At 48.5% G+C, this 121,896-nt stretch overlaps 4 protein-coding genes and 1 pseudogene across 6 annotated transcripts in view; 2 read left to right on the forward strand and 3 right to left on the reverse strand.

The window, feature by feature from the left end:
- Positions 1 to 6,997, reverse strand: part of Jag2 (jagged canonical Notch ligand 2) — a 24,845-nt gene extending 17,848 nt beyond the window's left edge. For both annotated transcript variants that reach the window (XM_045154133.1, XM_045154132.1), the window contains exons 1-2: positions 6,926 to 6,997; positions 6,382 to 6,732 (exon numbers count right to left, since the gene is read on the reverse strand). In XM_045154133.1, the coding sequence (XP_045010068.1) occupies positions 6,382 to 6,732; positions 6,926 to 6,991 (417 nt within the window). In that variant the 5' untranslated portion in view covers positions 6,992 to 6,997. The remainder of the gene's footprint in view (positions 1 to 6,381; positions 6,733 to 6,925) is intronic.
- Positions 6,998 to 11,872: 4,875 nt separating this feature from the next.
- On the reverse strand, positions 11,873 to 19,363 carry Nudt14 (nudix hydrolase 14). Its single transcript, XM_045154134.1, is given in 7 exon segments — positions 11,873 to 12,036; positions 12,039 to 12,190; positions 15,305 to 15,429; positions 15,431 to 15,519; positions 15,678 to 15,746; positions 16,247 to 16,286; positions 19,283 to 19,363. Coding segments are annotated over 7 exon segments (642 nt in total). The 3' UTR covers positions 11,873 to 11,950.
- A 21,911-nt stretch (positions 19,364 to 41,274) lies between these two features.
- Positions 41,275 to 120,910, reverse strand: Brf1 (BRF1 RNA polymerase III transcription initiation factor subunit). Of its 2 annotated transcripts, none has more exons than XM_004665654.2 (18): positions 120,727 to 120,910; positions 90,115 to 90,195; positions 85,700 to 85,873; positions 74,639 to 74,670; positions 70,033 to 70,105; positions 59,544 to 59,693; positions 58,016 to 58,109; positions 55,303 to 55,429; positions 54,555 to 54,594; positions 54,382 to 54,474; positions 50,687 to 50,950; positions 49,347 to 49,408; positions 48,511 to 48,592; positions 48,382 to 48,437; positions 47,307 to 47,563; positions 42,728 to 42,779; positions 42,092 to 42,263; positions 41,275 to 41,552 (listed from the first exon to the last, which is right to left on the reverse strand). In XM_004665654.2, exons 1-18 carry the CDS (start codon positions 120,908 to 120,910, stop codon positions 41,515 to 41,517), a joined length of 2,031 nt encoding a protein of 676 aa, XP_004665711.1. In that variant the 3' UTR covers positions 41,275 to 41,514. The 2 variants fall into 2 exon arrangements, with proteins under 2 accessions (XP_004665711.1, XP_004665712.1); XM_004665655.2 differs by having other exon boundaries at positions 85,725 to 85,873; positions 90,051 to 90,195.
- On the forward strand, positions 66,545 to 68,975 carry Btbd6 (BTB domain containing 6). The gene is made up of 4 exons (XM_004665653.2): positions 66,545 to 66,956; positions 67,046 to 67,136; positions 67,239 to 67,357; positions 67,514 to 68,975. Exons 1-4 carry the CDS (start codon positions 66,595 to 66,597, stop codon positions 68,544 to 68,546), a joined length of 1,605 nt encoding a protein of 534 aa, XP_004665710.1. The 5' UTR covers positions 66,545 to 66,594; the 3' UTR covers positions 68,547 to 68,975.
- Positions 79,002 to 80,215, forward strand: LOC123462209 (annotated as a pseudogene).
- Positions 120,911 to 121,896: the final 986 nt, after the last annotated feature.

Below are 121,896 nucleotides of genomic sequence, written 5' to 3' on the forward strand. Positions count from 1 at the left end.
TGACACCTCATTGCAAATGACAGTAAGCACCCCTAATGAGAAGCCATGGTCAGGGTTTTGCCAAAGCCAACTCCCATTGTTGACAGAAGACAAAGGCATCTGGGCTGGAAGCCTGGAGGGATTTGGGACCAACAGAGTCAATTGGGACTGTGGGCAGGACAGACACACTTGCCAGTTTCCCTAGCAGCGAGAAGAACCCAGTCCCTCCTCTCAGGTCAGCCCAGCTGCTAACCCCTGGAGGTCCATCTAGCAATATGCCCTGATTGCCCCTCAGTCGTAAGTCCAGCTCAGCTCCATCAACATCTGGCTGAACTGCAAGAATTGTGAAGCTCCAACCAGATGCCAGACATGTCTAATGGGAGAGCAGACAAACAAGGGAAAGGCAGGCTTGGGACCCAATATACTATACTGCATGACTAGAGAATGCAGCAGGCTGGGAGAGCTCCGCCTTAGATACCCCTCAGCATCCTGACCTGGCCCCCCAGAGCTCAGCACTTGCTGCCAGCGCCAAGAACCTTAAGCACAGATACATTTCCTGAAACCTGAGCTATGGAGAGGCCCAGTCACCATTGTCACCAGGGGGAGGGGAGTAATACCCCAGGCTCTAGTCCCAGGGCCACGCAGGAGCAGACAGTAGAATCTCCCATGGCAGATGGGATCCAATCATGCCCCACATCAGAGACCAGCCAAGGCCTTTTCTGGGTACACTACCCATTTACCCTTTGTAAGCCCCAGGCTGCCAGTGAGAAGAATAAGGTGGCCCTGAGTCTCCTAGCACCTCTTCAGTAACCTAAGATTGCAGCTAGCCCAGGGTTGGACTAGACCTGCTCATATCCAGCTCAGGATGGAGCATGGGAGCAGAAACGAGCTCATGATGGGGTGTATAGGGAGGGACTCACCTAGGCCTTAGGACTGGGAATAAGGACCCATTCTGCGCCCTGGGATTGGAGACCCTCATCTCTCCACTACCAACCTACAGCTCAGGCCCTGGCTTGGCTCCCCCAAGAACTCTCACTGCCCCCAACCCACTCCTCCCACTCCAACCAGACACCATGAGGACCCCCAAAATCCACAGCGCCTTCCCTGCCAATCCAGCTGCACACTGTCCATTCCATCTGTCATTCTGTAGCCTTGTGCCCTCAGGCACTCCTCAGGGCTCAGGAACAAAGCTCACATTCCTTTCCATTTCTAAACCCTCCACCAGTCAGTACAACTCTCCTTGCTTCCTAGGGCCCCCACTTTGCTAGGCACCATGAGATTAACCCAATCCTGTACTATACCACAGCCTAAAAGGAGACCTCCAACCCATAAGGCAAAAGACTAGATACAGAGTGAAGTACCATCTGCCTCAAGCCTTACCCAAACAGTGCTCAGGGTCCCTACAGAGAAGGCCCTGGCATGGGTGGGATAGAGAGGCCAGTGCCCACACCTACCCTAGCTCCAGGCAGCATAGAAGGCAGGCTGAAATTCACATCAGTTTCAGTGCACCTAGTAGACATAGACCCTAGCCCAGTCCACCTTGGGCAGACAGATGCAGTGGGGCCAGGCCATGTGTCCATCCCACCAAACCTGCCCTAACACTCTGAGCCCTGAGCAGCCACAGCAGCCTTCACCACTGTCTACATGTCCCTCCAACCCCAAGCATACCATGACTCTTAGGGACCGTGGCCTTGGAGGGGACAGCCAAGAGCAGTGGTAAGGAAAAGACTAGGCAGGTTAGGGATCCATGGTGGGGACTTTAGCAGAGCTCAAGCTGAAAATCCGTAGTCCTGTCTGGTCTCAGAAACCACAGTCAAAAGGCACCCATTTGAAGGGAAGAGAACCAGGTCCCAGAACACTGTCTCTCCCATTTCAGCCCTCCTAAACCATTAGAAACAGGGTCGGCCCCAGACCCAAATTACTTTTCCCTGGGACCCCATCTCTGCCAAGTTCCCTTATGCTACCAGACGCAGCTGATACTCTGACACCTACAGTACATACCCTTGGCTCAGCCACCAAGGAAACAGACCAAGAACAGGGTGGTACTCCTGGGCACAGAAGGTGAGCTAGCCAGTCAGAGGGGTGTACAGCACAGCCCCCTGTAAGCTGGGCCCCAGCTGTCCCAATCAAGGACAGCTCAACCAGCAGGGGCCCTGTGGTGGTTTGATTCAGGTGTCCCCCATAAACTTAGATGTTCTGAATGCTAGGTTCCCAGCTGATGGGGATTTGGGAATTAATGCCTCCTGGAGGGAGTGTATTGTTGGGGGCGGGCTTATGGGCTTTATAGCCAGTTTCCCCTTGCCAGGGTTTAGCACACCCTCCTGTTGCTGTGGTCCATCTTATGTTGGCCAGGGGGTGATGTCCACCCTCTGCTCATGCCATCATTTCCCCCTACCATCATGAAGCTTCCCCTCAAGCCTGTAAGCCAAAATAAACCTTTTTCCCAGAAGCTACTCTTGGTTGGGTGATTTCTACCAGCAATGCGAACCGGACTGCAACAGTGAAGTGGTACCGAGGAGTGGGGTTGCTGCTAGACACCTGACTGTGTGGCTTCGGCCTTTTGGAGCTGATTTTCAAGAGGAATGTGGCAGGAGTTGAAACCTTGGCCTAAGAGATGCCTTGCAGTGCTGTAAGTACAGCTTGATGGTCTGTCCTGGTCAGAGCTGAAAGACCTGAAGGCAGTAAGAACTACAGACTGTGATTTTTGGCTTATGAGGGTGAGAAAGAGCTGTGCTTGGAGTGGGCTAGCAGTTTGTGAGAGAAGCTTGCTCTTATGCCCGTGTCCTGACAAGTTGTGCAGGGTTGCTTTGTGTAGAAATGAACTGGTGTGAGCAGAGGAATATGGCACAGAAAGAAAAATCTTTGGGTGAACTGTTGCCCGTTTAGCTGCAACTGAAAGATTACAACCTATGAGACTGGGCTAGCTGACCTGTGCTGGGGCAAGAAGAAGAATGTAGACTCTTTTGAAGGGGCCTGAGTGCTCAAGGAGTGTCCTATTCTTCAAAGTCTGCTTTATTCCCCCCTGGATTAACAAATTGGCACCTACCTGGTATTGTGGAGTATAAGAAATGCTGGAAAGAGGGTCATTGAGTTTGCAACACGGTCTTGTGTTTTGGAAATGGCCATGGGCAGTGTGAAGCAGGTTTGCTGGTTGCCTGCATAGAGACCCCATGGGGCCATGAGGATGAGCCGTGGTTTGCAGTGGAGACCCAGTGGAGATGCCGGGACCATGAGATGGCTGCTGAGGAGCAGCCGGCCCGATGAAGCTTTCCAGGACTGTGAGTAGCCTAGCTGGAGGGGCGGAATTGGAATGCCAGAGACTTATTGCTGGTTAGAATTATCGGACTTGAAGATTTGTCACTGGCTAGAGTTGCTGTACTTGAAGCTACAGAGTTTGATGTTTGCCCTGGTTGTTTTAAATCTTGTATTGGTTGAATGTTTCTTTGCTATGCCCAATGCCATCTTTTGCAGTGTGAATATTTATTCTGTGCCATTATGGGTTTTTTTTGAGGTTATATTTTGGTATTATGGCTCAGTTAAAAGATCTTGAACTATGGGGATGTATGAACATCTTTGGGATTGATAAAAACTATGGGACTTTTAAAGTCAGACTGAATGCATTGTATTTTACATCATGCACGGATATCAGTTTATGGGGGCCAGGGGCAGAATGTGGTGGTTTGATTCAGGTGTCCCCTATAAACTTAGGTGTTCTGAATGCTAGGTTCCCAGCTGATGGAGATTTGGGAATTAATGCCTCCTGGAGGGAGTGTATTGTTGGGGGCGGGCTTATGGGCTTTATAGCCAGTTTCCCCTTGCCAGGGTTTGGCACACCCTCCTGTTGCTGTGGTCCATCTTATGTTGGCCAGGGGGTGATGTCCACCCTCTGCTCATGCCATCATTTCCCCCTGCCATCGTGAAGCTTCCCCTCAAGCCTGTAAGCCAAAATAAACCTTTTTCCCAGAAGCTACTCTTGGTTGGGTGATTTCTACCAGCAATGCGAACCGGACTGCAACAGGCCCTGATAACCCACCACCCACCAGACTCTAAAGAAAAGCCCTTTAGTCTCCTCTAAACATGTCACTGGCCACCTGCCACACCCACAGAGTGTTCACACATGTGAGCAAACATGGCCTCCACCCTGCCAGGTACAGGCGTGCACCAGGGCTAAGCCAGAGGGGTATACCAACACATGGCATCCTGTGGGGGTGTTGCACCTCTCCAAATACAAGACTCCAAGACCAACCACTCAAGGAGGCTGGGCCTGAGACCAACACAGATCCCCAGCCACACAGCATGGAAGAAGCCTACACCCAGCTCCTAACTGCCTTCCATGCCACCCCATCTTTCCGCAAGGCCCTCCTCACACCCAGGGAACCAGGACACATCCTGGACATAACCTCATCCCCCCACATCCTGCTAAAGCCCCCCCCCCCCCCCCCCCCGTGGAGCCTGGACACATCCTTGCTCCCAATGGGAGCCAAGTGTCCCAGTTGGTACTCAGATCCCAATTCACCACAGCTCATGGGACAGAGCTGAAGTTGTGGTAAGCCAAGCAGCATGGCCGCAGGGCTGCTGCTGAAGAGCGGAAATACCAAGGAGTTGGCATCACCATGCCAGCTCCATGCCTGCCAGCTAAGTTTGTACATAAGAAGGAGAGAAGAACCCAGAGCTGATTCCCCCATCCTTCAGCCCCAGCCCTTCACCTGGGATAGAATAGCCTACTTCTGGAGCATTTGAAGGAATGAGCTGGGAGTAGAACCAAATGAAGGAAGATGGCCCTAAGACCAGGTGCCCAGACTCCAAGGAAGGCAAGGGCCTGCCCCGTCCCATCCCACACCAACCGGCTGGCCAGTGGGGCAAAGAGCCACAAGGGACACGCATTGGCCCGCCACATTCCTCCAGGGCCTCCCTGCCCCCATACCCACTGCTGCCAACTCGAGCAGAAAACACATCCTCAGGTAGCGATTTGGAGCCACGCTGGCTCAGGCCCAAGTGCAGATGACAGGCTGCCGGCCCTGCTCAGACCTGCCTGCTGTGCTGCTGTGGGGGCGAGGGGGCAGGGTTGATTGTAACTGCCTGGGGCACCTCCCATGCCTGCCCCTGCCTTTTCCATCTCAGACCTACACTTCCCACCAGAGGCCATAGGGTCAAGAATAGCAAGCTGGGCATAAGGCAAACCTGGTGGGGCTGGGACATCCTACATGGGGTGGGAGCCAAGGAAGGGGTGAAGATAGAGTCAACAAGCTGAGCAGCCTTGAGAGAAGACACAGCCCAGGGCGCGTAGCCAGGGCAAGGGAGGCCCTATTGAGCCAAGCTTGGCCAAGCCTAGCCCCAACTCTTAGCCTTTTTCAGGACAAGAGCACCAGGTGGAAACACTCTTTTGGCTCTTGGTAGCTGAGCTAACCACAAGTCCTCAGACAGTAAAGCCTCTTGACCACCCACTGTCTGGTACCCCATGCCAACCATTTCTGGATTTCAGGTTTCCTGCAGCAGGCCCAGACATCCCAACAGTTCCCGACCTGGTCCTCTACTCCAGGTCCACTGTTATTCCTGCTCTCTTCCAATTCCAAGCTACAGACACTGACCAGGAAGGTAAGTGGGCCAGGGTCAGAAAGGGAACCAAGTCAAGCAACAAAAGGCTCCTTACCCGATTCTCACTACCTCAGACCCAGGGTGGCCACAGGCATGGGAAGGGGCCTGTCTCCCTCTGATGCTGGATCCTCAGTACTACTTCTCCCAGCATGCCCAGGCTTGGGCTCCTGTCTGACCTGGCCACCCAAAGCTGATAGGATGCTCCCCGGACTCGGCTTCACACCCTCCAGAAAGTAACAAGCAGAACAAATCACCCACAACTGGCAGTGCCAGAAGGTCACAGCATGGAGTAGGGGGACCCTTTCATCTACAGGAGATTCTGCCAACACACACGCACACACCTACCCCCGCCCAGGTCCTAGACGCCCCGTCCGTGTCCCCGGGGCATCCAGGAAACTGGAGGGCAGGCACAGGCTGGCCACGGGCCCGGGGCGGCTCCGCCAGGGCCTGCCCCAGACCAGCCCCAGCACGCGCGGCGCACATGCCTCCGCGGCCTGCCGGGCCCCAGGCGCCTCGCGCCTCCCCACGCAAAGACACGCGCAGGGCGACGTAGGCACACGCCGAGGGCCGCCCCACCCCGCCACGCAGCGACCCCGCGCCCGTCGGCCTCGCGCGCCCACGTGGCCAGGCGCGGACCCGGCCTCCGCACACGCGCCCCCTGCCCGGCCGCGGCGCCCCCTGCCGGCCCCGCCCCGTCTGGGCGCGCAGGGCCCGCACGCGCCCGCCTGCCGCAGGTGCTGGAGGGGCCGCGGCGGGCGCCGAGGCGCGGAAGGGGAGGGCTGGGGCGCGGGGGAGGGGCGCACGTACCGGCCAGGCGAACTGGAAGGGAATGACGACGAGGCCCGGGTCCTGGTCGCCGCTAGTCCGGGACCGCGCGCGCGCTCGGTCGCTGGGAGCGCCCGCCGGCGGCAGGTAGAAGGAGTTGCCGCCCAACACGGGCGTGGCGCCGTAGCCGTAGCTGCAGGGCCCCGTGGGCGTCACCTTGGCCTGGTACTCCTTAAGGCACACGCGCACGTACGTGTCGCACTCGTCGTGGCCGCAGCCCCCCGCGCGTGTCGTCCGGCCGTCGCCGTCACAGCAGGCGCCGCTCAGCAGCTCCCCGTTCACGTTCCGCAGCGCGCTCAGCTGCAGCTCGAAATAGCCCATGGGCCGCACCGCCTAAAAATAAGGCACCGGGAGAACGGAGGGAGGCGCGGGCAGGGGTCGAGGAGCCCGGAACCCGGGGACGGAGCCCCGCCCCCCACCGCTCCCTTGGCACGCAGCCCTGAGGGCTTCGCACAGCGGCCGCCGGCTCGGGGCTCCGGCCCGGTGCGCCCCGTCCGCGCCGCCCGCCGCCGCGCGTCCCGCTCACCTGCACCCACAGAGCCAGTAGCAGCAACAGCCGCCGAAGCGAGCGCCTCCAGCCGCGTGCCCGCATCGCCGCCTCGACCCCGCCCGCGCCGCCGCCACCCGCTCCGGCCGCCGCGCCGGCCTCCAGTGTCCGCCCGCCCGCCCTCCGCGCCCAGCGGCGCACTGGCGGCGGCGGCGGCAGCAGCAGCACAGGCGGCGCGGGCGGGGTCGAGCAGTGCGCGCGGGCTGCGCGGCGGGCGTGCAGGGAGGCGGCGACTCCGGCTTGTTGCGGCCGCGCTCCAGCGACCGGCCCGGCTCCTACCCGGCGGCGGCGGCGGCAGCGGGTCCCGGCCTCAGCTCTCCGCGCCCGTGCTCCCGGCACCGCAGCCAACAAGTTCGGGACGAGACTGACAGCTCGCTCGCCCATTCGTCACCCGCACACCTGCATATGCATGAGGGGGCGGGAACTCCCCGTGGGTGGGGCTGGGGGGCCGGGGGCGCCCCGGCCTTTAAAGGCAGTGAGGGCGCGGTTTGCGCGAGGGGCAGTGGGGCGCGCGGCCACTGGGCTCCGCCTTCGCCTCTGCTGGGATCCGATGCTGTGAGGCCTGCGAGTTCTTGCTGGGATGAGCAGCCTGGTAATGGGGCCCCCTCCCATCAGTGCGCCACGGATGAGCGGCTCTCGATCTCAAAGAGGATGCCGTCTGCTACGCACATCAGGACTCTGTCCCCACGCAGGGCAGGCGGGGCCTTGGGGCCAGAGTGAGCCCAGTCTCCAGTACGAGCCCCCTTTCCCGGAGGAATCTTCCCCGCTCCGCAGCGGTCCTGCCGGCTGCAGGGGGCGCTGCTCCTGCCCCGTCAACCACCTAGCCCTCCCCTCTTCGAGGAGCACGGGTCGAGCAAAGCCTCCAGTCAACAAATGCACCTTCGTGAAGGTTGTGTTCCTAGCGGCGGGCTGGGGCGGGGGTCACCAGGCTCTCTCTCAAGGAACGCCCGGACCAGAGGTGCCAGGCTTAGAGGACAGGAAACGGGGATAAAGGCTAGTGATGTTCGTCCAGAGAAGAGATTCTCCTGTCTGGCCTTAGTGTTTCACCCCTCCGCTGTCACCCTTTGACCCTGTCCTTAGGTGACAAGTCAATACCAAGGTCTCCAAACCTCTTCTCCACTCAGCAGGACCCCTTCTAGTAGTCACCTCAGTGATTGGACATCCCATCCCTATGCAAGGTGGGCATCCCATCCTGTTCAATAGATGGGTTCTGCTCTGCCCCAGCCTCTTTCCCAAGTCTCCTGGGACCGGACCAAGTCGCTGGCAGACAGAGGACTTCCTGCAGGGGGAGCTTTGGAAGCTCGGGGACTGCTGGACCAGAGGGCTAGGGTGCAACAGGAAAAGGGCAGGCCAGGGTGTTACTCTCCCTCCTGGGCTGTGCTTGGCAGCCTGTAGAGGGTGCCAAAACCTGGGAATGCCCCCACCCCAGTTCACCTGCCCCAACCCTGTCTAGGTTGCAGGCTGAAAGGGTGGGCCAAAGTCTCCCATGCCTGCTGGCGCCCACCCCCACCTGAGCCACTGGAACCTAAAGGAGGGTAAGTTGGGAAGGGACCAGACACATGCCAGGTGGGGCCACATACAAAGACCCCTGCCAAATAAAGGAATCTGAAGCTATGCTCAGAGCCTTCCTGTTGTTTTTGTCCTTCAAGGAAGAGTCTTTATGTAGATACCTCCTTGCCTTCCAGCTTCAGGCTTGTCCATGCCCACTGCCCTGTACCCAGGGAGGCCTTGGATGCCTCTGCCAGGCACTCAGCCAAAGTAAACAAGGCAGAGATAGTCCTGGCCTACCTGAAGGCACCTCTCTATCAAGAGGTGGATGATGATCAGCAAACCACAAGGCTGAGACAGAAGAAAAAACCAGGTGGGATACTGAGACCCCAGGTTGGGTGAGGGCCAGCCTGGTGAGCAGGAGTCACAAATGTCAAGGCTCTGGGACTAAAGGAATCTGACAAGCGGTTGTGAGGACAAGATGGCTAAACCCGGCAAGTGGCAAGAGTGCAGTCTTCCTACTGATGTCCATGGGAAGTCAGAGAATCTGGCTGGGCCTCACAGCAGAAGGGGTGCAGGAGTCGGGGGTTAGAGTGCTGATATGATGCTGGCAAGAGGTGCTGGTGCCTGGCAGTGTAGGAACTAAGATAGGGGAATTCTGACATGGGACACAACCCAAGGACAACACCACAACTCCTCCTGGCTTCCTGCTATTAGCCAGATGTGGGAGAACAGGCCAGCAGGCAATGCTGTGGTATGCTGACATGGGCCTGGTGTAGCTGCCTGACTCAGCCCAGGCTTCACTGCTCAGTGGTGGATACAATGGCCCAGGGAGGAATGCAGACTCCCTGGGGTCTTCCCAACATATTTTCTTGGAGATCATGTGTCTCTGCCCCTCCTCTAAGCCCTTTAGGAGTGAGACCTATGTCTCCTTGGCCAGGACAGCAAGTGACCATCAAGACAGTCTCAGGGGCACCTGCTGGTCACAGATGACCTATCAGCAATGGTGACCTTCCCCTCCTGCTCTGGGGAGCCACAGCCTGGCCAGATGGTATCTGGGAGAGACTGGAAGTGAAGGTGTCCACTTGCATTAAAAAGGGCCCTCTCCCGCCATGCATGGACTTCTGCAGCCCTCAGGCCAGAACTGCCGGGAAAGCTGGACCTGCTCATAGAGAACTATTACCTCACATACCCTTCAAGCCATGTGCTTGCCTTCATGCTGCCCCCAGTATGGGGAGGAGCTCAGAACCCCTGGCAGACCCTGTGGGGCCAGTTTGTCTCTTCAAGGCCTCCATTGCTATCAAGAGGACCACTGGGCATGGCACCCCTCCATCTACCAGTCTGGGAGCTCCTTTCCAAGCTCCCTAGTACCAGAGGCCTGGGCATGCTCTGAGTGGGTAGCCTGAGCTGGACAAGCACAGATATATGGTCCACTCAGCCTGGCCAGGGTCTTGGGGCCAAGAGGACTTCTGGAGACCAAGCTGAGGATGAGGCAGCCCAAGGTTTTGATAGAGCTGGCTGAGGTTGGGAGTGAGCTGTGCTTCCGCCCATGTCCTGTAGCGCTAAATATAGCGGCTAGGGAGGGGAGTTTCCGGTTACAGCCCCCCCACCCAGCCTGGAAATCGATGCCAGCTCCATTAGGTCTGGCCTCAGTGCCTGCTGACCTGCCCATCAGGCTGCAGAGCAGAGCAAGGGGTTGGACTACACCCAAGTCCAGGTGCCCTGTCCTCTACGCCCAACTCACCTGGTCCCCACAGCCTTCTTCAGGGAACTTCAAAGCCACCAGCCCCACCCGGTGTTCACCAGAGACCCCTGTGAGGCAACAGGAAACACCTGAGGGTAACTTTGACAATCACAAAGCTCTTGTGATGGTCATCAGGCAGCCGCAGTAGGGGAGGAGCAAGGCTCCTGAGTGGGCTCCTGTCCTGGGAACATTCTGCTGGGGCCTATTCTAGCCTCAGCGAAACTGGGCTGGCTGTGCCCCCCTATACACACCACACACCTGAGTGCCCCTCCCTGCCAGCTCTGTTGCTTGCTAGCTGGGCCCCACCTGCCTAGTCTAGGCTAACATTTGCATACAGGTGGTGATGCCTGAGTGGGCCTCACAGCATAGCCTCCTCAGGGGCCTCAATGTCAAGCACCCGGGGGCATCGGCACTGGGCTACTTCCCAGGCCAGCAGGAGAGGGGCTCACATAGCTCCCCACCTCAAGCCCAAGCAGGACAGGTGGCTATAAGAGGATGGGGATGCTACACTCATCATAGTATGCCTGCCTCAGTGTCTGCTATTTTGACTCCATCGCTTCAAGTCCAGGCTTCATTCAAAAGTATTCTGGGGCACACACAGAGCACCAAATAGGCCCACAACAAATACTCCAATCTCCAAAGCTTTTCTGCCCCTACTTGCCTAGGGGCCAGCATTCCTGGATATCTCACTGCCTTGAGGGTCAGTGGGCCATGACACTGACTAACCCCCCTGGGAGTCAGTTGTCCAAGACACTGGCTGGAATGTCTGACGCTCTAGAGAAGGGCAAGGCTGAGTCACCACATTCAGGCCTGACTTCAGCCCCAGTCAGACCACCCAGCAGTGCTCTCAGATGTTGCCCCAGTGCATCTGTCCTACAGGGTACCTATGTGCCTATGACCTACATGGCTGACTAGGTGACAGCATGCCGTTCTGTCCCCAACAGGCACTCTGTGGGAGGGTGGAGGGCAGTTCTAAGCTGTATGTAGCTCATAGCCTCATCCTCAGGCCAGCAACATCAGCAACAATTAAGTTAGGGACACTTTGAGCTCTGCCAGCTACACACCACACAAGCCAGCAGACCCCAGTAGGGGTGCCAAGCCAAATTAAGGCAGTCTGTTCAGGTCCCAGGGTGCCCATACCAAGACTACTGCCATGAGTGCCCACCATATTCAGGACTGCAGACATTCCCCATGTCCTGCAGGCCTGGATTGAAGTGAAGTCCCCTTCCAACCTCCTCTGGCCTAGCAGGAATGGAGGGAATACTGAGGGCACTAGGGCAGTCCTGGCTGTGGGAACTTAAAGGTGGGGCTCCAGCTTGGCCTCAGTACAGGCAGGGACCCAGCACCAAATGCACTCCGAAATGAGCAGTGCCATGCTGTCTCCTTTTGACTTGAGGCCAAGGTCAGTCCCCACTCCTGTGGACATAGCTTGTGGTATGTACAGTGGCTAGTGGCCTAACACAGGTCCAAGCACATAGCCTAGTCCCTGCTGGGCTGGCTACCCAGCTGAAATACCCTTGCCTTATCCCCAGCTCTCCACCGGCTGTCTGTTCCACAGAGCAATGCCTGCATTGTCTGCAAGGAAGGTGGGAGCAAAGGCCTTTGTATGGATAGTCTGCAGTCCTCCAAGTCTCATCTGAGGAAGACACTGCTCCCACTTCAGGGCACAGAGTTTGAAGGCAGTGGCCATTGGCTAAGGCTGTAAAAGCTTTATTGAATCTTCAAATCCATAGGGCATCTGGCCAGGATGGGTCTATCTAGGCCCTTGGGTCTCACTGTAGATGTACGCTGGGTGCCACCTGGCTGAAGAACCAAGAGACAGCAAAGATAATGCCAAGAATCTTGGAAATGAGAGGCTTTCTGTAAAAGCCTGGGCTTCATCTAGGGGCAGGTGCACCACCTCGATAAGCTGGCCTTCCTCTGCCAGGCCTCCACCTGGCCCGCCTCACTGAACATCAGTCACCTCTGTGTAGAACATGGTTTGCCTGGAGCCAGTCAGTCCCACTACAGACCTGCAGAATAGGACAGAGCTTGATGAGCCATCATGGTAACTCTGCCACCTCTACCTCCCTTCCACACTTGTTCCCCCTGGCCCTCTGGTGGGCAGGACTGTGGGTGGCCCTATTCCTCCTCATTCCAAGCCTCTGGATGGATGGAAGCATCCATGTGATTTGCCCCCTTGAGTGGAAGGACCTGGACACGTTGAGCTGGCCTTCTGTTACTGGGTGTCACGTGTCAAAAGTGGGGGTCTTAAACCACATAGAAAATAGGCACAGTACGGCACTTAAAATGCTTTTAAAGGTAAATATGATAATTAACATTTCAAAGAAAGGATTCGGGGAAAACAGAAGTGGCAGAAGCTTCTTATGTATGGTACACAGCCAGGACCCTGCCAGGATTCCTGAGTTCTTCCCAAGGAAGCCAGGCACAATCAGGTGAGCTCTTAAAACAAGGCCTCGTGGGCTGGAGAGATGGCTCAGCTGTTAAGGCGTTTGCCTGTAAAGCCTAATTACCTGAGTTCAATTCCCCAGTACCCACATAAAGCCAGATGCACAAAGTGGTGCAGGCATTAGGAATTGGTTTACAGTGGCTAGGGACCCTGGAGTGCCCATTCTTTCTACTGGTTATGGTGGATCAATTTCAGTTTGAGACCAGCCTGAGACTACATAGGAATTCCAGGTCAGCCGGAGCTAGACCCTACCCCAAAAAACCAAGACAACAACAAGAAGCCAGGTCTGGTGGCACATACCTTTAATCCCAGCACTCAGAAGGCAGAAGTAGGAGGAAGAGATGGAGAAAGCCAGTATGGAAACATAAGAAAGAGCCCTGCAGACAGCGAGCACCAGGATCTGAGAGTGGTCCTCGCTCAATAGCTAGCCAGGAACTGGAGTCCCACAGCCACAAGACCTTAGATTCTGCCACAGTGACACCTGGGTATATTGTGAATGTGGCCAACCTAACTATAAGCAGTAATATTTTGAGTGTATGGAGATCAAGACCCCGTTATCCAGACCGCAGACCTACAGAAACATAAGGACATAAGCAGGTGTTGTTGGAAGCCACTCAGCTGGTGGCAGGTTATTCTTGAGGACCCTGCCCCTGTCTCCTTCTGGGCAGTCAACCAGGGCCACACCTCTCAGTGGACCCAACCTGCAGCTACCTACTTTGACAGCTGCCAAGGCCCATCCTGAGTCGGTCTGTCCACACCAGGGGTTCTGACTGGCTGGAAGCCAGGGAAAACCACTAGACTGGGCATGGTGGGGCCTGAGGGCCACCTTGCTCTCCTACTTAAAGGACAGAGTTGCAGGGGAGAAAGTGCTGCTGAGGTGGGTAGTGGGCATGGGGCTGAGGCTCTCAGTGTGGCAGTGGTGGACTGAAGTGGCAGCAAGGTCCCCAAGGCTGGCCTATTGATCCTAAGCTGGAGAGGAACCAGAGGGGTATGTGCCAGCTATGAGTGGGCTGGGGTGGGTGAAGGCTGGATTCCAGAATGGGGATGAGCCCAGGTGCCATAAGGACAAGGAGCATCTGGGGAGATGTTGGGTGAAGGAGTCCTGGTAGAAACTTGAGTCAGCAGAGCACTGCCTGAAGGAAGAGGCTACTTTCGGAGGTATGCCCAGTTCATGGAGGCAGTAACAGAGCAGGGGACGGCACATGGCCTCCAACCTCCAGAAGAGGACACACCCAGACCAGCATCTCCTAACTGTCTCAAAGACCTCTTCCTGATGGTCCATTTTCATGGCAAACAAAGCTTGTGCCTGTAATGAAAGCAGCAAGTCTGTGGGGTCTCCACCCTCAGTTTTCCCAGTTATGGGAGAGACAGACCCAGCCAGGCTTGGAGCTACCCCCAGTCCAGGGCAGTTCTAATCTCACTCATTCTCATCCTTAAGTTCGTCTCCTGTCTACACGGGGCCTTGTCATCTGTGACTGGCAAGGGAGTGATTAGGCTTATACCTGGGATCACAGGCAGACAGCCACTGGCCCCACCACAGTGTTCATGGGCTCTGGGCTGTCCAGTCCCATGTCAGCCCATAGGGACAGCTGTTCTGATCTTCACTTACCCCTACCCACCCCCAGTGCTGCCTCATCAGAGCCACACCCTCCTCTCCAAGTCTGAGTGGGATGTCCCCAGTCCAGAACCCTTCCGGCTCCCCAACACCTTTAGTCAGGCCACAGCCGAGTGTTTATGAAACCTCTTCAGCCAGTGTCCACTTGCCCTGAAACCACTGCAAGGCCCAAGGCTCATCTCCCCTGAGAGGACCCCGCCCTCTCATGGGCATCTCATACCTGTCCTCCACCCCTGCCTGCCCTACTTACTAGCCAAACCTGTAGTGAGGTCAGAACCCTTGGATTCTCTGTGCTTCAAGCACCATCCACTAGACAGATCTGGAGCCCAGTGATCACTGACAACACAGAAGCCATTGCAGACAGTCAGCTAGGCCTTTAGGGATAAAATGCTCGTCCCTTTGCATGGAAATCCTGCTTCCACCATGATTCCAACCACAGTCTAGGGTGCACAGGGTGAGGTCCTGAAGGCTGCTGACATGGGATCCTGGCCTAACACTGAGTGGCACTGTGCCCTGCGAGAGGTGGCAGAGACTCTGGCCTTTTGGAAAAGTGGCCAAAAGCTGATGTACAACTTGGTTAGATGGTGGTAGGCACTATAAAACTCTCCTGTTCCAGGACCTCAGCTGGGGTCAGGGCCGCATCCTGGGGCAGGAATATTCAGGACAGGCACCCATGCTAACTCCCTGGGGAGGCACGAGTGACAGGCACCTAGGCTTCAGTGGGGGCCATCCTGTCCCTCTCCTCCCCAAGACTTCCCTCATTCCTGAGCCATTGGCTGATAACAGAGCTGTGACTCACCCCACCCCCAGTGCTTAATCCCACAGGAAGTGGGGCATCTGTCGACAGCAGCTGCCACCCAGAGCCTGGCCCCTCAGAGCTGGTGTTGCAGAGTGGGGACAAAAGAAGAGCATGTTCCAGAACCAGTATAAGAACCAGAGTGTGAGGTGCTATCCCATGTTGAAAACAAGGAGGAACCCTTGCTTTCATATGAGGACAGTGTGTTCATTCTCTCCCTGGAAGACTGTCCACACATAGCAACCTGCCCTGCTAATCCTCCTCACATGTATGTGGAAACCATGGGGACTATGTGGTAGCCACACTCCTCCCAAGCCTCCTTGCAGGCTACTTCCTTCAGTGAGAGCCAAGGTTGGTCCACGATGCCGGCACAAAACTCAAACACAACCCCCCACCAAGCCAGGCAGTGCCTGCTGTAAGTTCTGGGGCTGGTCTTCATCCACAGCTGTTAGGGACCCAGGGAAGTGGTATTCCACCTCACCTGCATACACAGCCAGTTGGGGGGCACAGCCACAGGGTGGTTACCTCTAAGCCTCAGTTTCTCATAGAGCTCCCCATTTGCATTCAGACCCTGAGAATTATGGGCCTAAAAATGCCCTGTGGGTGGCCCTACCCACTCCCAGTCCACCTGGGCCTCACCTGGCCGGAACTGCTTCACCAACACCAGGCTCTTCTGAGAAGAGTTGAACATGAGAATGGTCACACTGTGAATGGGGGACAGAGCTCAGCACAGACATTCCCTCTGTCCCCAGGGTCCTGGTTCCCATCTTCCTATTCCCAGCATGGCTCCTGCTCCCTTTGTGACAGTGCAGAAAAGGTGGCCCCTTGCTCAGACAGGAGACAGGCCATCAGGGATACACAGTATCCAGAACCTTGACCTATTGCTCTGCCTGGCAGAACAGCAGCAAGAGAGAGGACATGCTGGGCATCTGGGAAAGTAGAGGGTCCTACTTGTCAGCTACCAACAGCCACACTCCTCAAGCCCATGCCCAGGATGCTGGGAAGCAAGGATAGCAGGCTTCTCCAGCTCTGGGAAGACCTACCTGCCACCAGAGGCCAGGTGGCCTGAAGCAAGACCTGACTCATTCACCACACCAAAGGGACCCCTCAGGAACAGGAGAACCAGAGACTAGGTTGAGCAGGGCGGATTTGAAGACCACAACAGGAACAGAAACTGAAGCCTCCCCAGCAACCAAGCCCTTATCTGTCATGAGTCTTCATGAAGTCCCAGGACTTCTGGACACCATTCTGAAAGAGGCAGAGCAATGGTCAGGAAGGACAAACAGCTGTCAGCATGGATGGAGGTGCACTGAGAGAGATCCAGCCAGGGATCCAGCCAGGGAGGCCTGCTTCCTGTGGCTATCAGGAATAGGACCTGCAGCAGGTGGGGTCACAAGAGGCAGCCTGGGCTGGTCAAGATTAAGACAGTATGGTGCTCTGAAAGGGTTAGGTGAAAAACTTGAACAAGAGCAGGACAAGTATTTCATGAGTACCAAAGACTGCAAGAAGTGCATAGTGTCACCAAGGTTGGGGAGGATCATGAAGGATATGGAAGGGATAGATGTGACATCCACAGGCAGGGCAGGGAGGGTCCCAAGCAAGCACAGCACAAGTCAAATGCTCACTGCTGAAGCTCCCTTAGAACACTGAACAGAGGAAGACTGACAGGAGGATGACAGGGGCCAGCCAACCGGAGAGGTCACCAGCATAGGAGGGCTCACCCTGCACACTTAGGAATGTGGTGATGTGGTTGAAGGTGGAAAACCCTGTCCCACCTGGTTTTAGGTTCCACCACTTCTTACATATCCTTAGGGTTCTGCATTCCCTGCAGGACCACACGACACTCAGAAAATGGAGGTGGTAGGCTCTACAGCACAGGGCAGCCAGAACAGATGTCAGTAGGGCTCTGCGTATTGGGGTACAAGGGCCAGCTTCCTGTTAGCTAGTTACCACTGGGCAAAATGGGCTCACAGTGAAGGCTGGGGCCAGGAGTGACGATTCTTCCCTGAGAAGTCACTGCTGGTGGTGTGGGACCTGGAGCCTGCCCACCTTAGCTTGCTTAGTCAGACCTGATCCCTGGCCAACCCACCAAAGATGCTGGCACTCCATTCAGGCTGTGAAGTAGACATGGGTCTGAGCACTAGAGACTGTGTGCCCAACCCTAACTGTAGGTGCAACAGGGTACTGAAGAGGGAGGGTTCTGAGGAATGGATAGGAGGGCTTCCTGAGGATGGTGCCCAGGTGCAGAAGAGCACTCCAGTGGGAGAGCACCACAGGAAGAGGAGAGGCCAGGGCTCAGAAAGAGCAGTGGAGCTCGGCCTGCAGATATAGGCATCCTGGGAAAGCAGAAGCGGCCTGGTTTCCAAGGGGAGGGCAGGTCAGACTGTCCAAGAGGCCGTTGAAGCACCACCCCATGAGGCGAGCCCAGGCCTGCCTGACATCCAGCCACCCAGGCTGGCTCCATGAAAGGAGCCAGCCTGCTATGCGCTATGCCCACCCCCACAGCCTGTTTCACGGTAAAATGTCACACTGTGTGGCTCCCAGCAACCCTCGTAGTTCAAGGTCAACACTGTGTCACAGTCCTGAGAAGAGCCAGATAAGCAGATTGAGGTACTGAAAAGGAGGGGCAGGCATAGGTAAAGGTGCCCACATGTTGCTCAGGGTCATGGGGTTCTCCACTTTGAACCCATCTGTTTGTCTACCAGGCCTCGCCTAGCAAGGCACAGCATACAGTTAAGGGCTGTAAAGGTGCCCCACGTGTGGCAAACTCAGCCAGTCCAGCGTCTCTCGACCTCTGAGAATATGCTACCTGGCCCCTAGCCCATGAGCATGCCTCTGGCTGCTCAGGTGAGCTTTGGTTACCAATGCCACTGGTGGAAATATGTAGGAAATAGAGTGCAAAGCCACACCACGGCACTTCCCGGGAAGCGGAGGAAAAGTGCTGCAGCAATGGGCCACAGCCAGACAGGCCAGGGCCACCCACTGCTCACCAAGAGTTCCAGTCCTCCAGCACAAGCAGCCACCACAGGCACCCTCATCACCAACTTCTCTGTCCCAGACCAGCAAAAGGGAAAAGGACAGTGACCCCCATGTCTTCACCCTATTTAGCCCTTGACTGACCTCAGCTAATCCCTCAGGCTGACCACTATCCTTGGCTGCACCCAGAGAGAGGTCCTAGGGGGCCAAAAAAATCATTATGCAGCAGAACACATTATGGCTCAAGGACCTCTCAGGGCTGGTGAGAAGTAGGGGCCTGGGTGTGACAAGGAGGAGAGAAACACACTAAGACCTGGACTGTCTGACCTGGCTGGAGCCCAAGCATGACCTGCACTGACCAGGCCAGGAAGGCAGTGGTATACCTAACAACAGCATGGATAAACCCGGGTGAAGAAACCAGGGCTGGAAAGATAGCTTAGCGGTTAAACGCTTGCCTGTGAAGCCTAAGGACCCGGTTCGAGGCTCGATTCCCCAGGACCCACGTTAGCCAGATGCACAAGAGGGCACACGTGTCTGGAGTTCGTTTGCAGTGGCTGGAGGCCCTGGCGCACCCATTCTCTCCTCTCTCCCTCTCTCTCTCTGTCACTCTCAAATAAATAAAAATGAACAAAAGAAATTAAAAAAAAAAGAAACCATGTATGGGGAGCAGGCAGATGTGGAGCCTACAAGACGGTCAGGCGGAACAAAGGAGTAGTCCGCAAAAATGGAGCAAGGGAAGAAGGAAGCAGCAGTGACGCCACCCAACAAACATTTCCGGAGACCCTGTGTTCCATGGTCCCGAGAGAGGCAGCCATGCCTCTCCTGTCCAGGGAGACATCTGTGAGCTGGGAGGGCTGAGCTTGGGTGGGTAGAAGTGCCCTCACCCAGAGCACCCCTGAGGAAAGAAGTCCACCTTGAGAGACTTTCTCTTCTGCTGCCTCCCTCCCTCCCAGCTCCAGGATCCAGGCTCCTCCTTTCTCTGCCCAGGACGACGACTGCCTGCAGGAAGCCCGTCCTGACGGCTAGGGCAATATGTGGGTCCAACTGCAGAAAAGTAAGGATGAGGTAGGCAGGAAGAGAGGGCCAGCCCTAGGGCAACCCTGGGTTCACTAGGACTGCCAACCCCAGGCCAGGCGTGCCGGGGCGGGGCGGGGCTGGCGCTCAGACGCCAGGCGCGCGGTGAGGGCGGGGCCTCCAGGGGCGGGGCGGGAACCGGCGCAGAGCTGGGGCCCGGGAGTGTGCAGAGTGGCGCGGGCGCGGCGGCTCACCTGGCGGTACTGCAGCGTGAGTGGCCGTAGGTAGAGCGAGCGGACGCAGCGGCTCACCGCCACCCTGTCCACGTGCTCCATGGCGGCGCCGGGCCGCTTCCTCTGCGGACTGGAGCTGGCGGGCGCATGACCGCGCCTCTGGGCATGCCCAATTTGCACGGGGCGGGGCTGCCGTAGCGCGGCGCGGCGCCCAGGTGACACCTGCCTGCCACGTGCCGGGCGCAGGAGTGGCGTCGTCATCCTGGTCCCAGGCAGCCACACGCGAGGGGGACGTGAGAGGAAGGCAGGGTCTTGGTGGGGGTAGTACTTCGTGCTCTGTAAAGCCCCGCGGTGAGAACCAAAGGTCTGAGCTCGAGGGAGGTGAACCGAGCTGTTGCCTGCTCGTCTGGGTTGATCACAACCCCTAAATGAGTTTCCCCTAGGGCGAGGAGTGCCCCCCACCTCCCATCCGGAGACTCTCCAGAGCCCACGTCTGGGGAGACCAGAGGTCATTGGGGGTGCAGTCAGAAGAGAGATGGCTCAGAGGGGTGGGAGATGGGCCTCCAAGGCCCTGGAGAACTGGCTCTGTCTTCTCCTGGTTCCTGAGAAAGGAGCTGGACAGCCCATCTGCTCGTGTGGGAACAGCTCATCTTTGTCTCTCCCTGTCCCTTACAGGGGACCATGCTATTACTTGCACTTGTGTCACTGCACACATTTCATCCAGCCAAACTGGGCTGTAGGCCTCATATGTCAGTGTCATTCCTGATGTATCCCAAGCTCAGAAAGTCCTGACCCATTGCAGATTGAAGGGGAGAGAATGTCACCATAAGGGACTCATGGTCCACAGAGCTGTCATCTGAGACTTGTCATTATACTCCCCCTCCCCAACTTCAAGGAGGTGTTTTCCAGCTTTGGCTTGGCCATCTAGTCTCCTGAAGGTCAGAGTGACCACCCATCAAGAGTTCTACCTGAGCCAAAGACATCTTGGGCCTCTGTCTCTTGTTCCAGGGAAGCTCCTTGCTGCCTCAGTGTGTGGACAGTGAGAATACCAGAGCTCCCATCAGCAGCTCAGACAAAGGTATAGAATTAAGAGGGCTTGGCCTCAGTGGCTGGGGGCCTCCCACTGCAACCACATGCTATCAGCCTGCTTACCTGGGTTGGCTGAACAGAAAGACAACAGGGAGTCTTTGGGAAGAGCTCACAGCCCCAGAGTTCCTCTGGGTGAACAAATCACTTCCCTGTTAGGGTGAGACTAATTGTTTGCTTGCTTGGGCCATGCTAGAAGACATGGAAAGGTCATGGCAGGGGGGCTGCCTGTATTGGGAAGCAAAAAACCTTCCAAGGGGCTTTTTTATGACTTATTTTTATTTACTTATTTATTAGAGACAGAGAGAGGGAAGGAGGGAGAGAGAATGGGTGTTCCAGGGACTCTAGCCACTGCAAATGAACTCCAGACACATGCCCCACCATGTGCATCTGGCTTATGTGGGACCTGAAGAATTGAATCTGGGTCCTTAGGCTGTGTAGGTATGTGCCTTAATCATTAAGCCTTCTCTCCAGCCCCCAAGGAGCTCTTGACCTTTGGCCAGAGTAGTGGCTGTGTAGATGGGTGAGCCTGATCCCCATGGGAACAAATGCAGGAGCCTGGGTGGGAAGGGCTTGTCAAAAGAGGGCAGTGGGAGGACACTATATGGCCCAGGCCAAGGGGAACACTGCAAAGCCACCTGAGGTTTTGGTAAGGTGAGGGCTGTGCAGACCCTGTTGAATACACATTAAGGGCAATACAGACAACACATGGTGGGACCAAAGGACCCTGTGTCACACCCTACAGTTGCTGGATCCAAACAAGACAAACTCCTACAAATTCGGTTCAGGAACAGGGCTCCAAAGCAGTGTCCCAGGCCAAGGTGAAGATGCCTCAGGACTGCTCTCTTCAGCTCTTGCAGGTGTCCACACTCTGAAACATGGTGCTTTGTCTTCAAAGCCATCGATGGTCTCCTACCCTCTCATAGCTTCTGTATCATCTCAGCTCTGATCCTCCTGTTTCTCCCTTCTCAAAACACTGTGATCATCTGGCATGGTGGTACATGCCTTTAATCCAGCACTTGGGAGGCAGAGGTAGGAGGATCATCATGAGTTTGAGGCTAGCCTGAGACTACAAAGTGAATTCCAGGTCATCCTCTGCTAGCGTAGGACCCTACCTGGAAAAATAAAGAAAAAAGAAAAAAAGAAACAACCCTGGAGGAACCCAGCATCTACTTCTCTATGTGCCTAGGCAATTACGACACTTAAGAGCACCCTCCAGCCTGATGCCACCAGGGCTAGGCTCTCTTTGTCCTCTAGTTACCAGGACTGGGCCCAAGATTTGGCCTGCTGTGGGACAGCTCTCCCCTTGTGTGCCTGCTAGATGTACACATGGGAACAAACGTGGGAAAAGGAACTTTGTAGGTATAGATGCTTGAGAACCCTAAGGGGTGACCCTGGTTATCAGGAGTCCTAGATGTGGCCATAGTGTTTTTTGTTGTTGTTGATTTTTACTTACATGAGAACGACAGACAGACAGAGGCAGATAGATGGAGAATGGACATGCCAGGGCCTCCAGCCACTGCAAATAAACTCTAGATGCATGCACTCCTTTGTGCATCTGGCTTATGTGGGACCTGGGGAATTGAGCCTTGAACTGGGATCCTTAGGCTTCACAGGCAAGCACTTAACTGCTAAACCATCTCTCCAGCCATTTTTTTTTTTTTTTGAGGTAGGGTCTCACTCCAGCTCCAGGCTGACCTGGAATTCACTATGTAGTCTCAGGATGGCCTCAAACTCATGATGATCCTCCTACCTCTGCCTCCTGAGTGCTGGGATTAAAGGCATGCGTCACCACACCCAGCTTTTTTTTTTTTTTTTTTCTCCTAATGGAATGACAGGCAGGCTGTGTGTCTGGAGAGTTGAGAACACTGTTCAGCTGCAGGACCCTGGGTAAGAGAGGGTGGCTGGAAGACAGTAAGTCCTACAGCACAGTAAATCAAGGCTGAGACCAGGTAACTGGGTCATGCAGGTTTCTTGTTTCTGGGCTACTGAGCCTGCTGTGTATCAGCAAACAAAACTTGGGGAAGAGGCATCTTTAGCCCCCTGTGCTATCCCTGTGCTCAGCAAGAGTCTACATGGCTGATGCCTATGAGTACAGATGCCTTCCCTGCTGAGCCCTATGGACCATCCCCAACTCCCACATTAGATTCAGTGGGACAAGTACCCTTTACTAAGGGTTCTTGGAAGACACATGTGCATAGTCTCTACGAAGTTAGAAAGACAAGCGAAAGTCACAGTGACTTCTATAATAGGGAAAAGAAGGTTGGAGAGATTGCTCAGTGGTTAAGGCACATGCCTGCAAAACCTAGAGACCCAGGTTTGATTCCCCAGCACCCACATAACAGCTGGATGCACAAAGTGATGCATGCATCTGGAGTTTGTTTGCAGTGGCAGGAGGCCCTGGCATGACCCTGCTGTTTATCTGCCTCTCTCCATAAATAAATAAATAGGGAGAAAAGATGCAAAGCTTCTGCCTACTTTTCTATGCGCTGAAATTTTTTCCCAAATTTTCCTCCTTTTTTTTTCCTGTTTGTTTCCTTTATTTTTGTCTTCTCGAGGATCCCACTATGAAGCCCAAGCTTCCCTGGAATTCACACTCCTCCTGCCTCAGACTTCCAAGAGTGCAGAGATGACAAGCATGTATCACCACACCAGGGCTCAGAGTAGACTTGCAAGAGAAGTTTAAGTGCCTGAGAGGACACGTGTGGCCCTTGCTGTCAGTGCTGTGGCCCCAACCACTATGAACAGAAGTCCTGCTCTCTGCCAGAGGCAGTGAGGAGCCACATCAGGGCTTAAGAGAGAACCAAGAAGGTGCCCAGGTTTTCTTGCCCAAGGAGCTGGGAGATGGCTACTTAAGCAAGGGCAGGTGTGATGTTTTGCTGTGGAGGCCAGAGCTTCCATCCAAAGAGACTGACTGAGGCTTCTCAGGAGAGTGGATATCCACACCAAGAAGAAAAGCAAAATTGAGTTAGAACCTTACCAGGCATCAAACAATAAACTCAAATGGGTCAGAGACTAAAAGAGTTTAAAGGGCTGGAGAGATTGCTCAGTGGTTAAGGCACTTGTCTGCAAAGCCTAAGGACCCCAGTTTGATTCCTCAGTAAACACATAAAGCCAGATGCACGAGGAGTCACATGCATCTGGAATTCATTTGCAATGACTAGATGCCCTAGCATGTCCATTCTCTCTCCCTCTCTCTCTGCCTTTTTCTCTCAAATAAATAAATAATATTTTAAGAAGAAAACACAGGGGCTAGAGAGATGGCTTAGCTGTTAAGCGCTTGCCTATGAAGCCTAAGGACCCCGGTGCAAGGCTCAATTCCCCAGGACCCACGTTAGCCAGATGCACAAGGGGGCGTACACATCTGGAGTTTGGTTGCAGTGGCTGGAGGCCCTGGCACACCCATTCTCCCTCCCTCCCTCCCTCCTTCCCCCCCTCTCTCTCTGTCGCTCTCAAATAAATGAATAATTTTTTTTTAAAAAACACAGGACAAAAACTTCGTGACACTCAATTTGGCAGTGTCAGCTAAAGAAAAAGTGGACAGATTGGACTTCATGAAAACTGAAAACATGTGCATCAAGACTGACGTGCTCACGGACAAATGAATTACACTGTGGATTTCCATGCCATGGAATGTCGCTGAGCCTGCAAGAGGAAGGGAATTATGATACGTGGTACAGAATGAACCTTGAGGATGTTATGCTGAGTAGAATAAGCCAGAACCATGTGCTTCCATTCAAATGAGATCCCTGGAATGGTTGGATTCATAGAACCTTAAAGTAGAATGGGGTGCCAAGAGTTGGGTGGAAGGATTGGGGACTTATCAGTTTGAGATAAAGAAAACATCCTGGAGGTGGAAGGTGGTGATGATGGCTGAACAAAAAGTATGAGTAAGAAATGCCTCCAGGGCTGGAGAGATGGCTTAGCGGTTAAGTGCTTGCCTGTGAAGCCTAAGGACCCCAGTTCGACGCTCGGTTCCTCAGGTCCCACGTTAGCCAGATGCACAAGGGGGTGCACGCGTCTGGAGTTCGTTTGCAGAGGCTGGAAGCCCTGGCGTGCCCATTCTCTCTCTCTCTCCCTCTATCTGTCTTTCTCTCTGTGTCTGTCACTCTCAAATAAATAAATAAAATTTAAAAAAAATAAAAAATAAAATAAAATAAAAAAAGAAATGCCTCCAAACTGTCACTTAAAAATGGTTACAAAATCAGGTGTGTTGATGCATGCCTATAATTCCAGCAGTTGAGAGGATCAGGAGTTGAAGGCCAGCCTGGACTAAGTGAGGTTCTTGTCTCAAAAACAAAGCAAAAAGCTGGGTGTGGTGGCACATGCCTTTAATCCCATCATTCAGGAGGCAGAGGTAGGAGGATCACCATGAATTAGAGGCCAGTCTGAGACTACACAGTGAATTCCAGGTCAGCCTGGGCTAGACAGTGAAACCCAAAAACCAAAATAAGAATTAAAAAAAAATCTTAGGAATGGTGGTGCATGTCTTAAATCCCAGCACTAGGGAGGCAGAGGTAGGAGAATCGCCGTGAGTTCAAGGCCAGCCTAAGACAACATAGTGAATTCCAGGTCAACCTGAGCTCTAGTGAGACCCTACCTCGAAAAACCAAAAAAGGCACATCCATTACACTCTTCCTCACTGTGGACTGAATGTAATCCACTGCTTTAAGCCTTGGCTGCCATATTTTCCCCACCATGATAGACTGTAACATGAAATGTAAACAGAAATAAACTTGTCCTTCCTGGCATAGTGGCTTAAACCTTTAGTCCTAACACATAGGAGGCTGAGGCAGGAGGACTGCTATGAGTTCAAGGCCAGCCTGGACTACAGAGTGAGTTCCAGGTCAGCCTGTACTGTAGTGAGACCCTGCTTCAAAAACAAAAAGAGAACATTGAAAGTGATGTGAAGTGTTAGTGGATATGCACGTGGTAGAGTGGGCTTGTGGTCAGAGGTGTGTGAATACATGCAGAGAATCATACAGGGATGAAATTAAGTTCCACCAGGAAAAGGGCTAGTGGGAGACCCCAGAAGGAGCCACAAGCAACAAGGCATCCCACGTGGGCAATAAGAACCTTTGCCTGTATTACTTTAACTGTCTCTGACCTCCCATTTCTTCCAATTCCCTGTCCTCCATTCATCTGCTTCCCTCAGGAGACAAGACCAGGTCACTTAGGTTTCTCTATCTCACCTGTGGAGCATCTGTCCCTCCTAGTATGCTCTCAGAGGCACACTTAGGGTGAGAGCCAGTTCTGACTTGCCCTTCAGGGCACCTCCCATGTCATTCCTGGGACATCTTAGTGCTCCACCAACCTGCTGCCCTCAGGTACCTTTCAGGTCCCTCTTCCGTGGTCAATGGATGGCTCCTCCAGGACACCAAGGCATCCTGCTTTCCACTCTCCCTGTGTTGGGCTCCTTTCAGCTGGACACATCTCTGTAAGCTGATCTCCCCACATTACTGTGGCTCTCTGGGGTCTCTAGAAGCCAGCTGTGTTGTGGGACCAAGAACTGTAGCCTCACAGTTTTTATTTGGCCTTGTCAGCTCAGATGCTCTGGCCAGGAACATTTGGAGACCCTAGAGAAGTCTAAAAATGTACATGTGCTTACATGTATGAGTCGGGCCAAGCCTGAGAGATGTCTGTGTGTGACAGTACATCTACACATGAGTTCTGGTGTGCCCCTGAAATCCTGCAATCTGTGGTCAATTGAGGCAGGCCCAGGTTCTCCCAGGAGAGTCCTTGAATTATTGAGAAGTGGCTGCAGTGTGAGATAGCCAGGATCTGGTCTTCAAATACAACAAAGCTTGGAGGAGAACCAGGTGAGACAGGAGCCTGTTCAGCGGAGGAGAGGTGCTGGGGCAAAGGCTCAGCCTACCTGGCCTACTAGTCACTTCCATCCTGTACTGGCCTAAAGGTGTGGGCAGGGGGACACCAGCACCCCCACCCTTCTGCGTCTCTGGGACCCTCTGCAGCCTGTAAGAACACTGTTCTGAGTCAGGTGAGCACCTGAGAGGCAGGTGCCCCTAGAACTCATAGGACTAGTCTGGTGCCCTAAATGTGGTGGGCTCTCTTCTGACCACAGGGGCTCATACAAGCACAGAGCCAAGCTGAGCAGAGGGCTGGGGTCTATAAGCCTTTTTGGCGGTTGGGAGGAAGCTGCTGGGCAAGACACATGGTCTTGAGGGCAATAGACAGCCCCAACTTCCAATCTCCTGGGCTCAACTCCTGTGTGTGTGGGCAGCAAGCTGACCTTGGCTTCTGACCACTGGTTGGCCTTCACTCCTGAGGACCTCTCCACACTCCTGCTGGGCACTCGCCTTGAGGACGTGCTTCTGCCACCCCAGACTGGCTGCTGGACAAGAGCCCCACAGTCCCAACCTTCAGGCGCCCCTGGGTCTCGAAGGGAAGCAGCTCAACCCAGTGTCTCAACCCACTAGTAACAGCATGAGCCCACCCGGAAAGCACTAGCCTTGAACAATGCCTGCGTGTGACCAGCTTTCCCTCTGTGAGAGAAAATAGTTCCATAGAATGGCAGTTTCCTGCATTTGTGCCTGGGCTTGAAGGGGTGACTCATGCTGATACCTCCCACAAAGAGATGGTACTAGAGCCTCTCCCCACTTCTGGCCCCTAGATAGAGCAAGGGTCCAGCTGTCTTCGAAGCCCCTGCCCTCTTGGGCTTCAGTTCCCATCCGAGCACCTGAGTATCAGCTGGGCTGGCAGACAACATGGGTCCTTCCTGGAGGAGGAGGAAGCCTGGATCCAAGTGTCAATAGCTAGGTGGAGCAAGTGGGGGGATGGATTCCCAGGGGACCGGAGGTCTAGGGACAGAGGGGTCCCTGGTTCCAAGAACAGCATTGTTTCTTGGATAGCCAAGGGCCCCACAGAGAGGGCTGGCTATGGGCTGCAGGGCAGACAGCAGAAATAGGGCCACAAGGGTGAGAGCTTCCCTGACACAGAAAGGCTGAGTCATGGCAGGAGGCTTGGACTCCCATGCAGGGATAGTGGGTCCAGAGGTCTTCTGGAAGAGCATATAGAGCTTCAGTAGGAGAGCTGCAGCTGGTACGCCTCCCCACCTTGTACCAGGTGAGTCTTGTTAGATCAGGGTTGTACAAAGGGAGTGTGCAAGGATGCCGGGCTCCTCACCCAGCCTTTACAGTGGTATATGGGCAGCACCCTGCTCCTCCTATCCATCTGTGTTCTAGAAGACCACCAGTTTTGTTCAGTTCTCAGCAACACCTAGCCCATCAGGCTGCCTCCCCAGCTGTTTCAACAAGTGTGGTCCTGCACAATGGCTCACCCAGAAGCCATAAATTGTTACTAGGAAATTTTCTTTGCCAGGGATGGGATACTTCCAATGAGTTGTTGTTGGCCAGGGAGGTCTATGATGCCCCAAATCATTACAGGCCATTGCTGAGGCTCTTGGTTTCCCACCAGGAACAGATGATAAGACTCTATTGCTGAAGACTCCACATACTTGGGTGCAAGGTCACTGAGAAATCTTGCTGGAGCTGAGCTGAACCCCCCCCCCCCCATTGACAAGCTGACAGAAAGCTGGAAAATGCTATGCTGCAAGCAGCTCCATGGAAGAGAGAGGTCATCAGTGGAAATAAACAGTGGACACTGCAAGTATTAAGTTTGGCCAGCCAGGCCAAATGAGCCAGCCAATGGTGCAATAGTGGCATGTCTGTTATAGGGTAAACTAACTGCTCTCTAATTGGACTGGAGGTCTGCTCCATGGAAGGGGGAATATATGCCTGATACTGAAGTCATGAGCCCTAGGGGTGTAATGCCTGCTGGTGTCTGGCTAAATGCATGTATTATGCTCAACAAACTGCCCAGTAAGCCCTTTTCTTAATGTTCATACTCATATATTAATGCTACTCTCACTTCTGGTTAGAGAAGCTTCTCTTTTCAGATGGCAGTGACCTGGGATGACTCAAAAGGCACCAAAGTGCTGAGAAAAGTGACAGAGGAATGCTCAGTACAAAAACGTCTCTATCACACTTTCCAAGCTCAGGGCCCACTGTGGAAGAGGTGCCAAAAAGAATGTAAGAGCCAAAGGATTACACTGCAATCTTCCAGAGACAAAATGGTCTGGATATCCATGACCTCAGTGTCTGGCACTACCTACGCAAGACCAATATAAAAGGAGGAAAAGATGACATCAAAATAAAAGCGAGACTGATGGAGAGCGGGAGGGGAATATGATGGAGAGTGGAGTTGTGAAGGAGAAAGTGAGGTGGGAGGGAATTATTATGAAAGTTGTCAATAATTTTTTAAAAGTGTGGTCCTCCAGGGTTGGAGAGCTCATGCTACCTACCACCAGCTTGCTGCCCTAACCTGTCTCAGGCTAGCCCTTCTTGACCACTTCCTTCTCTGCTCTTCCAATTCCTTCTCCTAGGGGCCCCAAAGTACTAAGACATAGTGGGACCAACTTCCTGGGAGCTGATCTCCCACTGCCTCCCCTCAGGCTGACTTTCCTTCCTTCTCTTTCATTTGCAGAATCCCTGCCTCATTCTGGACTCTCTCCTTTTGATCTTGTATGTATGGGATCCTGACTTGATTTCTGCATCTCAGACAACCTGAAGAAATATAAAAGGTTCAAGTTCAGGTCCAACTGCCGTCTCGTGGACTGTCTGATCTTTGGCTGCTCACACCAAGGGCTTTCATGCCCTGTTCACCGGCATCAGTAAGATGGGGCTTCTAGTCCAATCCTGGAGGGGCCCAGGCCTTGCTAGTCCCTACTGCTGTGTGAAGGGCCCCCAGGCTCTGTTCCACACCCAGTGCTGTTTGTCCACACATATTAAAACCATGGCTATGCCGGGCGTTGTGGCGCACGCCTTTAATCCCAGCACTTGGGAGGCAGAGGTAGGAGGATCTCCGACAGTTCGAGGCCACCCTGAGACTACATAGTGCATTCCAGGTCAGCCTGAGCCAGAGTGAGACCCTACCTCGAAAAACCAAAAAAAAAAAACAAAAAAAAAAAAAACCATGGCTAAACAAGCTCAGAGATGAGCAAAATGCCATCAAAAGGCAAGAAGTGCTGGGTGGCTATAAGCTTGCCTTGAGCCCTCTGGGCTCCAGGAATGCTGTTTCCAGCTCCACTCTGCCATTGAGGTGTGTGGGATCTTCTCTCGCCTTAGGAAAACGGGCCACCCCTATGTCCCAGCTTTCTTGCCGCCTGTTGCTGGGCAGGTTATGTCTTTCCACCTGGCAAAACAGTGGGGACAGGCACAGGGACTCATCACACTTCTAGGCTGCCAGGCAGCTCTGCCCACCTACCGAAGCCCTTCATTGCCAGTTCATTGTATTAAACCCCTATTTAAAATACCTGTGTGGCTTCCTAATTTCTAAGCAAGTTGTACTGAAGAAGCTTTGCTGGGCAGGCAGCCTGGCCAAGATATGAAGGTGGACAGGGTCCTGCCCCACGGACCAGGCACAGGCCTTGAGGAAATGCAGGGCCGCAACCACGGCCAGGGCCTCATCCCTGCAAAACCCAAGAGGGGAAGCACTATGTCACGATTCTAGTGGGCTGCTCCTGCTGGGCGGCAGTAGGAGTAGGGACGCCCGGACACTAGAGTTCCTCCCGAGATGGTGGTTCTAAACTTCTCAGTGCACATCAACCCTGCCAAGAATCTGCTGATGGCAGCAGTTCTGGGAGAGGCAGTCCTGTCTGAGGACCTTTCTTCTCACTCCTCAGCCCTTCCCCCCACCTATACAGGATCTGATCTCACGAATGCAGCTACCGTCGCCGCTTCCCGGGGAGGGGATATTCCGGCTTCCCCAGTCTACCCGGCCAGCGGGTCGCACACTGAGTGGAGCCACGGGTACAGAACCCCAGGCCAGAACGGCCTCCCCGTCTGGGTTTCCTGTCGTCCGCCCCCAGCTCAGCCCTGCAGGAAGTGGCCGCCTCCCGAACAAAGGGGCCGGCAGACAATGGCCATTGAATTGGGCCGGGGCACTCGCGCGGGGACAGTCTGCCAGCTGCCAGCGCTGATAAGACCCGTGCAGGGGCCAGGATGGTACCGACCCCAGCGCACCCTTCTCTCCCAGCCGGGGCTCCGCAGCCCGCAGGGCCGCGATCAAAGCCAGCGAAAGCCTGTGCGCGTGACGCCTTCCGATGGGGGCCAATGGGGAGCCGGCGCGCCCCGCTGTAGGCCAATCCAATGAGCTAACGGGGGACGCAGCCACCCAGAGCCGGGCACTGCTGATGGTTCCTCCCCCAGGTCGGCTGGCTCAGACCCCGCCCCTCTGGCCGAGGCAGTGGCTCGTCCTCAGGTTCCCAAGCCTTGTGAACCGGTTTTTGGAGGTGGTGGTTCAGCATTTCTGCCAAAAAAGTATCAGCCAAGTCTTGAACCTGCGAAGCGTCTGCACAGTGCCGTGATCTCGCACTGTCTTATAGAATGGCCATGTAACCTGGTTTTCTGCGAGGGTCCAGTTGCTCGCCCGCAGCCTGGACCTCACGTCTCAAAACAATCTGCTCCGACTTCCTCCCATCTCTGCCACCCCGTGTTTCTTGGCTTGAGGGCATGACCATCAGAAGCCCAGGTAGACTCCTGCTCCCCGCGATGTTAGACTGTCCGGAAATTTCGAAGAGGTTGCTGGGAGCCTTCTGGAACCCTAAATCTGGAAGTGTCTTCTTAGGACCTCTTCCTATTCTGGAAGTCTGGGAAAGGCGTTGAAGAGTCTTTTTCTCCAGGTTTATAAGGACACCTGTGTCTCCACAGCGTTGTGCTGTGATTAGTGTACAGAGCAGGACATTGTGTGTTGCAGACTGCTGGGAAAAGCCTAGTGTCTGAGTACCCAGAATTAGAGAGCTATGAGGGAGGGGACAGAAGTTGGCAGGAGCTGGAGCAACAAGTCTGGCTTCAGCATTGGCAAGCAGCTCCTCCCTCAACAAACGCACAGGCTTGGCCTAGGGACGCTGAGGGTAGAAGGCTTGAGGACACAGCTTCAGTCTGTCTACTCTGCCCACGCTGCTTAACACACTGGTGACAGCCAGGCAGGAACATGCCCATGTAGTGACCAAGTACCAGAGTCCACAGGAGCTGGGTGGGAATGATTGATCAGAAACTCCCTACTGCTACTGTCTGGAAATTCTGGATTTCTTGCATTGGGTTATTTCCTACACACGGACCAAAGGTGCAGCCAGACGAGTCATGAGGCAAATGTTTTGTGAACCACCCAGGCCAGACCATAGACACCTGGGTCAGCAAAAGCAGATGCCCAATGGGTGCCTGGCTCCACCACTCAGGCTGCAGGAAGTAGAAAGTCCTTGGCTTCTGACTTCTGCCCTTTATCAGCTCTCCCAGCTTCCTGCGGGCAAAATGGCCTGGGACCACGGCTCTGTGTCAGCAGTGACTCACCTAGCACCGAGGGACACCTCGGCCCCATGTCCTCTCACCTGCACCCTCCTGCCCTCGTGCCTGGCTAGCAAGCTTCATAGCATACCAACTCCTTTCAACGCCCTCACAGGCAAGCACACTTCTGCCTCTGGGCCATGCACTCCCTCTCCAACCCTCTGCTGGGTTGATCCACTATGCAGAGTGTGACACCCCAACCTCTAGGCATCTGACCTCAGAGGCCCATTGCCATGGAGCCCTGCCCATCTCTCCCCACCTCCTGAAGTTCCATCAATGCTGCCCTCACATATCCTGTTGTCACTTGGTCCCAGGTAAATGGCCCCCATCCCATACTCCTGAGACCCATGGCTCTGGGAAGCTGTCCTGGCCTAACACCCCGTCCCCCACTTTCCACCGTGAAGCCTCCTACCACAGGTGAAACACTTCCCTCCCTTACACAGGGCTTGTACTCACTATGGAGCACCCCTTCCCCTCCTTGTTAGATCTGTAAGAGGACCTACACAGCTGCTCAGTAACCAGCACCATATTCCTGCCTAGCCCTGGGCATGCAGATTTGTAGCTTAGACCCCGTGACACACCTACACCATGTTCCCAGTTTGTCACTGTGAGTGGGCTGGAAACCTTCCTCCTAAATAGTAGCCCCATCTAAGCATGTCCCCAGGAGTTTTGAAGGCCATCCACAGGCTGGCTGGCTTCAGATTCTACTTCACCAACCCAGTGTCTTCTACCCAGAGACCTTGTCTCACTGTCCTTGGCTTAAACGGGTCCCGAGCAATCAAATCTGGGTCCTTTGGCTTTTCAAGGAAGCACCTTAACTGCTAAGCCATCTCTCCAGCCCATCTCTGAACTTGAGTACACTTCTACTACCCATGAGCTCTTGCCCAGGCTCACCTGTAGGCCAGGCTTGACTCCTGTCCCGTGTCTATGCCCCATGAGGCACTCCTTCCAGCTCCTCAGGTCTTCTCAGCTACCTGCCATTAAGTGTGGGACAGATGAAGCCCAGCTTGCCTTTCTGCACTCAGCTTCTACCTCACTGCTCAGTGTGGCATTTATCCTCTGCTGCCTCTGCAGAGCCTGCTAACCTTCCCCACCTTACTGGCTGGATTTCTCCCTCCCTCCCCTTTTGTCTGTCTTCATTTTGAGATAGGGTCACACAGTTAACAAAATAACCTAGAACTCATGAAGTAACCCAGACTGGCCTTGAACTTGTGTCCATCCTTTGTCCCAGCTTCCTCAGTGCTGTGATTACAGGCATATACCATCATAGCAGCTTGCCTTTCTCACTTGTGTCCATGGACCTATCTATACGCTGTGTGTGAATCAATGCCGGTCACTCCACAAACAGCCAACAAAGAGGGACCTGGTTGATGCGCCGCACCTTAGGCTTTGCTTAGGCCTTGCCAATGCCTGTTCAGTTAATAACTCATGACTGAGAATCATGTATTTCCCAATCTTCTCTAGTTGGAGGGAATATTATGGCAAGGAGCTTTTGGGAGACAAGAACTTGGAGATGTTGAGGTCTCAGGGTGATCAGGGGAGGGTGGCAGCCTATCCCAGCCTCCCAGTGGAGTCCAAAAATTATGAGCAATGACACGGAGTCAGTTTCAGCAGCTTTTTCGTTACTTGCTTCTCCATGCATGTGCCTATGCATCAGAACTGGGGAGACCCAAGTAAGCTCTCCAGCATCACTTGCTTTCCTTTACTTGTTTTTACCTCTGGCTGTAGTACAATCCATTAGTTCTGCTATAGAACAGGCTTGCCTGTGAGTGATGAAGTGGTGTCTTATTTTCAGAATCTGGAGATAGCTCAAACCAGATGAAGCCACAGGCTCTTCACTTGGCCCAGAAAGTGTTCCATGGGTGAGTGCTTAAGGGAGAGGAAAATCACTTCAGCAAGCTCAAGCCCCTTTTAAACACAAGGAAAGCATGCTAACCCTGCTTAACCTCTGGCCCACAGCCTGAGCCTCCATCGGTCCAAGTCCGACCCTCACCCCTGCTCCGGGTATCTCTGCAGGAGCCATCTGGGCTCCATCAAGCAGGGGAAGATGGGGGAAGGGGATCTCACTAGTCATTCCTGTAGGGTGCCTCTTCCACCAAGGCCCTTTGGAACTACCTTGGCAATGACCCTCCCAAAGTGGGTTGTTCCCCCCAACCAGGGTCAGGTAGAGGGGTGGTAGCCATGAGCACCCCAGAATAAGGACTGGTGATAGGCCAGAGCCAGGGTCAAGATGAGATTTCAAGGTGGGGTCACAACTGGGATGGGTCCAGTAGCCTAACACCCTTGCCTTCATGGGTCTCAGCCAGGCCCTTTTTTTAGAGACAATGGCTTTGGGAGCCAGACTCCTCTCCTAGCAAGAAAACTATAGAATCTGCCCTAGGCCACTACTCAAAGCACTCTGAATGCCTGGGAAGCCTTGAGTGCCCACTGCAGCCTTGAAGCTTGACCTTTGGTCCCACACCTTGCCAGCCGGCTCCGGCCAGAACACTCGGAGACTCACCAGTCCTCCAGGCACATAGTCTAGGACCCACACACAGGTGCAATTAAGAAGGTAGTGACTCAACCCCTGCCCTGGGCTGGAGGCACCCACCCTTCACCTAGAACCAAATGATCTCTCAGTGTCCCCTTCAAGGGACCAGACATCTTTAAAGTGGCCAAATTCTGTGGGTACAACAAACACATAAGGAGGATGGCTGGCCTCAGGGCAGACATGCTAGGACTGAAGAGTGGGTAATGCCTTGGCAGTGGGATTACTCTAGGAGTTGTGCGTGCCCTACCTTCACCCCAACCAGGCCAGTGTTCCCACTTAAACCCATGGTCCTGTGGCACTTCCTGCTGGTAAGATTTTGGGGGGGGGGATCAGTGATGGGGCAGTCCCGCTGCATCCAAGCAGCAAAGGCACCTGCAGTTCTCCTCTGGACTGCTGGGAGTTGATGTCCAGCAAGGTCAAGACCGAAGTTATTCCTGAGGCAGTGCCACATGCAGCCACCAGAGGGCGAGGTTTAACGCTAATCCCAGGAGCCTGTGGCCAAGGACTCCAGCCCCATCAGCAAGATGACTATGTCAAAGCCATCCAAGGCAATCACCCTGTTCAGTGTCTGGTTTCCCCCTCAGAGTTCAACTCCCAGGGGACTTGTAGCAAGAGCTTGTAGTCCGGGAGACACCCACCTGGCCCAAGAGCCTGTCACAACTGCCTGCAAGTCTCCCTGCAAGATGGAAAAACTGGCAGGCTCAAGATGACCCTGATTCTGCCAGCCTAGGCCTAGACCCAGGCCAGTGACAAACCTGACCCTTCTGTTCCCAGGTCTGGTTGTATACCACAACAGGACCAAGAAGCAATAGAAGGGACAAAGGAGTCAAGCAGTGGCAGGTGTGCAACAGCAAGCATGTGCACAGGCACAAATAAGGTGTATAAGGACCAACACATTTAAGTGGATATGCAAGTATGCACATTTGTAATATGTCATGGACATGTACATATGGTGAGCCTGCGTGTATGGCCAGAGGGCATATGCCTACGTATGTGTAGACCTCTGAGGCTATGTGCTCTGTCTAGGCCAAGAGCCCACAGCCCTTCTGACTGACCATGTCAGGTCCTCAGATTGGGACATACCGGAAAGGTGAGTGGGACTTACTGCCCAAGAAGTGCAGCAGCAGGATGAAGAGCAAATCCTCCCACTGGATTCCACCTGGAGCTGGCCTAACATGTACTTTCTTGCCTAGTGGGCCCATTCCAATCTGGAGTTTACTGGCCCAGTAAGCGTGTAACTGGAGGAGGCAAAAACAAATGGGTGGGCTCTGGCCCTTGGCCCCACAATGGAATGGTAAGAGAATGGAACTCTACCTAGATCAAAACGCTTCATTGGGGGCTGGAGAGATGGTTTAGTGGTGAAGGCACTTGACTGTGAAGCTTAAGAACCTAGGTTCAATTCCCCAGTACCCACATAAGCCAGATGCACAGGGTGGCGCATGTGTCTGGAGTTAGTTTGTGGTGGCTAGAGGCCCTGGCATGCCCATTCTATCTCTCAAATAAATAAATAAAACATTTAAAAAAAAAAAAAAACAAAAATGCTTCATTGGGGCTGGAAAGATGGCTTAGTCATTAAGATGCTTGCCTGCAAAGCCTAAGGACATGTGTTCTATTCTCCAGAGCCCACATAAGTGAGATGCACAAAGGTGAGGCAAGTGCAAAGTCGTACATGCCCACTAGCTGGCACAAGCATCTCAAGTTCAATTTCAGTGGCTGAGGCCCTGGCATGTCAATTCTCTCTCTCCCATAAATAAATAAATAAATACACCATAGGGAAGCTTATGTGCTAGGATTTACCTAGGGCAGAGCACACGATGCCACTGTTATATGGAGACCTGGGTACTGACAGGAACCTGGAGAACAGGCTACCTCCTTCAAGTTGCATCCAGATAGGCTATAAAGGGCTTTCATCATCAGTAAGGCTACTGACCTGGCTGGGCCCTGAATTCTGGGAAGAGGAGGTTGCTAGGACAGGTGCAGGAGTGGCCCACTGGAGTAATCTGGATGGCCGGCCACTCAAGCTCCTTTACCTCTTTGGCTTTCTGTAGACAAGTGTCCACCTCAGCAGGTAAAGGAACCCATGACTCAATACTAGACACTGGTACTTACTTAGATATGGGCAAGCAGTAAACAGGCCACTGACACCCATAAAGATTTCCAAGCCACCAGGAGAGGTGGTGCTCACCTTTAATCCCAGCACTCAGGAGGCAGAGGTAGGAGGATTGTTCTGAGTTCGAGGCCAACATGAGACAGCATAGTGAATTCCAGGTCTGTTCAGGGTACAGCAAGACCCTACCTTGAAGAGAAGAAAAAAAAAAAAAAAGGAAAAAGAAGCCAGGCGTGGTGACACACGGCTTTAATCCCAGCCTTTGGGAGGCAGAGGTTGAAGGACGGTTATGAGTTCAAGGCCAGACTGAGACTACATAGTGAATTCCAAGTCAGCTGGCCTAGAGTGAGGCTCTATTTCATTAAAAAAAAAAAAAAAAAAAAAATCCAAGCCAAGGATGGAGAGCAGGCACACCTACCTCCAGCATAGCAGAGAGGAAAGGGAGGCCTATGGAAGTAGAGAAAGGTGGAAACATCCTTGGCAGACAAAACTCAAGTACCAAAGTCACCCTGAGACTGTGATGCATCTACCATCACACTTGGGCACAGACCACAAGCCATCAGAGAACATTTCATTTAGGGTTATGGGAACCACCTTGGTGCCACATTTTCCTTGGCTGGGCATCTGTGAGAGCTCAAAGACCTTGGAAGTACCAACTGCTACCCTCCACCCTAGCAGAGCCACAGAGCAGGTGTTCTGTCCCCATGATCACAGAGCCCTCTCCATGTCCAGACCTCCATGTCCAGGAAGGGCCAAAATTAGCAGGATGTTCCAGAGTATGGTCACAAACCTTCCCAACCAAGGGAAGGCCTAAGAAGTCCTCTCAAGGCCTAAGACTGTTCCAAGAAGCATAGATGAAGCACTCTGCCCTCTTCACTGTGTAAGGTCAGGGTGTTCCGGTCTAGCTGAGGGATGTCTACAGCTTGCAAGGGTTGGAGATGGGCTATGGACCTGCCAGGTCGATGCTCTGAGGAAGGCATTAACCCTAGCCATCCAGTTGGATTAAAGTCAGAACCTGGGGTTGGCTATCTTTTCCTGAACTCTAAGGGTTCTCAAAACACCTAGTTCTGGTCTCAGCTATTGCCTATACCTCCCCCCCCCCAGGTCCAGCATCTCTAACTCAGCTGCTAAGCAGAGTGTACTTAGGAACAGGTTGTCTACCATGGAGGCAACTTAGCAAGCACTCCTTTCCACCCTTCTCCATACAACTCCTGCCCTGTGTTTCAGAAGTGATACTACTTCCAAACAATATCACTAAGATGTAGGTACCCTGCTCTCTCAAAAGCAGTGCCTACTGAATCCTTGCTGCTCTGGCCTATGGAGTCTCCTGCAGGGTTCTTGCCACCCAGCTAAATGTCTGGTGACAATCACCTTGGACCAGGTACAAGGAGGCAAAGGTCTGAAGGTGGCAGATCTCCAAGCAGCTGGACCGATATGGCAGAACAACCTGTGGGGAGACCTGACCTTTTGGGCAGGACACTGGGTTGGTACCAATGACATAGTGGCCAAAGGTAATACAGAATCAGAGTTCATCCCTACCTTCCAACCAGGTATAAACAGAAAGCCTCACCTCCTAAGGGGCTTCCTCACCCCTGCTCCAGTGGGGGGGGGGGTCACTAAACAAAGCAGTTAGATGAGGAAGACAGCTCAGGGCAAATTGGACAAGCCTCTGGCAGGCCAAATAGCCTGGGGGACAGCCACAAGCAGGACCAATGCCTTACAGGCCAGCCTTGCCACAACTTCCTATTCTGTGTGAGACCCTTGTTCGCACCTCCTCCTGGGCAGACAGGTTGGCAGTAGGAAGGGCAGAGAATGCAGGGCTCCTTTCTGCTTAGCACTCATGGGCAGGTCTCCACAATTCCAAAGTCCTAGCACTGTGCATTACCACCTTGTAGGGATGGTCCTCACCCACCAGAGCCTTTCCCTCTGCCTGACTTCCCTCAGCTCTACCTGTGGTTCCTACAGAATAAACTAGCCTCACTGGTCCTCCAGCATAAGGTTGGCTCTTCCTCCTCCTCCTCCTGTCCCCACAGGCAGACACAAAACACCTGGGGAACACATCTGTTCTCTTCCCAGGGCACTTGCCTTTTCTCTCCCAGATCTCCTTTTATTTTCTTTCTTTTTTTTTGAGGTAGGATCTCACTCTAGCCCAGGCTGACCTGGAATTCACTATGTAATCTCAGGGTGGCCTCAAACTCACAGCAATCCTCCTACCTCTGCCTTCTGAGTGCTGGGATTAAAGGCGTGTGCCACCACACCCAGCACATTTTCTTTTTTATATTTATTTATTTGTTTGAGAGAGAGGAGAGGAAAAGAATGCACACGTCAGGCCTCCAGCCACTGCAAACAAACTCCAGAAGCATGTACCACCTTGTGCATCTGGCTTACATGAGTCCTGGGGAAGCGAACCTGGGTCCTTTGGCTTTGTAGGCAAGTGCCTTAACCACTAAGCTACCCCTCTAGCCCCAGATCTCATTTTCTATTTCCATGCCTTCCCTGTCCCAGACAGGCTGTACCATACACAAACATCCTAAGAACCCTCTTGACCAGTGTCATACTTCACCCACTGTGGCTCTGTCCTCTCTGTTGTGAAGCTGACCCTCACTTTAGGAGTCCCTTGATTATGGCTTCCATCCTCCTCAGATGAAATTCAAAGGCATTTCATCAACTGTGGTGGCTTGAAAGCAAAATGTCCGCCATAGCCTTATTCATGTTAAGCCCCATATTTGATCACTAGCTGGTGGAGCCTTTGACAGATGAAGGCTTGTTGTAGCAGGTATGCCACTGGGGGCAGGCCTTCGTGTTTTATAATATAGCCCCACTTACCTGTGTCTGCTAGCTCACACTTTTCTTTCAAGGCAGGGTCTCACTCTAGCCCAAGATGACCTGAAACTCACTCTATAGTCCCAGGCTGGCTTCAAACTCATGGCAAACCTCCTACCTCTTTAGTACTGAAACTAAAGGTAGGTACCACCATGCCTAGCTTCCAGCTTACTCTGCCACAATGAAACCTTCCTTTGAAACAGTGGGCCAGAAATAAACCCTTTCCTTCCATGAGCTGCTCCTAGAAGTTGAGTGCTTTGTCCTAACAACAAAAAGGTAACTTTACACCAACTTCCCATCAAAACCACCCCATACCCATCTTCTTTCATACACAGCACAGCCATGCCCCCCCCCCCATTGTCTCTGGCCTCGGCTCTTGACCTGAGCAGGGTTGGTCCCCTGCCTCAGTCTAGGTAGTAGAGGCTCAAGGATCATCAGTCATAGGCCTAGTGATTTTCTGTTAGGAGAGGTGACTGTGTCCCAGCAGGGTAAAAAGGGTGCACTGGCAACAGACCAGGCACACTAAGCTCAAAGAGCCTCAAAAAGTCATACCTGACTTGCCAATGCAGGCAGGGCAGGACACAGAGCAAGAAACGGGATTCCAGAGAGCAGCCCCAGCCTGTTCTCCTCAGGTGATAGGTAGTTTTGAATAGTTCCCCCAGCCTTTCAGCAGTCCTGGGACAACTGAACAGGGTGGAGGTGAGTGATGGCTATGGGATCTCAAAAGCCCAAACACAGCTTCTACATGGGGCTGGGGTTTGACTCCCTAGGGGCCAAATAGTACAAGACACCTGAAGGTAGAGGACTGGGCCTGGCAGGCCAGTGTGGCACAGCTTTGCCATCAAAGACCCCTTTCCTGAAAAGCTGAGCAGAGCTAAGGTCAGAGCCTTAATGCCCTTTGCTAGGGCAGAAGCACCAGCCTCTGGTTCCAGGGCTGCATCCACAGCATGGAAGCCTGAGCTAAGAGGCCCATGGGTGGTCCCTGGGCCCTATTATGAAGAGACTTGGGTCCCTAAGGGAACAGCTTGGAAACTTCCTGCGTGCCCTCTATCTGTAGGTGCTGAGCCTGGCCCCAGTTGAGACAGGAGGGGCAGAGTTTTTTAAGGCTCATTCCCCTACAAGGGGCAGGGCCAAAACCCAGAATGCCATGCAGGCTAATCATGGGCATGGGCAGGGATCTATAGTCAGACACAGGGTCTCCATGCCATTGATGAGTTTGACTGGTCCACTGTCTGACCCACAGGACCCTGGGTCCCTGAGAAGGACGCTGAGGCACTGAGTGGGCACTGGAGATGGTGAGGAGGAGCTCCACCAACACCAGCAGGATGCTGGGTCTCTTTTTTTTTTTTTTTTTTTTTTTTTGGTTTTTCGAGGTAGGGTCTCACTCTGGCTCAGGCTGACCTGGAATTCACTATGTAGTCTCAGGGTGGCCTCGAACTCACGGCGATCCTCCTACCTCTGCCTCCCGAGTGCTGGGATTAAAGGTGTGTGCCACTATGCCTGGCGTGGCTCTCCAATTTAAGACTGAGGCCAGCTCCAGACTGTGGCCACCTGATGTGGAAGTAGCTAGCTGCTACCACAAGTCCACTGCCTGCTCCCCAGTGACCCCCAGGATACTGAGCTCCAGCAGGACTTTTGGGGAGAGGAAGAGAACACCTGGGCTGCAGGTTAAGAACAGTGTCTGGAGGGCTGGAGAAATGGCTTAGCAGTTAAGGCATTTGCCTGTGAAGCCTAAGGACCCTGGTTCGATTCCCCAGGACCCATGTAAGCCAGATGCACAAGGGGGCACATGCATCTGGAGTTCATCTGCAGTGGCTACAGGCCCTGGTATGCCCATCTCTCTCTCTCTCTCTCTCTCTCAAATAAATAAATAAATATTAAAACTTAAAAAAGAACAGTATATGTAGTACAGGGCAGGTAACTTAGCCCTCCACTTTTGACTAGCGGTAAGGCTTCCTTGTGCCTCAGTTTCCTTACAACAGGAACGCAACAGTGCCTGCCATTAAAGACTCTTGGGTGTATCAATGATAGGTAGGTTAATCATGCTATGGGCTGTGGACCCTGGAAATTCCTGGCCATGTTTCATTAGAGACACACAGACAGCTGGTCTGGTTCCCCTTGCTGGGTAAAAATATTCTTTACATTGTTCAAAACCTAATTCCCAACAGTAAGTACCATGGGAGCCACACATGGCTATGGGATGAGAGCTTCAAAGCAAATGGGGCAATGCTCAGTGGGTCCCAAATCTCAGAGTTCATTCCTGTGATCCGCCCCAGGGCCCATCTGACCACCACAATAGACACGCTTGGCGTCCAGTGCCGGTATACTGCCTGGCCTTGAGGTTCACTCAGTAGCCATCATCCTCGTCACCATCACAGCCGTAATCTGCAAAGCAGAGGGAGGACAATGGTGGAAGTCCAGGAACCCATCTGCTGCCCTCAGGGAGCTTTCCCCTAGCACAAGCCCCACTACCTCATTTCTCAGGGTCTGCCACCAACAGGACCATCATTTTGGTCTCATCCTTCCATATCTTTGGGGTTGATGGACTACTGCATGCCTGTATGGGGCCTTGACTCCTCCCTGGGCATTGTGAGCAGTGTGGCCAATCTTGTTTTTCACCACAAGGTCACAGGTCTGCTTCTGTTTGCTGGTGTAGGATTCCCCTTAGCTGCCCAGGCAGCCATCTTGACTCAAAAAACAAAAAAACAGAAGGTACCTTATCTTCCCAAGAGTGTTGGCCTCTTGGACCCTGGCTAGCTACCTTCTAGCATATTCAAGGGCCTCAAAATCAATATGGGCAATTTAAAGTGTAGAGGTTTGAATTTCTTTGCAGAGAGAAGTAAAGTTTGGAACCAACAGGATTGAGTTCAGGGATTTTCAGGAGAGGTGCCCATCCCCCACTTCTTATATTGGGCTCTACCTACCATTGCCACCCATCATCTGCAGGGCACTGACGCAGGGCTCCCCATCCTCCTCCTCAGCATCCTCCTCATCTGCATCCTCCTCAGGGTGGTATAACACAGGGCCACTCTCCACCAGAACTGCTGATGGCTTAGCAGGCTCAGCTCCCAGGGCAGGAGAGCTGGAGAGCAAGGCCTGGAAGGAAAAGGCCAGGCTCAGGGATGACAGCCAAACACACATTGCTGTCTTGACCCAAGTGAACTTCTGGGTCCCTCAGAATATTCCTGAACAAACCTCAGAGCCTATACCTGAGCTAGTCAGAGGGTCAGCCCACTACCTAGTGTCCACTGGCTCCTTCTGGTCTCCTGGGGCTCTGCAGCCCCACCAAGGTTGCCATCACCAGAGGGAGGCCCAGTGGTATGCACTCTGGCTGCTGCCCACATGTCTGGGTGACTAGCACCAGTCCACTGTGGAGAATGGCTTACTCTAAGCCCTTGAGCAGCAGGCAAAAACATGGCTGGTCCTTGCCACCAGCCTATTCCACTTCTGTGACCCAGGATCCCTCATATACTTAAGTTTCAGGATTCTTTGCTGGTACCAGGCTAGCATTGGAACAGCTGGTACCTAGGCCTCTACCCCAGCTGTGCAGGACAACATACCTCTCCGACAGCTGCCTTCTTAGCTGGTTGAGTAGATACCAAAGGCCTCAACCTGAAAGCGAAAACAATGAGCAGCCTGCTGATGGCCAATGACCAAGAGGACTAAGGCTCCGCCCTGCCCAGGAAAGCCCACAGTCTCACATCAGGAACCATCTGTGCATTCAAAAAGCACACTCCAAGGACATGCAACTCTCACTGCCTCTGCCACTACCTCATCATGCTGGGCAAAGAAGGTGGTCTCAGCACCCACTCAGGGTGTACTAGAAAGAAGTCAGTGGTCCCACCCATCTGGCAATTGTAGGTACAACTGTCTGGAAAGCTCCTCCTACAGTATGGCTGGCTTCATATACTCTCCTACTTGACTGGGTCCCCATCCACCCAAGAACATGTAGCATAGTCCTTCAAATCTCTCTTTTCTCACCATCACACTCCCTGCTTACCTCAGGCCTGATTGTTTCTCAGTTTTTTCCATGTACACCACCCCTGCTGCTGCCCCTAGAAAGTCAATCTAGCTGTGTCCATCCTGATATGTCCCCCATGTCTTGCACTAATCAATGCTTGCCATCTTTCCACTGTGGATGGGAGATAGGGGCACATGATACAGAAATGCAGAAGCTTGGTGGCGCACGCCTTTAATCCCAGCACTTGGGAGGCAAAGATAGAAGGATACCATGAGTTCGAGGCCACCCAAAGACTACATAGTGAATTCCAGGTCAGCCTGGGCTAGAGTGAGACACTACCTTGAAAAAACAAAAAACGAAGGAAGGGGAAGGAAGGAAGAAGGAAATGCAAAAGCCATAGCAGGTGCCTTCCTTCCTGGCCACATGATTGGGCACTCCAAGGCCAAGGCTCTAGACTTTCTTTTCTCCCACTTCTTGACAGATTTGTGGAGACCAAGGGCAGTGGCACATGTAAGATGCCTACTCAAGCCCCCTATGACTCCTTCCACTGGTCAAGCTACAGACCCTAGAGGAGGATGTGGAAAAGAAGATGGCCATGAGAAGGGGGGAGGTCAACACCCACAGCTGCCCATTCTGGCCTGATGGCCCAAAGTACCGCCTATGACTTCTATTAGCAGCAGCTCTGCACTAGGCCTGTCTTCTGCCTGCCACACATAAATGGACCTTTGGCACCTGTATCTAGGCCAAATCTTCTTAAAGGAAAGAAAGATAACCCACATCCAAGGAGGCAGGCACAGGCTGTCCAGACCAGGCTAAGTAAACACTGGGCATGGGTGGGAAGAAGGCTCAATTCCTTCTAGGGTACCATTGTGTGGAAGGTGAAGGCCTCAAACTACATACTATGCTATGACATGCTAAGTGATCCCTGAGAACACTGGGATCCCTGTAACAGACAGATAGCAGACTATCTGGGTACTCCCAGGTGTGAGCAAGATCTCTTCATGACCCACAGAGAAAAAGTCCTCACAGGAGGATCAACAAATGCCTAAAGAAGAACAAGTCTAGACTGGCATTACCTTAGTCCATAGCCTTAGGCCCAGAGCTGGTTCCCACCGGCCAGAGGTTCAAGGGATCTTACTGCTGCCTCCCTCATCTTTGACAATAAATGCCACAATGCATTTCCACAAACACTTCATAACCAAGGGTGAGGGCAGAACTCCAACCATGATACTTCCTGCTGGACTGCTGCAGGGCAGATGTGGGCTAAATGTGGAGGCTGAGTACCACACCTACTGAGCGTTCTAGGGCAACACTTTCCAGGAGAGGCTGAGTGCCACAACACTGTGTCAGGTGCAGGCTCACAGCTCTATGTACAAAACTGAGACCCCTGGAGTCCTATGGATTCTCTCCCAGATATGGTGGAACTGCCTAACCTGCCTACACTGGGTAGAGGGTGAAGTAGGTGGTTTTCCTCACCCTAAAGCCTTCATACCCCATGCAAAGTTATCAAACATTCATAAACTCTAATCCTAGCCACTTTGGACTTCTGCAGGCTCCCCATCTAACTGAGCAAATGGCCACAAGGGATGCCAGAATCACCCTACTGGGACAGGACTCTCCCAGCACTGACAATAGCCTGGGACTTAACTTCAGCTGAGACCTGTGAACGGTGGGAACCACTACCAGCCTGTCAAACCCCACTGTCCATTTAGAGTGAGGAGAGGGCTGCTGTGGACCACAAAGAGTAGTAGCAAGCATGCCCTCAGATGGCCAACGCTGGGGTTAAGAGGGATCAAACCCTGTCCTGACCCTACTTCAGCCCCACTTGACCTGCTGAGTGTGCAAGGGGGAGCTGCACAGTTCAAACCCACAATTCTCCACTTAGCAACCTCAAGGAGAGAGACCAACAGCCCACACAGAGGCTGAAAGGTCAGCAGAGAAAACCGTGTTACTCCAAGAAAGATCATGCCTGAAGTGGCCATGCCATACTCAGCACAGCCAAGACTGCAAGTAACAGGTAGTCCATCTGGGTCTCCAAATGGCCACAGGAAGAAGCCTTTAGAAGCAGCAGCAGGCTTGACATGTTCAGGGAATACAATGGACAGTGGGAGGTTAGGCACTTTTTTATCCATAGAAGGAGCTAGAAGTCACCACAGAAAGATACAGTGGAGCCACAGCTCTATCTGGGCCTGAGACTGCAGGAGACTATGTATGATAACTGTGCCCTTAAGGGTTGGAGGTTGTAAGATCACCCTCCATCAAGCAAGGCAGTCAGAATGCCATTCAGGAAAGGCCTGACCTAAACATCTCAGCTCATAGAACACACCAATACGCCAACATAAAACACTCTCCCACGGGTCTGGCTGGAACAATACCAGGCTGTGCAAACTGAGCAACCAACAGCTTGGGAACACAGTGTGTACTAACAGGAGGCTGCCAGGACCAAACAGGCCCTGGGCCAGCCAGCCAATGGCAACATGGGTTTCTCAGAGACAGTACTTGTCCAAAGCACACACTCAGCAATACCTGGGTAGCTCTCACATTATTCCAAAGTAAGTTCCAGATTTATGGTATTAAAAAATTGAAATGAAATAAAATTGAGCTGGGCAGGGTGGTATACACCTTTACGCCCAGCTTTTGGGAGGTAGAGGTAGAACGGCTGCTGTGAGTTCAAGGCCACCCTAAGACTACAGAGTGAATTCTAGGTCAGATTGGGCTATGGCGAGATAGACAGTACCTCGGTTAAGTCAAAATCATAAAATATTAGGAGCCTAGCATTACGGTTACATGTCTGTAATTCTAGCACTTAGGAGGCTAAGGCAGGATGATCAAGAATATAAAGCTTGTCTGGGCTATAAACAATACCCGATCTCAAAACACAGACTGACAAAGATCCAAAATACATCTAGATAGATTTCCTCATAATTTAGACACAGGCCTTACTGAACATGACACCAATTACCAGAAGCTGTAATGGCCACCAGTTTGGTATTGCTTTCTTTCTGTGTTCATCTCTCTCTTTTATACACATGGTTTCATTATGTAGCACTATTTAGCCTGAAACAGGCCATCCTCCTGCCTCTGCTGCCCTAATGCTGGGATTACAGGCATGTGCCACCATACCTATTTTGGTTTGATTTTTTTTTTCTTTTTTTTTTTTTTTTTTGGAGACAGGGTCTCATTACATATCTCTGGCTGGCCTTGAACTAGCCATCCTCTTGACTCAGCCTCCTGAATGATGTGGTTTGATACTGTTTTAAGAAACAAAAACCCTTAGCCGGGCGTAGTGGTGCACGCCTTTAATCCCAGCACTTGGGAGGCAGAGGTAGGAGGATTGCTGTGAGTTCGAGGCCACCCTGAGACAACAGTGTGAATTCCAGATCAGCCTGCGCTAGAATGAGACTCCACCTCAAAAAACAAAACAAAACAAAACAACCCCACCAACAACAGAAAGGGAAGCAACATAATGAGGACTCAGAAAAGGATGTTTGCTACCACTTAAAGAGAAAAACACTTCTAGATACCTTTCCTTCTTGAATAAGCCGTAATTAATTCATGCACAGAGACCAAGCAGGTAGTACCCTTAGGGAGGTTTAGTGTTGACAGGTGCTACCCAAACTGGGTACTTAACCATCTCCATGGCCAGGGCAATGTATTGGCCAACATCCTGATTTCCTCAGGAGAGCTGACAACCCCCACCTAAGAGTAGGCCATAGTACAGAGGGGCCACATGCAGCTGAGCCACATCCAAGATGGCCCCTTGTCCAGCTACATAACAACACTGACCTAGCAAGCTGAGGGCAGCCCTCTCGTCCTCGACTGCTTCCCTGCACCCACCAAAAGTGTCAATGGCTGCTGCATACATCTCCCTCTTGGCAGAGACAGTAACCTTAGGACCACAGAAGGGATATGTATATAGTCAGGGTTGGGGATCTGGTTCACCCCACTGAGTATCCTCCAGTCATCTTCTAGGGATATATGACAGAAGCCCCTCACCTCAGGGCCCCACAAGCTTGAGGACTCAGGACACACCCACACCTGGAGAGGGCCTGTCAGTACTGAGCATGCAATGGAACTGGGTGGTTCCTGAGACCCCACTTGACCCACAATAGCCCAGACCTATGACCTGGTCCTCAGCTGGCCCCCAACTGACACCTGGCTTGAGGGCAAGACAGTACCTCTTCCCTATGCTGGCCCCAGAGTCAGCGCTGTTCCTACTGGCTGCTCTTTTCCTCCGTGACAGCTTCTTGGTACTACTCCGCTCTGTGGGTTGTATGTCCTCCCTGGGTGGGCTGCTCCCACCCTTGCTGTTGAGGTCCCGGAGCACACTATAGTTGATCTTGCTGGAGATTTTCTTCTGCTCCAGCATCTTCTCAATGGCCTCCCCAGCTGTGCTGGCAAAGATAGGCTCCTTACGTTTGCAAGACTTCTTGGGCTGATGGAAACAAAAGTGATACCTTTTGTTACATGATAGGCTGACCTCTGGTGTTTCCTCTTGAGCCTTGGCCATGGCTCATCTGGAGGATCTCTGTAAGAAGAGCAGGCTCCACCACCTCAGGACACCCTGGCAAATGAGCTAAGAGGTGCCCAGTGAGGCACCTCCTACCTCATTTATTGCACAACCACCACCCCAGAATGGGTCTATTTGTGGAGAGAAAAGGACATGGAACATTCTTCCTGCTGGCATGTAATTCTGGACCCAAGTTCCCCAGTCCAAGTCCCTGAGAGCAGTGCATTCCACCTTCTCTCCTGGCCTCCACTCTGGGTCCCTAGTAGTACCACCTTGCTGGCAGGAGTGCAGCTCATGTCCTCCTCTGACTTGGCCCCTCAGAGGTTCGATCCCTTCCAAAGGTACCACGTGGAGGCTGAATCCTTAAAAGGAGTGGCTGAAGCAAGTCACCAAGATAACCAGCAGGACAGGAAGCGCATCACTTTCAGACTTGCCCATCATCAAAGCAAACAGGCACAGAGATGGACTCCCTTGTGTCCTCAACAAGAAAGTCCAGAAACCTCTGCGCCCAGTTCTGCCTTAGCACTTGGGCTGAGTACCTCACCCCAAAGCTGGCTGGCATGCCCATCTGTGGTGGTGTATGTAGCCAAAATGGTAGCAAGTGATGTGGGTTCCATGGCTCCCACTGCCTGTTCCATGCCTGGACTACTGTGGTCACAGGAAAAAAGTGTTGCACAAATATTTTCCTCCTGTCAACCAATGCCTCTTAGTAGCAGTGAGGTCTAGGCTGTCAGAGGGCCCACCTTGTGCTCCTTGTAGATGCCAAGCTCCTTCTCCTTGGCTATTCTGGCTTCTTTCTCTAGAAGTTGAACAAAGCAGGCGTCAGCAAGAGCCACAGCCCAGAGCCTGGGCAAATGGAGACAGGTGCTCACCCCTCTGCTCCCGCAAGTACTCGGCATTCTCCCGCATCCACAGTTCAGCTTTCACTCGGGCTTCTGACTCATTCAGAATATACTGCAGGAAACACAGTGAGGTGGCTTCAGTGCTGAGCTTGTGTTCTAAAGAAATCCCAAGATCTCTGACATGCAGCTTCCTGTTTGTATGCTTAAATCACTAAAAGAGAGCAATATGGCAGACCTCTCTTCAGTGGAAACCTATCATTTCTCTGTCTTTTTCAGCCCTTACCTGTTTCAGCATCCAGGGTCCCAGAGCCCATTGGGCAGCTCTGTGCACACCCACCTAGAGTGCAGTGCACAGGTCCCATGAGGTGACTGAGCTGAGGCTGTGACTACACAGCCAATTTAGAAACAGGCTGTCTCAGAAATCATGTGGCAGCAAAGTCAGGAGAAAAAGATGACTAAGATAAACTGCAAGGTATTGGGGTGCAGCCTGGGCTTCTGGGATTTGAGAACTGGAAGTGCACAACACCACAACTTATTTGTGATGCAATGGCAGTCAGGGCCAGGTGCAGAGCTTATGGCTCTCCCAACAAAGATCTGGCTGGGTCAGCTCAGGCTTCCAGCAGGAAGGGCACGTGGTGGCTGAAGCTGACTTGGAATGGAGTTGGGAAGAAGGAATCTGGGGGAGAGGGGGATTGGGTCATGAGTCCTGCCTGAGACCACCCTCCTGCCAGGGAATGCCCTGGAGAGGCCACAAGGCCTACAGAGGCCAAAGGGAGCAACAGGCCCTGGAGATGGAAGGCAGCCCCACCCTGGCCTCCACAGGATTCCACTACCCTGGGATCAAGGGGAACCAATTAAAGGCTCACTCTGTCAATTTCCAAGTCGTCAATGCCGCTGAGGTCCAACTCTCCATCTCCTGAGGTGTCTTCTAGAGAAAAGTGCCATGTCAGTGACCGAGGCAGCCCAGTCAGGAGTGCAGCCAACACCACCAGGGTGCTTGGGACTCAGGGCTGGGCCCAGGGGACTACAAGAGCCTCCTCTGGCATGGCCCTCATCACATGTCTTCCCTATCTCTTTGAATGCCACACAGGATGGTGCTTACACCTGAATGCTAAGTGAGATAGCCGGACACCAGACTGAAGCTGCAAAGGAAAGCCCAACATACTCGTGCTGTGGAGATAAGAAATAAACTTCAGATGGGGAGCCAGGCTCTCCAGCCCTGACAGGGAGCATGTGGCCCAGAGCAAGGACTAGGCAAGAGGCTGTTTGGGGGCCTGGTGGTGGGTCCAAGGAGAGTCCAGGCTCTGAGAGTCTTCCACCACTCTCTTATAGGTCTTACAGTGCCCCCTTCACTCAATGCCCAACATGAGGTATATCAACTGTTCACAGAGCCAAGTCATTGGGCCTTGGGGTAACTCATCAGTGTCAGATCACTTTCTAAGGCTCTTGGAAGTTTGCTCCATACACAGGAATCCCTGTGCTGAGGGTGCCAAGGGCCTTTGCACATGCTCTCTGCCCAGTGCTCTCTTACAAGTAGACACAACTGTCCTTCTGGACGCCTGGCCCAAGTGAAAAGCATCTGTTCAGTGACTGAGTGGCCTTCCCTTCAGAGGCTCTACCCCTCACAGAGGGCTCAACCCCCCCCCCCGCCCCCAGAGACCCTTCTCCTACAGATGTCCCTCCTCCCTACAGTTAGTGGCGGGCTTGATTACAGGGATAAGACCAGCTGCTATTCCAACATCCCAGCACTAGGGTGGGAAGCAGTAAGGATCATGCACCATGGGTTGACAGGGGTCATGAATGTCCCTTGCCCAGTGGGCCTTGCCACTGCTCATGTTCAAGCTCAGCAGGCCACATGCTGACAGTGGAGATACACCTCAATCCAGGCTTTCCCACGTCAGCAAACAGAAGAAACAGAAGTGACCTGGTCCCTGCAACCTCTCAGTCATGTGGCAGCCAGTTGCGCAAGCTCAGGGACCCAGGCCACAAGCTTGCCAACCAGGATGGCTGGGCTGGAGAAAGCCTGTGACAGTAACAGGTATTAGCATACTCCCAACACATTATCCAGGGACATCTGGCTCTTCTCCCAGCCATGTGTAGCAGACCTGACCCTAGCCCACCCTTCTGGAACACAGCTCTACTCAGAAACCATGCTACTCCCACAAGGACCATACAGGTGGAAACCTCTCTCTTCCCAGACACTCACTGGGGTCCCCACTTGCGGAGGAGATGCACTCGCGGATAGAATCGGAGATGCCCAGACTGGCCGCTGTGGGTAGGGGGCCCAGCAGGGACTCCAGGGCCAGCGGTCTGCCACCACCATCAGGGCCTTCTGCTGCTTCTGAGCCACCGCTGTCCCCCAGGAGCTCCCGGTAAAAGTCCTTGTTCATGTGGCTGGCAGCAGCCTCTAGCTCCTCATCCTCAGCGTCCTCCTCACCAAACGGGCTGGATGTGGCGTCCTCAATGGAGCCTAGGGACACACGATTCGCACACCACCTGTCAACCAGGCAGAAAGCCAGAAAGAGCCCACTTTTGTAACAGGAACACTTTGCAAAGCAGAAAAACAAGTGAGAATACAAAACCCACCAAAAAAGTGTATAGTTTTCTACAGTAGACAAAGCACAGTAGTCAGCAAACTTTGCTGGACACCCACATGCAAGGGCACCTGACTTACTCCTCATTCTTTGGGCAAAAATCAAGCCTAAGTATGACAGCTGAGAACACAAGAATGTTAGGGAATCTTCAATATGACACTAAATCAGAACCAACAAAACACTGACAAAATGGATTTTGAAAGAATGATGAACATTTTTGAAAGAATTACAGACGTCTGTCTGTAAAAGACACTGTAAAGATGAAGACTAGCCATAGATTCCTTACAGACCACCTATCTGACAGAATGATGCCTATAGCATATAAAATACTCACAAGCTCTACAGTAAACAAGAACCCAAATAAAAAATAGAAAGGACCTACCAGACCAGCCAAGAAGACACCTGGAGAGCCGAGCGACAAGGGAAGACCATGGCCATGGTGGGCACCAGACAGCCGCAGCAATGCCCTCATCACAGAAAAGGATAGGAGCTGGCCTCATGCATACTACTGGTAGGAGGGCATCAGGGTTACCGCTATGCAGACTGCAAACACTGCCTTCCATAAACCAGCAGTTCTATTCCATGCCCAAGACAAAGGAAATAAATATCCGCAGAAAGTTTGAACACAAGTTTATGTGGAACTTTCCAAAATGGAAAGAAATCCAAGTGCCATTCAACAGATACATTCATGGCCTTCTAAATCACAATAAAAAGAACACTTACTAATGGGTAAAATGAAAACAGTCAAGCTGAGAGGAGGGGAAAAAAAGCCAAAGGAAAGACAAGGGTATGTACTATGCAAATAAAAGACTTCTGTGTAAAAGTTTAGAAAATACCATTAATTTAGTAATGAAAAGCAGCCAGTGGTGGCCTGGAGCAGGGCATGAGGACCCTGTAGCAGTGACATATTTGGGTGTCAGTGGCTGGCTTTATACCATATTAATTATGTCCACAGTCATAATTCAAAACTCAAAGATACTTTTAACCATGTGTAACTTTTGGTACGTGCATCATACCTCCTGACATGTAAGGAATACCACTTCACCTAAAAGATACATCTGGAAGTGAGTTTCTGTTTCAGCAACTCTCTAAGCACTCCTAAAGAGCCAGCACAGCACTGTGTGTCACAGGGGCTTCCCTGAGGAGAGCAAGAAGATCACTTAAACTGAACATCCAGGGGTTCAGCCTATGTCTGGCAAGAACCACTCTTCCCGCAAAACCTGCAAGGGGTACTACAGGCCCGAGAAGTTCCTCTAGAGTCCACTCTGCAGCAGCCCCTACCTCTAACCTATATTCCTGGGCCCTGTGTGGCTCCCACTGCCCCAAGTAAAAAGCATAGTCTGCCTCTAGTATGCTGAGCCTGAACCAAGAAACCTGCCTGTGGTCGGCTGTTATCCCACTAAGCCCCAAAAACTGAATTGGTAGAGAATATACTTGCTTTGTCATAGTCAGGATGGATATAAACAGAAGTCCAATAAACAGAGGAATACTAAAAAAAAAAATCAAGAAAAAAGTTGGGCATGGTGGCTCAGGCCTTTAATCCCAGCACTCAGAAAGCAGAGGTTGGAGGGTTGCTGTGAGTTTGAGGCCACTGTGAGACTACCCAGGTTCAATTCCCCAGTAACCACATGAAGCCAGATATATAAAGTAGTGCATGCATCTGGAGTTTGTCTGCGGTGGCTAGAGGCCCTGGCATGCACATTGTCATTCTCTATGTGTTTCTCTTCTATTTCTCTTTCCGCTAACAAATAAATAAATATTTTTTTAAAAGAAGACTTTGTAAACTAATAAAGGAGCAAAAAGAAAATGACAGCTAGAAAAATCAAAGCTATCATAAACTACAAATGCAATCAACTCTGCAAATGAATAGGATCGAAGCCCTGAAGGGGGCACAGACGGCAATCACTGAGACTAGGCGGCACCTTTCCAGAATGCCTGTGGGTGGAGTCATCAAGTTACTGGATCACATTCATCCGTCATGGGAACTCCTGTAGTCTCCACAGACCCTGAAACCTCTAAAACTGTTACTTGAGCTTAAGAACATTCAATGACAATGTATGGATAAGACATTTTCTTGCCCAAAACATACACCTTGGACCATGAAAGCTAGGATGAAGACATGCCTGCTGGTATCTCCAAAATTCAACAAGGTACAGCAGGGCCAGACAGTGAACCAGACTCAAAAAAGAAGTTCAGGATGTAAGAACTGTGTAAAGCAATGGCAGAATCATCATGTGTAGAAGACATAACCAATTACTGGGAAAACTGAATGATAAAATGACCGAAAACTACTAAAAGTGACAAGAGTTCCTACTACACAGGGTGGTCCTCACTCCTCACAAAGAAACCAGAACTTCCTCAGAGGAGGAAGAAAGACACTACTCACACAACAGCCACAAGGAAGGCAGTTAGTACAAGGAGCCACCTGAAGGGTGAAGGGAAGCCAGAGCAAGACAAGCAGCTTTCTCCAAGCTGATGGGCAAGGAAGAGGGTGGGTCGGGGAGAGGCAGCAAGGGAGTCCCCAAGTTCCTATGGAACATCACTGTGTATCTGCAAAACCTACAGGGAGGAATGAGATATGTGCTTTTCCTTCCTTACTCCACATGCCTGGCATAGCAGCATAGGTACTAGCACATGATGCCAGCCAGACAGGCAATGAGCATTGCTAGTGGAGAGGCCCTGGCCACTGATGGTACAGGAAGCACCCCAAACCTCAAATATGTAGAGGAGGTGGGCATCTCAGGAATGGAGAATGCGAGTACCTCATAGCATGCTCACTGCAGCAAAACCCAGGGCCAAGGAAGGAAGGAGGCACTTGTGCCTTCTTCTGCACAGGCCAGAAGAGCACTGTCTAACAACGGAAAAACCTGAAGCAGCTCTGAAAGGTCCCAATCTGGGACACAGGGGACACACAGCAAAAGGGCACATGACCTACACCACAGCTAATATTTGTAGTCATGCCTGCTCATAGCCCACACATTCACAGCCCACACACTCATGGCCCACACTCACGGCCCACACACTCACGGCCCACACACTCATGGCCCACACACTCATGGCCCTGCATGCAGTCCGAGTGGCCAGCAGGTTCCCAGTGCCATACATGCAGGGCTGAGGCTCTCCTGCAGCCAGTAGCTAGGAGGGCAGGTGGTGAGGGGTGTCCCAGGAGCAACTAGCTGCTCAGTTCAGTGCTTTAAACCAAGAGTTTATTAACAGCCTGGGGTGGTACCAAGGATCAGCAAGTAGGGGAGACCTCAGGGGTGCTGGCCTAGAGCCCTCAAGTCCCATCAAGGCAAAAAGGACTCACCATCCTTCGACAGGTTGGCGAGGGCACCCTTTGCCTTTGGCCGGCTATTTTCTAGCTCAATCTCAATGGCATCCTGGTAACTGGATATCTCACCTAAGTAACAAGTTAAAGTAAGAGGTAAGCACAAATCCATTCTTCTAACATAACGGCAGCATGTGTGTGAGAATACTTACCTTCAACTTCTTCGAGCTTCTTTGACAGAACCTGTTCCAGCTGAAAGATAAGGGGACATTAGTGAGGAGTCAAATGCCTAGTGTCTCACTGTTGGCCAGGTTGTGAGATGTGTGGGTCAGAGGACAAAGGTCAGCTCAGGGTGGAGTTGCAGGCCTGGCCCTCCTAAATAACACCTATGTGGCCCTGGACAGAAGCAATTCTTGCCCAAAATCCAGAACTTAGGTCTTCTTACCCAAATCAATCTGACAAGACAAGGCCAGGTCTTTTCCGCCCTGCAGACAGCACTCCTTGCTCTGCCCTAGGCTCAGCTGAAACCCACCTCTGGTCCCTCTGGCCTCTCCTGTTGAGTGCTGTCCTGTCATGTGAGAGCACAGCTATAGGCCCAGTGTTGATGACAGGAGGCCCTACTGCAGCAGTGGCTGCCTTGAGCGCAAACAGGCTGCTGACTCTCAAACTTCTGTGGTATTCTAAAGCACACACTTAGTATGAAATCCACTAGCTTTGTGGAACAAACACAAAGACCTGAAGCATGACTTTGGAAACAGGCTTAGTGGGCCAGAAATGGGAGGATGGCTGCAAGCCCCCATGTGGACAGAGCTGAGAGCTCCACACACAGCACTTTTCCAAGAACCTTATTCTCAAGGCCTGAGGAAGACCAAGTCAGCAACCTGTAGAGTTCAACAGACATTAGATACCAGAGTGCAAATACTCTAGAAACTCAAGTGTTGATGGGATGTATGGAGCCACCTGCTTCATCCGAAGCTTCCTCTGTCCAGCTGTGTATGAGGGAGGGTCACATTCTTCCTCCAAGTCAATCTTCATAAATTCATCAATGGTAAGCTGACTGGTGGGAGTGTCTTCAAATTCTGTGAGCCTAAGACAGAAGCACAATAAAGCTCAACAGCTTGAACACATATTAAAATAGAGTTAAGAGCTAGGGAAGACAGCTCAGTCAGTAAAGTGCATAACTTACAAGTATGAGAAACTAAACTGAATCTCCAGAACTCATGTAAAAGTGCTAGACATGGTGGAATGTACTTATAAATCCCACTACTGGGAAATTAGGCAGATCCCGGGGAATCACCGACTAGTCTGGCCTACTTGGGTGCGTTTCAGGCCAGAGAAAAAAGATAGCACCTGAAGAACAGCACTGAGGCACCCATGGGCCTTGGCCACACTGGCCACGGGCATGATAAGCTTCAGTTCCAAGGAGAAAAGTTCACATCACACTCATTACTTTCACATACCCATCCCTGGGTTCTGGCAGAGGACTCATGGGAGGCCCTAGCAGGAAGGAGGCCTGGCCCATGTCCACCTGCTCAGGAGTATGGGTACAACACTTCTACGACTGCCAAAACTTAAATCTTATCAAGTTACAACCTTTAAAAATAATTTTTGCTGTTTACAAGTTAGGGTGTCACTCTAGCCCAGGCAGACCTGGAACTCACTCTGTAATCCCAGGCTGGCTTCAAATTCAGTGACCCTCCTACCTCAGTCTCATGAGTGCTAGGATTAAAGGTGTGCACAATTACATCCAGCTTTTTTTTTTCTTTTTCTTTTTTTCTTTTTTTCTTTTTCAAAACAGGGTCTCATTCAGCCCAAACTGGCTTTGAACTTTCAATGCAGGTGAGGATGACCTTAAACTCATGATCTTCCTGACTCTACCTCTCAAGTGCTAGGATTACAGGCATATACTACCAAACCAACTAACTTCAATATTATTACTTTTTTTAGAGTAAGAGTTTACTAGAAGAAATTAAGCAACTTTAAATCTTTCTCCCCCTCCATTCTCAGACTAACAATGTTTGTTTTATGCATGTACGCCTAGATAAATGTGTGTCTAAGTATGTGAATGAAGGACAGAGGACAACCTTGAAGGTTGTTCCTCAGAAATGATATCCTTTTATTTGAGACAGGATCTCTCATTGGTATGGAGCTCATCAAATAGGCTAAACTAGCTGGCCAGTGAGCTCTGGATCTGCCTGTCTCCACCTTCCCAGCCCTAAAATTAAAAGCTCATTCCACCACATCTGGCATTTTTATGTTGGTTCTGGGAATCAAGCTCAGGTTCTTGTCCTCATGCTTGCAAGGCAATCATTTTACTGTATGAACTAACTAACTGGCTCTTTCTCTCTCTCCCCCCTCAGGATCTCATCGCCCAGACTGGCTTTAAACTTGCTAATAAAAAGCATTTTAAAGAGAAGTAAAGGACAAACACTTAAAGCAAGACAATTTCCCACATGCTTCTATAAGCTGCTATAGCAGATGACTCCAGAGAAAACCCAGCATCAAAGGTTGAGATTTGTCAAGGTTGCCAGATGAGCTGGAATCAGTCTGTCAATGGTATGTGGGAATCGGGATATGAGCCATGCCCCATGACTGCCAGGCTGGCTATGCCACTGGGTAAACAGACATGGTGGTACTTCATTGAGTCTAGCTACTTGTGATGGCTAGTATCAGTTGTCAACTTCACTGGATCTAGAATCACCTAAAAGACAAACCTCTGGACATGTCTATGAGGGAGTAAGATTAGGTTAGCTGTGCTGGGGTCTCAGGCTAAATAAAAAGAAGAAAGCAAGCTAAGCACTACTATTCACCACTCTCTGCTTCCTTACCATGGATTCAATGTCACCAGCTGCCTTTCACAGCTGTGATACCTTCCCAACCATGACAGAATGTACCCCTGGAACTATCAGCTAAAAGAAACCCTTCCTTTTTTTTTTTTTTTTTTTTTTGCAAGGCAAGGTCTCACTCTGGCCCAGGCTGACCTGAAATTCAGTATGTAGTCTCAAGGTGGCCTCAAACTCACAGCAATCCTACCTCTGCCTCCCAAGTGCTGGGATTAAAGGCATGCGCCACCACACCTGGCCCTTCCTCTCTTAAATTGCGTGTGTGTGTGTGTGGGGGGCCTGCCACATAGAGTGTATGGAGATGAGTAAACAACTCTGGTATCAGTTCTAGTCTTCCACCTTATTTGGGGCAGAGTTCTCCAGTCACTGGTGTACTCTCCAGGCAAGCTAGCCAGTGAGCTTTCAGGGATTCGCCTGTCTCTGCCTCCCATCTTGCCATCATGCTGGGATTAGATGTTCATACTACTGTATTAAGCTTTACATGGGTTCTGGGGATCCAAACTCAGATACTTTATCCAGTGTTTTATCCACTGAGCCATCTCCCCAGCCCCTAGGCTGCTTTTGCATGTTTTGCATATGAGAAATATACTTCCCATTTGGAAAAGTCACTTAGGCTCTTAAGTCCACATAAGCCACACCCAATAAGGGTGCAGAAGTCTCTCCTGCCACACTATAGTGGCCTGTGTGCCTGCTTATGGTCTGCGAGTCAGGGTGCCTCTACCCATCATACCCTACCTGTACTCAACAGACACTGGGATGGGAAGCATGGCACCTCCACAAGGCAATGGTGAGTGGCTTCAGTGGACACACAGTAGGAACTAGCATATTACCTCTTCCGTAGTGTAGACTCGCACACTTTGACCACACTGATGACTTCTTTAACAGTTCTCCGGAAGTCATGCATTCTGGCTGCAACCAAAAGTGCTAGAAAAAAATATGTAAAGCTCATTAGAAAACACAGCCATGAGTGGGAATTAAGCAAGCAGAAATCTTCTACCCTAACCCTGGACAGTGGCCACTGACCCTGTGTGAGATGATGTGCATACAACCCAGGCTTGTGACCTGTTATGGCTTCTACAGGTGAGCTAAGGGAGATAGGGAGTATCTGTTTTCCCTAAATAAACCTATGGTGTGGAAACTTATAGTCATTATTTCTTTTCTCATTTTGGGTTGGAACTGCACAACACTCCAGTTTTAAATAAAAGAATTAGCTGGGTGTGGTGGTGCACGCCTTTAATCCCAGCACTTAGGAGGCACAGGTAAAAGGATCGCCATGAGTTCAAGGCCAACCTGAGAATACATAGTGAATTCCAGGTCAGCTTGAGGTAGAGTGAGACCCTACCTAGAAAAAAAAAAAAATCCTTAAAACACATGAGCAAACTTTAAGGTGAGGTATGTGAAACAATGATTGTGACAGTAGCAGAGGGGTCTGAGAAGGCAGCCAGAATAGGAAAGGCTGACGGTATGAAACCACATATGCTAGCTTATGTATGACATGGGCTAACAATGGCCACAGTGGACTGGGGTGGGGGACCCTGAAATCTGCTTAATAAATGGGAAAATCAGGTGTCAGATGGAAGTGGAATCTCAGGCAGTGTTAGTCCTACTGCTGATTGAGTGCAAAAGTGGCACCTAGCATTGCACAAAGAGGTGATGGACACCAAAAGAGCAAGGGCTGGTCTGGGGACTTCTCCTGGGCAGGAGACCTTAGTTCTAGCCTATAGCCAGCCAGACATGTAGAACCACCAAGAGCAATAAACAAAGACTGAGGCAGCTGCCACCTGAAGATCCTCCCTGGTGCGTCCAGAATCTTGTTGAGCCTGCAAAGATTGTGTTTCAGATGAGAAGGCACACCACCAGGCATGCTGTGTGGACAACCTAGGTAGATCTAGGGCTCCAGCTGTCCCACTCAGCCTTTGAGGTCCTGTCCCTCATTTCAGCTTGCAACCTAGATGAACCAAGCAAAATGGGGTGCTTGCGAAGATGCCCTGCTTTCCACCCCCATGTCTGCTGAGTTCAAGTATAACATGGCATGAAGAGGCACCCTGACTCACAGGTCACAGGCAGCTTGTAGAAGGGAACAAGTGTAGACCTTTGAAGGCTTAGAACCCTAAAGAACAGGTCAGTACTGGGCTTAGGACACAGCTCTTCTGCAAGTCCTACCCATGGGCTTGGCTGCTCAAGGGTCAAGGCAGAAGTATGAGATAAAGCCCACATCCATACCAGGTATGAGGACCTGGATTTGATCCCTAACACCACCAACAAAAAAAGTATCAGGATAGAAACTGCCAATGCTCCAGTCAATGCATAAGTCAGGTTAAGCTGACATTCCAATGGGCAAGCAATAATTCCCTGTACCTGCTCCACAGAGGCCTGAAGGGCGCCGGCCCGTGTGCATCCAGTCCCTCTTCATCCTCTGCAGGAGCCTCAGGGCTGTCATAGACACCTCATGGTTCTTTTCCCCAAACTCCAGTAGGTGGGCAAAGCGTGGAATGTACAGGCATGGGTCTGCAATAAACAAAGCACTTCAGAGAGAGAGAGAGAGGGAGGGAGGGAGGGAGGGAGAGAGAACACAGACACACACACATACAAATAGCACTGCCCAAGCAATACCACCCAGTCAGGGTGACTGCCCACTTGTTCATGTTCCTCCTCTGCGGTACAGCTTCTCAGACTGCAGTTGAGTTGTTGTGTCCATAACAACCAGAAGAAAGCTGGTGTATGGGTACTTCCACCTTCTCTGAGAGGACATAGCTATTTCCTCCCTGCAGTATTCTCCAGGATCCTCAGAGGGATGAGAAGTCAAAGGGGAGGACAGGCTGAGTTCTGCTCTCACCACCCGATGAACTCTCTGGGTAGGGTTATGCCCACTCATACCTTGTGGGAGGAGCAGAAAAGGTGTATGTTTACACACACATGCTCACAATTGCTTATCAGTGCCTGAGACTTCTGGGTATAGGCGAGTTAAGAGTTTACAGAATTTATAATCAGAGCCAGCAACAATAACCAAGTAACTTGAACACAGTCCACCATGCAGGAAGCAACCACCAAATGACACAGAAGAGATCCAAGGACCACTCAGGTTCAGACTTGAGAAGGCAGCTGAGAAAAAGCTGACACAGAACAGAGGAGGGCCAGGAAGCTCAGAAAGAGCCTCAAAAGCACATGGAGGAAGATAATCTATCAGTCCATCTCATTGTCCCACCACAGCAGGAGGGGTGAGGTAAGAATACCAGCTGCTCACTGATAACTAGCACCCTTCACATCTATCATGAGGCTGAACTTGAGCCTCTGGGAGCCCATGAGATCCTGTAAGTGGATCCATCTCACTTCACGTAACAACACAGAGCAGGGCTGGAGGGATGGCTTAGTGATGAAGGCGCTTGCCTGCAATGCCTAAGGATCCAGGTTTGATTCTCCAGATTCCACGTAAGCCAGATACACATGATGGCACATACATCTGGAGTTTGTTGGCAGTGGCTAGAGCGGCCATTCTCTCTCCCCTTCTCTATTCTCTAATAATAAATTTAAAAAAAAAATAGCAGAGCGCTGAATGTGCTGACTCATGCCTGTAATCTTAGCTACTTAGGAGAAAGAATAAGAACTCCTGAGTTCAGGAGTCTGAGGCCCATCTAAATAATATACTGGAGAGGGGGAGAGAAATAGAAAGAGAAAGGGAGAAAGGGAAACACACATATAGGGGGCAAGGTTTCAGAGGGCAAAGGGACAGCTGCTGGCTCTGAAGCAGCCTGAGACCCAGAGAGATCATGGACCCAAATCACACCCCACCGTAACCTGGTTATATGGGCACCAACCAGTGCCTCCAGGTTGTACCATACTCTGGTATCTTAGCAGCCATCTCTAGCCAAAATACAACAGGATTGAACTTGAACCCTTTTTCAGGTGAGCAAAGGGCACAGAGAAGCCACATGGTATGGTCTGCATGGTCACCAAAGCATGGATTCACTGAGTCTGAAGCTACTGCCCATTTCCAGTATTATTTTCTTTAATTAACAAAAAATATTTTAACTAGGTACGGTGGTGCACACCTTTAATCCCAGCACTTGGGAGGCAGAGGTAGGAGGATCACTGTGAGTTCAAGGCCACCCTGATACTACATAGTGAATTCCAGGTCAGCCTGAGCTAGAGTGAGACCCTACCAAGAAAAAAAGAAAAAAAATTATTTGAAAGGGGGAAGAGAGAGAAAAGAGAGAGTGTGTATTAAAATGAGATAAGTAAGAATAGGCATGCCAGGGCTTCAAGCCACTGCAAACAAACTCCAGGTGCATGTGCTACTTTGTGTATCTGACTTTATGTGGGAATCAGGTCTTTAGGACTTTAGGGTCAACACCTTAACCTTTGAGCCATGTCTCCAGCATGCTCTCTGTCATCTGTCTCTTTCTCACAAAAATGCATAAGTGTTTTTTGGTTTTTTTTAAGAGGAAAAAAAAGGCAGGAACAAGGGCTAGAGAGATGGCTTAGCAGTTAAGGCACTTGCCTGCAAAGTCTAAGGACCCAGGTTCCCTTTCCTCAAACCCACGTAAGCCAGATACACACAGTGGTGCATGCATCTGGAGTTTGTTTGCAGTGGCTAGAGGCTCAGACATCCCCCAACCCCCAATAAATAAACTAAAAAATCAGAAACAGGTAACAATTTCAAACTGAAAACTTTCTGCACAGCAAAGGAGCTTATCAACAGACAAAACAAATTACAAAATCAGGGAAGATAGCTACAAGACACCATCTTGTCAGGGTCAATATCCAGGCTATAGAAGTAGCCCAACACATTAACAAGAAAAGGCACTCATCAGAAAATGGACAAAAGACTTGAATGGACAACCAAGAAGCACATGGAAAGATGCACAGAACACCAATCATCACAGAGAAGTAAACCAGCCCACAAGTCACTACCAACACCCATTAACATGGCTACTGGCAAAACTTAATAAGTTGGAGGCCTGTTCTATGGGGGGGGGGGAAGGATACATCCCTGATACTCAAAACCTAAAACAGGGGTAGTCTTTAGCCCTAGGGGTGTAACGTCTGCTGCTGTCTGGCTAAATGTATATACTATGCTCATCAAACTGCCCAGTAAGCACTTCTCTTAATGTTTATACCTTTATATTAATGCTACTCTCACCTTGAGTAGAGAATCTTCTCTTTGCAGATGGCAGAGACCTTGGGATGACTCAGAGGGTATCATGGTGCTGGGAAGAAGTGATAGAGGAGTGCTCAGCACTGCAATATCTTCCAAGGCTCAGGTTCCATTGTGGAAGAGGTGGCAGAAAGAATGTAAGAGCCAAAGGAAGGGTAGGCCTCCTTACAACGTGATCCTCCAGACACAAATGGCCTGAATATCCAAGACCTCACAGTGCCTGACACTACCTACACAAGACCATCATAATAGGAGGAAAAGATGATGACATCAAAATAAAAGAGAGACTCATTGAATGGAGGAAGGGATATGATAGAGATTAGAGTTTCAAAGGGGCAAGTGGGGGGAGGGAGGACATTACCATGGGATATTGTTTATGATCATGGAAGTTGTTAATAAAAAGAAAAAGAAAAGAAAAAAAAATTTAATAAGTGGAGCTGTACAGATGGTTTGGCAGTTCAGGTGCTTGCCTGTGAAGCTTAAGGACCCAGGTTCAATTCCGCAGTACCTACATAAAGCCAGGTACACATGATGGCACATGAGTCTAGAGGTGGTTTGCAGCAGTGACTATAGGCCCAGTCATGCCCATTCTATCACTTTCCTCTAAAAATCAATAAAATATTTTAAGAGTTTTTTGGGTTTTTCTATTTTTTTGTTTTTATTTTTACTTAGTTGAGAGTGACAGAGAGAAAGAGGCAGATAGAGAGAGAATGGGCGCTCCAGGGTCTCACTGCAACCGAACTCTAGACATGTGTGTCCCCTTGTGCATCTGGCTAACGTGGGTCCTGGGGAATTAAGCCTCAAACCACTGGGTTCCTTAGGCTTCACAGGCAAGCGTTTAACCACTAAACCATCTCTCCAGCCCTGTTTTTTTGAGGTAGGGTCTCACTTTAGCCCAGGCTGACCTGGAATTCACTATGTAGTCTCAGGCCAGCCTCAAATTCACAGCAATCCTCCTACTTCTGTCTCCCAAGGGCAGGGATTAAAAAAAAGAAAAACTCAGCCAGGCATGGTGGTGCAAGCCAGCACTTAGGAAGCAGAGGTAGGAGGATCACTATGAGTTGGAGCCCACCCTGAGACTTTATAGTGAATTCCAGGTCAGCCTGGGCTAGAGTGAGATTCTACCTCAAAAAACCAATGGGGGGAGGGGGGATCTAAACAAGTGTTGACAAGCACAGGGCACACTGGGGGGTAGGGAGGTGGGGCAGGAAGGGAGTGGAAAAACTACAGACATTAAGAAAGGCTACTACATGCAATATTTTTCTACCTCTAGGAGAGGCAGTAGAGGCATCCCAGTTACACTTTAGAGCAGGGGAAATACTCCCAAGTAGACTCAAGGGTAAGTAAGGCAGATGTTACCATGAAAAAGGTTGTATTTTCTTATATTACTGGTGTAATCTTGCTGCCATGCTGTGTTCTCAGTAGCTTAAAAATAAAGACTACCACAAGAAAAAAAAAAGAAAGGCTACTACAGCCGGGCGTGGTGGCACACGCCTTTAATCCCAGCACTCGGGAGGCAGAGGTAGGAGGATCTCCGAGAGTTCGAGGCCACCCTGAGACTACATAGTGAATTCCAGGTCAGCCTAAGCCAGAGTGAGACCCTACCTCGAAAAAAAAAAAAAAAAGAAAGGCTATTACAATGCTTCCTCATAAAACAACCAACCAATAAGTTGTTGGCCAGGGAGGTCCCTGATGCCCCCAAAACATTACAGGTCATTGCCAAGGCACTTGGTTTCCCACCAGAAATAGATGGTAAGACCCTACTGCTGAAGAGTCCACATACTTGAACTGCAAAGTCACTGAGAAATCTTGCTGGAGCTGAGGTAAAAGCCTCCTCTGTGTAGACCAGCTGACAGAACGATGGAAAAAGCTACACTGCATGCAACATGATAGAGAGGTCATCAGAGGAGATAAACAACAGTGAACACTGCAAGCCTTAAGTATGGCCAGCCAGGCCAAACAAGCCAATGGTACAATAGTGATATGTCTGTTATAAGGAAAACCAACTGCTCTCTAATTGGACAGGAGGTCTGCTCCATGGGAGGGAATACTGATACTGAAAACCTATGACAGGGGTAGTCATGAGCCCTAGGAGTATAATGTCTGCTGGTGTCTGGCTATATGTATATACTATGCTCACCAAACTACCCACTAAGTGTCGGGCACAATTATGGGCCCCAGGCCACTGGAGGCTAAAGTAGGTCTGAGCTATCAGGCACAACTAAGGGACCCAGGCCACAAGAGGTTGCAGTAGGCCTAGACACCATAATCTCACCTTGAGACCAACAGGACTGGGGCCGCTCCCTCCCTTTACCTGGGACACCTGGACGTCTGGATGAGACTTGGGTTTCGGTTTCCCTGTGGCTTTGTGAACTTTTACCACTCACCTGGAAAGTCCCTATATGTTAATGAGATTAGCAGCCAGCAACCTTCACACAGTCAATCCCTCTGTGACCTGTACCCCATACCTTTTCCCACCACTACATGAATGCTTACAAGCCCATTCCCCCAACAAATAAATGAGCTGTCATCTGACATAGTCTCCCAGGTGTTTCTTCCCATTGCACTCATGGCCACTCAAGACCCTGCTCCGCAGTTGGATGCCCCTGGGAAACCAATGTGCAGCAGCCCCAGGGCGGCCAGGAACAAGTAAGCACATCTCTTAATGTTCATACCTGTATATTAATGCTACACTCAATTTTGGTTAAAGAAGCTTCTCTTTTCAGATGGTGGTGACCTCTGGGATAACTCAAAAGGCACAATAGTGATAATAAGTGACAGAGGCGTGCTCAGCACTGAAACATCTCTACACCTTCCAAGGCTCAGGGTCCACTGCAGAAGAGGTGACAGAAGAATGTAAGAGCCAAAATGGCCTGGATATCCATAACCTTGCAGTACCTAGCACTAGCTACATGAGACCATTATAAAAGGAGGCAAAGGCCAGTGTGGTGGTGCATGTCTTTAATCCCAGCACTCAGGAGGCAAAGGTAGGAGAATCACCATGAGTTCAAAGCCACCTTGAGGCTACATAGTGCATTCCAGGTCAGCCTGGGCCAGAGAGTGAGACCCTACTTGAAAAAGAAAAAAAAGTAAAGGAGGAAAAGATGACATTAAAACAAAAGAGAGGGCTGGAGACATGGCTTAGCGTGCTTGCCTGGGAAGCCTAAGGACCTGGGTTCGAGGCTCAATTTCCCTGGACCCACGTTAGCCAGATGCACAAGGGGTGCACGCATCTGGAGCTCATTTGCAATGGCTGGAGGCCCTGGTGCCCGCACATTCTCTATCTGCCTTTCTCTCTCTCTCTCTGTCTGCTGCTCTCTTAAAAATAAACCAGGAAGAGAGAGAGAGAGAGAGAGAGAGAGAGAGAGAGAGAGAAAAATAAGAGACTAGCCAGGCGTGGTGGCACATGCCTTTAATCCCAGAACCTAGGAGGCAGAGGTAGGAGGATCTCTGTGAGTTTGAGGCCACATTGAAAATACAGTGAATTCCAGATCAGCCGGAGCTAGAGTGAGACCCTACCTTGAAAAACCAAACAAATAAGAGACAGATTGAGGGGGGATATGATGGAGAACGGGATTGCGAAGGGAAAAGTGGGAGGAGGGAATTACCATGGTTTATTGTCTATAATTATGGAAGTTGTCAATAAAAAAATAAAATATGAAAAAACAGCCGGGTGTGGTGGCACACACCTTTAATCTCAGCAATTGGGAGGCAGAGGTAGGAGGACTGCTGTGAGTTTCAGGCAACCCTGAGACTATATAGTGAATTCCAGGTCAACCTGGGCTAGAGTGAAACCCTACCTCGAAAACCCCCCAATTTTTTTTTTTTAATGCCATGCACAAAAGGAGAGGCATCGCTGCTGAGCTTGGAGAATTAGCTGCGTCAGGGTTCTTTTACAAAACCTCAGTTGCTCAACGTCTCGTTCTTGGATAAAAAAGGTGCCGGGATGGAGGAGTCCAGGGTTAGGTGGAGAGAATTCACAGGCCGCAGCGCAGGCCTAAAGACACCTCCGCCGCCCGGGCTGGGCACGGGGCGGGGCCTCGACCACCGTCAGAGGCGGAGCCGCGACCACCGTCAGAGGCGGAGCCGCGGCGCGCACCGAAACGCAGTGACGCGCGCGCTCCGCGGCGGGACGGCGCCCCCTGCGGCCTGGCCGCTGGTTGCGGGCTCCGAACAGGCAGGCGGGTGGGCCGCCGGGCGGGGCGGGCCCGTGAGGACGGGCTAGTGGCGGGCAGCGAGGGTCGGCCTGGCCCCATGCTGCTGCCACTAGCCTGCCTGCACGGGCGGGTGGCGCAGTGCTTGACCTCCCTGCTTGTGCTCGCGGAACCACTGCCCAAAACCCGGCGCAGCGCGCGGCTGCCGACTAGTGCAGAGGCCGCTGCGGCAGCGAAGATGGCTGCGGAGCTGTACCCGCCCGCCGGCCCGGCCACTGCCACCGACATCGCCAACAGCAACGCGGCGGGCGCGGCGGCGGGCGCGAGCCGGAAGGCCAGCCCTTGCAGCCCGCCCTGCCAGGCGCCCGCCCCGCCGCCACCCACGCCCGCGCCGCCCGCACCCGACAACAACAACCTGGAGAGCCCCAACTGGCAGTCCTTCCACCCCACGCTGCGCGAGAGGTGAGCCGCCGCCCGCCCGCCCGCTAGCCCGCCCCTGAGCCCGGGCGCGCGCCCTGCTCCATCCAGCTCGTGTGCCTCTGCCCTTGCAGGAACGCGCTGATGTTCAACAACGAGCTCATGGCCGACGTACACTTCATCGTGGGGCCCCTGGAAGCCTCCAGACGTGTGCCTGCCCACAAGGTGGGTAGGGGCTAGCCCGGTCCCTTGGCGAGCTGTGGCTGACGCTTTGTCCTGGGCCTTCTTTCCTGCCCCGTGGCTCAGTGGAGTCCTTCTTATTCACAGTACGTCTTGGCCGTCGGCAGCTCTGTCTTCTATGCCATGTTCTACGGGGACCTGGCGGAAGTCAAGTCAGAAATCCATATTCCCGACGTGGAGCCCACTGCATTCCTGGTCTTGTTAAAGTAAGTGAGCTGCTCCGGGGTTGGAATGATGGGGTGGTTCTTTTCTGATGGTCCCCAGCAGCCTCTTCAACCTGAGGAGGTTATGCAGAGGAGCTTGTGAGCTCCTCTTGGAGGCCAGTCTTTGCAACTCCCCAGGAGAGTCCCTGCCCTGTCCAGGTACTTGTACAGCGACGAGATTGATCTGGAGGCGGACACAGTGCTTGCCACTCTGTATGCTGCTAAGAAGTACATTGTGCCCGCGCTGGCAAAGGCCTGTGTCAACTTTCTGGAGACAAGTCTAGAAGCCAAAAACGCCTGTGTCCTGCTGTCCCAGAGCCGGCTGTTTGAGGAACCTGAGCTGACTCAGCGCTGCTGGGAGGTCATTGATGCTCAGGCTGAGATGGCCCTGCGCTCTGAAGGCTTCTGTGAAATTGACCGACAGACGCTGGAGATCATTGTGACCCGAGAAGCCCTCAACACCAAGGAGGCAGTGGTCTTTGAGGCCATCCTGAACTGGGCTGAGGCAGAGTGCAAGAGGCAGGGCCTCCCAGTAACCCCACACAACAAGAGGCATGTTTTGGGACGAGCCCTCTATCTGGTCAGAATTCCAACTATGACTCTGGAGGAGTTTGCCAACGGTGCTGCCCAGTCAGACATCCTGACTTTGGAGGAGACTCACAACATCTTCTTATGGTACACTGCGGCCAACAAGCCCCTCCTTGACTTTCCCCTGACCAAGAGGAAGGGCCTTGCCCCACAGAGGTGCCATCGCTTCCAGTCTTCTGCCTACCGCAGCAACCAGTGGCGGTACCGGGGGCGCTGTGACAGCATCCAGTTTGCAGTGGACAGAAGAGTGTTCATTGCTGGGCTGGGCTTGTATGGGTCTAGCTCTGGGAAGGCTGAGTACAGTGTGAAGATCGAACTCAAGCGGCTAGGGATGGTACTGGCCCAGAACCTGACCAAGTTTGTGTCGGATGGATCCAGCAACACCTTCCCTGTTTGGTTTGAGCACCCAGTCCAGGTGGAACAGGACACTTTTTACACTGCCAGTGCTGTCCTGGATGGCAGTGAGCTCAGCTACTTTGGGCAGGAAGGGATGACAGAAGTACAATGTGGAAAGGTGGCCTTCCAGTTCCAGTGTTCCTCAGACAGCACCAATGGGACTGGGGTTCAGGGTGGACAGATTCCAGAGCTCATCTTCTATGCCTGAGGTTACAGGGGCTGGGGAAGGTTTGCCACCAGGCCCTTCCTCTGCTGCCCAGTAAGTGCAGGGGAAGTGCAGGACACTGCCAGCTGCCTTACCGACACCACCAAAGGCTCCCTGTCTCAGCCCAAGTCTGAAAAAGGCAACTTCTCTTCACAGTCCAAGCCTGGCAATCTTAGGTGTCTCCTGACATTGGGGTACATGCCACAAAGTGGCAGGCAGAGCTGGACCCAAGGCAGGCTCCAGATCTGTCCAGTGGTACCCAAGCTTTGGGTACTTGGAAATCCTTCCCACTCCTTTGGATTCTTAGGTGGCTTCAAGCTTACCTCGAGACCTTCTCTTCAAACTACAAATTGCTGAAAAGGCACTTAGAATAGTTCCATTCTATTTAAGTGGATTTTGGTAATAAAGGTTTCACAGAACAAAAGCTGTAAACTGGGGTGTTCTCTTTCTTATACCATTGAGAACATCTCACTGTAATGGGAAGGAAGTCTGTGGTGCTGAACAGTAGTGCTAAGTGGTTAAATACAAACCATGTTCTAAGGGACCCATCTATCACCAGAGCCTCTCCATGACATCTGGGCTATCTTTCTCTCCAGGGCTGCAGCTAGGGCTTTGTAAAAGGGCAGTTGTGTGGGTGTTTGTATTTTTGAAAGCACCTCAAGGCCCTACTACAGGAGTTGGTTTTGAGGGGTGAAGTGAATCTCGGGAGAGAGACAGGGAGCCAAGGTTTGCACATCAGCCCCAGGTGGTTCCCTTTATGATGAGGAAACACTATATACAGAGGATCAAAAGTAAGGCCAGAAAATCAGGGCGTGGTGGTGCACGCCTTTAATCCCAGCACTTGGACGGGGAGGGGAAGGAGGGGACAGACGGACGGACGCAGACGTAGGAGGATCGCCAAGAGTTTGAGGCTACCCTGAGAATACATAGTGAATTTCAGGTCAGCCTGAGCTTGAGTGAGACCCTACCTTGGGAAAAAAAAAAAAACAAGGCCAGGAAGCCTGGTGTGGTGGTGCATGCCTTTAATCCCAGCACTTGGGAGGCAGAGGTAGGAGGATCACTGTGAGTCTGACACCAGCCTGGGCTAGAATGAGACCCTATCTCGAAAAGAAAGAAAGAAAAAGAAAAGTAAGGCCAGGGAAGCTCACTGGATGTGGAAAGGGTCATGGGTGGACAGCACCTGTTCCTGGAACTCCCCTTATTCCTATGTAAGAAGGTCCTGCTTCCTCAAGCCACCAGGTGTGTTCCTTAGGCACTATTCAAACAGGACAGGCTCACATCATGCAGCACTATGCCCTTTTCCCTACCTACCCTGGTCCACACTTCACAGGCATTGTCAGTGGGCCTTCTGAGTAAGCAACAGAAATAAAGCTCCACTAGAATGATCCCTGAACGTTTTAGGAAATATTTCTTGCCTTGGGATTTCATACTTTGACCTGACATGCTGGTTTCTGGAGGGCCTGACGTGCCCTTTCTGGGCTGAGCCTACCTATGGCTGGGGCATTGATGCACAGCTCCCTTGCCAAGAGCAGGAACGTCTTCCCCAGGACATACACGTTCACCTGTGGCAGAAAAAACAGGAAGAAATGCATTAGTGTTCTATCAGTTTGCTATTTTCTTTCTCAAAATGCTCATGCCACTGTTCAGTTTTCAAAGATCCAATGCCAGAGCCTGTGCTGGGCTATGGAGAACCTACCCTTGCCTTAGTACCTGGCTACTTCCACTAGACCCCAGGTCAGCAGGGGCTGCCTTCTTCCTAGACTGTAAGATTAGACTCCCCTAATCTTGTCAATGAGTGCCTAGAAAATCTGCTTAAAGGTATGGTCAATTCAGAATCAATACCAAGCCTGGCGTGGTAGCACATGCTTTTAATCCCAACGCTTGGGAGGCAAAGGTGGAAGGATCACCATCAGTTCAGGGCCACCCTAAGATTACATAGTGAATTCCAGGTCAGCCTGGACTAAAGTGAAACTCTACCTCAAAAGCAAAATAAAATAAAATAAGGGCTGGAGAGATGGCTTAGCTCTTAAGGCACATCCCTGCAAAGTCAAAAGACCTAGGTTCAACTTCCACAGGACCCATGTAAGCCAGATGTATTGTTTGCAGTGGCTAGAAGCCCTGGTGCACCCATTCTCTCGACATATATCTGCCTCTTTCTCCAATAAATAAGTAAATAAAAAAATAAAGAGTTTTAAGAAACAAAAATCAACACCATACTGGCATGTAACATTCATGCCATCTAAACCTGCACCCCATGGGTTCAGGGATCTCAGCTCAGGCTTTCTTTTTAGGGTCCCAATCAGTTCCTCCACTGCTCTCCTATTTGCTACAGAGCCTACTGCTTAGTTACATCACCTGCCATGGCTCTTCTTTTCCACAGGAGGGTGGAGAGTGGGGATAACTCCAGCCTGAGAGGGCTGGCATGGTGAATACACTATGACTTGTGAAGCAGATTTGGTGACACCATTACCTGGAACCAGCCCCAAGCCTAAACCTATGGAGGCCCCTCCCATGCTCAGATTCCATAGACCTCCCCCCCATTACTCTTTCACCCCAAGCTTGTCCCTAGGTATACAGGTATGACCAACCTGGCCTCCTGAAAAAACTCCCTCACCTGATCAACCCCAGTCTGTGGGCCCTTGAACAAGAACCCTTTTTGTGGCACGAAGATGGCAACCCCAGGTGCTTGCAAACTTCAAGGGATGGGGAGTCTAAGGGGTGATACACAATGAGGTCTTCATTAGAGGCAAAACTTTGTGGGGAGAGCCTGGGACACATCATTTCAGGGAGTCAGCCACTGGGAGGACTAGGCTCAGCTACCATATCCACACAAGTTACCTCTCACCCTGGCTATAAATCTTCCTGAGTCTCCCAAGGACTGGTGATTTACAGGGCACCTTCTCAAGTAATTCCAGCGTCTCACATTTTCTGGGGTCGTCTGCCGAACTATGGTGTACGTGTATGAGCATACATATATGGTATGTGTATGTAGGCGTATATGAGCATGCATTTGCAATGTTGAAAACTCCCCTAGGAGCACTCTTCTGTGCTGGATCCCTTCAGGCTCCTGCAGACTCCAGCCACAGACCTGCCACTGGGACATCCACCTACCTACCTCATACTCCTCACCATTAGGGTCTCAGATGGACAACAGCTGGATGATGAGACCTGAATGCTACAAAAAAAGAGTTCTCTGAAGCCGGGCGTGGTGGCGCATGCCTTTAATCCCAGCACTTGGGAGGCAGAGGTAGGAGGATCTCTGTGAGTTCGAGGCCACCCTGAGACAACACAGTGAATTCGAGGTCAGCCTGAGCGAGTTAGACCCTACCTTGGAAAACTAAAAAAAAAAAAAGAGTTCTCTGAACAGATCTCAAATGTAACTAATAACCCTTTCCAGAGATACTTTCTTTTTTAAAGTAACAGAGTCCAGACACACATCACCATGCTGACTTTGAAACATACTAATGTTTATGAGCACTGCTAGCCAATGTTCCATTAACAGTTCGTTCTCCTGTGCTTTATGTGATGTGAGGACAGGTGGCCAAGGCTGGGGGTGGCTGACCAACCCTTCCATTTCTCTCCCAGGAAGGCCACAGATTCTGCATGCAGTCTGCCTTCCTGGGCCTTGGCTCTGCCTTTCAGAGGCTGCACCTGGGTGGATGGACCACCCTGTGTCCTCCCAAAGGCAGGATCAAGAGGCTTTTCACATCAACTCACTGGACAACACTTGGGAATATGTACCAGGCCAGCCACCAAGTGCTTCCTGCACAGGACACCAGTCTCAGCACAATTCTACCCACAGCAGTCTCACCCCGACAATTCTACCCAGAGGGTCTTGAACCTGGAGATACAGCCTTTGGCATGTGTGAATCAAGAACAAATGAGGGGGGCTGGAGAGATGGCTTAGTGGTTACGGTGCTTTCCAGAAAAGCCAAAGGATCTAGGTTCAATTCCTCAGTACCTATGTAAGGCCAGGTGCACAAGGTGGCACGTGCATCTGGAGTTCATCTAAAGTGGCTACAGGCCCTGGCATGCCCATTCTCTCTCTCTCCTCTCAAATAAATGAAGTATTAAAAAGAAAAAAAGAACAAATGAGGGTCTCTGTCAATTCTATGCTGCTACTCACTTCTTCAAAAGAGCACTTTCCAGAGGCCACTCCCAAGTGAGGTCCTTGCTGACAGTGGCATGCACCCCAACCAAACCATTTGTCCCCAGAATGCTAGGCCCATCCTCGGTCCCAAGGAGAACTCAAAAGGATCAAAGAACTTGTTGTGAACCTTCCAGGGAAGGGTCAGCCTTGCCTGATTCGCACCTTGTAGTTCCACCCCCCCCTCACACCTCATATGTGACAACACAGCCCCACTTTCTGAAGTGACAAAAGTCAAGAGTGTCTGTGGCCACCAGGACCATACAGCTGTCCCTGGCCACCTTCATCCTCTCCTGGCTGCCACCTTCTGTCCTGACAGCTAGTTAGTTTCCCACTTCCAAAGCTGCGAGAAGCCAGAGCCAACTGATATATCTCCCTTTGCCCCTAAGAAGTGCCTACACCACTTTTGGGAACTGCTTGGCCCTGGCCTTAATCCTAGTGCCTTTTTGATTTTTGGTTTTTTTTTTTAATTTTTATTTATTTATTTGAGAGCAAGAGACACAGAGAGAAAGACAGATAGAGGGAGAGAGAGAGAATGGGTGCGCCAGGGCTTCCAGCCTCTGCAAACGAACTCCAGACGTGTGCGCCCCCTTGTGCATCTGGCTAACGTGGGACCTGGGGAACCGAGCCTTGAACCGGGGTCCTTAGGCTTCACAGGCAAGCGCTTAACCGCTAAGCCATCTCTCCAGCCCTGATTTTTGGTTTTTTGAGATAAGGTTTCACTCTAATCCAGGCTGACCTGCCTAGTGCCCATCTTTCCTGGGAAGTTACTGGGTTGAAAACTGGGTCATATATCCATGCCCTGAAACCAGCATAATGTATTCAAAGATGGAGTCATTGGATTATCACAATTCCAGAGAGTTATTTTTACCTTAACCACAAAATATTTCAGCAATAACTGCTGAGACATGCCATTTATAAAGACAGCTGGGAGGACAAAAATACAAAGCCCATGTGACATAAGTGGAACCTGTTAGTTACTATCAGACAGCCCTGAGGCCTGAGCAACCAGGGACAGTAGACTGGGACCTATGTACTTTCAGGACCCCTAGGGGCACCCAGATATGGTCAGATCTTCTTCAGAGTGAAGTCCATGGCATCTCCCCTCTGCAGTCAGCTTCATTTTCAATAGCATTTCTAATTCCAAGTCCTCAGGGGGTATCACTGTGAACCTTGGCTCTGCCACAGTCAGGGTGAAGGTCAAAAGACTTCAGTCTCAAGCCAGACCCTTAGCATTGGACCATCAGTGGGGACATGGTACAGGATGCTGATGTCCCTCAACTCACTGTCCATGAGTGTCCTAGCTAGGTTTTCCTATGATGTTCAGTTATTCAGAAATAAGCAATCCATCGCTTCTTGGCCTTTTGGCTAAGATCAAGTGCAGAAATAAGCAATCCAATAGAAAATACTTTTTCTCAATCTTGAAAATAAGTAACCCTAAGGAATTTAAGATGAGGCTTTTACATAGTTTAAATGTGTGTATGGAGGATCCCCTTTTTTGTTAAGGAAACTTTCTTGCCTAGGACTAAAATTCACAAGTCTCTAGAATGTTTTTTTTTCCTTTGTTTTGTTTTGGGTTTTAGTTTTTTTTCAAGGCAGGCTCTCATTCTTGCCCAGGCTGACCTGGAATTCACTATGTATAGTCCCAGGTTGGTCTCAAATTCATGGCACTCCTCCTACATCTGCCTCCCAAGTATAGGAATTAAAGGCATGTACCACTACACCAGGTTCTCTTAAGTGGCTCTAATGCTGGGTCACTAGGTCCTGAAAAGTACTGTGACTAAGCTACCCTCTCCCACCTGAAGTCCCAAGCTTTGGTCACACAAGCCTCTCACCCTGCTGATGGAGCAGCCCACTGCACAAGCAGCATAGATTGGCCTCCCAAGTGTGAAAGCACAAGCTATACCCAGTCACCCTTGGGGTTGGGAAAGACAGGAAAGTGCTCTACCTGGAGCAGGTCGCTGAGGTCAAGGAGCATGTCTGCAAATGGAGTTAAGGAGTATCCACATGGAAGCTGCCAGGACTGTACACCCAAGGAACCAGGCTCATCTGCTAGATACAAACCATCATATGACCAGAAAGACAAAGGCCCTGACAGAACCTGAGATGGTACATAAGGCCTGACCAAACCCTTTGTCCCTCCAGACACTGGAAGAGACCTCTGGAAAACCACTTCAAGGACAGAGGCTTCAGGAGGAACTGGGGAGCAGCATCAGAGGAATCAAAAATGGGGAATTCATAAAGGGTAGAGAAAGGAAGGGAGGAGGATACTTAATAGGTTGATATTGTATATATGTAATTACAATGATTGTAATGGGGAGGTAATATGATGGAGAATGGAATTTCAAATGGGAAAGTGTGGGGGTGGGGAGGGAGGGAATTACCATGGGATATATTTTATAATCATGGAAAATGTTAATAAAAGTTAAAAAAAAAATGGGGAATTCAGTTGACTCATGCCTGCCCATTCAGGTGTCCACTTCAGTGTCCTCAGTCCTGACACAGTGCAGAAATGTACCACCACACTTGAGTCTCATTCCTCCATACATACTGAGCCACTGCCCTAGGTCAGTAAATAAATGCCTGGGGGACACACAAGTGTAGCAAGGTGATTATCTGGCAAACATGGCCACAGAACAGTTGAGGGGATTCTCCCTCTCAGCAGATAAACAGTATAAGAACAGGTCCCAAGTCAGATGGACATACAAGCAAAATATAAAACAAGTCACTGTCAAGAGTACATGTCAGTGAAGTTAAAAATTAATTCATCCCCCAGTTTTCTGGTGCTGGTAGGTCCCCCTGTGGATGGCTTGGGGCTGTTTGGACCTTGTGAGCTTGTTGTAAAAACAGGCCCCTTGCTCCGCCTTCCTGATAGAAGTACCCCTAGGTCCCCAATTCCTGGATACCCGGAGGGTGTGAGTGGCAGGCAGAGTGAGTAGGCCAGATCCCTGTTCTCTGGCTCTTCCCAGTGTTCTGATCCCTGTAGGTCCCCTGCATCTTGCTTGGGGATGCCTGGTCCCTGTTTGGGGGCTGAGGAAACAGGCCTTTTGAGCTGGTATCCTAACTGGCCCCTGGGTACCTACATTCCTATTCCCAAGTCAGAGGGTACACAGACCACTGTAGGAGCAGGCCTCTTGCCTCTGGCTCTCCAGCTCCCTGGCACCTGGTTTCCCAACCAGTGGTTCCTATGTGCTGAAGAGTACTTGCAAGTGCACTGAATAGGCCAGAGCTCCCAGTTCCCTAGGTACCTTTGGGTACCTGCTATCTCCACAATCTGGTTATAACCCCACTGCACACCAGTACAACAATCTGGTTCACATTTAAAACAGACCACCCTCTCTGAAGATCCTACAAGTACAAAAACTTGCTTCCTCATCAATAGAATAAAGTGTCTCCCTAAGATGGGTAGACTACAACACAAAAAAAGCCAACAAAAGTCAGAAAACTGAGATCACCAAGGATGCCAAGTTCCACAGTGGAAGCTTCCAATGAAATCAGAGAGAAATCAACAGAAATTCAATCTCAAAATGAAAACAAACAACAAAAAAAGGACCTTTTCATCTGTTGTCTTCAAGAAACCCATCTCATCACTAAAGATAGACACCTCCTCAGGGTGAAAGGCTGGAAAACGATATTTCAAGCAAATGGAAATAAGAAACAAGCAGGCATTGCTATATTAGTATCTGATAAAATAAACTTCAAACTAAAAGTAATCAAAAAGGAAAGCCACATCTTGGGGTGGAGCTTGTCTGCAAAGCCAAAGGATCCCAGTTTGATTCTCCAGGACCCACATAAACCAGATGCACAAGGGGGCGCATATATCTGGAGTTCATTTGCAAGTGGCTGGAGGCCCTGGTATGCCTGCCTGCCACCCCACCCCCCGCCCCGCGTCTCAAATAAATTTGAAAAAAAGGAAAAGAAAATGTCGCAAGGCATGGTGGCGCATGCCTTTAATCCCAGCATTCAGGAGGCAGAAGTAAGAGGATTACCGTGAGTTCGAGGCCACCCTGAGAATACAGAGTGAATTCCAGGTCAGCCTGGACTAGAGTGAAACCCTACCTCAGAAGGAAAAAAAAGTAAAATGTAACATTCCTAGATTTGAATGACAATGAAAACACAACTTCCCAAAACTTATGGGACACAATGAAGGCAGTCCTAAAGTGGAAAATTCATTGCACTACATGCCTTCACAACAAAGACAGACAGATTCTTAATTAATAACCTAACTGTCCATCTAAAAGCACTGGAAGAACAAGAAGAATCCAACCTGGAGAGCTCCAGATGCAAAGAAATAACTAAAATCAGGGCAAAAATTAATGAATTCGAAACTAAGAAAACAATTTTTAAAAAAATCGATGCAACGAAGAGCTGGTTCTTTGAAAAAATAAATAAGATTAATAAATTTCTGACCAATTTGATCAAGCCAAAAAAAAGAGAGAGAGAGAAGTCTTAACAAAATCAGAAATGAAAGGAAGGGAGGAGGGACCTTAATAGGTTGGTCTTGTATATATGTAAGTACAATGATTGAGACAGGGAGGTAATATGATGGAGAATGGAATTTCAAAGGGGAAAGTGCGGGGAGGGGGGGAGAGTATTACGATGGGATATTTTTTATAATAATGGAAAATGTTAATAAAAATTGTGAAAAGGGAAAAAAAAAAGAAATGAAAAAAGAGGTCACAACAGACATCAATGAAATTGGAAGAATCATCAAGGCTTCCAAAATCTCTAATCTGGAAGAGATGGATGAATTCCTAGACACATACCACCCATACCACCTACCAAAACTAAACTCAAAGCAGATTAATCTCCTAAGCAAACCTATCACAACCATGGAGATTGAAAAGGTAATCAAAAACCTCCCCAAGAAAAGTCCAGGACCAGATGGCTTCTCAGATGAATTATCAAACCTTCACTGAAGAACTGAAGCTTTCTCAAAGTGTTTTTCACATAATCAGAGACCAGGGAATCCTCCCCAACTCCATTTATGAAGCTCATATCACCCTAATACCAAAACCAGAGAAAGAGATGTAACAACAAAACAATAGGCCTATATCCCTGATGAACTTAGACGCAAAGATCCTGAACAAAAACCTCACAAACCAAATTCAACAACATATCAAAAGCATTCTACACCTTGATCAAACAGGTTTCATTCCAGGGATGCAGGGATGGTTCAACATATGGAAGTCAGTCAACAGAATACACCACATAAATAAACATAAGAACCACACAATCATCTCAGTTAATACAGAAAAGGCCTCTTACAAAATACAATATCACTTCATGATCAAAATGCTGGAAAGAACAGACATGGAGGGTTTAGATCTCAGTACAATAAAGGCTATATATAAAGCCCCCAAAGCCTAAATAATACTTAATGGGGAAAGACTCAAGAGTTCCCATTATGAAAGGGAACAAGACAGGGGTGCCCACTCTTGTCACTGCACTTTAACATAGTACTAGAAGTCCTAGCCCAAGCAGTATGACTGGAGAAAGAAAGAAAAGAGATAAAAATTGGAAAGGAAGAAGTCAAAATTAGTCCTATTTGTAGAGGACATGATCCCATACATAAGTGGTCCAAAAGTCTCCATCTCAAAACTCTTAAAGGTGATTAATTCCTTCAGCAAAGTGGCAGAATACAAAAATCAACACACAGAAATCAATAGCTTTTCTATATGCAAAGGACAAATACACAGAGAAAATTGATGAGGCTGTCCCATTTTCAATAGCAACAACAAAAAAATTAAATACCTTGGAATAACACTAACCAAGAATGTGAAACACCTATATAATGAAAACATAAAAATACTCAAGAAAGAAATCAAGGAGAACTTGAGAAGATGGAAAGACCTCCCATGCTCCTGGATAGGTAGAATTAATATTGTGAAAATGACAATTCTACCAAAAGCTATATACAGATTTAATGCAATACTAATAAAAATACCAGCATCATTCTTCACAGAGATTAAAAAAAAACCTCTAGAGTCAGGCATAGTAGCACGCACCTTTAATCCCAGAATTTGGGAGGCAGAGGTAGGAGGACCGCTGTGAGTTCAAGGCCAGCCTAAGATGACATAGTATATTCCAGGTCAGCCTGGGCTAGAGTGAGTCTCTACCTTGAAAAACAAAAAAACACCTCCAGAGGTATCACCATACCTGATCTAAAGCTATATTACAAAGCCATAGTAACAAAAACAGCATGGTACTAGCATAAGAACAGAAACATACAACAATGGAACAGGGGGCAGCCCCGCAGCTGCTGCCGGCGCGAGACGGCACGTGGCTGCGGGCAGAGCCCGGGCAGCGACATGGGGCCGCAGAAGAGCACGGCGGAGCCCGGAGCCCACCGGCGAGTCAATACAGCTGCGGGATCCCGAGCTGCCACTGGCGGAGCCCGCGCCCGACGACGACGACGACGAGGACGACGACGACGACGACGACGGAGGGAAGCCCGCCGCGGACGCCAAGGCTCTGGGCGCCCCCGGCCGCTGCAGGTGCTGGCGGTGCCCCCGTGCTGCGCAAGCGCGCGCGCGGAGCCGGAAGCCAAGAAGAAAGCGCCCTGTCCTGGACTTGGCTTGTTTTACACACTGCTGTCTGCCTTCCTTTTCTCAGTGGCCTCTTTATTTGTTAAGAAAGTGCAAGACATCCATGCCGTAGAAATTAGTGCATTTCGATGTGTGTTCCAAATGCTAGTTATTATCCCTTGCCTAATATACAGAAAAACTGGGTTTTTAGGCCCAAAAGGTCAACGAGTTTTCCTCATTCTCAGAGGAGTCTTTGGTTCTACTGCCATGATCCTTATATATTATGCTTACCAGATGATGCCCCTCGCAGATGCCACAGTGATTGCATTTAGCTGCCCAGTGTTTACGTCAATATTTGCTTGGATATTTCTCAAAGAAAAGTATAGCCTTTGGGATGCTTTCTTCACCTTGTTCGCAATCACTGGAGTGATCCTTAACGTGAAACCACCATTTTTGTTTGGTCCCGGCACTTCGGGGATGAACGAAGGCTATTCCGTACACCTTAAGGGAACGTTCACAGCAATTGGACATGCCATGTTAGCTGCAATGACGCTAGTCATCCTAAGAAAAATGGGGAAGTCTGTGGACTACTTCCTGAGCATTTGGTATTATGTCATACTTGGCCTTCCTGAAAGCATCATTATCCTCTTTATCATAGGAGAGTGGAGTCTGCCCTACTGTGGCTTGGACAGGCTCTTTCTCATCCTCATTGGGCTGTTTGGTTTGGGGGGTCAGATACTTACCACAAAAGCACTTCAAGTAGAAAAAGCAGAACCTGTAGCCCTAATGAAGACAATGGATATAGTCTTCGCATTTTTTTTTCAGATTGCTTTCTTTAACAGGGTGCCAACCTGGTGGACAGTGGGTGGTGCCCTCTGTGTAGTAGCCAGTAGTACCGGAGCAACCATTCGTAAATGGGTTCAGAGTTCCAAGTGAACGTCTTTCTGAAAGCTGTATACTTTTTCAAGTACACTATCACCCAACTCGGACCTAGCCCGCACATGCGTGCACACTCACACCTGGAACATCTGTTTTCTTCATAGATTGTATTTAATAAATTTCATAAAGTACCATTTTTGAATATGGTATGTCTTTAAGATTAGCTAGTCTGGTCTAGCACATTTTTTTTGGTAGCTTTTACTCTTGCTTTGTTTTTTTTTTTAATTTGTGTTGGTGAGGAGTGCTCATTTGAAGAAATATTACAGACATTTTTATGACTATAATTTTTTAAATATATTTTTGGCACAGATGGGATATGGATAGGGTAATTTTTAGATACTCAGTTAGCAGTGTAGAGCCTAAGAAACTAAATACTGATAATGCTTCTGCAATAGTACTATGTTGTTATTTCATTTGCAATATCATTCCACTCAGGGTGCCAAAGCTGGAATAGTGCAGGTGCCTACTTGCTGGGATTAATAGTGCAAATGAGTTGGCCTTATTTTTAAGGATTTTATTAATGACTGTCAATACTTTAAGTCCTATTTGTGCCTTTTCATTTTAATGATGGAATATTTGTATGTAACCTTGAAAAGTCTTTAAGTTACCATTTATGGTCAGTAGCTTTCTCTTTCAGGTGACATTCGCAATTGTAGTTACTTTATCATTTTTTGAAGGGCAGGTTAAGAAAGGTTTATTTTAGTAAGGAAAGTAAAACAGAGAGCTTCCAGGTTAAAGGCATCCCTAGCAGGTAATCCCTCATTTTGTAAATTTAATTGTTCTCTGTTTTATTGAAACTGCACTATTTTTTTTTTAACATTCTAAGATTTCAGATCTCTAAGTCTTAAGATAGAAATCTTGGCATGGCCAGTGTGCACATTTCTCTCCTGAGGTGTTTCTTCCTCACTTGAAATGTGATGAGTTTCTATAAATTCTCCTTGAATTTATAGTGTGATGCCAAATAAAATTTTCTCAGGATCTTATTAAGGTTGAACTACATGAAATTGCCCAGATTTTATCATTTTAATTTACAAAACTCATAGTTCCATAAGGTTCACCCTAATAGATACTCTCTTTACCCACTAAACTAGATACTTAGTGGACTTTGGACTGTATATTTTAAAACTAAGTTTTTAAAAGTACAGTTCTTCTGTTAGACTTTTTCCACTATGGAACTTACATGTAATAACGCTTGTGTTATATATTCAATGTAAAAACTTGTTAACCCATAGTTGATTGACTTTCATAGTTGCTTGCATGGAAAAATAAATCACCAATGAATGTAAAAAAAAAACAAAAAACAATGGAACAGAATTGAAGACTCAGACCTTAGGTCAAGTAATTACAGCTACTTGATCTTTGACAAAGGTGTCAATAATGTAGACTGGTGAAAAGACAGCATCTTCAACAAATGGTATTGGGCCAAGTGGATGACCATATGTAGAAAAATGAAACTAGACCCACTCATCTCTCCATACACAAAAATCTAGTCCAAATGGATTAAAGACCTTAATATAAGACCTGAAACTCTTCTACTCGAAGAAAAAATTAGGAGACATGCTCCACAATAGAGGAGTGGGGAAAGACTTACTAAACAAAATACCCATAGCCCAGGAAATTAAACAATCACTCAACCAATGGGATCTCCTAAAGCTAAAAAGCTTTTGCACGGACAAACATACCATAAGAAGAGCCAATATATTACCCACTGAACAGGAGAAAATCTTCACCAGCTATAACACTGGCAGAAGTCTACTATCTAGAATCTACAAAGAACTCAAAAAACTAAACAATAAATTTTTTAAAAAATCAAACAACCCACTGCAAAAGGGGGCAGAGAACTGAATAGGGAGTTTTCAGAGAAGAATTATAAGAAAATATTCAGCATCCCTAATCATTAGGTAAGTGCAAATTAAAACAACCATCCTTACTCTAGTAAGGATAGAAATCATTAAAAAATCTAACAACAGAGCCGGGCATGGTGGTGCACGCCTTTAATCCCAGCACTTGGGAGGCAGAGGAAGAGGATCATGTGAGTTTGAGGCCACCATGAGACTACATAGTGAATCCCAGGTCAGCATGGACTACAGTGAGACCCTACCTTGAAAAAAAAAAAAAAATCTAACAACAAATGTTGGTGAAGATGTGGGAAAAGAGGAGCCCTCATCCACTGTTGGTGGGAATGTAAACTTGTACAACCACTATGGAAATAAACTTGGAGATTCCTGAAAAGGATGAACATAGAGCTACCAACAGACCCAGTCATTCCCTTACTGAGCATTTATCCTAAATGCTCCATGCATTAATACAGAGACATTTGCTCAATCATGTTTATGCTCAACTCAGTATAGCTAAGAATTGGAATCAACCTGGATGTCCATCATCGGATGAATGGATAACGAAGTTGTGGTACATGTACACAATGGAATTCTACTCAGCAGCAAGAAAAAAATGATACAATGAAATTTGTAGAAAAATGAACAGACTTGGAACAGATAATACTTAGCAAACACACAATCACAGAAGACAAATGCTGTATGGTTTCACTTATCTGCAGTTCCTAACCTGGACCTGTTCCAGTTGCTATCATACCTGATAGGCAACTCAAGGCCCAGATAATAGGGAAGGAAAGGTTTAGGGAAGGGGAGGGGAGGGAAAGGAGATGGATAAAAAACAAACACAGGGCTGGAGAGATGGCTTAGCGGTTAAGCGCTTGCCTGTGAAGCCTAAGGACCCCGGTTTGAGGCTCAGTTCCCCAGGTCATGTTAGCCAGATGCACAAGGGGGCGCACGCGTCTGGAGTTCATTTGCAGTGGCTGGAAGCCCTGGTGCGCCCATTCTCTCTCTCTCCCTCTATCTGTCTTTCTCTCTGTGTCTGTCGCTCTCAAATAAAAAAATAAAAAATATTTAAAAAAAAAAACACAAAATTAAATCCAAAATGAGCTGATGCCATAGAAACCTGTATCCTTGGAGACAGCCTAAAAAATGTAACTTTCAAAAGGAGTAAGGGGTAGCACCTGAAAAGTAGGGATCTGATGAGGGTGAGATGAAGCCTAAATTAAAACTTTTTTTTTGTTTGTTTTTTTGAGGTAGGGTCTCACTCTAGTCCAGGCTGACCTAGAATTCACTATGTAGTCTCAGGGTGGCCTCAAACTCTTAGCAATCCTCCTACATCTATCTCCCAAGTGCTGGGATTAAAGGCATGCACCACCACACCCAGTTAAAAGAATTTTTTTTTTTTTCTGTCTCTGACCTGTAACTCCCAGTAACAGAGATTGGTTGCTACCCACACTGAGCTATTGATAGAAGAGAACTAGGAGGTCCCCAGATCAAGACAGCTTTTTGTCAAAGCACTTGATTACCTGCCTGAGGCAAAAGCTTTACATACCTTATGCTGCTAACACAGAGCAAGGAGAGACCTGGCTGGAAATCAGAAGAAAGCCAGTCCCCAGACAGCCTGTCTAGTGCTGGAAAGCACTACATGAGCTACTAGGGGGAAATGGCCAACAATGGTCTGAGCAACCAGAGGTCTAAGCTACTCAGAAGCAAACACCCTGACACATGTAAACACCAGTGCAATAGTGGCACACAGCCTCAGTGGGTAACAGATAGCTTTCTGATTGATTGGCTAAGAGATCTGCTCAATGAAAAGGAACCCGTATATGGAATTGGGAACCAAATTAGCATCCTATGGAGACAAAGATTATGTTCTTCAGTTTCAAGCTCCCACTGGTCTTCGGCTAAAAGACAGGTTATATACATCAAATTCTCCCAAATATAATAGTGCTTATGCTGACTTCATACTGTGTTAAGAGAATCTGTTCTTTTTCAGAAGGTAGCAAGACCGGAGTAGATAAATTACCCCTTGCATTTCAGCCAAGCCACAGCTGAATCCAGAGGAATAGGGAGACGAGCAAGAGTGCTGCTTCCATACTATTCCTGATAATCAATGCCAAGGTGCAGGAGATAGACCGTGAGGTCACTCAACACCTACTAAAATACAGATTCAGAGACTCCTAAGAGCTCATCCCTGAAGTAGACTTAAAACTCACCCACCATGGCTGAGGGGATTTTATGGAAGAGGGGACAGAAAGATTTTAAGAGTCACAGGTTGTGACATCATGCCCAGAGGCATTTACTCCCCCCAAAAATAACTGACTACTGCTCCCACAATGCATAAACTACAACCCCATGGGGAATACCCCCTGAAACCCAACAAAGGAGCATCCCCAACATAATGGGGACAAGAACAAGGGAAAAGAAAGTACCAACACATGATGTGTTCATATAAAACATCTTATTAATAATAACAACAACAATAAACACTAAAAAAAAACTAACTCATGAAGCCAGGTATGGTAGTGAATGCCTTTAATCTCTGTACTCTGGAGGCAGAGGTAGGAAGATCACCATGAATTCGAGGCCACCTTAAGACTACAAAGTGAATTCCAGGTCAGCCTAAGTGAAGAGTGAGACCCTACCTCAGCTCAGTGGTAAATTCTGCTTAGTATGCACAGGGCCCTGAATTACTTCTGTTGGTTGGAGAAGAGACTGAAAAGCCCACATGTGGGCTGGAGGGATGGCCTAGCGGTTAAGGTACTTGTCTGCCAAAGGACCCAGGTTCAATTCTCCAGGACCCATGTAAGCCAGATGCACAAGATATGCAATTGCAGTATGTCTGAAGCAACTGGAGGCCCTGGTGAGCCCATTCTCTCCCTCCCTCCTTCTCTCTCTCTCTTCTTCTATCAAATAAATTACTTAATTACATTAATCATTTTTTTTAAAAACCCACATGGTATTGAGTCAGAGCTTGGAGCAGCTGTCCACAGGAAAATCTTAAGACCCAGACATTCCAGGGTGGAACAAAGTCTATAATGCTCTAACTCCAGAGTCACAATAGCACTAGGTGCTTGGGAAGCATTATGGAAGACTAGACCTGTTTCCTCAGGAAGCAAACTAGGCCAGGAGTGGTGGTGCAAGCCTTTAATCCCATCACTTGGGAAGCAGAGGTAGGAGGATTGCCGTGAGTTCAAGGCCACCTTGAGACTACATAGTGTATTCCAGGTCAGCCTGGGCTACAGCAAAATCCTACTTCAAAAATAAATAAATAAATAAAAAAGCCGGGCGTGGTGGCGCACACCTTTAATCCCAGCACTTGGGAGGCAGAGGTAGGAGGATTGCCATGAGTTCGAGGCCACCCTGAGACTCCATAGTGAATTCCAGGTCAACCTGGGCTGGAGTAAGACCCTACCTTGAAAAATGGAAAAAAAAAAAAAAAAAAAAGAAGCAAACTAGTGGGGAAGAAATAAGGCCAGCACACAAGAGCTTCCCCCTTCCTTTTGCCACCTAAAGTAGCATGTACACCAAGCCTAACCTGCCTACATACAGGTAGAGGGAGGGATTCCTATAGCAGTTGGAAATGGCAGTCCATTAAGGTAACTGTTCATGAAACACAATAAGCTATTTAACTACAGAAGCAACCATTGAGGAATCACCAAAGGATCAAGACAGATTCTACTGAGGGGCTCCACCAACAAAGGATACGTGGTGTGCCTTCAGTTCGGCAAACCAGGTAGAGACAGGCAGCGATCACATGGGCCATTTTCCGACCTCGGGTCAGGTGCTTGCTCACAGCCATCTTGAAAAAGTTGAAGGCAGTGTCCAGGCAATGCTGGTTCAGCTGCAGCTGGCTCCCCAGGTGGTGGATGTGGCGCCGCCCTACAAAACAATGCAGAATGACTTAAGGATATACCACTGCTTAATTATGTCTTTCCATTTAAAAATGTCAAGGGACCACCTAAGCAAATTAAGATCACAAATGTAGATTTGAGGATTGGGGAAATGGCTCAGTGGATAAAGCACTTATGGCTTAAGATGGAGTACATGAGTTTGATCCCAGACACCCCATAAAAAAGCTGCAAGGAAAGTCACACATGGTGGTGTACTTTAATCCCAGCACTCAGGAGGCTGAGGTAGGAGGACTGCTGTGAGTTGGAGACCACCCTGAGACTACATAGTGAATTCCAGGTCAGTCTGGGCAAGGAGACAAGGAGACCCTGCCTTGAAGAAAAAAAAAAAAAAACAGGTGTGGTGGCATATGCCTTTAATTAGCAGTTAGAAGGCAGAGGCAAGATGACTGCAATAAGTTCGAGGCCAGCCTGAGACTACATAGTGAATTCCAAGTCAGCCCGGGCTAGAGCAAGACCCTACCTCAAAATAAAATAAAAAAATAAAATAAAGTAAGTGCTAGAAAGGTAGTTTACCAGTTAAGGCGCTTGCCTGCAAAGCCTAAGAATTCAAGTTTGATTCTCCAGAACCCATGTAAGCCAGATACACATGGTGGTGCAAGTATCTGGAATTCATTTGCAGTGATTAGAGGTCCTAGCACGCCCATTCTCTCTCTTTCTCTCATAAATAACTTAATAAAATCTTTAAAAAACAGAGGGATACTCAACAGTGGACACTGCAAGCCTTATAATTGGTCAGCCAGGCCAAATGAGCCAACGGCACGTCTGTCATGGTGGAAACCAACTGCCCTCCAATTGGACTGGAGGCCCGCCCCATGGGAGGGAATACATCCCTGATACTGAAAACTTAAATCAGGGGTAGTCATGAGCCCTAGGGGTATAAACAACTGCTGATGTCTGGATAAATGTACATACTATGCTTATCAAACTGCCCAGTAAGCACTTCTCTTAATATTTATACCCTTATATTAATGCTACTCTCACTTTGGGTAGAGAATCTTCTCTTTTCAGATGGCAGTGACCTTGGGACGACTCAGAAGGTATCATAGTGCTGGAAAGAAGTGACTGGAGTACTGAGTAACATCTCGATCACACCTTCCAAGGGTCAGGGTCTAATGCGGAAGAGGTGGCGGAAAGAATGTAAGAGCCAAAGGAAGGGTAGGACTCATTACAACGTGCTCCCTCCAGACATAAAATGGCCTGGATATCCATGACCTCACAGTGCCTGACACTACCTACACAAGACCATCATAAGAGGAGGGAAAGATCATGACATCAAAATAAAAGAGAGACTGATTGAGATGGGGAGGGGATATGATGGAGAATGGAATTTCAAAGGGGAAAGTGGGGGGGAGGGAGGCTATTACCATGGGATATTTTTTATAATCATGGAACATGTTAATAAAAATTGAGAAAAATAGCCGGGCGTGGTGGCGCACGCCTTTAATCCCAGCACTTGGGAGGCAGAGGTAGGAGGATCGCCATGAGTTCGAGGCCACCCTGAGACTCTATAGTGAATTCCAGGTCAGCCTGGGCTAGAGTGAGACCCTACCTTGAAAAACAAAAACAAAAAAAAAAAAAAAAAAAAAAATTGAGAAAAATAAATAAATAATGAACCAGTAATTTTTTTAAAAAAAGAGGCAGGCTGGAGGGACGGCTTAGCCATTAAGGTATTTGCCTGCAAAGTCAAAGGACCCAGGTTCGATTCCCCAGGACCCACATTAGCCAGATGCACAAGGGGCGCAAGTATCTGGAGTTCTTTTTGCAGTGGCTGAAGGCCCTGGCATGCCCATTCTCTCTCTGTATCTCTCTCTCTCTCTTTCTCTATCAAATACATAATAAAAACTATATATTAAAAAAAAGAGGGAGAGGATACTTAATAGGTTGATATTGTATATATGTAAGTACAATGATTGTAATGGGGAGGTAATATGATGGAGAATGGAATTTCAAAGGGGAAAGTGTGGGGGTGGGGAGGGAGGGAATTACCATGGGGTATTTTTTTATAATCATGGAAAATGTTAATAAAAATTTAAAAATTAAAAAAAAAAAAGAGGCCAGTTGTGGTGGCATACACCCTTATTTCCAGCACTCAGGAAGCAGAGGTAAGAGGATCACCTTGAGTTCAAGGCCACCCTGAAACTACATAGTGAATAGTGAAATGCAGGTCAGCCTGGACTAGAGTGAGACCCTGCTTCAAAAGAAACAAAATAAATAAATAAATGAACTAGAAGTGTGCTGGAGAGATGCATCAATGGTTAAAGGCACTATGGCACCTAGGTTCAGTTCCATAGTACCCATATAAAACCAGATGCACAAAGAGGCACATGCATCTCGAGTTCCTCTGAAGCAATAGGAGACCTAGCACACAAATTCCTCCCTCCTTCTCTCTCTCAAATAAAAAAAAATTGTTTGTTTTTTCAAGGCAGGGTCTCACACCAGCCCAGGCGGACCTGGGACTTACTATGTTGTCTCACACTGTCTCAAACTCACAGTAATTCTCCTCCCTCTGCCTCCCAAGTGCTGTGATTAAAGACGTGCACCATCATGCCCGGCTTTTCCTCCCTTTCTTTGAGGCAGGGTTTCTCTCTAGACCTGGCTGACCTAGAGCCCACTCTATAACACGGGCTGGCCTCAAACCCACGAGTGCTAGGGTTAGGAGTATGAGCTACCACACCCAGCTAGAAGCATGTACTACCACACCTCGCTTCAAATAAATAAATATTTTTTAAGAAAGGTGGAAGGGGCCGGGCATGATGGTGCACGCCTTTAATACCAGCACCTATGAGGCAGTGGGAGGAGGACTGCCTTGAGTTCCAGGCCACCCTGAGACTACATAGTGAATTCCAGGTCAGCCAGGGATAGAGTAAGACCCTACCTTAGAAAAACAAAACAAAAAGGCTGAAAGGATGGCTTAAGCAGTTTGTACTTGTCTGTGAAGCCAAAAAGACCCAAGTTCTACTGCACTGGATCCACATAACCCATATGTACATAGTAGCACATGTTGTCTGCAGTTCATCTACAATGGCTAAAGGTACCCATTCTCTCACCCTCTCTCTCTTAAATAAGTAAATAGCTGGTTGTGGTGGCACACGCTTTTAATCCCAGAACTCAGAAGGCAAAGACAGGAGGATCACCATGCATTCAAGGCCACCCTGAAACTACACAGTGAATTCTAGGTTAGCCTGGGGCTAGAGTGAGACCCTACCTTTAAAAAAAAAAAAAAAAAAAGAACACTCTAAGGCTGGAGAGAAGGCTTAGTGGTTAAGGCGCATGCCTGCAAACTCTAAGAACCCAGGTTTGATTCTCCAGGTCCCACGTAAGCCAGATGCACATGGTGGCACATGCGTCTGGAGTTCATTTGCAGTGGCTGAAGGCCCTGACATGCCCATTCACTCTCTCTCTCTCTCCCTCTCTGTCTCTATAATCTTAAAAAAAAAACCTCCAAAATATAAATAAATAATAAAATAAAATGTAGCCTATTATTAAAAAAAAAAATTAAAGGACTGGAGAGAGACAGCTTAGAGGTTAAGGCATTTGTCTTCAAAGTCTAAGGATCACAGGTGACACATGCACACAAGGTCACACACAAGATAACACACACATCTAGTGTTCGATTATAGCCAGTGGCTGGAGACCCTGTTGCATCAATATCAATTCTCTTCTACCCTCTCTCCCTTGCTAATAAAATAAAATAAAATAAAGACTGGCCATAGCTGGGCGTGGAGGTATATACCTTCAATCCCAGCACTAGGGAGGCAGAGGTAGGAGGATCACTGTGAATTCAAGGTCACCCTGAGCTACAGTAAGGCCCTACCTGGGAGGGGGGAGGCGGGGGGGCGGGGAGGAAGACTAGCCAGATGTTCTCCAGCTTATAAAACATCTTAGCCACATCAAAGTGCTACGAACTCACTGGTTCTATACTCATCTCCAGGAGACCAGATAGCTGTGGGATAACATGGTCCAGGGACCTCCTGTGAGTGGCCTGATTGAATGTGTAGGATGCCCAGAAGTATCCTGACGAGGGGCACTCAGGAGCAATTCCTTTCAGAATGCAACAACCGCCGAGCAGTGAGATGGAAGACCACAAGGTAAGTCTGGGGCAGGGTGGGTCAGGCACTTCAGGACTAATCTACTTTCACCCTCACCCCAGCATCATAACCCCATCTCCTGGCCCTACAACATAGCGCTCAACACTGAAGTGAACAATACCATTCTGTAGCGTCTGTGCTCTGGACTCCTTCCCCAGGTTCACATGGAAGCCACCGCCCAAGTTTGGGGTCTTGCCAGCACCTGAAACACAGAAGAGACAGGTCAGCCAGAAGGTAGTAGAGAAGTCTTGCAGTCCTCTCAGTGCATGCCACAAAAGCAGGACCCACCACTTGTGCAGGGAAGAGTACTCCTTTAATCCCATCACTCAGAAGGCAGAGGTAGGAGGATTGCCATGAGTTCGAGGCCACTTTGGGACTACACAGTAAATAGTAGGCAAGCTCCAGCACTAAATCAGACCGTATGTATGTATATATGTATGTATGTAATTTTATTTTTATTTGAGAGAGGAAAAGAGACAGAGAATGGGTGCCAGCCACTGCAAATTAACTGCAGATGCATATGCCACCTTGTACATCTGGCTTACGTGGGTCCTAGGAATCAAACTGAGGTCCTTTGGCTTCATAGGAAAGCACCTTAACCACTAAGCCATTTCTCCAGCCCTAAATCAGAACTTTTTAATTAAATTAAATTATTTGAGAGAGAGAAAGAGAGAGAGAATATGGGCATGCCAGGGCCTCTAGCCATTGCAAATGAACTTCAGATTCATGCACCACCTTGTGCATCTGGCTTTATATAGGTACTAGAGAACCAAACAGGCAAGCACCTTAACAGCTAAGCTATCTCTTCAGGCCTCTTTTTATTTTCTATTATTATTGACAACTTCCATAATTACAGACAATAAACCATGATAATTCCCTCCCCTCCCCACTTTCCCCTTCACAACTCCACTCCATTATATCCTCTCTCTCTCTTCATCAGTCTTTTATTTTGTTGTCATCATCTTTTCCTAGTATACTGGTCTTGTGTAGGTAGTGCCAGGCACCGCAAGGTTATTGATATCCAGGCCATTTTGTCTGGAAGAGTGCATTGTAAGAAGTCAGCCGTCCTTTGGCTCTTACATTCTACCCGCCACCTCTTCCGCAATGGACCCTGAGCCTTGCAAGGTGTAGAGATGTTTCAGTGCTGAATACTCCTCTCTATATATAAACTTCTCAGCACTATGGTACCTTTGAGTCATCCCAGAGGCCACTGCCATCTGAAAAGAGAAGCTTCTCTAACCAAAAGTGAGAGTAGTATTAATAAATGGGTATGAACATAAAGAAAAGTTCTTACCGGGCAGTTTGGTAAGCATAGTATATACATTTAGCCTCATACCAGCAGGCGTTACACCCCTAGGGTTCATGACTTCCTGTCAGAGGTTTTCAGTTTCAGGCATGTATTCCCTCCCATGGAGCAGGCCTCCAGTCAGATTAGCAGTTGTTTTCCCCCATGACACGCCACTATTGCACCCAATGGTTCACTTGGCCCTGCTGGCCCAACTTAAGGATTGCAGTGTCCACTGGTGTTTATTTCCACTGATGACCTCTCTCTACCATGGAGCTGCATACAGTGTAGCTTTTTCCAGTTTTCTGGAAGTGGGTCTACACAGAGAAAGTTTTAAGCTGAGCTCCAGCAAGATTTCTCAGTGATCTTGCAGCTCAAGCATGTGGAGTCTTCAAGCAAAAGGGTCTTACCATATATTCCTAGTGGAAAACCAAGAGCTTTGGCAATGGACTGTAATGTTTTGGGGACATCAGGGACCTTCCTGGCCAACAACTCACTGGAAGGTATCCCATTCCTGGCACTGAAAATTTTCTAGTAACAATATATGTCCTTTGGACACAGCATTGTCCAAAAAAGTAGGATTCCATATGACTTATTCATACTCTGTTAAGATTTTTTGCCTGTTTTTGTTTTTCGAGGTAGGGCGTCACTCTAGCCCAGGCTGACCTGGGATTTACTATGTAGTCTCAGGCTGGCCTCGAACTCATGGCCATCTTCCCAATTCTTCCTCCCAAGTACTGGCGTGTACCACCATGAAATTTCAGACATAGGATCTTGCTGTATATCCCAACCTGGCTTCAAACTCATAATCTTGTGTCCAATCAGGACATAGTTTGGAAAGACTTTTCCCTTGTTGGAGAATGAGTGTAATCAAGGATGGGTAGACTTTCTGGGCACTGAGGCCCCTTGGCTCACTTCTTAGGTATGGTCCAGCATGTAAGGTGAAGTTGTTTATAACAAAGAGTAGCCAGCCTGTGACATACTTCTGCTGTCTCAGGTGCAGCCAGCCCTGTGTACCTTTTGCTCCCCAATGGGCTCTTTTCTGGCTGGCCTGCATATAATTGCATATCACTCCCCAACTGTCCATGTGCCTAGTCTGTGTATATCATAGAATTTATTTATTTATTTCATTATTATTATTATTACTTTGGTTTTTCAAGGTAGGGTCTCACTCTAGCCCAGGCTAACCTGGAATTCACTATGTAGTCTCAGGGTGGCCTTGAACTCACGGTGATCCTCCCACCTATGCCTCCCAAGTGCTGGAATTACAGGAATGCACTGCCACACCTGGCTTTTTTTGAATTTTTGAGGTAGCATCTCACTGTAGTTCAGCCTTACCTGGAATTTACTAAGTATTTTCAGGCTGGCCTTAAACTCACAGTGATCCTCCTACGCCTGCCTCTCAAGTGCCTCTAAAGTGTGCCACCATATCTAGCTTTTTGTTTTATTTTGTTTTGTTTTCTAGCCCAGGCTGACTTCAATCAAACTCAAAGCATTTGTCCTATTTCTGCCTCCCAACTGCTGGGATCAATGCCTCTGCAAACAAACTCCAGAACCATGTGCCACCTTATACCTCTGGCTTCCATGGGTTCTTAGGAGCTGAACCTAGGGCCTTTGCTAGTAAGTGCCTTAACCTCTAAGCCATATCTCTCTAGCCTTGTTTTTTTTTGTTTGTTTTGTTTTGAGGTAAGTCCTCAAACCCATGCCAATCCTCCTACCTCAGCCTCCCAGGTGATATGATTAAATAAAGGCTCTGTACCAGATAGCTTCAGGTCACTGAGATGAACTTTCAAACCAGGCACAGTTTATAAGAAGGAAATTTATTTGAAGTTTACAGATTCTGGGGAAGTTCCATAATGGCAGAAAAAGCTGGCCCACTTTCACAGGCACAAACAGAGAGAGAAACCAACACCTCCACCAGCACAAGCAAGCGCGCTTCAAACCCACCCTATACCCTAGGGCTGGATCATAGGAACCACCCACATTGACACCACCTCCAGCCAGGTAGCTGTAGATTTAAATTACAAACTGTAATAAAATCCTGAATATAGCCACACGTGGTTCTGCACGCCTTTAATCCCAGCACTTGGGAGGCAGAGGTAGAGGTAGGAGGATCACCATGAGTTAGAGGCCACCCTGAGACTAGATAGTAAATTCCAGATCAGCCTGAACAAGAGCAAGACCCTACCTCGAAAAAAAAATCTTGAATATATTGGGTGCCATGCATTCAGACAAGTGTACCACCACACCCTGCTCAGCATTGTTGTTTTTGATTTTGATTTATTTGAAAGAAGGACAGAGAGAGAATGGGTGCGCCAGGGCTTCCAGATGCTACACAGAAACTCCAGACCCATGGGCCATCTTGTGTATCTGACTTATATAGGTCCTGGGAATTAAACCTAGGTACTTTTGCTTTGCAAGCAAGCACCTTAACCACTAAGTCATTTCTCCAGACCTCAGACCTGTTTTGAGGTGGGGGGGGTACAGGCAGATAGAGAGCAAATGGCTGTACCATCCACCCCAAGTGAACCCAGATGCATGTGCCACCTTGTGCATCTGGCTTATGTGGGTACTGGGGAATTGAGCCTAGGTCCACAGGCTTCTCAGGTAAGCACCTTATCCAGGAATCAATCTCTGCAGACCCTCACATTGTATTTTTTTTTTTTTTTGAAAGAGAGAGAAAATGGTCATGACAGGCCTCTAGCCACCACAAACGAACTCCAGACACATGCACCCCCTTGTGCATCTGACTTAGGTGGGACCTAGAGAATAGAACCTGAGTCCTCATGCTGTGCAGGCAAGTGCCTGAACCACTAAGCCATCTCTCCATCCCATCCTTGTATTTTATGATACAGAAATTTCATGTAGGAAATACCAAATGTTATCTGAGCATGGTGGCGAACCCCCATATTCCCCCCACTACCTGGAAGGCTGAGGCAGGATGGCTGTGAGTTCCAGGCCATCCTATACTGTATAGCAAAACCCTTTTTAAAAGCAGAGCTGGGGAGATGGCTTACTGGTTCAGGCACTTGCCTGTAAAGCCAAAGGACCTAGGTTCAATTCCCCAGGACCCACATAAACCAGACGTCCAAGGTGGCACATAAATCTGGAGTTGGTTTGTAGTGCCTGAAGCCCTGGTGAGCCCATTTTCTGTCTCTGTCTGTCTGTCTGTCTCTCTCTCTCAAATAAGTAAATAGTTTTTAAAAAATTTTTGCATTTATTTTATTTTTTTTGAAAGAATGGGCGCTCCAGGGCCTCCAACCACAGCAACAAACTCCAGATGCATGTGTCCTCTTGTGCAATTAGCTAATGTAGGTCCTGGGGAATTAAACCTGGTTCCTTTGACTTTGCAGGCAAATGACTTAACCATTAAGCCATCCCTCCAGCCCCTGTAACCATGAATTTAAAAGTTAATTGAATCGTTGGTCCATATCTAAAATTTCCTGATTATCACAAAATGTGTTCTTATAGGTATGCACATGATTTCTCTTTCTCATAGGTAAAATATATGTACAAGTTTTCAGCCTCATACCATTATTTTTCCTTTCATGTTTCTTTTAGTCTGCTACTTGTACAAGCTTTAAAAAACTTCAGTCGTCATTTTTAGTATTTTTTGAGCCAAGTCCAACAGATTGGCCTTTTTTTTTTTTTTTTTTTTTTTTGGTTTTTCGAGGTAGGGTCTCACTCTAGCCCAGGCTGACCTGGAATTCACTATGGAGTCTCAGGGTGGCCTCGAACTCACAGTGATCCTCCTACCTCTGCCTCCCTAGGGCTGGGATTAAAGGCGTGCGGCACCACGCCCGGCTCACACTGGCCTTTTTCTAAATGAGAAAGCAAGAGTGTGACAGAGAGAATAATAAAGAAGAGAGAGAGAGAGAAGTGGCATGCCAGGGCCTCTAGACACTGCAATCAAACTCTAGATGTATGTGCCCCCTTGTGCATATGTGGGACCTTGTACGCTAGTGTACCCTTGTGCATCTGGCTTAAGTGGTATCTGGAGAGTCTAACATGGGTTACTAGGCTTTGCAGACCAGTGCCTTTACCACTAAGCCATCTCTTCAGGCTTTTTTTGTTGTTTAATAATAAGAATTCTTTATATGTGAATTCTAGAGCCTTACTACATATATACATTGCAAATATTTTCTCCCATCTGTAGGTTTTCTTTTCACTTTCTTTTTTAAAAAATTTGTGGTTATTTTTTAAAAATAAAAATATCTTTTTAAAACATAGAAAAGCAAGCCGGGTGTGATGGCGCACAACTTTAATCCCAGCAGAGGCAGAGGTAGGAGGATCAACGTGAGTTCTGGTCCACTCTTTGACTACATAGTGAATTCCAGGTCAGCCTGAGCTAGAGTGAGACCTTACCTCAAAAAAAAAAAGAGAGAAGCAGTTTTTGTTAGTTTGTTTATTTCTTTGTTTCTTTCTTTATTTATTTAAAAAAGAGGAAGATAGAAAAAGGCCACAGATAACACCAAACACAGTTGTAGTGGGTGACTTCAAAACCCCACTCTCATTAATTGACAGGTCATCCCAGCAAAAAATAAACAGAGTGGCATTTGAACTAAAAGAAGGAATGTACATAACAGATATATACAGGACATTTCATCCAAAGGCTGCAGAATATACATTCTTTTCAGCAGCACATGGAACATTCTCTAAAATAGATCATATATTAGGACACAAAGCACATCTTAACAAATTCAGGAAAATTGAAATAATTCCTTGCATTCTATCTGACCTCAATGGAATTAAACTACAAATCAATAGCAGGAAAGGCTATAGAGAAGACACAAAATCATGGAAACTAAACAATACACTACCAAATGATGAATGGGTCAATGAAGAAATAAGAAGGAAATCAAAAATTTATAGAGTCAAATGATAATGAGAACACAACATACCAAAATCTCTGGGACACAATGAAGGCAGTTCTAAGAGGTAAATTTATAGCCTTAAGTGCCTATATTAAGAAATTAGAAAGGTCAAAAGTAAATGACCTAATGCTTCACCTTAAAGCCTTGGAAAAAGAAGAACAAGGCAAACCCAAAATCAGCAGGTGGAAAGAAATAATAAAGATTAGGGCAGAAATTAATGAAATAGAAAAAAATCCAAGAAATTAATGAAACAAAGAGTTGGTGCTTTGAAAGGATAAACAAGATTAATAAGCCCTTAGCAAATCTGACCAAAAGAAAGAGAGGAGACAGAAATTAATAAAATTAGAGGGCTGGAGAGATGGCTTAGCGGTTAAGCGCTTGCCTGTGAAGCCTAAGGATCCCGGTTCAAGGCTCGATTCTCTAGGACCCACATTAGCCAGATGCACAAGGGGGCGCATGCGTCTGGAGTTCGTTTGCAGTGACTAGAGGAGGCCTTGGCACGCCTATGTCTCTCTCTATCTGCCTCTTTCTCTCTGTTGCTTTCAAATAAATAAAAATAAACAAAAACTTTAAAAAAAATAAAATTAGAGATGAAATCGGTAACATCACAACACACGCCAGAGAAATTCAAAAAAATATAGGGACATACTATAAAAGAATATACTCCACAAAGTATGAAAATCTGAAAGAAATGGATGAGTTCCTTGATTTATATGACCTACCTAAATTAAATCAAGATGAGATTAATCACTTAAATAGACCTATAACAACCATGGAGATCTAAACAGTTATCAATAATCTCCCAGCTAAAAAGAACCCAGGCCCAGATGGATACATTGCTGAAGTTTACCAGACCTTCAAGGAAGTGCTAACACCATTGCTTCTTAAGCTTTTCCGGGTAATACAAAAAAACGAATTCTACCAAATTCCTTCTACGAAGCCAGCATCACCCTGATACCAAAACCAGAAAAAGATAGAACAAAAAAAGAAAATTACAGACCAATCTCCCTCATAAACATAGATGCAAAATTTCTCAACAAAACATTGGCAAACAGAATACAAGAGTATATCCAAAAGATCATTCACCCTGACCAAGTAGGCTTTATCCCAGAGATGCAGGGATGGTTCAATATACGCAAATCTATAAATGTAATACATCATATAAATGGACTGAAGGACAAAAATCACATGTTCATCTCATTAGATGCAGAGAAAGCGTTTGACAAAATCCAAATCCCTTCATGATAAAAGTCCTACAGAGACTGGGAATAGAAGGAACATATCTCAATATAATAAAGGCTATTTATGACAAGCCTACAGCCAACATATTACTAAATGGGGAAAAACTGGAAGCTTTTCCACTAAAATAAGGAACAAGACAAGGGTGTCCACTGTCCCCACTTTTATTTAATATAGTTCTAGAAGTCTCAGCCATAGCAATAAGGCAAGAGACACACTTAAAAGGGATATAAATTGGAAAGGAAAAGATCAAGTTATCATTATTTGCAGATGACATGATTCTATACATAAAGGACCCTAAAGACCCTACTAGCAAACTGTTAGAGCTGATAAAAACCTACAGCCATGTAGCAGAATACAAAATAAATACACAAAAATCAGTAGCCTTCATATATGCTAACAACCACACAGAGGATGAAATCAGAGAATCACTCCCATTCACAATTGCATCAAAAACATTAAAGTACCTTGGAATAAAACTAACCAAGGAAATAAAGAATCTCTACAATGAGAACTTTAAAACTCTCAAGCGAGAAATTGCAGAAGACACTAGAAAGTGGAAAAACACCCCTTATTCCTGGAATGGAGGAATCAATATTGTGAAAATGGCAATCTTACCTAAAGCTATCTACATATTTAATGCAATCCCTATCAAAATTCCAAAGACATTCTTCATGGAAATAGAAAAAACAATCCAAAAATTCATTTGGAATCACAAAAAAACCTCGAATATCTAAAATAATACTGAGCAACAAAAATAAGGCTGGTGGTATCACCATACCTGATTTTAACCTCTACTACAGAGCCATAGTAACAAAAACAGCATGGTACTGGCACAAAAACAGACATGTAGATCAGTGGAACAGAATAGAGGACCCAGATGTAAGTCCAGGTAGCTACAGCCACTGGATATTCGATAAAAATGCCAAAAATACTCATTGGAGAAAAGACAGCCTCTTCAGCAAATGGTGTTGGGAAAACTGGATGTATATCTGTAGAAGAATGAAAATAGATTCTTTTCTCTCTCCATGCACAAGAATTAAGTCCAAATGAATTAAAGACCTTTTAACATCAGACCTGAAACTCTGAAACTGCTAGAGGAAAAAGTAGGGGAAACCCTTCAACATATTGGTCTTGGCAAAGACTTTCTGAATACAACCCCAATTGCTCAGACAATTAAACCACAGATTAATCACTGGGACTTCATGAAATTACAGAGATTTTGCACTGCAAAGGACACAGTGAATAAAGCAAAGAGGCAACCTACAGAATGGGAAAAAACCTTCACCAGCTATATATCTGGCAGAGGATTAATATCTAGGATATACAAAGAACTCAAAAAGTTAACTAATAAGGAAGCAAACAAGGCAATCAAAAAATGGGCTATGGTGCTAAATAGAGAGTTCTCAAAGGAAGAAATACGAATGGCATATAAGCATCTTAAAAAATGTTCTACATTCCTAGTCATCAGGGAAATGCAGATTAAAACTACACTGAGATTCCATCTCACTCCTGTCAGATTGGCTACCATCGTGAGAACAAATGATCATAAATGCTGGTGGGGATGTGGAAAAAGAGGAAGCCTTCTACACTGTTGGTGGGAATGCAATCTGGTCCCGCCATTGTGGAAATCAGTGTGGAGGTTCCTAAACAGCTAAAGATTGATCTACCATATGACACTGCTATAGCACTCCTAGGCATATATCCTAAGGACTCACCTCATTTCCTTAGAAGTACGTGCTCAACCATGTTTATTGCTGCTTAACTTATAATAGCTGGGAAATGGAAACAGCCTAGATGTCCCTCTACTGATTAGTGGATAATGTAGATGTGGCACATTTATACAATGGAGTTCTACTTAGCGGTAAAGAAAAATGACGTTATGAAAATTGCAGAAAAATGGATGGATCTGTAAAGGATTATACTAAGTGAAGTAACCCAGGCCCAGAAAACCAAGCGCCACATGTTCTCCCTCATATGTGGATCCTAGCTACAGATGATTGGGCTTCTGCATGAGAAGGAAAATACTTAGTAGCAGAGGCCAATAAGTTTAAAAGGAGACATAAAGGGAAGAGAAAGGAAGGGAGTAGGGTACTTAATAGGTTGGTATTGTGTATATGTAACTACAATGATTGAGATGGGGAGGTAATACGATGGAGAATGGAATTTCAAAGGGGAAAGTGCAGGGGGGTATAACTATGGTATACTTTTTATAATCATGAAAAATGTTAATAAAAAGTGTGAAAAGATAAAAAATAAAATATTTTAAAAAAAAAACAGAAAAGCAAACCGGGTGTGGTTGCACATACCTTTAATCCCAGCAGAGGTAGATGTAGGAGGATCAACGTGAGTTCTAGTCCACCCTGAGACTACATAGTGAATTCCAGGTCAGCCTGAGCTAGAGTGAGACCCTACCTCAAAAAAAGAAGAAAGAAAGAGAGAAGCAGTTCTTATTTGTTTATTTGTTTGTTTGTTTATTTATTTAAAAGAGAGGAAGACAGAAAATATGGTTGTTCCAGGGCCTCTAGCCACTGCAGTTTATGTCAGATGCATGAGCCACCATGTGGATTTGGCTTACATGTAAGTACTGGGAAATTGAGCCTGGATCCTTAGACTTTGCAGGCAAAATAGCTAAGCTATCTCTCCAGCAGTCTTTATTTTATTTTATTTTTAGTTTTCGGTTTTTTGAGGCAAGGTCTTGTTATTGCCCAGGCTAATCTGGAATTCACTATGTAGTCTTAGGCTGGCCTTAAAGTCACAGCAATCCTCCTACCTCAACCTCCCAAGTGCTGGTTTTAAAGGTGTGTATCATCACACCCAACTTCTCTTTTTTATATATATTTTTTTATTTTAGGGAGGGAGACAGAATTGGCACTCCAGGCCCTCAACCATTATAATTGAACTCCAGATGCTTGCACCACCTAGGGGGCATGTGCGACCTTGCACAGGCCTCACCTTTATGCATCTGGCTTACGTGGGATCTGGACAGTCAAACATGGGTCCTTAGGCTTTGTACGCAAGCACCTTAACTGTTAAGCCATCTCTCCAGCCAGCCCCCCCCTTTAAATTATTTTTATTTATTTGTAAGCAGAGAGATAGAAAAGAGAGACAGTATATGCATGTGAGGTCCTATAGCCAATGCAAACAAACTCCAGACACATGTCCTACTTTGTGCATCTGCCTTTACATGGGTACTCAAACCCAGGTCCTCAGGTTTTGTACCTTCACCACTGAGCAATCTCTCCAACTCCCCTGATTTACTTTTTTTTTAAGGGAAAGGACACACCAGAGCCTCTAGTCACTGCAACTGAGCTCCAAACACATGCATTGTTTATCTCGCTTTATGTGGGTACTGGGGAATCAATCCTTTGGCTTTGTTGTAGGCAAGCACCTTAATAGCTGAGCCATTGATCCAGCCAACCCCCACATTGAGGTAACCCTGGCCCAGAAAGCCAAACATTTCATGTTCTCTCTCATATGTGGATCCTAGCTACAAATGACTGGACTTCTGTGTGAATAGGAAGAAAACTCAGTAGGATAGGCCAGTAAGCTAGAAAAGAGATGTAAAGGGAATAGAAAGGGGGAACCTAATAGGATGGTGTTGCAGTCTGGTTCACCCAATCAAGAGCAACTTCTGGGAAAAAGAGATTTATTTTGGCTTACAGGCTCAAGGGGAAGCCCCGCGATGGCAGGGGAAAACAATGGCATGAGCAGAGGGTGGACATCACCCCCTGGCCAACATAAGGTGGACAGCAACAGGAGAGTGTGCCAAATACTGGCATGGGAAAACTGGCTATAACACCCATTAGCCCACCCCCAACAGTACACTCCCTCCAGGAGGCATTAATTCCCAAATCTCCATCAGCTGGGAACCTAGCATTCAGAACACCTAAGTTTATGGGGGACACTTGAATCAAACCACCACACTCCGCCCCTGGCCCCCATAAACTGATATCCATACATGATGTAAAATGCAATGCATTCAGTCTGACTTTAAAAGTCCCCAGAGTTTTTATCAATCCCAATGTTTTTCAAACATCCCCATAATCCAAGGTCTTTTAACAGCCATAATGGCAAAAAAAAAAAACAAAAAACTCAAAAAACCCAGAATGGCACAAAATAAATATTCACACTGCAAAAGATGGCATTGGGCATAGCAAAGAAACATTCAACTAATACAAGATTTAAACAACCAGGGCAAATATCAAACTCTGTAGCTTCAAGTCCAGCAACTCTAGCCAGTGACAAGTCTCCAAGTCCCATAATTCTAACCAGTAACAAGTCTCTGGCATTCCAATTCCGCTCTCCAGCTAGGCTACTCACAGTCCTGGAAAACTTCATTGGGGCCAGTAGCTCCTTAGCAGCCATCTCGTAGTCCCGGCATCTCCACTGGGTCTCCACTGCAATCCGTGGTTCATCTTCATGGCCCCATGGGGTCTCTATGCAGGCAACCAGCAAAACTGCTTCACACTGCCCATGGCCATTTCCAAATCACAAGAGCGTGTTGCAAACTCAATGACCCTCTTTCCAGCATTTCTTATACTCCATAATACCAGGTAGGGTGCCAATTTGTTAATCCAGGGGGAATAAAGCAGACTTTGAAGAACAGGACACTTCTTGAGCACTCAGGCCCCTTCAAAAGAACACACATTCTTCCTGTTGCCCCAGCGCAGGTCAACTGGCCCAGTCTCAAGGGATTGTAATCACTTAGTTGCAGCTAAATGTGCAACAGTTTACACATATTTTCCTTTCTGTGCCATATCCCTCTACTCACACCAGTTCACTTCTATGCAAAGCAACCCTGCACACCTTCTCAGGACATGAGCATAAGAGCAAGTTTCTCACACAAGCTGCTATCCCAGTCCAAGCAAAGCTCTTTCTCACTCACCCTCATAAGCCAAACCTCACAGTCCATAGTTCTTACTACATTCAGGTCTTTCAACTCTGACCAGAATAGTCCATCAAGCTGTAGTCACAGCACTGCAAGGCATCTCTTAGGGCAAGGTTTCAAATCCTTCCACATTCCTCTTTAAAATTAGCTCCAAAAGGCCAAAGCCACACAGTCAGGTGTCTAGCAGCAATCCCACTCCTCGGTACAACTTTAATGTTGCAGTCTGGTTCACACTGCTGGTAGAAATCACCCAACCAAGAGCAGCTTCTGGAAAAGAGTTATTTTGGTTTACAGGCTCGAGGGGAAGCTCCACGATGGCAGGGGAAAATGATGGCATGAGCAGAGGGTGGACATCACCCCCTGGTGAACATAAGGTGGACAACAGCAACAGGAGAGTGTGCCAAACACTGGCATGGGGAAACTGGCTATAACACCCATAAGCCCACCCCCAACAGTACACTCCCTCCAGGAGGCATTAATTCCCAAATATCCATCAGCTGGGAACCTAGCATTCAGAACACCTAAGTTCATGGGGGAACCTGAATCAAACAACCACAGATGGTGTGTGTGTGTGTGTGGGTGTGTGTGGGTGTGTGTGTACCTAAGTTCATGGGGGACACCTGAATCAAACAACCACAGATGGTGTGTGTGTGTGTGTGTATGTAAAAGAACAGATTAAGGGGGTGAAAAGACCTAAGTGAGGTCAGGGGACGAGAGTAAGAGAAGGATAGGTGGAGGGAGAGCTAATCAAAATCTAAGAGGCCCATTCCATGGGAGGGAATACATGCCTGATACTAAAAACCTACAACAGGGTAGTCATGAGCCTTAGAGGTATAACACCTGCTGCTGTCTGGCTAAAAGTATATATTATGCTCACCAAACAGCACAGTAAACACTTCTTTTAATGATCATACCCATATGCTAATGGTACTCTCACTTTTTGTTAGAGAACCTTCCTTTTTCAGATGGCAGTGACCTTGAGATGACTCAGAAGGCACCATGGTGCTGAGAAGTGACAGAGGAGTGCTCAGCACTGAAATATCTCAATCACATCTTCCATGGCTTAGGGTCCATTGCAGAAGAGGTGGCAGAAAGAATGTAAGAGCTGGGCTGGAGAGATGGCTTAGCGGTTAAGCGCATGCCTATGAAGCCTAAGGACCCCGGTTCGAGGCTCAGTTCCCCAGGTCCCACGTTAGCCAGATGCACAAGGGGGCGCACGCGTCTGGAGTTCGTTTGCAGAGGCTGGAAGACCTGGCGCGCCCATTCTCTCTCTCTCCCTCTATCTGTCTTTCTCTCTGTGTCTGTCGCTCTCAAATAAATAATTAATTAATTTTAAAAAAAAAGAATGTAAGAGCCAAAGGAAGGATAGGCCTCAGTACAACATGCTCCTCCAGACACAAAATGGCCTAGATATCCATGACCTTACAGTGCCTGACACCACCTAGACAAGACCATCATATTAAAAAGAAAATGTCATGACATCAAAATGAAAGAGAGACTGATTAAGAAAGGGAGCGGGGCTGGAGAGATGGCTTAGCGGTTAAGCGCTTGCCTGTGAAGCCTAAGGACCCCGGTTCGAGGCTCGGTTCCCCAGGTCCCACGTTAGCCAGATGCACAAGGGGGCGCACGCGTCTGGAGTTCGTTTGCAGAGGCTGGAAGCCCTGGCGCGCCCATTCTCTCTCTCCCTCTATCTGTCTTTCTCTCTGTGTCTGTCGCTCTCAAATAAATAAATAAATTAAAAAAAAATAACAAAAAAAAAAAATTTTTTTAAAAAAAGAAAGGGAGCGGACTAGCCGGGTGTGGTGGTGCATGCCTTTAATCCCAGCGCTCAGGAGGCAGAGGTAGGAGGATCGCTGTGAGTTCGAGGCCACCCTGAGACTCCATAGTGAATTCCAGGTCAGCCTAGGCTAGAGTGAGACCCTACCTCGAAAAACCAAAAAAAATAAATAAATAAAAAGAAAAGAAAGGGAGCGGATATGATGGAGAGGGGAGTTTCAAAGGGGAAAGTGGGGGAGGAAGGGAATTACCATGGATATTGTTTATAATTATGGAAATTGTCAATTAAAAAAAAAAACACCTAATTGATGGCTGGGCATGGTGGCACTTAGGAAGCAGAGGTAGGAGGATTGCCATGCATTCAAGGCCCTGACTGATGGAGTTGTGAATGAAAGGAGGGTGGCAGGAGGGGATTATGATCAGAGTATATTGTGTACATGTATGGAGGTTGTCAAATGTTTTAATAAAACCTGACTGACAGCTCCAAAAAATAAGTCATGAATCTGGGCTTGGAGAGAGAGATGGCTTACCAGTTAAGGCACTTGCCTACAAAGCCTAAAGACCCAGATTCAATTCCCGTACCCACGTAAGCCAGATGCAAATGGTAACCATGCATCTGGCATTCAACTGCAGTGGTTAAAGGCCCTGGCATGCCCATTCTTTTTCTATCTGCCTCTCTCTCTAATAAATGAATAAGTAAATAAATAAACAAACTTAAAAATGTTTTCTAAAAGTTCTTGCATGCTCAGGCAGGAGGGATGCTTAGTGGTTAAAGCGTTTGAATGCAAAACCAAAGGACCCAGGTTCGATTCCTCAAGACCCAGATGCACAAGGTGGCGTATGGCTGGAGGCCCTGGTGCACCCATTCTCTCCCTACATAGCCTAATGAATTCCAGGTCAGCCTGGGCTAGAGTGAGACACTCCCTTGAAAAAACAAATAAATAAATAAAAACAGAGCACCTTGTGGGAAAAAGGAGGTTTATTTTGACTTACAGACTCAAGGGGAAAGCTCCATGATGGCAAGGGGAAACAATGGCATGAGCAGGGGGTGGACATCGACCCCTGGTCAACATAAGGTAGACAATAGGAACAGGAGAGTGTGCCAAACACTGGCAAGGAAGACAGTGTCTACAAAACCCATAAGCCCACCCCCACCACCTCCACGAGGTGTTAATTCCCAAACCACTATTAGCAGGGATCCTAGCATTCAGAACACCCAACTTTATGGGGCACACCTAAATCAAACCACCACATTCCACCCCTAACTCCCATAAACTGATTACGATACATGATATAAAATACAATGCATTCAGTCCAACTTTAAAAGTCCTCATAGTTGAGCTGGGCATGGTGGTGCACACCTTTAATCCCAGCACTTGGGAGGCAAAGGTAGGAGGATCACTGAGTTCAAGGCCACCCTGAGACTACATAGTGAATTCCAGGTCAGCCTGGAGTAGAGTAAAACTCTGCCTTAAAAAAAAAAAAAAAAAAAAAAAACAACTCCTGAGGTAGAGGATCACATGGACCAGCAGGAGAACTAGACCAACCATCCATAGTCTCACCCCACTCCGCCACCAAGCACCAGAGACCTGGGGAAGGGAGCTCACAGCACCCAGCACTAGTGAACAGAGCACAAACCATGTGACCCATCCAGCCTACTTGAACCCACAGCACAGCAAACAAGGATCCAAGCAGTAGTGCAGCATGACTGAGACCAAAATCATCCCAAAAGGTAACTGGGATTATACCAGGTCAATACCCACCTGGTATATAGGCCAGAACCAGAAGTGCTAATTGCACCTTCCATATCAGGATAAATTATATGTTAAGTCTGATGGATGGTTGGATTTGCCATTCTTAAATAAGCTGTATTTTGGGCTTGTTATTTGTTGCTTCTTGACTTATAGTGGCTTTGTTTCCACTCCTGTTGTTCATTAGGAAAGGGTCTCACTTGGTCACAAGCTGACTTGGAACACTCAACAGACCAGAAATCTTAACCTCCCAGTTGACAGGATTAAGAGTGTAGGGCAACACACACCCTAAGGGACTGTGACTTTGTTAGAGGATCTGGTTGTCATAATACCTACTCTTGCATAAATACTCTGTGCTGTTTTTCATTGAAAGTGTACAGTGTTTAGTTAAATTTTAGAATCTGCCTGTATTTTGTTCCACTCAGCCTACCTGAATACTCTCAGTGCAGGCAAACCCAACACCTAGCGTCACTTTTGTAGATACTCTGAGAGTCTTGAGAGCCACAACCCAGCCCCTTAAGCTCCTACCCTGAAGATGTATAACATCAGATTGATTGATACATCTAATAATTCTGCAGCTACCTAGAAAATCCAAGCATTGAATTAATCCAAGATGCAAAAATATATACATCATGACACAAGAAACACCAAAAATCAAGATAATATAAATCTACCAAAAGTATTAATGCATTAAAAATGACATCAAGTGAGAATAAGTTAGAGAAAAGGCCTGACAAAGATTTCAAAAGAATGATTATTAATATGCTCAAAGAAGTCAAAGAAGAAATCAAAGGAATGAAAGAGGAAATCAAAGGAATCAAAGACACAGGACACCAATTTAATGAAATAAAGAGGTCAGTTCAAGGCATAAATAAGGAAATAGAAATAATAAAGAAAAACCAGTCAGAATTACTAGCAAGGAGGAACACAGTCAATGAAATGAAAAACTCTGTAGAAAATCTCACCAGTAGAATGGATAAAGGAGAGGACAGAATATCTAAACTAGGTTGTAGATCTAATACAGTACAACAAAGAGAAAGACAAATCAATAAGAAAGTAGGAATGGGAATTTCAAGATATTCGGGACACTTTGAAAAGATCAAACATAAGAATTCAGGGTACAGTAGAAGGAGAATTTCACTCCAAAGGCATAGTAGGCATTTTCAACAAAATCATAGAAGAAAACTTCCCCCAAACTGGAAAAGAGGTGCAAATGCAGATACAGGAAGCCTTTAGAATACCAACTAGACAAAACCTGGAAAGAACCTCTCCTTGCCATATTATAATTAAACTACCAAACATACAAACCAAAGAAAGTATATTGAAAGCAATTAGAGAGAAAAATCAAGTTACCTACAAAGAAAGGCAAGCCCATCAGGATCATAGCAAGCCAGAAGGGCCTGGAACGATGTATTCCATGTTCGGAAAGATAACAACTGTCAACCAAGATGACTTTATCCTGCAAAGAGCTATCCATTCAAATAGACAGAGATATAAGGACATTCTACAACAAAAGCAGGCTAAAGGAATATTTGAAGACAAACCCAGCTCTACAGAAAATACTTGAAAGAATCCTCCATGCTGAAGAGAAAGAAAAGCACACAAATAAGGAACCTGGAAAAAACAAGCAAACAAATACTCAAATACTAGTTAACACAAGAATGCAAAGGTAAAACTGGAATAACTACAAAAAAAATAAAAAATAAAACACACCTTTCAATAATATCCTTAGTATCAATGGCTCTATGCCCTGACCAAAAGACATAGGTTTGCCGACTGGGTTAAAAAGCAGGATCCTTCAATTTTATTGCCTCCAAGAAACTCAGCTTTCTACAAAGGGTGAAAGGTTGGAAAACGGTGTTTCAAGCAAATGGGCCTAGAAAACAAGCAGGTATTGCTAACCTAGTATCTGATATAGTAGATGTCAATCCAGCATTAGTTAGGAAAGATAAGGAAGGTCACTTTATATTGACTAAAGGCACACTCCAACAGGAGAACATTACAATCCTAAACATATATGCACCTAACATGGGGGCTCCCAACTTCATCAAACAAATGCTATTAGAACTAAGGTCACAAAGTAACACCAAATATAGTGGTAGTTGATGACATCAACACCCCACTCTCATCAATTGACAGGTCATTCTGGGATAAAATAAAGCGAGGCATCTGGATTAAATGAGGTCATACAAGAAAGGGACCAAACAGATATATATAGGATATTTCATTCAAATGCTACAGAATATACATTCTTTTCAGCAGCACATGCAACATTCTCTAAAATAGACCATATATTAAGACACAAAGCAAATCTTAAAAATACAGGAAAATAGAAATAATTCTTTTCACTCTGACCACAAGGAATCAAACTACAAATCAATAGCAAAAAAAGCTATACAGCATTCACAAAATCATGGAAAGCAAACAATACAATACTAAATGATGGATGGGTCAATGAAGAAATCAAGAAGGAAATAAAAAAATTCATAGTCTAATGATAATGAAAACACAACATACCAAAACCTTTGAGACACATTGAAGGCAGTCCTGAGAGGTAAATTTATAGCTTTAAGTGCCTATATTAAGAAACAAGAAAGGTCTCAAGTAAACAACCTAATGCTTCACCTTAAAGCCTTGGAAAAAGATGAACAAGGCAAACCAAACATCAGTAGATGGGAAGAAATACTAAAGATTAGGGCAGAAATTAATGAAGCAGAAACCAAAAAAATCATCCAAAGAATCAATGAAACAAAGAGTTGGTTCTTAAAAAGGATAAACAAGATTGATAAACCCTTAGCAAATCTAAATCTGACCAAAAGAAAAGAGACAGAATTTAATAAAATTAATGATGAAAAGGCAACATCACAACAGATACCAGAAAAATTCAAAAACTCAAGGGACATACTATAAAAACATATACTCCACTAAGTATGAAAATCTGAAAGAAATGGATGATTTCCTTGATTTATATGACCTACCTAAAGTAAATCAAGATGTGATTAATCACTTAAATAGACCTATAACGAGTATGGAGAGCCAAGCAGTTATCAAAAATCTCCCAACTAAAAAAAGTCCAAGCCCAGGTGGATTCACTGCTGAATTTTACCAGTCCTTTAGGGAAGAACTAACACCATTGCTTCTTAAGCTTTTCCATAAAATAGAAGAAGGAATCCTACCAACTCCTTCTACAAAGCCAGCATCACCCTGATATCAGAAAGATCATTCACCCTGACGAAGTAGGCTTTATCCCAAAGATGCAGGGATGGTTCAACATATGCAAATTGATAAATTATATTATACATTATATAAATGGACTGCAGGATAAAAATGACATGATAATCTCATTACACACAGAAAAATTATTTGACAAAATTCAATATCCCTACAGAGACTGGGATTAGAAGGAACATATCTCAATATAATAAAGGCGATTTATGACAAGCCTACAGCCAACATATTACTAAATGGGGAAAAACTGGAAGCTTTTCCACTAAAATCAGGAACAAGACAAGGGTGTCCACTGTCCCCATTTTTATTTAATATAGTACTGGGAGTAGCCATAGCAATAAGACAAAAGACACATATAAAAGGGATACAAATTGGAAAGGAAGAGATCAAGTTATCATTATTTGCAGATGACATGATTCTACATATAACAGAACCTACAGATTCTACCAGAAAACTGTTAGAACTGATAAACATCAACAGCCATGTAGCAGGATGTAAAATAAATACACAGAAATCAGTAGCCTTCCTATATGCTAACAACACACACACAGAGGATGAAATCAGAGAATCACTCCCATTCACAACTGCATCAAAGAAAATAAAATACCTTGGAATAAACCTAGCCAAGTAAGTAAAGGATCTCTACAGTGAAAACTTTAAAACACTAAAGGAGAAAAAATGCAGAAGGCAATAAGAAATGGAAAAACATCCCTTGTTCCTGGATCGGAAGAATCAACATTGTGCAATTGTCAAGCTTACCAAAATCTACACATTTAATGCAATCCCCATCAAAATTCCAACAGCATTCTTCAAAGAAATAAAAAAATGTAATCCAAAAATTCATTTGGAATCTCAAAAAACTTCGAATATTTAAAATAATACTGCACAACAAAAATAAGGCTGGTGGTATCACCATACCTGACTTTAACATATACTACGGAGCCACAGTAACAAAAACAGCATGGTACTACTGGCACAAAAGCAGACATGTAGATCACTGGAATAGAATAGAGGACCCAGATGCAAGTCCGGGTAGCTATAGTCACCTGATATTCGATAAAAATGCCAAAAATAGGACTGGAGAGATGACTTAGCAGTTAAGCACTTGCCTGTGAAGCCTAAGGACCCTGGTTCAAGGTTTGATTCCCCAAGACCCATGTTAGCCAGATACACAAGGGGGTGCACATGTCTGGAGTAGTTTTCAGTGGCTAGAGGACCTGACATGCCCATTCTCTCTCTCTCTTTCTCTCTGTCTTTACTCTCAAGTAAATAAATAAAAATAAACAAAAAAAAAATTTTAATGCCAAAAATACTCATTGGAGAAAAAACAGCCTCTTCAGCAAATGGTGCTGGGAAAAGTGGATATGTATCTATGGAAGGATGAAAGTAGATTCTTCTCTCTCTCCATGCACAAGAATTAAGTCCAAATGGATTAAAGAGCTTAACATCAGACCTGAAACTCTGAAACTGGTAGAGGAAAAAGTAGGGGAAACCCTTCAACATATTGGTCTTGGCAAAGACTTTCTGAATATAACCCCAATTGCTCACACAATAAAACCACAGATTAACCGCTGGAACCTCATGAAATTACAAAGATTTTGTACTGCACAGTGACACTGTGAATAAAGCAAAGAGGCAACCTACAGAATGGGAAAAAATCTTTGCCAGCTATACATCTGATAGAGGATTAGTATCTAGGATATACAAAGAATTCAAAAAATTAATAAGAAATCAAGTAAGCCAATTAAAAAATGGGCTATGCTAGGGGTGTAAAATCTGATGTCTGGATAAATGTATATAGTATGCTTATCAAACTGCTCAGTAAGCACTTCTCTTAATATTTATACCCTTATATTAATGCTACTCTCACTTTGGGTAGTTAATCTTCTCATTTCAGATGGCAGTGACCTTAGGACGACTCAGAAGGTATCATGGTGATGGAAAGAAGTGACTGGAGTACTGAGTAACATCTCGATCACACCTTCCAAGGGTCAGGGTCTAATGCGGAAGAGGTGGCGGAAAGAATGTAAGAGCCAAAGGAAGGGTAGGACTCCTTACAACATGCTCCCTCCAGACATAAAATGGCCTTGATATCCATGACCTCATAGTGCCTGACACTACCTACACAAGACCATCATAAGAGGAAGAAAAGATCATGACATCAAAATAAGAGAGACTGATTGAGATGGGGAGGGGATATGATGGACAATGAATTTCAAAGGGGAAAGTGGAGGGACAGAGGGTATTACCATGGGATATTTTTTATATTCATGGAACATGTTAATAAAAATTGAGAAAAAGAAACCAAAGGCTATAAACTTGTATATAATTGCAGTTGAACAGGCATAAGTTTCAGCCCACAGAGTTTATTTTTTTCTGTGCCATATCCCTCTCCTCACACCAGTCCATTTCTACTCAATGCACCCTTGTACAAATTCTCAGGACACGGGCACAACAGCAAGCCTCTCACACAAACTGCTTCTATCCCAGTCCAGGCAATGCTCTTTCTCACCCTCACAAGACAAACTTCATAGCCCATAGTTCTTACTGCATTCAGGTCTTTCAACTCTGACCAGAAGAGTCCATCAAGCTGTACTTACAGCACTGCAAGACATCTCTTAGGCCAAGGTTTCAAATCCTCCCACATTCCTCTTGAAAATCAGCTCCAAAAAGCCAAAACCACACAGTCAAGTAGGTGTCTAACAGCAGCTGACACTACTCCTCAATACCAACTTTTAGGCCAGCAGGATTTGTAAACAAGCACTTTTAAATGGTGAGCCATCATTCTAGTTCCAACCCAGACTTTTTAAATTTTTATCTTTTTATTTTGTTAGGTCCACATTGCTGGTAGAAATCATCACCCAACCAAGAGCAGCTTGTGGGGGGAAAAGGTTTATTTTGGCTTACAGGCTTGAGGGGGAAGCTGCATGATGGCAGGGGAAAACAATGGCATGAACAGAGGGTGGACATCACCCCCTGGCCAACATAAGGTGAACAATAGGAACAGGAGAGTGTGCCAAACACTGGCAAGGGGACACTGGCTATAATATACATAAGCCTACCCCCAACAATACACTGCCTCCAGGAGGTGTTAATTCCCAAATCTCTAGCAGCTGGGAACCTAGCATTCAGAACAACTAAGTTTACGAGTCATACCTGAATCAAACCGCCACACACACAACTCAGTTCTTAAAAGTCTTCCCACCTTGTGCATCTGGCTTACTTGGGTACTGGGGAATTGAGCCTCAAATCACGGTCCTTAGACTTCACAAGCAAGCATTTAACCACTAAGCCATCTCCCAGCCCTCTTTTTTCCTTTCTTGAAGTAGGGTCTCTAGCCCTGACTGACCTGGAACTCACTCTGTAGTCCCAGGCTATCCTGGAACCCAGTGATCTATGCCTCCCAAGTGCTATGATTAAAGGCGTCTGTTACCTAGCACTGGGGAGGCAGAGGTAGGATGATCATAGTGAGTTCCAGGACAGCCTGGGATTACAGAGTGAATTCCAAGTCATCCTGGACTAGAAAGAGACCCTATCTTGAAAAAAACAAAAATAAAAAGATAAAATTTTAAAAAGTCTGGGTTGGAACTAGGATGATGGCTCACCATTTAAAGGTGCTTGTTTACAAATCCTGCTGGGCTAAGTATGATTTGCTAGTGCTTATGTAAAACCAGATGCACATAGCAAAATAGGAGTCTAGAGTATGTTTGCAGTGGCAAGGGGCTCTGGCCTGCCCTCCCCCCACACACACACAATCACTCTGCTCATTAATAAACAAAAAATATTAGGGATGGAGAGATGGCTTAGCGGTTAGGGTGCTTGCCTACAAACCCCAGGACCCAGGTTCTATTCCCCAGGTCCCACATGAACTAGAAGCACAAGGTGACACACATGCCTGGAGTTCATTTGCAGGGGTTGGAGGCCCTGGTATGGCCATTCTCTCTCCCTTTCCCTTTTTATCTCTCTCAAATAAAAATATAAAAATAGTCGTGCATGGTGATGCACTCCTTTAATCCCAGCACTTGGGAGGCAGAGGTAGAAGGATCGCCGTGTGTTCAAGGCCACCCTGAGACTACATAGTGAATTCCAGGTCAGCCTGGGCTAAAGTGATACCCTACATCGAAAAAGCAAAAGAATAAATAAATAAAAATAGAGTATTTTAACACAAATAAAAATATTAAAAATAAAAGTTAGATTGTGGAAGAGGTGGCAGAAAGAACGTAAAGGCAAAAGGAAGGGTAGGACTCCTTACAACGTGATCCTCCAGACACAAAATGGCCTGGATAATCATAACCTCACAGTGCCTGACACTACCTATACAAGACCAACATATAGGAGGAAAAGATCATGGCATCAAAATAAAAGAGAAGGCTGGAGAAATGGCTTAACAGTTAAGCGCTTGCTTATGAAGCCTAAGGACCCCGGTTCAAGGCTCCATTTCTCAGGATCCACGTTAGCCAAATGCACAAGGGGGCACATGCATCTGGAGTTTGTTTGTAGTGACTGGAGGCCCTAGCGCACCCATTCTCTCTCCCTCCCTCCCTCCCTCCCTCTCTCTTTCTCTCTCTCTCTTTCTCTCTCTCTGCCTTTCTCTCTATGTCTGTCACTCTCAAATAAATAAATAAAAAATGAACAACCAAAAAAAATTAAATAAATAAATAAAAGAGACTATTGAGAGAAGGAGGGGATATGATGGAGAGTGGAGTGTCGAAGGGGAGGGAGGGAATTACCATGGGATATTGTTTATAATCATGGAAGTTGTCAATAAAAAATAAAAATCAGAAAAAAATAATGTTGTGTTATCTAGAAACAACTGTTTCTGTGGCTGTTCTGGTCTAGTCAGTAACTCTAATGTGGCCTTCTATAATGAGCTTCCTTATTTACAAGATTTCAAATGTAAAAATTCTAAATTTTAAAAAAACTACCAGCCGGGCGTGGTGGCGCACGCCTTTAATCCCAGCACTCGGGAGGCAGAGGTAGGAGGATTGCCATGAGTTCAAGGCCACCCTGAGATGACAGAGTTAATTCCAGGTCAGCCTGGACCAGAGTGAGACCCTACTACCACCGGCAAAACAGAAATTAGGATATATGGACAATGAAGCAGGGCTAGGTTTTTTAGAGAACCCACAACTGGGTTCTGCCCTGGATCACCCCCAGCCTCCCTCAAATTCTCATATCAGCAGCTCCTTGCATGCCTCTGCCTAACCCTCTGTGGCCTCCTCAAGGACTCTGCAGTTAGTTTCTTGAAGGTCTGTGGCAGCTTGTTCTAGCAGCAGTAGGGTGCTAAGAGTTCCCTGGTAATAGCACCCACACTGCTTGCATCTAGTTGGTGCTGGGTTCCTACCGAGAGGTGGTTCCCACTGCCTCACTGAAACTGATTGCATTGCGACCATGCAAAACACAAGGAGTGAACAGATGGAGTAGGGCCAGTTCTGGTCATCAACAGCTTCTGCTGCTGCTAGAAGGGCTGGGGGTACCTCTTCCCCACCACCAAGCAAAGCCCTGCTCATCGCTGCTCCAGGCAAGCCCATTACCCTCAGCTGGAGCTGCACATGGCCTAGTGGCTGCCCAGCAGGCCTACTGTGTTTCCCAGGTGTTCTTGGCTACTCTTTTTTTCTTTTTTTTTTCTCTTTCCCCCTGGAGTCTCCTCTGTGTGTTCTTGGAAATAGACATGTTTGCTGCACAGGGACAGGAGAGTCCCCAAAGAGACAGGCGCCACAGGTCATCTGGTGTAGAAGCTCCTCTGCAACATTCATGCTTGTAGTGGCCACAAGTCCAGAGAAGACAGCAGAAGCATATGGGCCACCACCCATTGCCAGAAGGGGGCCTCAGAGGACACAGGCCAGCACTAGGTAGTTTGTACACAGAAGCAAACCAAGACCCTAGTGGCCTCCATCAAGCTCCAGCTTCTACAGCCACCCACTGCCTTGCATTTGGTCCCTGAGCCTTATAGTCCTGATGCCCACAACTCTCCTCTGAACAAGCTTACTCAGAAAGGTCCCAACACCACAGTACAGGTGTGAAGTGAATAATTTCCACTGCTAGGATCCTCCTGCTGCAGGCCTCTAGCCACCCACCCTGAAGTCTTAACTATAAATTCCTGAGTAGAATGAAGTTTTCAGCTTAGTTCTCAATAAGCAAGGGCACTTAGGGAAAAAAACAAAAGCCACAGAAACTATGAGACAGCCACCAATGAAAAACCTCAGCTTACTGGGCATAGTGGCACATGCTTTTAATCCCAGCACTTGGGAGGCAGAGGTAGGAGGATTGCTGTAAATTTGGGGCCACCCTGAGACTACATAATGAATTCCAGGTCAGCCTGGGCTAGAGCAAAACCCTACCTCGAAAAAAGAAAAACTCAGCTTTAGATTGAAACTGGAGGAAAGTGGCAAGCTGAATAAGGGGCACCAGAGACCTACAAGAGGGCAGAAAAATGAAACAAATTGCCAATTTCCGGCCCATGCAGTCATGCTGATGGGGTGAGGGAGTCAGGTGGACACCTGAAGATGGAAGGACTATGCAGAATGGCTGGTGCCTCCCTCCAGGGATAAGCTCCCCGCCCACACACACACACACACACACACACACACACAATCAGGATTGAGAACCAGCAGCCCACAGTAGGCCTGCCAGGGCCCTCAGGGCTGGTCACTGGGGCTCTCTCCCCAGAGAGCTATCTTGTGCTGCTGGAGAGCCTGTCTGCACTTTTGTTCAACACCTCTGACCAGGATTTTCCAGCATGCATGGGTGAGAGGTAACCCCACCCCAAATCCACAGTGCTTTCCCTGATGCTCTGGGGATCTGGTAAGGACAACACACTGTCACCAGGACATGGATACAGCACTACATGTCTGCTACCACAATGGTGTTATCACCTCTATAGACATCAATGTCTTGGTAGCTATGAGGCAACTATAGACAATGCATCCCAAGTCACTGTCCCAGCAGTTCCAAACACACACTTGGGAAAGTCATCCGAGAAAGAGTAAGGACTTATGTGACATGTGAAACACACCACAGGGAGGGAAAAGCAGGAGGGATAACTAAACTCCAAAGCCAGTTCTTTGGAAAGATTAACAAAACTGATAAGCCAGCAAGAGACACAATGGAAAGAAAACACAAAATACAGGCATCAGAAAGGAAAAGGGGCCTTGCAAATAAAATATTGTTAAAAAGTCATTTAACTGAGGGTGGTGACACATGCCTTTAATCCCAGCACTCAGGGGTAGGAGGATTACCATGAATTCGAGGCCACCTTGAGACTACATAGTGAATTCCAGGTCAGCTTAAACTAGAATGAGACCCTACCTCGAAGAAAAAAAAAAAGTCATTTAAGCAAGGTGTGAAACCTAACAACCTGAGTTCAACTACCCAGTACCAAAATAAAGACACACGCACAAAGTGGTGCATGCATCTGGAGTTCATTTACTATGGATGGAGGCCCTGGCACACTCATTCTGTCTGTCTCTCTCTTCTCTCTCTCTCTCTAGTGGCAAATAAAAATATTAAAAAAATATATACAGCCAGGCATGATAGCACACCCCTTTTATCCCAGCACTTGGGAGGCAGAGGTAGGACTGCTTCAAGTTCAAGGCCACCCTGAATAGTGAATATAGTACATATAGGCATAGTAGTACATGTTTATAACACCAGTACTTAGGAGGCAGAGGCAAGATTGCTGGAAAAAGTTTGTCTAGTCAACATACTGTGACCACGTCTCAAAAATACAAGAGCCGGGTACCATATCACACACCTTAAATCCCAGCACTTGTGAGGCAGAGGTAGGACTGCTGAGAGTTAGAAGCCACTCTGAGACAACATAGTGAATTCCAGGTTAGCCTGGGCTAGACCCTACCTCAAAAAAAAAAAAAAAAGAGGCGAAGACTGATAGTGCAGGCCTGTAATCCCAGCTACTTGTGAGGCTGAGGTGGGAAGATTAATTCCAGGCCAGTTTGGACTACCACAAGGTGAATTGGAGGGGCTGGAGAGATGACTAAGCAGTTAAAAGCCCTTGTTTGCTGGGCATGGCGGTGCATGCCTTTAATCCCAGCACTCGAGAGGCAGAGGTAGGAGCATCACCGTGAGTTCAAGGCTACCCTGAGACTACAAAGTGAATTCCAGATCAGCCTGTGATAAAGTGAGCCCCTACCTCAAGAAACCAAAAAAAAAAAAAAAGACATTTTAAAATTAGAGCTGGGCATGGTGGCACATGCCTTTAATCCAGCACTTGGGAGGCAGAGGTAGGATATCACCGCGAACTCAAGGCCAGCCTGAAACTACATAGTGAATTCCAGGTCAGCCTGGGCATGGTAGCACACTTATTTCCAGTGAAAACCAAGGAAGGAGGATCACTGTGAATTTGAGGCCACCCTGGAACAACACAGCGAATTCCAGGCCAGCATGGACTACAGTGAGACCCTCTCTTAAAAAACAAAAAACAGGGCTGGAGAGATGGCTTAGCGGTTAAGCGCTTGCCTGTGAAGCCTAAGGACCCTGGTTCGAGGCTCGATTCCCCAGGACCCACATTAGCCAGATGCACAAGGGGGTGCATGCATCTGGAGTTCGTTTGCAGTGGCTGGAGGCCCTGGAGCACCCATTCTCTCTCTCTCTCTCTCTCTATCTGCCTCTTTCTCTCTCTGTCTGTTGCTCTCAAATAAATAAATAAAATAAACCAAAAAAAAAAATTTAAAAAAAAAAAAACAAAAAACAACAAAAATAAACAAACAAGTAACAAATAAAAATGATTTCAAGACTTAACAGGACCCTATCTCAAAACAAAAAAGGGCTGGGCCTGGAGAGATGGCTTAGCAGTTAAGGCGCTTGCCTGCAAAGCCAAAAACCCATGTTTAACTCTCCAGATTCCACGTACATCAGACATACAAGGTGACACAAGTGCACAAGGTTGTGCATGCATCTGGAGTTTGATTGCAGTGGATAGAAACCTTGGCATGCTAATTCATTGTAATATGCTCTCTCAGTTAAAAAAAAAAAAAAATAGGGCTGGAGAGATGGCTTAGCGGTTAAGCGCTGGGTTCCCCAGGTCCCACATTAGCCAGACGCACAAGGGGGCGCACAAAAGCGTCTGGAGTTCATCTGCAGAGGCTGGAAGCCCTGGCGCGCCCATTCTCTCTCCCTCTATCTGTCTTTCTCTGTGTCTGTCGCTCTCAAATAAAATAAATAAAAAATTTAAAAAATATTTAAAAAAATGTAGGGGTAGGAGAGATGGCTCAGCAGCAGTTAAGGCACTTGTCTGAAAGTCCTAAGGACCCAGGTTCAATTCCCCAATACCCACATAAAAAGTAGCCAGTTACAGGCTGAAGAGATGGCTTAGTGGTTAAGGTGCATGCCTGCTCAGCCAAAGGACTCCAATTCGATTCTCCAGGTCCCACGTTACCCAGTTGCACAAGAGGCACAAGCGTCTGGAGTTTGCATTGGCTAGAGGCCCTGGCACGCCCATTCTCACTCACTCTGTCTTCCTCTCTCTCTCTCTCAAATAAATAAAAATAAATCTTTAAAAAAAATAGCTAGACTTGGTCATGCACACCTTTAATCCCAGCACTTGAAAGGCACAGGTAGAAGGACTGTCATGAGTTTGAGACCACTCTGAGACTACATAGTGAATTCCAGATCAGCCTGGGCTACAGCAAGACCCTACCTCAAAAAGAAAGAAAAGAAAAGAAAAGAAAAGAAAAGAAAAGAAAAGAAAAGAAAAGAAAAGAAAAGAAAAGAAAAGAAAAGAAAAGAAAAGAAAAGAAAAGAAAAGAAAAGGGGGAAGGGGAAGGGGAAGGGGAAGGGGAAGGGGAAGGGGAAGGGGAAGGGGAAGGGGAAGGGGAAGGGGAAGGGGAAGGGGAAGGGGAAGGGGAAGGGAAGGGAAGGGAAGGGAAGGAAAGGAAAGGGCCAGATGGGGCTGCAGAGATGGCTTGGCAGTTAACACATTTGCATGAGGATTCCTCAGTGCCCATGTAAGCCAAATGCACAAAGTGGTGCAATTCTTTGCAGTGGCTGGACTGGGATGCCCATTCTCTCTCTCAAATAAATAGCATCTGGGCTAGAGAGATGGCTTAGTGGTTAAGGGCTTGTCTGTGAAGCCTAAGGACCCTGGTTCAAGGCCTGATTCCCCAGGACCCACTTTAGGCAGATGCACAAGGGGGCGCACACTTCTGGAGTCCATTTGCAGTGGTTGGAGGCCCTGGTGCGCCCATTCTCTCCCTCTCTCCCTCCCCCACTCCCTCCCTCCCCCTTCCTCCCCCCTCCCCCCTCTCTCTCCCCTCCCTCCCTCCCTCCCCCCCCCCTCTCTCTCTCTGCCTCTTTCTCCCTGTGTCTTGCCAGGCATGGCAGTACTGGACTTTAATCCCTTGGAGACAGAGGTGGGATCGCCAAGAGTTTGAGGTCACACTGAGACTACATAATGAATTCCACTTCAGCCTGAACTAGAGTGAAACCCTACGTGGGGGAATGAAAACAGAAGGTGGTTAAGACATCGTAGGCATGACATCGAAAGAAAAAAAAAAAAAAAGATGAACAAAATGCTTCAAGATGAGTAACCCCTGCTTTACCAAATATGAGAAAGGACTTACAAAAAGAACACATTAGATTCTCAAACCTAACATGTGGGCTGGGGAAATAGCTCAGCAGTTAAAGGCACTGGCCGGCAAAGCTTGGGAACCTGGGTTTACTGCCCACCGCATATGTGAAGCCAAATGCACTAACATGTCATGCACATGCATCTGATGTTCCTTCGCAGTGAAAAGAAACGCTGGTGTACCAATTAGTGTTTTTAAATTTATTTTTATTTTTATTTTTTATTTGACGAAGAAAGAGGGAGAGGGAGAGAATGGTGCACCAGGGCCTCCAGCCACTGCAAACGAACTCCAGACACATGTGCCCCTTGTGCATCTGGCTAATGTGGGTCCTGGGGAATCAAACCTGGGTCCTTTGGCTCTGCAGGCAAACGCCTTACCACTAATCCATCCCTCCAGCCCCCGATTAGTGTTTTTGTTTCTTACAAACTAATACTTCTTTTAACTCAACCGTAAGAAAACAACTCAAACATAAAATGAGCAGTCTGGGCTGCAGAGATGGCTTAACTGTAAAGCGCTTGCCTGTGAAACCTAAGGATCCAGGTTCGTTTCCCCAGGACCCACATAAGCTACATGCACAAAGTAGCGCACGCATCTGGAGTTCCTTTGCAGTGGCTGGAGACCCTGGCATACCCATTCTCTATTTGCTACCCTCTCTCTTTCCAATAAATAAATGAATAAAACATATTTTTTAAATGAGCAAACAGGCAAGTTGACAGGGGGCAGGACATCACCTGCTTCCCAGCCCTTAGGGCAATGCAAATAGACCCCAGGACAGGAGACACACACTGGTCAGAGTGGCATTCAGGAGAAACGCCACGACAAGGGACAGGTGCGCGCTCCAGAAACCAGCAAAGTGCCTCCTGTCAGATCCTGGGATCTCATCCCCAGTCTCCGTCGAACCCGCCCGCGGAGATGGGACCGCAGCCCATGAGGAAACGGGCGCGCGGAAAAGCGGGGAGCGGGCCGCGCTTCCGTGCGTACTGGGTCCTGCCTCAGTTTCCCCACGGGGCCCTACGGCCTGCCACGGGTCAACATGCCTCAGAGTCCCCACTGTGTTCACACAACCGTCTCCGCCCGCCTTGGTTCCCACACACGGCTGGACCCACCGTCGAGCGACACGAACTGGCCGACCGCCGATGAGCCGCCGCCGCTGTTCTCCACGAACTGCACCTCCGACACGATGATGTTGTCCTCGAGCACCGAGCCGCAGGCCGTGCACACCGCATCGCCGCGCGCCGCGTCCAACTCGATGTCGGTGCCGCCGCAGCCGCGGCACACGCGGCCCGTCATGGTGGGGCCGCGGGAGCCGCCCGGTCCGCCCGCCGCCCCGCCGTCCGCCCGCGGTCCTCAGCCCGCCAGGCCCGCCGAGCCGCGTCCGACGGCCGCACTGCACTCTCGCGAGGCCGCCGGGACCCCGCCTGCCGATTCGCCGCCGCAGATTCACCACGCGCTTCCGGGCCGCGCCGCTTGCAAAGGCAGGCAGGTCTGCGGGTCCAGCAGAAGAACCGAGACCGCGTCGGGGCGCGGGAACGAAACAGCCGACCCGCGGACGGGCCCGAAGCGGGAACTCCAAATCAGGAGCGAGAAGCCTCTCCGGCTGCGCGCCACCGTGCAGGCGGGGCTCGGCCGGGCGGGGCCGGGCGCACAAGGGACGTGGGCGGAACCTAGCGCGGCACGGGGCTGCGGGCGGGGCCTGCAGCGGAAGTGGTGTGAGGGATCTGGAGCGGGGCGAGTGGCGGGTCAGGACGTAAGCTGGGTGGAGGGAAAGTGGCTGGGGGGGCGGAGCGGGACCGGCGGTCGGGACAAGGAAGGTGGGTGGAGCCTAAGGCTGGGCCGGCAGCTGTGTAGGCGCGTGTGGAGCGAAGAGGGGTGGCCCAGGATGTGGCGCCCGTCGGCGGCGGAGAAAGCAGGACTAAACCCGGAGCTGGGGCGGGGCCGGTGAGAGCGGACATGCCTGACTTGTGCTGGGACCGAGTTCGTGGTCCAGGCAGTGACGGAATCGGCGCTGTGGAAGAGATGAGAGGGCCCGCCGGGTGGGAAGGGCCAGGAACCGCCGCCGGGATGTGGGCGGGGCTGGGGGCCGAGACGTGGGTGGGGCCTAGTTCTAAGTCGGGAGCTGTGGGAAGGGCGAGAACTGGGGCGAAAACCCAGGTGAGCGGGGTTTGTGACCAGACTTGGGGCTTCGGGAGAGATCTGGAGCCCGAAGGGATCGGAAGGACCTAGATTGAGAGTACCGCCTGAGACTGACCTTAGAGATGTGAGTGGAGAGGTGGCTA

This window comes from Jaculus jaculus, chromosome 7 (assembly GCF_020740685.1).
Source record: "Jaculus jaculus isolate mJacJac1 chromosome 7, mJacJac1.mat.Y.cur, whole genome shotgun sequence".
Taxonomy (NCBI): Eukaryota; Metazoa; Chordata; class Mammalia; order Rodentia; family Dipodidae; genus Jaculus; species Jaculus jaculus.

Bases quoted from the DNA above. Each gene is read 5' to 3' on its own strand.
- Btbd6 (XM_004665653.2), top strand. From the start codon at position 66,595: ATGCTGCTGCCACTAGCCTGCCTGCACGGGCGGGTGGCGCAGTGCTTG. The intron at 66,957-67,045 runs GTGAGCCGCCGC...CTGCCCTTGCAG, and splicing joins CACCCCACGCTGCGCGAGAG to GAACGCGCTGATGTTCAACA. The intron at 67,358-67,513 runs GTAAGTGAGCTG...TGCCCTGTCCAG, and splicing joins GCATTCCTGGTCTTGTTAAA to GTACTTGTACAGCGACGAGA.
- Brf1 (XM_004665655.2), bottom strand. From the start codon at position 120,910: ATGACGGGCCGCGTGTGCCGCGGCTGCGGCGGCACCGACATCGAGTTG. The intron at 50,951-54,381 runs GTGAGTCCTTTT...GTGTGTCCCTAG, and splicing joins CGCCAACCTGTCGAAGGATG to GCTCCATTGAGGACGCCACA. The intron at 48,593-49,346 runs GTGAGCCTTTAA...TGTTTCCTGCAG, and splicing joins ACGACTTGGAAATTGACAGA to TATATTCTGAATGAGTCAGA.